General features: G+C 48.1%; 3 protein-coding genes, 2 long non-coding RNA genes and 1 other non-coding gene across 8 annotated transcripts; 3 read left to right on the top strand and 3 right to left on the bottom strand.

The window, feature by feature from the left end:
- Positions 1-10,482: 10,482 nt before the first annotated feature.
- ISCU (iron-sulfur cluster assembly enzyme) lies at positions 10,483-16,660 on the bottom strand. The gene is made up of 5 exons (XM_055550736.1): positions 16,459-16,660; positions 14,891-15,004; positions 13,978-14,088; positions 12,467-12,545; positions 10,483-11,032 (listed from the first exon to the last, which is right to left on the bottom strand). The coding sequence occupies exons 1-5, from the start codon at positions 16,570-16,572 to the stop codon at positions 10,947-10,949; spliced, it is 504 nt and encodes a 167-aa protein (XP_055406711.1). The 5' UTR covers positions 16,573-16,660; the 3' UTR covers positions 10,483-10,946.
- A 140-nt stretch (positions 16,661-16,800) lies between these two features.
- On the top strand, positions 16,801-58,637 carry SART3 (spliceosome associated factor 3, U4/U6 recycling protein). 2 transcript variants are annotated; one of them, XM_055550732.1, is made up of 19 exons: positions 16,801-18,276; positions 28,865-28,991; positions 30,183-30,287; positions 32,448-32,632; positions 33,863-33,968; positions 35,190-35,314; positions 42,088-42,243; positions 42,926-43,064; positions 43,544-43,651; positions 44,349-44,426; positions 44,774-44,832; positions 45,742-45,851; positions 51,638-51,750; positions 52,665-52,741; positions 53,348-53,516; positions 55,037-55,491; positions 55,994-56,146; positions 56,875-57,065; positions 57,682-58,637. In XM_055550732.1, the coding sequence occupies exons 1-19, from the start codon at positions 17,965-17,967 to the stop codon at positions 57,857-57,859; spliced, it is 2,946 nt and encodes a 981-aa protein (XP_055406707.1). In that variant the 5' UTR covers positions 16,801-17,964; the 3' UTR covers positions 57,860-58,637. The 2 variants fall into 2 exon arrangements, with proteins under 2 accessions (XP_055406707.1, XP_055406708.1); XM_055550733.1 differs by having other exon boundaries at positions 33,917-33,968.
- A 995-nt stretch (positions 58,638-59,632) lies between these two features.
- Positions 59,633-65,184, bottom strand: FICD (FIC domain protein adenylyltransferase). 2 transcript variants are annotated; one of them, XM_055550735.1, is made up of 3 exons: positions 65,071-65,184; positions 63,350-63,708; positions 59,633-62,533 (listed from the first exon to the last, which is right to left on the bottom strand). In XM_055550735.1, exons 2-3 carry the CDS (start codon positions 63,648-63,650, stop codon positions 61,461-61,463), a joined length of 1,374 nt encoding a protein of 457 aa, XP_055406710.1. In that variant the 5' UTR covers positions 63,651-63,708; positions 65,071-65,184; the 3' UTR covers positions 59,633-61,460. The 2 variants fall into 2 exon arrangements, with proteins under 2 accessions (XP_055406710.1, XP_055406709.1); XM_055550734.1 differs by having other exon boundaries at positions 59,633-62,536.
- Positions 65,185-78,852: 13,668 nt separating this feature from the next.
- On the bottom strand, positions 78,853-88,189 carry LOC129629588 (uncharacterized). The gene is made up of 4 exons (XR_008703284.1): positions 88,095-88,189; positions 86,952-87,132; positions 85,349-85,456; positions 78,853-82,775 (listed from the first exon to the last, which is right to left on the bottom strand). It is a non-coding gene; the product is annotated as an uncharacterized LOC129629588 (long non-coding RNA).
- Positions 88,190-113,537: 25,348 nt separating this feature from the next.
- On the top strand, positions 113,538-113,610 carry TRNAG-CCC (transfer RNA glycine (anticodon CCC)). Its single transcript has one exon. It is a non-coding gene; the product is annotated as a tRNA-Gly (tRNA).
- Positions 113,611-115,509: 1,899 nt separating this feature from the next.
- LOC129629590 (uncharacterized) lies at positions 115,510-116,864 on the top strand. The gene is made up of 2 exons (XR_008703286.1): positions 115,510-115,686; positions 116,106-116,864. It is a non-coding gene; the product is annotated as an uncharacterized LOC129629590 (long non-coding RNA).
- Positions 116,865-141,651: the final 24,787 nt, after the last annotated feature.

Below are 141,651 nucleotides of genomic sequence, written 5' to 3' on the forward strand. Positions count from 1 at the left end.
AACTCCACCTGAGGGTCAACTCTCTGGGGAATCTGACCTAGCATACTGAAGGTGGTGATGATGATGGTTATAAAGTTGATGATGAAGGTGATAATGTTGATACCGATGACAGTTATAATGATGGTACTGATGATGGTGGTAACGTTGATACTGATGATGACACTGATGCTGATGGTGTGATGCTGATTGTGATAATGTTGATACTGGTGATGACAATGATAATGATGCTGTTGGTGGTGGTAATGTTGATACTGATGATAACACTGATGATGATGCTGATGGTGATAATGTTGATACTGGTGATGACAATGATAATGATGATAATAATGTTGGTACTGATGATAACACTGATGCTGCTGCTGATGGTGATAATGTTGATACTGGTGATGACAATGAAATGAGGCTGTTGGTGGTGGTGGTAATGTTCATACTGATGATGATGACACCAATCATAATTATATTGATGATGGTGATAATGTTGATACTAATGATGATGGTATAATGTTGGTGATGGTGATAATGTTGATACTGATAATGACAATGATAATGATGATGATAATGTTGGTACTGATGATGACAGTGATGATGAAGGTATTGAAGACGGTGGTAATGTTGATACTGCTGATGATGACAATGGTAATGATGGTGTGATGTCCATGATGGTGAAAACGTTGATACTGATGATGGCAGTGATGATGATGGTTGATGTGGCAGTCTGCTCAGGCTGCCATAACAAGATACCACAGATGTCGTGGCTTAAACAATAGAAATTTCTTTTCTCACAGTTCTAGAGGCTGGAAGGTCCAAGATCAAATTTCCAATAGGGCTCAATTTCTGTGGGAGCTTTCTGGCTATTAGATGGTTACTTTGTCCTCACACAGGACTTCTCTGGTGGCTTAGATGGTAAAGCGTCTGCCTGCAATGTGGGAGACCCGAGTTTAATCCCTGGGTTGGAAAGATTCTCTGGAGAAGGAAATGGCACCCCACTCCAGTACTCTTGCCTGGAGAATCCCATGGACGGAGGAGCCTGGCAGGCTACAGTCCACGGGGTCGCAAAGAGTTGGACACGACTGAGCGACTTCACTTTCACTTTTCTTTTGTCCTCACATGGCCTATCCTCTGAGCATGAGTGAGGAGACCTCTGTACCCTTATGACCTTTTTTAACCTTAATTACCTCTGAAAGACCCTATCTTCAAATATAGTCACAGTGAGGTTAGGGCTTCAACATATGCGTTTTGGGAGAGGGGACACAGTATAGTCCATAGCAATGATCATGGTAACAATAATGGTGGCAGTGACCATGATGGTGGCATCTGTCACTACTGCTAATGGTGGTGACGATGTTGCTAATGATGGTGGTGACTGTGGTGATGATAATGACAAGAATAACTGTGATAGTATAGAGGATGATTATGGTGATGATGATGGAAGGTGATGATGATGGGGTTGATGGGGATGATGATGGTGATGACAGGGATGATGGGGATGGTGATTGAGAGAGTCATTTCCTAGGTAGGTTGATAAGAAGTCTAGGGGTCCCCAAGGAGAGAGGGGTCTGGAATTCTCAAGGAGGAAAAAAGGACAAACTTTTTTTCCCCTCTGCATTCCTTAGGATTATATATCCTGCCTGAGGACAGTCTCTGGATTAAATCTTGTGGCTAATCCTGTTATCTTAAAATGTAAATTATGGGAGTAGGTCTGGTCTTTACAAGGATAATGTAACAATAATGTATCCTGCCTGAAGGCAGTCTCTGGACTAAGTCAGTTCAGTTCAGTCGCTCAGTTGTGTCCAACTCTTTGCGACCCCATGAATTGCAGCAGGCCAGGCCTCCCTGTCCATCACCAACTCCCGGAGTTCACTCAGACCCATGTCCATCGAGTCGGTGATGCCATCCAGCCATCTCATCCTCTGTCGTCCCCTTCTCCTCCTGCCCCCAATCCCTCCCAGCATGAGAGTCTTTTCCAATGAGTCAACTCTTCACATGAGGTGGCCAAAGTACTGGAGTTTCAGCTTTAGCATCATTCCTTCCAAAGAAATCCTAGGGCTGATCTCCTTCAGAATGGACTGGTTGGATCTCCTTGCAGTCCAAGGGACTCTCAAGAGTCTTCTCCAACACCACAGTTCAAAAGCATCAATTCTTCGGTGCTCAGTTTTCTTCACAGTCCAACTCTCACATCCATATATGACCACTGGAAAAACCATAACCTTGACTAGATGGACCTTTGTTGGCAAAGTGATGTCTCTGCTTTTCAATATGCTATCTAGGTTGGTCATAACTTTCCTTCCAAGGAGTAAGCATCTTTTAATTTCATGGCTGCAGTCACCATCTGCAGTGATTTTGGAGCCCCGAAAAATAAAGTCTGACAGTGTTTCCACTGTTTCCCCATCTATTTCCCATGAAGTGGTGGGACCAGATGCCATGATCTTGGTTTTCTGAATGTTGAGCTTTAAGCCAACTTTTTCACTCGCCACTTTCACTTTCATCAAGAGGGTTTTGAGTTCCTCTTCACTTTCTGCCATAAGGGTGGTGTCATCTGCATATCTGAGGTTATTGATATTTCTCCTGGCAATCTTGATTCCAGCTTGTGCTTCTTCCAGTCCAGCGTTTCTCCTGATGTACTCTGCATAGAAGTTAAATAAGTAGGGTGACAATATACAGCCTTGACGTACTCCTGTTCCTATTTGGAACCAGTATGTTGTTCCATGTCCAGTTCTAACTGTTGCTTCCTGACCTGTATACAGGTTTCTCAAGAGGCAGGTCAGGTGGTCCGGTATTCCCATCTCTTTCAGAATTTTCCACAGTTTATTGTGATCCACACAGTCAAAGGCTTTGGCATAGTCAATAAAGCAGAAATAGATGTTTTTCTGGAGCTGTCTTGCTTTTTTGATGATCCAGCGGATGTTGGCAATTTGATCTCTGGTTCCTCTGCCTTTTCTAAAACCAGCTTGAACATCTGGAAGTTCACAGTTCACGTATTGCTGAAGCCTGGCTTGGAGAATTTTGAGCATTACTTTACTAGCGTGTGAGATGAGTGCAATTGTGCGGTAGTTTGAGCATTCTTTGAGCATTCTCTGGACTAAGCCTTCTAGCTAATCCTGTTATCTTAAAATGTAAATTATGGCAGTAGGTCTGGTGAGATCTTTACAACCTCCAGATATTCTTTGGATTCATTGGAGAGTATATAACTCCATTGCTAACACTAGCAAGGGGGTACTTGTTCTACCTCCTTCTGATGTCTATGTCAGAAACTTTCTCTATCTCCTTTATACTTTAATAAAACTTTATTACACAAAAGCTTTGAGCGATCAAGCCTCGTCTCTGGCCGTGGATTGAATTCTTCTCTGGAGGCCCAAGAATCCCAGCGTCTTTGCGTGATTCAGCAATAACCTTTCATAATGATGGGGATGATGGTGATGGTGATGTTGGGGTTGATGGGATGATGATGGGGATGATGGGATGATGATGGTGATGATGAGATTATGATGGGGATGGTGGTAATGGTGATGATGATGGTGATGATGCGGGTGATGGTGTTGATGATGGGGGTGATGATAATAGTGATGGGGATGATGATGGTGGTGTTGATGGGGGTGATGATGATGGCTAACATTCATTGAGTGCTTGGTAATGTGCTTTTTTTTTTTTTTCCACTTGTGATTATTCTTTTAATCCTTACAACAAATCTATCACTTAGGAGCTAGTATTCTGCTGATTTTTCAGGAAGGGAAATCAAAGTTCAGAGAGGTTAAGTACCTGCTTAAGGTCACATAGAGAGATCATGACAGAGCTGGGATTAGAACCCAAATCCCCAGATCCCCATCCAAGGTTAGTCCCTCATATCCTGTGGTCCTGCTCAAAGGGGCTGTGCATGGTGGAGAGATGTTTAGTGGGGAGGGGGTCCAGCCTGACTTCCCCACTGGGGCTTCCTCTGCTCCAGCAGCCTGAGGCCCCAGCGGTGGGGTGGGGGGATGTAGGCCCCTGGGACCTCTTTTGCACCAGCAGCTCCAGGGCATCAAGCGTTGTCCTCACCCGGGGGGCCTCCAGGAGTTATTCTGGGATGTGGGCTTCTCCGAGGTGAGGCCACAGGCTGGAGTGCCCAACAGGACATTTCTAAAGATAGCTGGGCAGGGAGGGTGCTGGTGGTATTTGAGGCCGGGCCTTGGGAGTAGCTGTGCTCTGTGGCTGACCAAGTACAGTGGCGTGAGCTTGCCTGTCAAGCCACGTGGGACAGAAGTCACGTCTGTGTGTTCCCTGCACAGGGGCAGGCAGACTACAACTTGTGCCACTTTGGAGGCCGTGCTGTGAGGGCTCATCCCAAGGACCGTAGGTTGGAAGCCTGAAGCTATAGTATTTTATTTTACTTTATTAATTTTTATTTCATGTCACTCTAGTTTTTTTGCCATGGCTTGCGGGATCATAATACCCTGACCAGGGATCAAACCTGGGCCCCGGCAGTGAAAGTGCTGAGTCCTAACCACTGAATCGCAGGGAATTCCTTATAGTATTTAAAAATTGTAATAACAGCAGTGATAGTAACAATGGTCGTAATAGTAACCGTTGCTACGAGTCATGGTAATGAGACCGATGTTAACAGGAATAATAACGGCTGTAAGAGAGAATAGGCCAGTCATGGGCTGAGATCTCGGGCTGGAGCCCCGCTGCGGCCACGTCCTGGCTATGTGACCTTGGACACATGCCGTTACCTTCTAGTTTCTTCATCTGTAAAATGGGATGATCATAGAATTTTAAGATTTCTGCACAGAGTAAATGAGCTCATCTATATAAAACACCCACTAACTGTGCCGGGTGTGTCTCTGGGGCTAAAGAGCTGTGCGACCGTAACAACAATGAGCATTATATGCCACGCGCTTCACATGCTTCATCTCATTTAATGGTCACGTCAACCAGACCAGGTAGTTCACACTGTCATCCCATTTTGCAGATGAATGAATGGAGACTTGGGATGGTTGAGGTCTCTTGTTCAGGGTCACACAGGGCTAGGCAGCATTTGAACCCACTGTTTCTGACTCCAAGGCTCTGAGCTTACCCTGCTCTGTCCTGCTGCTGCTCCCTGGGTGGAGAAGGTCTTCTCTGGGGAGCCCTCCTTGAGGGCTTAGCTGATGTCATCTTGAGGGATGGAGGAAGCAAGCAGACAGGCCACAAATCCACCAATGAGAGAGGTACTCACATCCATCTTCTGGTTGGGGCTGGATCTCATCCGCAGGGTCCCCCTAACTCTGCCAAGATTCAGTGGGACCCGGAAATCTTCTGTCCCATCACGAAGATGGACACAGAGTCTGCTCTCTTCTTGTCTCAAGTTCAAGGGGCCTTGATCACCTCTCATTGCTTGGCTTTTTAAGAAGACTCCATGATACAGATAGCCAGTTTTGGCAGGACAGTGCTTAATGGGAAGTTGTAAAAGTGCATTTTGATGTGGTCCCAAGTGGCTGGAATCCAGGAACAACATCTAGGAAAGGTTAGACTATAGATGTGGTCATAGCCATGGTGTGGTGCTTTGAAGGGGGTGGGAGGTGGGCAGAGGACCACAGCTGGAGCTCTAACCTACCACTTCCTCACTGTGCTATCTGAGGAAAGTCATTTCAGCTTTCTGAGCCTCTGTTTCTCCATCTGTCCTTCATCCATCCACCCATCTATCTATCCACTCACACACCCTCCACCCATCCCTTCCATCTACCCGTCCATCCACTCACACACCCTTCCTCTCTCTATCCGTTCACTAAATAAGCGTTCATGAAGCCCCTAGTAAGACAAGAGCTGGGCCAGAGGCTGGGTCCCATGATTGACATTTGTTGTTTGGTTGCTAAGTTGTGTTAGACTCTTTGCAACCCCATGGCCCGTAGCCCGCCAGGCTCCTCTGTCCATGGGATTTCTACTGGAGCGGGTTGCCATTTTCTTCTCCAGGGGATCTTCCCGACACAAGGATTGAACTTCCATCTCCTGCATCTCCCGCATTGGCAGGGGGATTCTTTACCACTAAGCCACCAGTTCAGTTTAGTCTCTTAGTCGTGTCTGACTCTTTGCGACCCCATGAACCGCAGCACGCCAGGCCTCCCTGTCCATCACCAACTGCCGGAGTCTACACAAACTTATGTCCATCCAGTCGGTGATGCCATCCAACCATCTCACCCTTTGTCGTCCCCTTCTCCTCCTGCCCTAAATCTTTCCCAGCATCAGGGTCTTTTCAAATGAGTCAGCTCTTCGCATGAGGTGGCCAAAGTATTGGAGTTTCAGCTTCAGCATCAGTCCTTCCAATGAACACCCAGGACTGATCTCCTTCAGAATGGACTGGTTCGCTCTCCTTGCAGTCCAAGGGACTCTCAAGAGTCTTCTCCAGCACCACAGTTCAAAAGCATCAATCCTTCAGTGCTCAGCTTTCTTTATAGTCCAACTCTCACATCCATACATGACCACTGGAAAAACCATAGCCTTGACTAGATGGACCTTTGTTGGCAAAATAATGTCTCTGCTTTTTAATATGCTATCTAGGTTGGTCATAACTTTCCTTCCAAGGAGTAAGCGTCTTTTAATTTCATGGCTGCAGTCACCATCTGCAGTGATTTTGGAGCCCCCAAAAATAAAGTCTGACACTGTTTCCACTGTTTCCCCATCTATTTCCCATGAAGTGATGGGACCAGATGCCATGATCTTGGTTTTCTCAATGTTGAGCTTTAAGCCAACCTTTTCACTCTCCTCTTTCACTTTCGGGAAAGCCATAAATTGATATTACTGTCATCAATAGAAGGCTAAATTATGAACTGTCCTACACGGAATGCTGGGTAGCTGTTAATGAGGTCAGTCTACAGGAATTGAAATGGAGAAATATGGTTAAGAGGAAAATAGAAAGATACAGAAGTATGTGTAGTATACCACATAAACATGTGGTAGCATATCCACATGTTTATGTGGATATGCTTTGGAAATTTCTGGAAAGACAGCTAAGAAACAAATACCAGAGATTGTCTATGAGGAGGGAGACTGGGGAATTCGTAGGGGTGGTAAGGAAGCTTATATATTGTTCTGTTCCTTTTCAGGCTGTTTGAATTAATTATATTTATTATTATTATTTTTTACATTTTTATTTGTTTCTTCTCTGCTGCGCTGGCCGCTCTCCAGCTGCAGGGAGCTGGGCCGCTCTCCAGCCGTGGTGTAGGGCTTCTCATCGCAGTGGCTCCTCTTGGTGCGGAGCACAGGCTCTGGAGTGCTCAGGCTCAGTAGTTGTGTGGCTCATGGGCTCTAGAGCTCGGGCTTGGTTGCCCCACGGCATGTAGGATTTTCCCAGACGGGGGATTGAACAGATGTCCCCTGCTTTAGCAGGCGGATTCTTAACCATTGGATTCACAGGAAAGTCCTGAATTTAAAAAAAAAGTATATTACCTATTTAAATATGAAAAAAATTCTTTAAAAAAGACTCAAGTTTCTGAGTAATGATACAGAAAGACAAGGCAAGAGCAGAGTACAAAAACCATCCGTAATATGCATGGGACCAGGGAAGGATCAGGGAAGGATGAGGGAAGGGCAGGCGCTCTGGGAGCAGCAATGGTGCCTAGCTCAGCCTGGGGGAGTTGGGATCGGCTTCCCTGCGGAGGCAGTGTCTGAGATGAGGCTCCCAGGCTGAGTGGAAGTTAAGGGAGGGTGCCTGGCTGGGGCCTTCCTAGTCGGGGGAGCAGCACAGGGCTGAAAGGAAGGTTTGGTGGGCCCGGAGCAAAGAGATGGATTGGTGTAGTAGGAAGTTTGGATGTGTTTGAAGGGCGATAGGGAGCCAGGGACAGGTTTCAAGAGGAGGGACAGGGTCAGAGTGGGGACTGGATTCCAGCAGTGAGGCTGGAGGCAGGGAGGCCTGTGGGGAGGCCAGGAGAGAGATGATAGAGTCCCAGACCAAGGCAGATGCATGAGGTGGGAGGGGCAGAGAGAAAGTTGGAAAGGGACCCCTTCTCATAGGAGCGTCAGCCTCCACGGAAATGATTTCAGCAAACTGCTTGGCAAAGTGCAGAGCACTCCACAGTGGTTCTCTCTCAGGGCTGCATTCTGCGAAACTCCCAGGGAGCTTTGGGAAAACGTCTGTGCCCAGGCCCTACCCGCAAAGCATCAGATTTAATCAGATGTTGGGGTTAAATTGGGCTCCCGGATGACTGAGGCACGGCTGGGGCCAGGCACAGTGCTTGGCGGCAAGTTGGCCAAATGAATGGATTAGGGCTCACTTTGTGTTGGGGGTCACCTCCTGCTGATGCTCAAGGCATAGGGGAGCCTCTGGTGGTGTCGAGTTCTGCGGGGAGCAAGCAGGGCAGGAGAATCACGGCCTCTGAGGTCGCCCAGCCCACGCCCCACCTTGTGGCCTGGGAGTAGCTGACCTCCCTGGCCAGTTTGCTTGTTTGAAACAATGTCCGCCCCAGAGGGCTGTCCTGAGGATGGAAGGATTACAAATGTGAGGGCCTGGCCCGACGCAGGAGTACACGGAGCTTGTCACTTACACGTTGGGATCTCCTGTGGAAGAGTTTACGTGGAGACGCGAAGATTCTTGGGATGTCAAGATCTCTAGACTTGAGTTCACCCACGGGGACATGGTGCCCCCTTGTGGTTCAGACTAGCTGTGTCTGGGCCAAGGACAGTTTCTCATGGAAGTTCAACCCAAATGTTCTTCTTTCAGCTACATGACCACATATTTTGAGGTTTGGGCTATCGCCGTGGCTGTTTACGAACAGCTTCTGATGTGTAGAATTTAGGCTCGGCTCTCAAAGGGTGTAACTGGGACAAAAATGTCTCGTTTTAAAAAAGTCACAAACAACAGTGGTGGGGAATTGCAGGGTGGCCACATATAATGAAGAGACAAGTGCAGTCTAGAGGGACCGTGAATTAAACCATAGAACATGCCACATGGGACAACGTGACATGGTTCCACCCGGCTGCTCTAATTTGAGGTTCTGATGAAGGCCTTGCTCTGTGGCCTTCCCCACCGGGTGCGGGGGAAGGGCCTTTGAAGTTCCATGCCCTTCCCCAGAACCCAGAGGAGTTTCATTTCATTTTTTTTTTTTAAACAAAGGAGGTATATTTAAGAGAAGAGTCAGCCTATGCCTGAACGTCAGGACATCTTACTTTTGAAGTTGGAGATCTGAGTCTTAGCTGGCATTTTGAGGTCATGTTTTCACTAGACCATTTTTTCTCCTTTAGTGGGGCTTTGAGCTGCTGTGTGACCGAGGGCATCTCTGCATGACCCCCCACCCACCGCCTGTCTACCCTGGGGGCAGATGGGATAGGCAGAGATGAGGTGCCTGTTATTTGTCCCCGAGTCAGAGGTGGATGTTTTAAAACTTTAGATCACTGTACACATACAGACTGTTCAGAATGAACTACTTAAGTATCACAGCTGTGCAGTGTGGACTGAAGAGGTTTCTTCCTGATGGCTTGGTTCATTGCCTCCACACAAAACCACCCATGAGATTCTCAAGAGTCAGGTATTGGAACAAACTTATGGCTGCTGGTAGGGGGAAGGATGGGGAAAGGGACAAGTAAGGAGTTTGGGATGGACATGTACACATGTACACATTAAATTGGATAACCAATGAGGGCCTGCTGTACAGCACAGGGAACTCTGCTCAACGTTGTGTGGCAACCTGGACAGGAGAGGGGCGTGGGGGAGAATGGATACATATATTTATATGGCTGAGGGCCTCTGCTGTCCACCTGAAGCTATCACATTGTTAATTGGCTGCTGCTAAGCTGCTAAGTCGTTTCAGTCGTGTCTGACTCTATGCAACCCCATAGATGGAAGCCCACCAGGCTCCCCCGACCCTGGGATTCTCCAGGCAAGAGTACTGGAGTGGGTTGCCATTTCCTTCTCCAATAAATGAAGTGAAAAGTGAAAGGGAAGTTGCTCAGTGGTGTCCAACTCTTAGCGACCCCATGGACTGCAGCCTACCAGGCTCCGCCATCCATGGGATTTTCCAGGCAGGAGTACTGGAGTGGGATGCCATTGCCTTCTCCAGTTAATTGGCTATACTCCATTAAATACAAAGTTAAAAAAAAAAGTCAGATATTGGAACTGCCTGGCCAGACCTGGAGCAGAACCTGGGCCTAGAAACTGATATTTAAAGCTCATTCCTCAGGCCTCTATCTGTTTTCGGTCCATAGCTTTAGGGTAGAGTCCAAGCCAGAGTTTCTCAGATTTCAGAAACCAGGGAAGTTACAAAAGAATCTCTTGGAGTCACTTTGAGTTGTCAACCTGTTGTTTTGTAAAGAACAATGAAGAGTGATGGCCATGTCCTTTCTCCTCCCCCTTGTTTCAGAAGGCATTACGGACATTGGCTTTGTGAAGACCGCCATGCGTGGTCTTTGCCACCCAGCTTGCTTGGAGAGGAGCCTCGGTCGTCACCCCATCCAGCATCTGCGAACGAACCCCGTGGGGCTGAAGGCAGTCCTGTGAAGGGAGGGAGGGGCCCCAGCGACAAGGCTTACCAGAGAGACACTGTCTTACAACATTCCTTTATTATATAGATGCAAAATCTGTTTTATGTACAATACTTGTACGTTATTTGGTCCTACCAAATAATCTTACCAAGGCTTTCTACTGGTAATCTTCCCCCAAAAGATTCAGGTAGAATTAGATATTGTGCACTTCACGACTACCCAAACCTGAGACTTCGCTACTGATTTCAGTTTTGGGGTCATACACACAAATCGAAATAGACACACGCGAGGTATAGACACACACGAGGTTAAGGCGATGAAAGTGAGCTGCAGGAAACCCCAGGGTTCAGAACAACTAGGCTGTGTATTTTGCTTGAGTTAGACTCGCAACGTGAGCAGCAAAGGTTGTGCAATCTCAGAGCGCTTTTATTGTAGTGCGAGGGCTTCTGAACACCCATGTGACTGCGTGGCTGGGAGTGCTGGCAGCCTGTGGGCCCTTTGAGGCATCCATCACCAGGGACTCACTTCTTCTCGGCCTCTCCTGTTTTGGGTTCTTGTTTCAGTTTGTAATCAGCCAGGGCGGCCTTGATGGCGTCTTCAGCCAGCACTGCAGGTAACGGAACAAAACACAGCCTGTAAGTTTCTACATATTTAAGAGCCGAGACAGTGGTGCTGGGACGGGCTTGACAGTCACCTCGCCAGGGTGCAGGGTCAGGAGCAAGCTGCCATTTCCTGAGCCACTCCCTCGGGGCGGCTCTGGGGACAGACTGGGGGCACAAACCTGGGATTCTACGTTACTCAGCCTCTCGCCGGGATAGGGTGAGGGCTGTATACGTAAAGTGTCTGGAGCACTGGGGGAGGGGTGGGTGGGGAACGACACAACAGATGTTAGTTCTCAGCTGCTCACATGGAAGTTGGGAAAGCACGGTGGATGTCGGTGATTGTGGCTGGCATAACTTGGGTCGCATCAGTCTAGGGGTGGGATGGCATTTGCCAGCTCACTCTAGTGATCCCAAGTTCAGCAGCTTTTATTTTGGAGTCGGTATTAAAAGGGAGGCTTTGGGGGAAACAAACATTGAGAGAGCTGGAGTGACGGCTGAGAGCGCTGGCTCAAGTTCCAGCGCCCATGAAGGCCTGATGAAAAGGCAGGGGTTTCTCTGCAACCACATGAAAATGTTTACAAGCTACGGCCTTTATTCTTGGGTATTTGAGACTCCAGCTCAAGTGGAAAGAACTCGGGTCTCAGCAGACCTCCGTCCCGGCCCCGGCACGCACGTCTTGCCCTGTGAGTCCTGCCCTGGCAGGAGGCCTGGCTCTCTGCTGATTTTTAACTAATTTGGTCAGTAAACCTCCATCACTTAGTTAAGGCTACTGTGTCTCATTCCCTCCTTCCACTAGAAGGGTGAGATTTTTAAGGCTTTAGACTGAATGGGAAAGCCAAGTAAAAGCCTTCGGCATCTGGGCTTTCTCTCAGGACAGTGAAGAGGGGGCTACTGCACAGCTGGGCTGAGTCATCCCATATACACAGATGCAGACCCTGAGAGTAACGGCCTCTGGAAAGGAAGCGATAAAACGCACGGCAGACGGGATTATGGTGGAAGCCGCATTTTCTCCTTCACTGGTGCCAACTTCACCACGGTGGGGTGGGAACAGCACAGATTCGGAATCAAAGTCTGGGCTTTAGACTCTGGCCCTTCCCTGAGGAGCTGTGAGGCTGGGCGGCTTGAACCTGAGCCCTCATTTGCTGCTCTGTGAGGGGGAGGTGATGACATGACTGGAGGATATTCTGAAAGGTCAGAAGTGAGGTTGCGACCAGCTCAGCGTGATGCCCAACCCACAGCACCCGCCTGGGGCCCCGACCTTCTGGAGGCTGTGAAGACAACCCGAGCTCTAACCCTCAGAGGTTATAAAGGTGGATTCCACGACCCCAAAGGACTCACCATTCCCCTGTCCAAATGCACGTGGATACCATTACGGAAAACCCCCAATACCACCCCCACCCCCAGTCCAAGCCTGTTGGCATGCTGGAGGCGACACATACTGGAGCAGTGCAGTTTCACAGGCGGGAGGCACAGCTCCTTGGCGATGTCTGTGTTTTTGATGGTCAAGGCTTCCTCCACCTGAGGCAGACAGGACAGATGGGCAGTTTTAGTGATGCTCTGTCTGGTGGGTCCGAAGAGCAAACATTGCTGAGCTGGGGGAGCCCAGCCTGCAGAGACACTGTCTCAGCCAGTAGCAGAGCCTGGGGAGTCTCAGAGGGATCTGCTTGAGGCCAGAAACTCCAGCCTTTTTTTTTTCTTGGCCAAATGGCACGAGGGAGCATAGTTCCCAACCAGGGATTGAACCTGCGTTCTCTATAGTGGAAGCACCGAGTCTTGACCGCTTGACCACCAGGAAGTCCCCTCGAGCCTGTTTGCTGAAAGGCAGTGATTTCCTGCGTTGGTTGTGTGACTATGAGCTTCTCTGATGTCCATCGATTCTATGAGCTGGATGGTGTCAGGGAGGTGGGCGGGGCCAGGGCCAGCAGCATAGACAGCTCCTGGGGGGAGACCTTGGGGCTCATCCCCTGCCTGTAGGAGGACTTTTCACCTCCAGGTGGACTGAAAGGATGCCTGGAGTTTGTCTCAAGCCGAGGGCAGAGCAGGAGGCAGGCCTCTGTGGAAGAGGACCTGCTGCCTTAAGGAAAGCATTTTCCCAGCCTGTCCCCCAGTCTCCCAAGTCCGCTAACTCTACTGAATTAAGCTTCAAGTTCTGTTCCTGCAAACTCAGATGGGAGGTTCTCAAGGTCAGAGAAAGGCCCTCTCCCCACTTTCTGAGGTGTCCTGTCTCCTCATGCCCTCCTCCCCTGAGGATCGTTCCGGACAGATCGGCCGGCACAAGCTAGGTCTTTGCTTCCTGGCTCTGAGGAGCCTGCTGGCCACGAGGCCCTGAGTCACAGGGGGCTGGTGGCACGTGGCCTGGCAGGCGGCCTGGCTGCAGAGCTGCCTGGCACAGGCCTCCGTGACTCAGCTTGCTAAACTCGGGCTGTTGGGGCTGCAAGGACGAGCACCTACAGTCTGGCTTTACTGAGAGGTTTTAACGAGGACGGGACTTTCGAAAGGCTAGTCTGTTATCTCATGAATCCTTGTAAGCCACCTGCAATCCTTCCTCAAACCAGATGGGAAGAAATAAACAAAACAAACCATGGTATACCCACCCCCGGGCAGACTTAGACTTCTAAGAAATGGTAACATCTGTGACCTTGGAGAAAGCCAAAGATTTCTCTCCACTTCTGTTGTGTTCAAGGGGCAGGTGGGGACCTTTTTTTGATTTAGTTAAAATACCACCAAAACCCCCAAACAAATAAAAATGGTCAACAACAACAGAAAACCCCAAACTAAAAAAACAGTTAAGATTATCCATAATTCCCAATGTGGAGAAGAATTTGATAAAAATCTGGGTAAGCAAAATTAAAAAGAAAATCCTTGGAATATTTAGAAAAAAATTATAGTGTTTGTTTGTTTAAACCCTTCCCTTAACCAAGAGGCAGGTTCTAGTTTTCAGGAGCCTTACCGTCTTCCCCTTTACCCATTCGGTGGCCAACGAGCTGGAGGCGATGGCAGAGCCACAGCCAAATGTTTTAAACCTGGCGTCCACGATCTTCCCCTTTTCATCCACCTGAATCTAGAAAAGAGGCAGGAGTTAGCAGGCTTCTGGCGCTGCCTGCATAACCTGGCACTCAGGGAGGCCCACAGGGCACCTCCTAAGAGCTTTGGTCCTGCTTTCCATACTTAAAAGTTTGGGCATTGATTACGGAGGCCCCTCTGTTTCAGAGAGTTCAGCAATGAAAAGCTGCAAGCAGGAACAACTATACAGAATTATATGGGCCTTGCTGGCAAAGATCAGCCAAAAAGTATGCCTCCTGCCCAGTCTCCTCCCACTCCCAAGCCTGACTTCTGGCTTCCCCGCTGCTGGGCCAGTGTGCATCTTTAAACACTTCGAGAGTTGGCAGTAAAGGCCACCGGTTAGTGCTTTTTCCTTTGACGTCAAACCGCATGTAGTGCGTTCCCTCCTGCCTCGTTTCTGTTTTCCAAGATAGGCATGAAGCCATCTGGCCAGCTTCCCACCACAGTGACGAAGGAGATGTGGAGAAAGCTATGGTACCAGAGTGCCAGGCGCTTCCAACATGGGGGCAGGCAGAGTTTGATTTATTGCATTTCCTATCCCTCTGGGGATTGCTAACTGATACAGTGAGTATGAACGTGAGATCTGTTTATTCTGTCAGAAGGGGTCAGCACAGTTTAACCAGGAGGACTAGGATTCAGCCCCTGCTGGAATCATTTGTAACACTGACTTATCCCACCTCACAGGAATCAAGATGGGGACCAGAGGCAATGCTGGACGTGTAAATGCTCTTTCAAATACAGAGCACTGTACAAGCAAAGGGGTCACCGTTACCACCAGTAAAGATGGAAACCAGGGGTACCTGTAATTTCATGACATCACCACACGCTGGAGCCCCCACCAATCCAGTCCCAACATTTTTAGATGTCTTGTCAAGGGACCCCACGTTTCGGGGATTTTCATAATGATCAACAACCTGAAATGAGGGTGAAGAGAAATCACAGTCACTCTTTTTTGCTGTTCATCTCCCCGACTTTGATCAAGCTCCTTCAAGTCAGCAAGCTGGACCTGGCAGGCCATCACCTAATACCAAATTTCACTTGGGCAGGATTTAAGAGATATGGGGATCCTGGAGAAAAATCAGCAAAATCATGTCTTAATTCTGTGGGGTTTTGAACCACAAATAATTACTTGACCTCTAACCACCCAAGTCACCGAGTTGGGCTCAAACAGCACTTTTATAATTTCGGAAGAAAATCCATTCTCAATAGAATGATTACTATTCAAAAACCTATACGTATGTATGGTCCAGAAAGGGAAGGACTTTCCAGAAGCCTCAAGGAGATTGTTAAGGGACTAACAAGGCTATGGAATACGGCCATCTGTGTGCGCTGATAAATAGTAACCATGACTGTATTTCGGGGCCCTGAAATCTGCGGTGCCGCAGCGCGCCCTGGTGGCGGAAAGGCTGCGCGCGCCAGGTCATTCCGCGTGTACTGTCAACACACAGCCCTGGGTCCGCGGGGAGTGAGGTCTGTGCGCAAACGCGTGGAAGCCAGAACAGAGTAGCCATCTATTCAAACTGGCACACGCGAGGCTTTAAAAACCTTGCGTTTGTTTCCCAGTTAGTCGTTAAGTATTCCGAGCTTCCAGTCCCCTTCCCCCGACCTATCCGACTACGGATTTTGACTTCCAAGTCCAAGGATCTGTAAGATAATATCCAATCTGGACTTTCTGCCCCGGGGTTGATTTACCGCATTCTTTTTTTAGTTAACCGGTTCCCGAGTGAGACGTCTCATGTGGCTGCCGACTACCCAACCTCTTAACTCACAGCATCCCACCACCCCCAAACCAAAACAAACACAAAAACGTGACGACTGTTGGTTACACGTCCATGTCCACTCGGAGGCTCTGAGCTCCTGCAACAGTAACATCAATTCTCAGTGGCCTCCCTGTGCCAAGCGTCCTGCCCAGGACTCCGCAGGCAATGGTCTCGCGTACGGGGGCGCTGCCCAGACCCCATCTGACGAGCGCGGGTCAGTGACTTGCCCAAGGTCACTCGGCCGCTGTGTGTCCGGCTAGCCCGGACAGAGCAGGACCCTGCTTCCCGGGCAGTCGGAAGGTTTAAAGGCTGGATGGATGTTGTAGATTGAGGGCAGCTGCCGCTAGGCTAGTGGAGCTGTCCTTGTTTCAGGCGCGGTTAGCTGCCCCAGCGCAGCGAGGGAGTCATTCGAGGCGGCATCTTGAGAGGAAGGCCCCTCCATCCAGGGTTGGGGGCGGCCAGGGCCCTGGGCTGCAGTCGGGGTTCCAGGGCCGCGCAGAGCCGGGACGGCCACTAGGCTGGGCCTCCGCTAGGACCCCTAAGTCCTCTGGGTAGTCGTCGCACTCCCGCCCCGTCCCGCCCGGTGCGGACCCCCCGGCCGCTCTTACCTTCTTGTGATAGAGCCGAGCGGGAGCTGAGAGCTCCCGGGCGGGCAGGCGCGGGGCGCGGAGCAGCAGGGCCGACGCCGCCCGCCTCAGACGGCCTGATCCAGCCGCCGCCATCTTGCGGGCTTGCGCCTGCGCAGGTGGAGCGCGCGGCCGAGGGGAAGGGCGCGTGCGCGAGTCGGCTCCCAGCTGGGAGCGCGCACCCTCTAACGTCCGGGCGACCTTGCGCCTGCGCCCTCCCGCTGCGTTCACGTGTCCCCGTTTTGTTCCCGGGGCGCGGAGCCTAAAGCTTTGAAATCGCTCGAGGGCTGGTCCACCGAGCTGGGTTCTGAATCTTGAGGACCCATGAGCTGGAAATTGGGACCCAGCTTTGCGTTCACAAAGCCCCCCCTCCTAATTCGGCGCAGAGGATCAATCAGTCCACCCTTCTTGGCTCTATTTTGCAGCTTAGGAATTTGAGGATCAGAACGGTTTAGTAACTTGCCCTAGGTTGCCCAGAGGGGCCCAGTTGGGATTCTGACTTGATCAGTCCTGAGTTAGAATCTCGTTTCTGCTCCTAACTGGCTGTGTGCTCCTAGGCGAAAGATAGCGTCTTTGTAAACCTCGATCTTTTTTGTACTAATTCAAGGACAGTTCTTCATGCATTGAGCAAATCTTGTGTTGAGTATCTACTTAGGGTGCTTTGGGAAAACAACCCAAAACGATACGATTAAGCTCGCTAATGAGGGAGCAAGGCAATAAATAGACCCACCAAGGCTTTTCTACCTCTAAAGTGAGAAGCTTAACTAAAGGAAAGAATACTTTGCTCTGATTTTAAAAAGTATATTTGTTTATGTCTCTATTAAAAAGCAAAGTGGCACAGATTAAATCACAAGATATAGCAATGAAGAGATTCTAAGTAAATGTTTATTAATGTAATTTATTGATACTGGTTTGCAGAATATGATCCTATAAAATCAAAACTCACACGTGTATTTAAGTGCTAGGCGCCAGGCATTAAATAAAAAGGAATCTCTGGGAAATGAGTTATTCTCATGAATGGTGCAATCGATCCTTCCCTGAGGACTTAAGACTTTTCCGCGCGTTTGAGGCTCAGTTGCTGGGGAGACTGAATCACGCGCCATGTCAGACTAGGTGGTAAGGTATTTATTCCAAGAATCATTTTTGACCTTCTCAAGATGGCGCCAAACCCTTAACTACAACCATCACGCTCACTCCGTGGCTGCCTCTATGGCTTCCACTTCCTGCCTAAGGACCCAACTGTTGTCCGACGTTGTGCCGGAATGCATGCCCTGTTGGTGAGCTTTCTTTTCCAAACAAGAGCTACTGAAAGTATATAAAATAACATGAATCTCGTGTATTTCGAGATTTCCATGTCATCCGAGGCGCATAGTTTCTCTTCAGGTGGCAGACGAGCGTGATTTTGACCAGGCGCGTGCAGCGGGCAGCGCCTACTACTGCGGGTCTTTGGCGGCCCAGTGAGGACCCGGGAGTCTCTGGAAGTCCAAGATGGCGACGGCGGCCGCAGCATCGGCTTCTGAAGCGGAGGCTGAGCCCAAGGCCGGGCCCGAGGCCGAGGGAGAGGAGGATGAGGCTAAGGCGGCTCGGGCGAGGCGGAAGGTGTTATCGCGGGCCGTGGCCGCCGCGACGTACAAGACCATGGGGCCAGAGTGGGACCAGCAGGAGGAAGGCGTGAGTGAGAGCGATGGAGATGAGGAGTACGCCATGGCTTCCTCGGCCGAGAGCTCCCCCGGGGAGTACGAGTGGGGGTACGACGAAGAGGAGAAGAACCAGCTGGAGATAGAGCGGCTGGAGGAGCAGGTGGGCGCGGGCGTGGGCGGGGGCGGCGGGCTCTCTCCCTCGGGTTCCCAGCCCCCAGCCCACCTCCTCGGTCCTCGGAGGTAATAAAAAGCGCCAAGGCCTCCAAACCTCAGTTTCCCAGCGCGTCTCCGGTTCTCGGAGCGCTTACTGCTCGCCAGGTGCTTCGCAAGCGTTATCCTATTGAACCCTCGCCAGAACCCGGCGAGGGGATTGCTGTATTTCCCGTTTTGTGGGAGGACCCTGAGGCTCCCGGTGGAGGGAATTCTCTTGCTCACCGTTACACTTCTGCAAGTGGCGAGTCAGGCTTTGAACTTTGAATCGACTTCGCAACTCCCGCTCTTAGCCATACCGGTCAACTGTGTCCAGGCCTAGAAATAAGATTCTTTTCCTCCAAGAAGAGTTGTTTGCCTGTAGGAATGACGAAGATAAGGAGCTCTGGCGTGGTAGGGAAAATAGTGACCGTGACGGTGATAATAGAAACGGAATATCGTCTGGAGGCTAAGGCCCCAGTTCTAGCTCTTCCACACCTGCGTGCGCTGGGGCCGATATTTTAACGTCTCTCATCCGCCACTCTGTAAACTGGGACAAACGGTTCCCGCCCAGAGAATAGTTGTAACGGTAATCAGGGCTCGGGGCCTGGCAATAGTAGCTATGTGATTTCTAATCTGTAACCTTAGGAGGTACAGGTTGTGGTGTGTCCTATGTAATCCAGGATCCCAGCAGGAAATAGGTGGCACATTCAAGTCAGGAAAGTTTGGAGTAAAGGTCCGTAAAGAGACTGGGCCTCCCAGGTGGCTCAGTGGTGAAGAATCTGCCTGCCAATGCAGGAGATGAGGATTCGATCCTTGGGTCACGGGGATTCCCTGGAGAAGGAAATGGCAACCCATTCCAGTATTATTGGCTGAGAAATCCTATAGACAGAGGAGCCTGGCAGGCTACTGTCCGTGGGGTCACAAAGAATCGGACAAGACTGGGCACAGCACAGCAATGGAGAGGCTACTGAGTCTAGGGCAGGGAAGTCAGGAGCAAAGGTTTGGTCCCCCAGGGCTAGTAGTAGCAGGACCTTTAGGTGTCCACCTTTAGTCCTGTAGAGGTGATGGAGTGACTGGTTTTCTAGATAGTTCGTGGAGAGGATCCCTGAGAGGAGTTGAGACGTTTGTTCCAGGGAGGTAGCCCCCGTTTCCCATCAGGGAGTGGGGTGGGCAAGAAGTACCCTGACCTACCTCTGCCTCACATCCACATGGCCTACTGGACAAATCCTGCTGGAAGCCCGAGACCCAGAGCCCCCATGGATGTGGTCCACACGGTGGGTCCCAGGACAGGGAGGGGAGAGAGTGGAGTAGTCTTGGAGGGGAAGAGACGGAGCTCCGTCTTGTTTCACAGACGAGGACACGGAGACTCAAAAGGACTGATGAAATGTTTTGGTCAGAGTTAGGCCTAAGAGCATTTGAACTTTTCAAGGTTGTCTGTAGACCGAATGCCACAGTGGCTATGAAATCACTTAGTGATGTGGGGTTGGTAGCCTGGGTTTCTCAGTTAACTTGGCTGGGTGTGAGATTCCTTATAATGTCCTCTCTGGTGGTGACGTTCCTGTTAAGTTGCGAAGTAGTTATATCTTCTCTCGGTATATCTGTCTCGTTTGTCATCCCATCTGAACCAACCAGGGTAGGCAGGTGGTTACTGTTGCTGCCTTTCATAAACAAGCATGCTGAAGTCCATTCATTCTCTGACTCGTTCAGCAGTTGCAGCGTAATGTGAGGTGGCAGGCCGCCTGTGACTGTGTCCTGGTGGCAGTCTGTTGCCCTGGCCTTTGGCCTTTCAGTGAGCCCTTAGCTTGCTTAATCAGGGAAATAGAATTACCTGTTGAGGGGAAGGGGAGGCTCGGAAGTGGAGGGATTAAACCCTCAATGAGGGTATTTTGCTTACTAGAGTGGAGGACAGGTCAGGGCAGAGGTCTCCTTGCCACTGGTGGTGTGTACTTGCCAACCCTACCTCAGGCCACCACACAGGATGGGATCCGGCAGGTGATGGTGAACTGAAGAGGCTTTGGCTTTATCCTCTTCCTGGGGTCCAGAAATGGACTTTCCCAGTGTTTCCAAAACTCCCTCCCACGTCCTCTTAATCCCAGCCTCTAGTTCTTGCTGTAACGACTCTCCTGGTGGAGCGTGATGGTCAGTAACTTCCAGAGAGGCCCGTGAAGTGCTCGGCCTTGTCGTGTTTGAATTCCGCTTCTCACCCCAAGTGTTTTTATGAAAGCACACAGTCAGCTGTGAAATATGTCCAGATAACAGAAGCGAAGACGTCCCACTGTGTGTGTGGTCGTGGCTGAAACTAGAAGCGGCACCTCGTGGTCCCTTCCCGTGATTGGGCTGAGCGCGGTCCCCAAGAGGCGCCTCTGTCACCTCTCCATCCTGCCCTCCCCCAGTCCAGTCCAGGTCGTGGGCGCCTGTCACCTCTCTGTCCCGCCCTCCCCAGTCCAGTCCCAGGCTGTGCTGTCAGGGCATGAGGAGACCTGTCGCAGAGCGTTTGCGCGATGGCCAGGCCACCTCTCTCTTTGAAGTGTCCCTTGTCCTTGGCGATGTTCTGAGACGGGACTAGATCGGCACGTGTGTGCATTTGTCAGCTCTGGTCGAACTCTGAAAGGTCTCTACAATGCATGTCCTTGTGTATTAAAGTACATACTCCCAGAGTGCCTCTCCATATACAGTATCTTCATCATTTGGGCCTAAAAATCAGAAATTTAGACCAAAAACCATCCTAGAGACATTGCTTCAGTGGGTTTTGTACATTTCAATGCTGACCTCCCTGTGGTGGTCACAGGAGGGCTTGCGTAGATGTTACTCCCAGGACTCCCCAGCCCTTCGTGCTCAGAGAACACATTCAGACCCAGGTGAGTTGGAGTGATGGGGTGACGTGGAGAGCCATGCCTATGCCTTCATGAGGACAGTGCGCCTCTCACCGTCTTCTCTTCTTTCGCTGTTGTTACTTGTTGACACGCTTGAATGTGGATTTTGAGACATCGCTGTGTCACAGGAGCGCACTTGAGATCCAGAGGTGCACTCTAGTGCCTTCCAGTATAGGTAGGGAAACAGAACAGGGGGGCGTTAGAACACTTGTGTCCTGACCGCATTCTGACCTTTTTCAGCCCATCACGTAATCATGGGGTGGGTTCAGCCTGTCAAGTTTTATCAGTCATGAGCAGTTGCTTAAAGGTTTTTTAAAAAATTATGGGTCGTGGGTTTATGTGTTATTGATTATTATCTGTTTGCATGTAATTTATTTATGTGGTTGTGTGGGTCTTAGTTGCAGCACACAGGATTCGTGGCATCTTTTGTTTTAGTTCCCGCCTGTGAGGTCCAGTTCCCTGACCAGGGGTTGAACCTGGGCCCCCTGCACCCGGAGTGAGGAGGCTTAGCCACCGGGCCACGAAGTCCCTGTTTACGTGTAATTTGATGTATACAGATCAGTTCACGTCTGTAAATTGTGAGGGTGGTAAAGAGATGCATGCCCTTGCTCTGCCCTTCACGCTCAGGGGGGCTTCCTCAGTGATGCTGCCTGTCCAGACGGCTGCTCCCGTTCCCACTGCCCTGCCTCGATGCTCACCGCTGCCCCACACCCCCAAACCCGGGTGACTGCTTTCTTGAACCTGATGGACTTCTGCTTCCTTCTCTTTTAAAGTGTATAATTTTATCCACTAAGTATGCAGGCCTGAGCAGATACTTTTGTTTGTTTCTGAGCTTTTAAGAAAGTGTATCATGCAGTATGTAATCTGGGAGTGCTTTCCACTCAGAGGTGTTTCTGAGGTTCCGCCATGTTCCTTCTAGTTACTCGTTTTGACTGCTGTGTATTCAGCACACCAGGGTGTGAGTAGCACACAGCTTCTCAGTTGTTCTGGCGTTTGAATTGCCTGCAGTTTTCCCCCTAATACAGACTAGCTACAAGGAACATTGTTACTGATAAACTGCCACTCTTGAAGCTGTGTGAGAGCCAGTATTGTTCACACTGGGCTCATGGTCACGGGTCGTGAATCCGTTTCGGTGGCTGCCCCAGTGTCCCTCTGTGATGTGCTTTCTGTGTGCGGGGGAGGGGGGGGGTCTGTTTCTGGGCACTCCAGTGATCTGTTGGTCAGTTTGTCCTGTGTCTGTTCCACGGTTTCACTCATCATCTGCTGAGACAGAGCCTCTTCTGTGCAGGTTAATGCAGCAGCTAGTGTCTGGATTACTAAGAGTGTATTGTCAGATGGCAGTGTTAGTTGAATGAATTATCATTCATCTGTCATCTCTGGAGAGGGAAATATTTATTGCTGAAATGTGGCAGATGTTGGAAGAGTAGATACTAACCTAGTCTCAGTGTGTAGACTTTTAAAAATACTTACTTATTTGGCTGTGCTGGGTCTTCGTTGCTGCAAGCAGCTTTTCTCTGGTTGCGGGAACTAGTCTGGTTGCGGTGCACGGCCTTCCCGCGGTGGCTTTTTTGTTGCAGGTTGTGGGCTCAGTAGTTGTGGTGCGTGGTTAGTTGCCCCTCCATGTGTGGTACCTTCCTGGACCAGGGATCACACCCGTGTCCCCTGCATTGGCAGGCAGATTCTTAACCACTGAACCTCCAGGGAAGTCCCTAGACTTTTTTTTTTTAAATTATTTATCTGGCTGCCCTGGGTCTTAGTTGAGGCCTGTGGGATCTAGTTCCCTGACCAGGGATCACACCTGAGCCCCCTGCATTGGGAGTGCAGTCTTTGCCGCTGGACCATCAAGGAAGTCCTTTGTTGTATAGACCTAAAGTAACTCATACCCTAACTCATTTGAAAGCTTTTTTTAAAAAATGAAACTTCGTTTTGAGGTAATTGTAGGTTTCCTTGCAGTTCCAAGAAATAATATAGACAGCTCCTGTGTGCCCTTTATCCGGGTTCCCCCAGTGGTACACTGGAGTGCAGTTTCCCAGCCCTCGTATTAACGTTGCCAGAGTCACTACACGGATGGGCTCTGCCACCTCAGGCCCCTCCTGCAACCCAGATGGAGCCACAGCCTGACCTCTGACGCCCCTCCTGCAACCCAGATGGAGCCACAGCCTGACCTCTGATGCCCACTAAGCTGATCCCTACTCCTCTTGTTTTATTACTGAAGAATATTACATAAGTGGAGTCATATAGTATGTAACCTTTGGGGAGGAGCTTTTTTCACTTAGCACAGTTCCCTCAAGATTCATCCAAGGTGTGTGTGTATATTACTTTGTTCCTTTTCATGGCTGAGTAGTTTTCCATAGCGTGGGTGTTCGATGGTTTGTTTACCCACTCACCCATTGAAGGACCTCTGACTTCTTTCTGGATGTGGGTTAGGAGCACAGCCGTTATGCACAGTCCTATACAGGTGTTTGCGTGAACCCAGGTTTTACTGCTCTGGAAAAATGCCCAAGGGTGCACTTGTTGGGTGGTACAGCAGTTGTATGTTGAATTTTAAAGGGAACTGGTATTTTTTAACCTCTTCTCAAGCACTTGGTGGTGCCCTCGTTTTCCCTTCTGGCCACTCTTGGTTTTGTTTCTGTTTTTTTTTCCTTTCTTTAAAAACATGTAGTCTTGGCCATGCTGGGACCCCTTGCTTTCTCTAGTTGTGGCAGGGGGGCCACTCTCTAGCCGTGGTGTGTGGGCTCCTTGTGGTGGCTTCACTGGAGGAGCTTGGGCTCTAGGCGTGCAGGCCTCAGTGGTTGTGGCAGCCGGTCCCAGTTGACCCGAGGCACGTGGAATCTTCCTGGATCAGGGGTCCAACCTGTGTCCCCTGCGTTGGCAGGTGGATTTTATCACTGGACCGCCAGGAAGGCCCCCTTCGGCCATTCTGCTAGGTGTGTAACGACAGCTCATCACGGTGTCGGTCTGTGTATTCCTTATAGCTGCTGACATTGACCACTACTCACGTGCACTCCCTGGCCATCTGTGTCTTCTCTGGATATACATTTTCGGTTCATGTCTTTTGCCAGTTTTTATTTGGATTGTTTGTTTTTTAACTCAAGTTTGGAGTTATATCTTTTAGATGTTAACTTCGTCAGATACTTGGTTTATACATCCGCCGCCCCCCCCCCCCCCCCCCACCGCCCCACCGCCCCCACCCCGGCCTATAGCTTGTCTTTGCAGCCTCTTAACAGTCTTTTACGGGGCTTTCTAGGTGGTGCAGTGGTAAAGAATCTGTCTGTCATAGCAGCAGACACAATTCTTGCCTAGCAAACCCGATGGACAGAGGAGCCTGGCGGGCTGTACAGTCCATGAGGTTGAAAGAATCGGACACAACCAGGAGCTGAGCACGCATGAGCACGACAGCCTTTTACAGAGCCAAAGGTTGAGAGTGTTTATTGTGAATGCTTGTTTTCTGTATTAATCGCTATCATGAATTTTGTTTTTTACTTTGTTATACAGTGGAATACAGTGATTTAATTTTTACAGATTGAACTTGCCTTGTATACCTGGAATGACTCCCACTTAGTCATGGTGTGTAATTCTTTTTGTACATTGGCTTTAGTTCTGTAAGTTTCCTCTCCACACAGTGCTAGCGCAGTCTACTTATTTTGATTTGTTGTGTTTTCATTTTCATTCAGTTCTGTGTATTTTAAATTGTCTTTGAGATTTCCTCCTTGATCGATAGATTATTTAGAAGTGTATTGCTTGGGACTTCCCGGCAGTCCAGTGGTCAAGATTCTGCCTTCCAGTGCCGGGTTTGTGAGTTCAATCCCTGGTCGGGAACTAGGATCCCATGTGCTGCAGAATGTGGCCACAGGAAAAAAAAAAAATTTTTTTTATTGCTGAATTTCCAAGTGTTTAGAGAGATTGATTCCTACAGTAATTGATTTCTAGTTTGCTTCTCTTCTTACCAGAAAACATACCCTTGGTGATTAAGTGTTTTAAAAATTTGTTGAGGTTTGTTTTATGGCCCAGGATATGGTCCCAGTGAATGTTCCTTGGTCACTGGAGAAGACTGTGTTACTCTGTTATTGTTGGGTAGGGTGTTCTTTATATAGCAATTAGATCATGTTGGTTAGTGGTGGTGTTGAGTTCTTTTATATCCTTGCTGATAATCTGATAGTTCTTTTAGTTTCTGAGTGGGGGCTTTTGAAATTCCCAGTGTAATTCTGGCTATGTCTGTTTCTTCTTTTAGCTGTATCAGTTTTTGCTTCCTCTATTTTGAGATTCTGTTGTTTGGTGCCTGCATGTTTGGGATTGTTTTGTCTTCCTGGTGGGTTGATCCTTTTATCATTATGTAATGTCCTGTTTTATCTCTGATCATTTTCTTTGCTCTAACATCTACTTTATGTGATATTAGTATAGCCACTTCTGCTCCTTTTTGTTTGTTGCATGCTAGATCTTTCCCCATCCTTCTACCTTGTATACTTTTATTTGCTTATTTATTTCTGGCTGTGCTGGGTCTTTGTTGCTGTACAGGCTTTTCTCCAGTTGTGGCGAGTGGAGGCTGCTCTCTAATTGTGGTGTGTGGGCTTCTCATTGCGGTGGCTTCTCTGGTTGTGGACACAGGCCCTGGGGCACGTGGGTTTCAGTCATTGCGGCAGGAGCACTCAGCAGTTGCGGCTGCCCGGGTTCTAGAGCACAGGCTCAGCAATGGGCTTGGTTGTGCAGTGTGTGGGATCTTCCTGGGTCAGGGCTCAAAGTCACGTCTCCTGTGTTGGCACGTGGACTTTTTTTTCTTTCTTTTTTTTTTTTTTTTTAACCACTGAGCTACCAGGGAAGCTCCCCATCCTTTTACTTGAATTTGAAATGAGTTTCTTGTAATCAGCATTCAGGTAGGTTGTGTTTTTGTTCACTCTGCTACTCTCTGCCTTTTAATTAGCATGTTTAGACCAGGTCCTTTAAAGATAATTACTGATACATTATCAAAGAATAGCAAGAGGAGATAAGAAAGCCTTCCTCAGCGATCAGTGCAAAGAAATAGAGGAAAACAACAGAATGGGAAAGACTAGAGATCTTTTCAAGAAAATTAGAGATACTAAGGGAACATTTCATGCGAAGATGGGCTCAGTAAAGAAAAGGCAGAGGAACCAGAGATCAAATTACCAACATCGGCTGGATCATCGAAAAAGCAAGAGAGTTCCAGAAAAACATCTATTTCTGCTTTATTGACTATGCCAAAGCCTTTGACTGTGTGGATCACAATAAACTGTGGAAAATTCTGAAAGAGATGGGAATACCAGACCACCTGACCTGCAAATTACTGAAACATCAGAGGGCAGACACACTGAAACCATAATCACAGAAAACTAGTCAATTTAATCAAACTAGGACCACAGCCTTGTCTAACTCAATGAAACTAAGCCATGCCCGTGGGGCCACCCAAGACGGGCGGGTCATGGTGGAGAGATCTGACAGAAGGTGGTCCACTGGAGAAGGGAATGGCAAACCACTTCAGTATTCTTGCCTTGACAACCCCTTGAACAGTATGAAAAGGCAAAATGATAGGGTACTGAAAGAGGAACTCCCCAGGTCAGTAGGTGCCCAGTATACTACTGGAGATCAGTGGAGAAATAACTCCAGAAAGAATGAAGGGATGGAGCCAAAGCAAAAACAATACCCAGTTGTAGATGTGACTGTTGACAGAAGCAAGGTCCGATGCTATAAAGAGCAATATTGCATAGGAACCTGGAATGTCAGGTCCATGAATCAAGTCAAATTGGAAGTGGTCAAACAGGAGATGGCAAGAGTGAACGTCGACATTCACTCTTGCCTCCAAAATCACTGCAGATGATGACTGCAGCCATGAAATTAAAAGACGCTTACTCCTTGGAAGGAAAGTTATGACCAACCTAGATAGCATATTCAAAAGCAGAGACATTATTTTGCCAACAAAGGTCCATCTAGTCAAGGCTATGGTTTTTCCAGTGGTCATGTATGGATGTGAGAGTTGGACTGTGAAGAAGGCTGAGCGCCGAAGAATTGATGCTTTTGAACTGTGGTGTTGGAGAAGACTCTTGAGAGCCCCTTGGACTGCAAGGAGATCAACCAGTCCATTCTGAAGGAGATCAGCCCTAGGATTTCTTTGGAAGGAATGATGCTGAAGCTGAAACTCTAGTACTTTGGCCACCTCATGTGAAAAGTTAACTCATTGGAAAAGACTCTGATGCTGGAAGGGATTGGGGGCAGGAGGAGAAGGGGACGACAGAGGATGAGATGGCTGGATGGCATCACTGACTCGATGGACGTGAGTCTGAGTGAACTCTGGGAGATGGTGATGGACAGGAAGGCCTGGCGTGCTGTGATTCATGGGGTCACAGAGTGGGACACGACTGAGCGACTGAACTGATATATTAGGTCTAAAGCCTGACATTTTATTCTTTTCTGTTTATTTCCTGTGTTTCTTGTTCTCAGGGTTCTCTCTTCTCGCCTTTGTATGGGTTACCTGAACATTCTTTGGATTCCAGCTTGGTTACTCATACCAGTTTTTAGAGTCTTGGTCTATATAGTTTCTTAGTAGTTGCTTTGAGTATTTCAGTGTATTTGATTTACATGGTATCTGTGTTTTATCCCTGAGTCAAGTGTTGAAATGTTCCTCCCATTTAGGTCTCTTTACCATTTTTCCTTTGTCATTGTTTTGGGTATCAGATAGTCTTAAAATTATTTCCGTTATCGCATATAATTTAGAAGAGTCGAGAAGGTTCACTTGTTGTGCTTACCTGTATTTCTGCTCTTTCTTCCTTCCTGATGCTCCAAGATTTCTCTTACCATTTTCCTTCTCTTTGAAGAGGTTCCTTTAGCTGTTTAAGAGTAAAAGCCTGCTAGTGACAGATTCCTTTAGTTTTCCTTTGTTTCAGATGTCCAGTATCTTTGGAAGCAGTGATCTTAATTTATTAACTTTTAGTTTGAAAAGTTTGAAATGAATCATTTTGTGCCTGTCACTCAGCTTCATCTGGTACCAGTCTGTCATCGTTCTTGTTTCTCCTGGTAGGATTTTCATTTGTTTGTTCAGTAAAAGGAAAGCGCTCTTAATTACATGTCCCTGGCATGTGCTGTGGTGTGATACTGAATTACCTTTCAGAATTCTCACCATCTGGCGGGGTATCCCATTTTACAGATGAGAGAATGGAAGCTTAGAAAAGTGAGTGACTTGCCTCAGGTCACACTGTGTTTGTTTCATTAGACGGTTTCCTGTATTTCTGGGAGAACCAAGTGTGTTCTGGGGCCTGTAACAGATTTGAAGGAGCGTTGCTGCTGCTGCTGCTGCTAAGTCGCTTCAGTCATGTCCGACTCTGTGCGACCCCATAGATGGCAGCCCACTAGGCTCCGAGTGTTACATTTATTTTAAAAAGTCTCTCAGAATTCCCTGGCGGTCCAGTGGTTAGGACTCTGCCAGGGGCCCAGGTTCAATCCCTGGTCAGGGAAGTAAGATCACACATGCCGAGTGGTGTGGTAAGAAAAAAAAAAGTCTCTTGTATGTTTTTCTCCATCTTCCTGAGGGAAGTGTTGCCTTGCTGTTTTTGTGTCTCTTCCAGAAAACACATATTTTGTGCTTATAGCAGGCGTGCGCTTTCGCCAGTGGTGACAGAAGCTGAGTTATTTGATGATCGCATTCTGAATTTCCACCTGTGTTCCTTTTCCTTCCAGCTGTCTATCAACGTCTATGACTACAACTGCCACGTGGACCTGATCCGGTTGCTCCGGCTGGAAGGGGAGCTGACCAAAGTGAGGATGGCACGCCAGAAGATGAGCGAGATCTTCCCTTTGACCGAAGGTAGCGCTTTTGCAGTCGAGCCACTTTCATAAACACAGAGAATTGAAGGGTCTTTTTTCCCGTGCTGAAAGTGGGACATGCTACTTATAAAAAATTTGGGATAAGTGTAGTGGAAGGAAGAAAATCCATCCAAAGTCAGCGACTTTTAGTTTATCATCTTCTAGGATTTTGCTAAATATAGTTGTGGTCATGCAATACCGAGTCCACGTTTCAAATCTTGATTTCTTTATCATAATGTTATGATAAAATATTTCTATATAATTAAAATTTCCCCATTCCCTTTCTGCTTCCCATTCTGGTATTTATGTATTTAATCTGTTCTCTCAGAAACGGATAATTGTAACTATAGTATAGTTACACTTTCATAAGCAGGTTTAATTTAAATGTTTCATACCTTATTTGTTCCACAGTAGTTAGGCATTTAAGTTATTTCTTCTTAACTTGCTTATGAAATGTGATTATGCCAAGCATCTTTGTAGTTAAATCTCCATGAGTATATGTAATCGATCTTTTAGGGACAAGTGAGTTAACACAGATCCTAGATCCAGCTCTGTCCCCCTTTCCCTCCCACAAAGCATGACTGTGGAGTGTAGAAGCTGAAATCTGATTGCCTTTCAGATGTCTTTCTAGCTGTGTGACATTAAGAACATTATATAAGTGTTCTGAGACTCAGTTTTCCCAACAGTTTGATGGGGATAACAGTAGTTTCTGCGCACAAGGCATTCTGTGTGCCTCACTTAACACGTGCTCAGCGTGTCATAAATGCTTGGATAGATGCCATTGTTACTGATGTTACTGTTGCTTGCCTCACAGGATTTTGATAGATATTGAAAGAGAAAGTGTGTAAGTACTTTGCAGAATATAAACTGCCCCATAGCTGGAGGGGTATTATGACTTCAGTGATCTGCTCTTACTTGGCAGCGTCAGCCTCGTGTGTGCCTAGTGCAGGTTGTAAGAACTGAATTTCTGTGAACTGGGCCAGGGTGTATGGGGCAGATGAAACCTTTGTGTGTCAGCCTCGTGTGGGCCTAGTGCAGGTTGTAAGAACTGAATTTCTGTGAACTGGGCCAGGGCGTATGGGGCAGACGGAACCTTTGTGTGCTGATGCCTGGAGGTGCGGGCCCTGCTCTCAGCCTGCCTTTGGGCGGGACCGGGGGATGGGCAGTGACGCAGGGCGCGGGTGTCTTGCAGAGCTCTGGCTGGAGTGGCTGCACGACGAGATCAGCATGGCCATGGACGGCCTGGACCGGGAGCACGTGTACGACCTCTTCGAGAGAGCGGTGAAGGATTATATCTGTGAGTCCCCTGCGGGCCGGCCCAGGCGTGTCTGGCAGGCTCCTCGCGCGTCCCTCTCGGTTGCTGGGACCACACTGTGAGGCGCTGCCCCCAGGAAGGTCCTTCAAAAAGCAGTTGGTTTTCAGTTGAGGCTTTTGGTTTCACAATACATGTGGAAGAAACAGATGAAGGGAGGAGGTGAATAGACTTGCCCCCAGCATTTATCTCCAGGGAGAACTTAGCTGCTATTTCCAGGTGACTCTGGCAACCCACTCCAGTACTCTTGCCTGGCAAATCCCATGGAGAGAGGAGCCTGGTAGGCTGCAGTCCATGGGGTCGCTGAGAGTCGGATACGACTGAGCATCGTCACTTTCATTTTCATGCATTGGAGAAGGAAATGGCAACCCACTCCAGTGTTCTTGCCTGGAGGATCCCAGGGACGGGGGAGCCTGGTGGGCTGCTGTCTCTGGGGTCGCACAGAGTTGGACACGACTGAAGCGACTTAGCAGCAGCAGCAGCAGCAAAGGTTACCTTTTATGTATTGAATGGAATTTTAGAAGCTTTGGACAGGATGCTTGATTTTCCCCAATACTAATAAACTTTAAAATTTTTGAAATTATTATGGATTTATAGGAGTTTGCGAAGATGGTACAGAGAGGTCTTATGTAGTTTCTTGATCCAGTATCCCCCAGTATCTTATGGCTGTAGTACATGCGTGCTCAGTCACTTCGGTCGTGTCCCACCCTTTGCGACCCCATGGACTGTAGCCCACCAGGCTCCTCTGTCCATGGGATTCTCCAGTCAAGAATACTAGAGTGGGTTGTTATGCCCTCCTCCAGGGGATCTTCCCAACCCAGGTATCGAACCTGTGTCTCCCGCACTGTAGGCAGATTCTTTTCCACTGAGCCACCAGGGAAGCCCCATGACTGTAGTACAAACTCAAGGAAATGGACCTTGGTACATACAATGTGTGCGAATAGTTTTGTGATATTTTATTTCACCACTGCCTCGAGCTACAGAATCTTCTATCACCATGGAGATCTGCCTTGTCTGTTGGTCTTAACAGTGAAAGTGAAGTGTGAACGCTTTCTCTGTCTTTAAATCCAGTTTGATGGTATATAAGTCTCTAAAATATTTTCTCGGCAGACACTGAGAACTGTATCAGACAATGCTGTGGACAAAATGTTTTTAAAAAAGTGTTTAAAAAAGTCCCCATTGTTAATTAAATACCCCTTTTCCCTGTCTAATTGTCCTCACTCCCCGTGTGGGCATTTCCCCTTGTGAGAGGTGTAGACCCCCCTGTAAACCCAACTAACCCTCACTAAGGGAGGATTCTGCTTCACAGAGCTCGTTCATTTCATTTCGTATTCCACAGCCCATGTGGCAGCTCTGTGCTGGTGAGGGAAAACAGAGTAGCTGACAAACTTCAGCTAAGTTCTTTGAAATAGATTTATTTCATTGAAAAAGCAAGCCTCAGGAAAACATGCAGGAATTCTCATGTTAGCTTTATCTTTTTAGAATTTTTATTTTCCAAGATTAGTGTATAAGCATCAACTTATTTTCAGATCTCTGAAAAGTGACTTAACAGGCAAAATGTGTTTAGTAAAAAACAATGCATTTATCAAGAGTTTAATTCATTAGTTTTAAAGCTGCAGAAGTGAGCATATAGAAAGTTTATTAAAGAGGGAAAGAAACAAGGCAGCCAGGTCTCTTGTGTTTTAGAGATTTAGAATCTTTGGTAACAGGATTGGTATTTAAAAATTTTTTTTTTTCATTTCAATCAGAAGGCTTAAAAATGAATCAAGATTTAAAAGTTGGAACAGTCTAGGCTTTGCAGTCTTTCTGAAAAATCATTCAGATTTCTAATTATTTTCATTGAAATCTCTTAAGGGTTCCTTCAATTTTAATAAATCCGCTTTATAACCAGTCTTAAGATTACATATTGCCACCTGGCATGTAGTGTTTACATAGTCAGATCTCACTGATGATACTTCGTAGGAACGTTAGTAGACTTTCTCCTCAGGCTGCAGTGTTGATACAGGTAACCTGGGATGCCTGTCAGTGATGCTGTTCTCTTTATGAATGAGCACTTTTTCAGTGGGCTCATTTCTTCTGTTTGCATCAGAACAAAAGTTTTGACATTTGGGTATTTCCTATCCTGAATATACTTCTCATTTTTAGGTCCTAACATTTGGCTAGAGTACGGCCAGTACTCAGTTGGCGGGATTGGTCAGAAAGGTGGTCTCGAGAAAGTCCGCTCTGTGTTTGAAAGGGCCCTCTCGTCCGTCGGGTTACACATGACCAAGGGACTTGCCATCTGGGAGGCATACCGGGAGTTTGAAAGCGCCATCGTGGAAGCTGCCCGGGTGAGTGCCCAGTGCTTGCCTTCGATCAGCCGCTTACCAGTCTTTGTTAGTGGTCTTGGAAGAACACAGTTAACAAAACGGTCTTTGCCCATCCCTTGGTGGGTGGGCAGTAAAGTAAATAAAATCAAGTATCTTTGTGGAATAGCAGGAATGTCTTCCTTGACTAAAAAGCAGATGCCCTACAGGCTTTTTGTAGTGTTTAAAAATACTGCTGTTTTAGTTATGGTTCCAGGTGAATGTACAAGGATAACCAAGTCACCCCCCCAAATTATGTATTAATATTATATTAGTATAATATATAAATATAGATTGTTAATATATATGTTATCTATTAATGTAATATAAAAATATAATTTATATTAAAATATAAATATGTTAATATAAATATAAATTATATGTAATATATATAATTTTGAAGGGGTGACTTGGTTATCTTCGTACACTGTATATATAGAGCATGTCCCATAGTAACTATGAGAGATTTGACCTCATCATAATTGCATTTTTTAGACTAGACTATGATTTGTAGAATTTTTGAGCCCACGCCCCAGTGTCTCTCCCACTACGTGTGTGACCACACTGTTGTTGGTACGCGGTGGAGCCCTGTATTACTTGGATCATCATGATTACAAGAGCCCAAGCCCTTCTGGACTGAGTCCCTGTTGAAGAATGTGCAGTGGTGCCTGCCCCCCACCCTCCCTGAGGCGCCGGGGCAGAGTCTCTGGCTGATGCGTGTCAGTCGTGACCCCATGTGGACTCTGGTCCTGCGCTCCCCTCAGTATTCCTGCAGTTTCTGCCTCTGTGCTTTGATTCATGCTGTTCATTCATCCGGGAGTCTGTTTCTGTCTCATTAGTTCCGAGAGCTTGCAGACGTGTCCCAATGCCAGCTCCTCCAGGAGTCTTTCCTGACTTCCTCCCTGGATAGCTGACAGCCCCCAGACAGCCCTAAAACCCAGCCTGAAGCAAGCCACGAGCCTTTGATACTTGAGATGCCTCTGTCCTATCTCATGATAGTCATTTGGGTCCATTTCTTAGATTCGTTCTTGCTCTCCCCATCACCATCGCTTGGTAGAGATAACATTGACATTTGAGCCTCTTACAACATTTGGCATAATACTTCATGTATGAGGGGTCCTATGAATTTTTTTTAGTGTGAGCTAAAAATGTGCTGAAAAGTTTTGAAGTAGGCAGAACCAAAGTTTGTCATTTACTACGGGTTTGCTTCTTTAGCCCATGGCTGGCTTCCTTTCCCCTTCTGACTGGGAACAAACCTTTGATTCACAGCTGGAGAAAGTCCACAGTCTCTTCCGGCGACAGCTGGCGATCCCACTCTACGGTAAGAGAAACTGCCCCGTCAGCAGTCAGTGCTTTGGGGCGTGTTCTGATTAGGCCTTTTCCAGCATCTCGTGAGGCAGACGTGGCTGGCGTTTGTTTTCTCATTGGACAGCGTCACTGTTGACAAGGCCCTGGGTGAAAATGTACCTTGGATTGTTAACACTCAGGAGAGTTGTGAGGGTCAGAGGCGGGACTCCCAGTTTCCTATGTTAAGACATGGTGCGGGGGTGGGCAGAGACAGGGTCTCTGAGAGGACTAGGGAAGCTGACCCCCTGTGTTTTCTGGGGGAATGAGAGCTCTGTCATAAGCATCTTCTCTTCAGAAGAAACCTCCATTACAGGGTGGATATTTGACGTGGGCTTAAGTTACGTCTTCTGTGGAGGTGATTTGGTTCGTGAGCACAGTTGATTGGAGTAGCTCTGTCTGAATTTTTGGGGGTTGGGAAAGATTCTTTTTCGTGTGAACATACTTTGGCAAGCCAAACCTCCTTTTTTGAACTCAAGAAGCGCTGGGAGGACTTTCCCAAGCATGGGAGGAGCTCGAGGCCACCGTCTTGTGTGTTCCCTGGATGCGGTTATGCACCGCACACCTTCGGAACCTCTGAACCCAGGTGTTACTTCTCTTTTTACTTCCTGGTTTATTTGGGTTTGATTTGACAAATTATAAAGTGGCTCTCCAGTTGAATCCTTGGGTGACAAGCAGAAAAGGCCAGACTGGAGCTGGCTTGTACATTTCACCTCACATACCAGTGTGAGAGATGCAGCATGGTGAGTGAGTGTGAACTTGAGCCAGAAGACTGCCTGGGTTCAGAGCCTCGCTCTGCCATTGACTGTGGCTGGGTGATGTGACCCTCTGCTTGTGTTTCCTCAACCGCAATGTGGGAATCATGGTAGAACCTCCCTTGCAGAATTGTGAGGATTGAATGAGATAATGGATGTGAAGTATTAGAACATAGGAAGCAGTAGGTAAGTGTGGTTATAGCCTTGCTGTTAGTTTCATTTACTGATGGTTGGATTAGCTGGTAGGGCTGCCCAGGATGGTTCTTCAGGACAGAGTCTGGGGCCAATTCAGGGCTCAGCAGAAGAGCTCAGGGTTCAGTCAGTAAGAGCCCATGGCCAGAGATGCGGGAGGGGCCCGGGGCACCTGTCTCAGAGTTTACTCTGTGTTTGAGTTGATAAAACCCAACAGCCAGACCCACAAGACTGACTCCATCTCTCAATAGATATGGAAGCAACGTTTGCAGAGTATGAGGAATGGTCTGAAGACCCTATTCCAGAGTCAGTAATTCAGAGCTACAACAAAGCGCTGCAGCAGCTGGAGAAATACAAACCCTACGAGGAAGCCCTGGTGAGTGTGGCCCCTTTTACATTAAATGTCTCTCTCCCAACTTTCCCTAAATCGACAGTTGCGAGTAAAACAGGATTTTGTTTGTCATGAAATGTGTAGAGTGGATAAATGTGTACGTTCAGTTTACATCCTGATAATAGGGTGAACGTCTGTGTGCCCGCCACCCAGGTTAAGAAACAGCACATTGCCAGTCCCTTAGGAGTCTCCTCTGTGCCCTCTCCAGTTGCTTCCCCCTCCCTCTCCCGAGAGGCAACCACTTTCCTGACTTGTGATCATCATTCCCTTGCTTTACACCCTATGAACGTATCCTTAATGTATAGTTTAATCTTGCTTGTTTTTGAGCTTTTGTATAATGGAATCAGGCTGTACATTTTCTTTGATTCAAGATGTCTTTGAGTTTTACTCACATTGATAAGTATAGTTACAGTCTGTTTGTTTTCACTGCTGTAAAGTTGTCTGTGTATAAACTGTCCTGTTCATAGGTAGTTGGGTTGTATCCAGTGTTTTGCTAGGAGGAGAATTGTTATGATGATTCTCAGACGTATCTCTTGGTACACGTGAAAAAGAGTCTTTAGGCACATATGTAGGAGTTGTTGAGGAACATGTATCACAGTGGAAGGAAGTGCTGGGTCCTGAGGCAGAGCTGAGCTGTTTCCACGCTGTCAGTCGCTGCTTCTGCCGGCGGTGTCTTAGCGTTCTCATTGCCTGCCAGCTGGGATGTTGACATACTTACATTTTAGCCAGTCTCAGGGATTTGAAAGTACAGTTTTAATTTGCATTTCCCTTTCATTATTAATGAAGTTGAGTGTCTTTTCACACCTCAGATTTCCTTTTTTAAAAAAATCTTTGAAGTAGCTGTTAAAATCTTTGACTCATTTTTCTTTTGGTTTGTCAAATTTTTTCTAACTGATACCTGGGTGTCCTGGGTCTTAATGCATACTTCTGGTTGCATGTATTGCAATTTCTTCCTCCCAAGTTGGTGGCTTATTGTTGCCATCCCCTGCCCCCCTTCCCTGAAGTGGCATGTTTTGATGACTAGTTTTTTTTTTTTTTAAGTAATTTTACTTATTTTTGGCTGTGCTGGGTCTTTGTTGCTGCATGGGCTTTTCTCTGGTTGCGGTGCGTGGGCTTCTCTCGTTGCGGGCACAGGCTCTAGGGCACGTGGCTCCCAGCTCGAGGGCGCAGGCTCAGTGGTAGCGTCTCGCAGGCTTAGTTGCTCCTGGGCATGTGGGATCTTTCCGGACCAGGGATCCAGCCCACACCTCCCGCACTGGCAGGCGGATTCTTTACCACACAGCCACCAGGGAAGCCCAGTGAGCTGTTCTTAATTTTAATGTAATTGGATTTATCATTCTTTCCCTTAGAATTTGTGATTAAGAATTCTCTCCGTATTCTGGGGATACTAATCGACTTAGCTCTTGTTTTTCTTCTGAAAATTTATAGTTGTTTGTTTTTCAGCTTTCATCTGGAATGGATCTTTGGGCATGGTCTGAGGTGGGGGCTAACTTTGTTTTTTATGTAGCAAAACAGTTGTTCGTTGCTGACTTGGATAATTCTCCCCGGCCCTCACTCATGTGTTGCCCCGTGCCTGTCAGGGATTAGCTGTGCATTTCTCTGTGGGTCTATTTCTGGGCTCTTTGTTCCACCCCACTGGTTTATGTTACACTGTTGTGATGATGTGACGGTTTTACAATTAAGTTTTGGTCTTCGGTAGCATGAGTCCCATTCATGCTGCTCCTCTTCTAGAGGGCCTTGGTTTTCTTGAGCTGTTAATGCTTCCGTTAAGAATGAGAATCGGTTTTTCAGGTTCTACTTAATGATAGTATAGTTACTATTTTTTTTTTTTTTTTGGCCACACTATGTGGCATGTAGGATCTCAGTTCCCTGACCAGGGATGGAACTTGGACCTTTAGCAGTGAGAGCATAGAGTCCTAACCGTTGGACCACCAGGGGATTCCTTTGAATTTTTGATTGGAATTGCATTGAATCTGTAGATGAATTTGGGGAAGAATTTGCATCTTTTAAATATTGAATCTTCCAATCTATGAACATGTATGTTGTTGTTGTTTAGTCACTCAGTCGTGTCTGACTCTTTGTGACCCCATGGACTGCAGCACACCAGGCTTCCCTGTCCTTCACTATCCCCTGGGATTTGTGTAGACTTATGTCCATTGAGTTGATGGTGCCATCCAACCATCTCATCCTCTGTCGCCTGCTTCTCCTCCCGTCTTCAGTCTTTCCCATCATCAGGATTATTTCCAATGAGTTGGCTCTTCGCATCAGGTGGCCAAAGTATTGGAGCTTCAGCATCAGTCCTTCCATTGAATATTCAAGGTTGATTTCTATTAGGATAGACTGCTTTGATCTTCTTGCTGTCCAGGGGACTCGCAAGAGTGTTCTCCAGCATCACAGTTTGAAAGTGTCAATTCTTTGGTGCTCAGCCTTCTTTCTGGTCCAGCTATCACATCTGTATATAGCTATTGAAAAAGCCATAGTTTAACTATAAGGACCTTTGTCAGCAAAGTGGTATCTCTGCTCTTTAATATGCTGTCTAGGTTTGTCATAGCTTTTCTTTAAAGGAGCAAGTGTGTCTTAATTTCATGGCTGTAGTCACCATCTTCAGTGATTTTGGAGCCCAAGAAAATAAAGTATGTCACTGTTTCCATTGTTTCTCCATCTATTTGACATGAAGTGATGGGACTGGATGCCATGGTCTTAGTTTTTTGAATGTTGAGCCTTAAGCCAGCTTTTTCACTCTCCTTTTCACCTTCATTAAGGCTCTTTAGTCCCTCTTCACTTTCTGCCATTAGGGTGGTGTTTTCTGCAGATCTGAGGTTACTGATATTTCTCCTGGCAGTCTTGATTCCAGCTTGCGTTTTCTCCAGGCCAGCATTCTGCATGATGTACTCTGCATATACATTAAATAAACAAGGTGACAATATACAACCTTGACGTACTCCTTTCCCAATTTTGAACCAGTCTGTTGTTCTATGTCTGATTCTGACTGTTGCTTCTTGACCTGCATCCAGGTTTCTCAGGAGGCAGGTAAGGTAGTCTGGTATTCCCATCTCTTGATTTTCCACAGTTTGTTGTGGTTCACACAGTCAAAGGCTTTAGCATAGTCATCGAAACAGAAGTAGATGTTTCTCTGGAATTCCCTTGTTTTTTCTATGATCCAGCAGATGTTGGCAATTTGATCTCTGGCTCCTCTGCCTTTTCTAAATCCAGCTTGAACATCTGAAAGTTCTCAGTTCACATTCTGTTGAAGCCTAGCGTGAAGGATTTTTAGCATTACCTTGCTAGCATGTGAAATGAGTGCAGTGGTAGTTGGAACATTCTTTGGCATTGCTCTTTGAGATTGAAATGAAAACTGACCTTTTCCAGTCCCGTGGCTACTGCTGAGTTTTTCAAATTTGTTGGGTATATTGAGTGCAACACTTCAACAGCATCATCTTTTAGGAGTTTAAGTAGCTCAGCTGGAATTCCATCACTTCCACTAGCTTTGTTTGCAGTAATACTTCCTAAGGCCTACTTGACTTCACACCCTAGGATATCTTGCTCTAGGTGAGTGATCATAGCATTGTGGTTATCTGGGTCATTAAGACCTATTTGTGCAGTTCTTGCCACCTCTTCTTAGTATCTTCTGCTTTTGTCCGGTCCATACTGTTTTTTATTGTGCCCATCTTTGCATGAAATGTTCCTTTGGTATCTGATTTTCTTGAAGAGATCTCTAGTCTTTCCCTTTTGTTTTCTCTCTTTCTTTGCATTATTCACTTAGGAAGGGTTTCTGCTGTCCTTGCTGTTCTTTGGAACGCTGCATTCAGATGGATTTATCTTTTCTCCTTTGCCTTTTCCTCTCTTCTTTTTTCTGCTATTTGTAAGACTTCTTCAGAGAACCATTTTGCCTTTCTTTTTCTTGGGGATGGTTTTGATCACTGCCTCCTGTACAATTTTACGAACCTCTGTCCATAGTTCTTCAGGCATTCTATCAGATCTGATCCCTTGAACCTATTTGTCACTTCTTGTGTATAGAGGTTTGATTTAGTTTATACCTAAATGGCCTAGTGGTTTTTCCTACTTTCTTCAATTTAAGTCTGAATTTGGCAATAAGGAGCTCATGGTCTGAGCCATAGTCAGCTCCAGGTCTTGTTTTTGCTGATTGTATGGAGCTTCTCCATCTTCAGCTGCAAATATAATCAACCTGATTTTGGTATTGACCATCTGGTGAATTCACGTGTAGAATCATCTCTTGTGTTGTTGGAAGAGTGTGTTTGCTATGACTGGTGCATTCTCTTGGCAAAAGTGTGTTAACCTTTGCCCTGCTTCATTTTGTACTTCAAGGCCAAACTTGCCTGTTACTCCAGGTGTCTCTTGACATCTTACTTTTGCATCCCAGGCCCCTGTGATGAAAAGGACATCTTTTTTTGGTGTTAGTTCATGAACATGGTATAGGCCTCTGCTGTTTAGGTCTTATCTTTCTGTGAGGTCTTATAAATTTATCCAGTGCCTTGAACACATTTTTAGATGTATTTCTAAGTGTTTTTGATACTGTTGTAATGAGTATCTTTTAAAAGATTTTCTGTTCTAGCTGTTTGTTCCAGGTATATAAAATGAAATTTTTTAGTGATATTTTAATCAAACTTGTTCAGTCCTTATCAATACTGGTAATGTATAGATTTGGGGGAATTTTCTGTGTTGACGATAATACACACACAGTATTAATTATAAATGGCCTTTATTCCCTTTTCTTGGCCTTAGAATATTTTTTATTTCATTGACCACGCCTCAGACCTGTGCTTTTGTTTTCTCGTGTTTCTTATCTTGCAGTTGACCCACAAGTCACTGTTAACGCTGCATTTTGCAGCGCCTGTGGTCACATGTGCTACACACATTGCCCACTGTCTTTGCTTCCTCCTGTCACATCCTAGGTCTTTCGCTTGGAGTCATTTTTCCTTTGCTTCAGGTCCACCCTTTAGTGTCATGTGCTTGGATATTTGCTTGTAACACATTTTCTGTTTTTATTTAAGAGGTGTTTGTTCTCCTTGAGAATTTCTCAGGATATAGAATTCTAGGCTGACAGTTCTGTTCTCTGAGCAGTTAAATATGTCTTTCTGGCTTCTGTTGTGTTGCTGAGAAGTCAGCTGTCTTAACTCTTGCTTCTTGAAAGGAAATTCTTGTTTGTTCTCTGGCCAGCTTTAAGATGTCATTGTCTTTTGTTTGTTTTTGTTTTATTTCTCTGTTTTTTGGCTGCACATATAGGATTCTAGTTCCCTGAGCAGAGATCAAACCCTCTTTCCCCACGTTTGAAGAGCAGTGTCCTAACCACTGAACCACCCGTGAAGTCCCAAGATGTCTTTGGTTTGGTTTGATGTCCAGCAATTTGGTTACAGTAGGGCCAGGTGTGTGGGTTTCTTTGTGTTTATCCTGCTTAAGGTTTGTTGGACTTCTTGGCTCTGCTTTTGGTATCTTTAATGGGCTGAAGAGTGAGAACACAGCTTTTAGCTCTGGGCTAGGACTTTACTCCTGTGACTTGGTTTCCTCAAATGTCAGATGGGATTGAAATGATAACTGCCTCCTGGGATTGTTGTAAAGATCAAATTCTTAAAATTATCTCTTAAACTGGCAAAAGCTTAGCCTTCCCTTAGCTTAACCACCTTCATTTAGATTTTGTTTGTGGTATTTCTTATTTCTTTTCCAGTTGGTTGATTTGCAAGATTTTTTTTTTTTCTTTCAATATTCAGTCTAGTGTTTTCTGCCATTTTCAGTGGCACAATGTGTCTGGGTAACTGATTTTCGTCATTCTTTAGTAGAAACTGAGCCTCTGCAGTATCATCTTTCTAAGGTCAGAGCATGTGTGTGCTCTTGCTGGCCCACATGAGCACTTTCTTTTTCACATGTGGATGATTGGCATTTAGTTGTCTTTCACTGGGGGCTTCTCTGGTGGCTCAGATGGTAAAGAATCTTCCTGCAGTGCAGGAGACCTGGGTTTGATCCCTGGGTCAGGAAGATTCCCAGGAGAAGGGAATGGCAACCCATTTTAGGATTCTTGCCTGGGGAATTCCATGGATAGAGGAGCCTGGTGGGCTACAGTCCATGGAGTTTACAAAGAGTTGGACATAAGTGAGTGACTAACACAGAGCCACTGTATTTCACAAAGAGCCTCATTCATGAATGCCTTGGCCAGCTGAGTTTTGTTTTGACCATCAGCAGAGTGGCTGAGGAGAGAATAAATTGAATAAGAGGATTTTGTCTAAAAAGAATTTGACTGTACGTCTTTGGATCAGTACACATTGATCACATATAGCCTCTTCTTTCTCCTGCTTGTACCTGTACTCTGGTAGGAGCTGATACTTGGGACGACAAATGTGAAATGATGCAGGGAACCAAGTCACTCTGGTGTGGTTGCATTCACCCCCTCAGTAGGCCAAGAAAGTGGTATCTGTTTCGGAAGATGGCTAGCAGTGGTCATTGGCCATGTATTTCTCTTTCATGCAATTCCTGGTTGAAGGGTGGTTTCAATTCTCTGTGATCTAGGAGTAGACTTAGAAAAGGAATTATGGAGCCTCTGTAACTCTTGCCACAAGGTGGCACTTTGGACTCAAATTCTGTCCGTCAGACTTGTAGATCTGATGTGCAGAGGTTCCGAGAGTGGGGATTGGTGATCCTTACCTTGCTGTGGCCATTCTCGCCATGGTTTACTGTGGACGTGTGTGTGCTCTCTGACAGTGTCACGTAGCCCATTGCAACTTCACTGCCATTCTCATTTGCCCCAGCTGCAAGCTGAAGCGCCCAGGCTGGCCGAGTATCAAGCGTACATCGATTTTGAGATGAAAATTGGCGACCCCGCCCGCATTCAGTTGATCTTTGAGCGCGCCCTGGTTGAGAACTGCCTTGTTCCAGACTTATGGATCCGTTACAGTCAGTACCTAGTAAGATAACCTACCTGTTCTAATCTCACTTTACTTTTACCGATTTAGGTTCTACTTAAAATCAGAAAGAGTGCCAGGAGTTGGCGGCATGCTGCCCCTCTCTGCTGGATTCACTAAGGATGTGTTCTCGTGTTTTATTTTATACTCATCACTAACTGTGAAAAAAAGTTGGCATAGTCTTACTATCGAGGACTTTATAACAATTTTTCTTTTAATGTGTTATTATGGAAAAATTAAATACATATAGACAGATTAGTACAATGAAATGACAAGTATGCATCACCCATCTTCAACACTTAACTAATGGCACTAGTCTAATTTGATCTGTAATCTTAACTAGTTTTATCTGTTTCCTTACCTATTCCCCCCTTCCATGTTATTCTGAAGCAAATCTAGAGATCCCATTTTGATGGTAACTGTTTCAGTACATGTGTATTAAGAGGTTTGACTCGGGATCTCAACTAAGTCCATACGTTAGGACTGGTTGATGTCTCTTAAAGCTCTTTGATCTGTAGGTTTTTCTCTACCTCTGTTCTCCCCTCGAACCCCTGGCGGTTTCTTTGTTGAAGACACCAGTCATGTTAAGGAAATTTCTTTTGTTGGTTGGTTTTCCTGAGAGTGTCTCTGAATGGTGACGTCTGAATGAAACTTCCTCTGCTGACCCTGGCGTTCTTTATCATAGGACCGGCAGCTGAAAGTAAAGGACTTGGTTTTGTCTGCGCACAGTCGAGCTGTTCGAAACTGCCCGTGGACGGTTGCCCTGTGGAGTCGGTACCTCCTGGCCCTGGAGAGACATGGAGTTGAACACCGAGTGATTTCAGGTGCGGATTGTTTTTGTGGGAAGACCCTAAGCTTTTTGTCCCAAGTCAGGAACGCTGGGCTGTGAAAGAGTCATTAAATCAGCCTTCCCCGGGGGTTTATTTGGGAATATTTGGTGTTAGTGACAAAAAGGGCTCTAAGTGAGAGATAAACTAGTTGTATTTTTGACTTCTTAAAACCTTTTAATGTTTTACTAGTCATGATTTTCCTGGGAGTCGTCGGATTTTCTCAAGCCCATTTGACCTGGAGCACTTTCATGCAGGGCCCCCTGTGGGACTTGCCCTTTCTACAGAGCACAGTTTGTGCGCTGCTGTGGTAGCCTTTCCTCTGAATGTTTCTCTAGCTCATTTTACTTGGTTGCATCCCATTATTACTGTTAGCCATATAGTATTTTATAAGAGGTTTTTATAATGATCTCGATAATTTTATATTAGCTTCTTTTTGAATTGACAATAAATCCTGGCTTTTTCTTCAACTCTAGTGACCTTTGAGAAAGCCCTCAGCGCTGGCTTCATTCAGGCCACTGACTATGTAGAGATCTGGCAGGCATACCTTGATTACCTGAGGAGAAGGGTTGACTTCAAACAAGGTATTAAAGTTCCTGTGTTTCCTATCGGAACTGAGCTGTTTCTTCGCTTGTCTTTTGGTGGGATGAGGCAGTGGCCCAGATACCTCACGACGGGGCAAGTGGTGCAGAGCGGCCACTGGTGGACGTTGTAGCCGTTTCAGTCTGTAGGGAGTCACGCCGCAGACGCTAAAGGGAGAGAGGAACGGTCCTTACCTTTTACGCTGGCCCCTGCCAACCTCTTCAGCCTCATTTCTCCCTTCTGTGTGCCCTGAATAGTTCTTTACGTGGGACAGCTGTGTTCTCTTTAAGTCATTGAACCTCCACCTCATGGGCTCCCTTGCCTTCCCCCCTCCTGAAAAAAAAAAAATAATAAAGAGCAACCAGAGCCCCGCCGTGCTCCCACCCTCCGCCCCACTGGTGCTTATTACGCATGCAGGTGGATTTTGGCTCTTCTGCCGGCTCGTGGAAGACCCTTCCGCTCTGGCCCCACGTGGCCCTCTGGCCCCTTTGTCTTTGCACCGTCTGTGACGTGCTCTGTCCTGGGTCTGCCCGCCCCCCCTACCCCCCACCCCCCGTGTGTGATCAGGGCAGGAACGGGCAGTGTTATATTCGGCGTCTCCGGCGTGAGCCCAGGGGGTGTCAGTGTGGGATTGGAGAGCACTTAGAAGACGTGGTATGTTGTGTCCGAGAGTCGAACCTGCCCTGCGCTTTCTCACAGACTCGAGTAAAGAACTGGAGGAGCTGCGATCCGCGTTCGCCCGTGCCCTGGAGTACCTGAAGCAGGAGGTGGAAGAGCGTAAGTGCATCCTCCTGCCCCGCCCGTCTGTGCTTCCTCTTTTGGTCATGGGGCCTTTTCATACCAAAGTGGTTTGCCTCTCCACTATTCTCTTTGCTTTTAATGTTCATTCATTTGCCTGTGTTGGATCTTAGTTGTAACATGTTGTGTTGTGTGACATGTTGAGTCCACAACAGACTCTAGTTGTGGACCTCGGGCTTAGATGCCCTGAAGCATGTGGGATCTTAGTTCCGCATCCAGGAATCGAACCCATGTCCGCTGTGTTGCAAGGTGGATTCATAACCACTGGACCAGCAGGGAGAAGTCCCTCGGTTACTTTCTAATTTTGTCTACTACTCTTCTTCAAGGTTTCAGTGAAAGTGGAGATCCGAGCTGCCTCATCATGCAGAACTGGGCTCGGATCGAGGTAAATGTTTTCACAGACCTGTCAGTTTCACCCACCTTTGCGGGACCTTTGTCCAATGCGTGGCTGAAGCTGAGTCGGGGTCCCAGATGACCACCTAGGCTCTGCAGGGCTCTGCGTTGTTTACCTTGCTCGACGCGTGTTTGTTGGTATCTGGGGGCATCCAGGCTCCCAGCCAGGTTGTGCAGCAGGTGTCTGCGTTCCAGGTGCTCACTCGTGTGTTACTTCTCTCCTGCTCCGGGGCCCAGTGATGAGCGTGTTCTAGGCATGAGCAGTTTGCCAGGCCTTTCACTGTGGGCTGGGGATGAGATAGACCCTGTCCCTGTGCTAGAAAGACTTGACACTAATGTGGAAGACAGATAGTTAGCGGATACGATGAGTTGAATATTATTGCTGGATCGTGGACCCCACGGTGAGTCAGACGTGGACTCTGCCCCTGTGTCCTCTTCTCTGAGGGGAGTCCGGTGTCGGGTTGTTGGTGGATGGGATGGTTGTGCTGAAACCATGTTAAGGATGCAGCAGCCGAGACGCAGAGGTTAAGGGCAGCGTTGGCTCCTGGTGGTCTCTCTGTCCCTGCCTTGGCCTTCGGATGAAACACTTAGAGTTAAGGCTTGATAAAAATAAAATCAGATGCCTGGCCAGCACTGTCCTCCGTGCCTGTGTGCTCACTCGTGTGTTTCTCGAGGTGAACGTGGGCAGACAGCCTGAGGCTTGACGCTGCAGAAAGGCCAGGTCCCTGGGCCAGGCTGTTACCCTGGGGGGCGGGCGGGGCGCCTGGCAGTGTCTGAGCAGCTGAGTAGCACGGATTTGGGGTGGGAGGTTTTCAGCACAGTGTCTGAAGTGTGTTTTGTAATGGGTGTTGACGTCGTCAGGCCCGAGTCCTTTCCTAACTCGGTCTGTTCATGCGTTCAGGCTCGACTCTGCAACAACATGCAGAAAGCGAGAGAGCTCTGGGACAGCATCATGACCAGAGGGAACGCCAAGTTCGCCAACATGTGGCTCGAGTATTACAACCTGGAGAGGTAACGGCCCGGGGTGAGGGGAGGCGCTTGTCAGGTGTGACCGGCCTCAGCGCTGGTGCCCCAACCCCGCCCATACAGCTCAGACTGCTGCTCATGGGGCGCTGCTCCCTTTATGGTCCTGTCTCTCTAGTGCCTCGGCTTATTGGTCAGGGCTCTAGAGAACCACACATGATATTCCGTGCCTGGGCTCTTCTTATGGCCATGTGTTACTTGCCACTTATTTTGGTTTGTTTTGATTTGGGGACATGAATATTTTATTTGACTTCTTGGGGAGCTGTATTTTTTTTTCATGTTTGCTTTGTCTATAATAGTTAAAAATACTGAAAAGCAAAGAGAAAAAAACCCCCAAATTTTCTGCAGTGACAGACCCACATAAAACACTGTTTGCTAATGGTTTGGGTATGTTCTTTGAGACTTTCCTGTGCTTAAATTTTTAAGAAATGGTGATGTAATTACAGTATACATATTCTAAATCTCTAAAATTATTTTAAATGATATTTATAACATGAGGGAAGATATAAAGAATATGATCAGCTTTTTAATTCAGTATATCTTGGATGGTGGTGGTGTTCAGTTGCCAAGTGTTCAGTTGTCCCACTCTTTGAGACCCCATGGACTTTAGCATGCCAGGCTTCCCTGTCCATGACCACCTCCCGCAGTTTGTCCAAGTTCATGTCCATTGAATCCGTGATGCCGTCTAACCATCTCATTCTCTGTTGCCCCCTTCTCCTTCTGCTTTCAGTCTTTTCCAGCATCAGGGGCTTTTCCAATGAGTCAGCTGTTTGCATCAGGTACTCTAAAAGTATTGGAGCTTCAGCTTCAGCATCAGTCCTTCCAAAAAGAATTCAGTGTTGATATCCTTTAAGATTGACTGGTTTGATCTCTTTGCTTTCCAAGGGTCTCTCAAGAGTCTTCTCCAGCACCACAGTTCAAAAGCATCAATTTTTCAGTGCTCTGTCTTCTTTATTGTCCAGCTCTTACATCCATACATGACTATGAAAAGACCATAGTCTTGACTATTTTTAATTTTTTGGCAAAGTGATGTGTTTGCTTTGTAAGGGTTGTCATACCTTTCCTGCCAAGAAGCTGCTGCTTCTAATTTCATGGCTGTAGTCACCGTCTGCAGTGATTTTCTTTTAGAGCCCAAGAAGAGGAAATCTGTCACTGCTTCCCATTTCCCCCCTCTGTTTGCCATGAAGTGTTGGGACCAGATGCCATGACCTTAGTTTTTTTGAATAATTGAGTTTCAAGTCGGCCTTTTCACTCTCCTTCTTCACCCTTATCAAAAGGATCTTTAGTTCTTCCTCTTCACTTTCTGCCATTAGAATGGTATCATCTGCAGCTGAGGTTGTTGATATTTCTCCCAGCAGTCTTGCTTCCAGCTTGTAAGTCGGTCTGGGCTGGCGCTTACCATGATGTGCTCTGTGTATAAGTTAGATAAACAGGGTGACAGTAAACTGTCCTGTACTCCTATCTCAGTCCTGAACCAGTCAGTTGTTCCATAGAGGGTTCTAAATTCTAACTCTTTCTTCTTGACTTGTATACAGGTTTCTCAGGAGACAGGTAAGATGGTTTGGTATTCCCATCTCTTTAAGAGTTTTCCATAGTTTTTTATGATCCACAAGTCAAAGGCTTTAGCATAATCAGTGAAACAAGAGGTAGATGTTTTTCTGGAATTCCCTTGCTTTCTCTATGATCTAGTCAATGTTGACAATTTGATCTCTGGTTCCTCTGCCTTTTCTAAACCCAGCTTGAACATCTGAAAGTTTTCAGTTCACATAATGCTGAGGCCTAGCTTGGAGGATTTTGAGTGTAACCTTACTAGCATGGGAAGTGAGTACAATTGTCCGGTTTGAACATTCTTTAGTACTGCTCTGTTGGGAATTGAGATGAGGGTTGACCTTTTCCAGTCCTGAGGCCAGCTGGGTATTCCAAATTTGCTGACATATTGAGTGCAGCTAATAGAATCATCTCTTAGGATTCTAAATAGCTCTTCTGGAATTCCATCACCTCCTCTAGCTTTATTGACAGCAGTACTTCCCAAGGCGCACTTTGCTTCACACTCCAGAATGTCTGGCTCTACGTGAGAGACTGTACCATTGTGGTTATCTGGGTCATTAAGATCTTTTTTGTACAGTTCTTCTGTGTATTCTTTCCATCTCTTCTTCATCACTTCTACTTCTATTAGGTCTTCACCATTTCTGTCCTTCATTGTGTCCATCTTTGGATGAAATGGTCTTTTGATATTTCCAATTTTCTTGAAGAGATCTCTGGTCTTACCCTTTCTGTTTTCCTCTTTTTCTTTGCATTGTTCTCTCAGGAAGGCCTTCTTGTGTCTCCTTGCTATTCCCTGAAGCTCTGCATTTAGTTGGGTGTATATTTCCCTTTCTCCCTTGCTTTTCGCTTCTCTCCTTTCCTCGGCTACTTGTAAAGCCTCCTCAGACAACCACTTTGCCTTCTTGCCTTTCTTTTCTTTGGGATGGTCTTGTCCGCTGCCTCTGTACAGTATCGTGGGCCCCTGTCCATCGTTCTTCAGGCAGTCTGCTTGCTAGATCTGATTCCTCAACTCTGTTCATCACCTCCACTGTATATTCGTTTGTGTTTTATTGTTCAGTTGCTTAGTTGTGTCCAACTGTTTGTGACCCCCCGTGGACTGCAGCCCTCTAGGCTCCTCTGTCCATGGGCGTTTTCCAGGCAAGAATACTGGAGTGGGTTACCATGCCCTCCTCCAGGGGATCTTTCCAAACCAGGGATCGAACCCAGGTATCCAGCATTACAGGTGGATTCTTTACCACCTGAGCTACCAGGGAAGCTCAAGAGGTTCATAGGGGATTTGATTTAAGTCATACCTCACTGGCCTAGTGGTCTCCCCCGCTTTCTTTAGTTTAAGTTTGAGTTTTTCTCTGAGGAACTGATGATCTGAGTCAGCTCTAGGACTTGTCTTTGCTGACTATATACAGCTTTTACATCTTTGGCTACAAAGAATGTAATCAGTCTCATTTTGGTATTGACCATTTGGTGATGTCCGTGTGTAAAGTCATTTCTTGTGTTGCTGAAAAAGGGTGTTTGCTATGACCAATGCATTTTCTTGGTGGATTTCTGTTAATCTTTGCCCTGCTTCATTTTGTACTCCAAGGCCAAACTTGCCTATTACTCCAGGTATCTCTTGACTTCCTACTTTTTGCATTCCAATCCCATATGCCGAATAGGTCATCTTTTTTTGGTGTTAGTTCTAGGACATCTTCTAGGTCTTCATAGAACTGATCATCTTCAGCTTCCTTGGTATTGGTGGTTCAGACATAGACTTGGATTACTGTGATGTTGAATGGTTTGCCTTAGAAACAGACAGAGATCTGTCGCTTTTAAGGTTGCATCCAAGTATGGGATTTCAAACGCTTTTTGATTGTGAGAGCTACTCCATTTCTTCTATGTATTCTTGCCCACAGTAGTAGATATAATGGTCATCTGAGTTAAATTCACTCCTTTCCATTCATTTTAGTTCACTGATTCCTAAGATGTCGATGTTTACTCTTGCCATCTCCTGCTTGACCACGTCCAATTTACCTTGATGCACGGACCTAACATTCCAGGTTCACGCAGTATTGTTCTTTACAGCATCACCAGACACGTCCACAGCTGAGCGCCGTTTCTGCTTTGGCCCGGCCGCTTCATTCTTTCCGGAGCTGTTAGTAGCTGTCCTTCACTCTTCCCCAGTAGCATGTTGGACCCCTTCCGAGCTGGGGGGCTCATCTTTCCGTGTCGTGTCTTTTTCCCTTTTACGCCGTTCATGGGGTTCTCGTGGCAGGTATCCTGGGGTGGTTTGCAGCTCCCTCCTCCAGTGCATCACGCTTTGTCAGAACTCCCCACTATGATCCCCCTGTCTTGGGTGGTCCTGCATGTCATGGCTTGTAGCTTCACTGAGTTACACAAGCCCTTTGCCACAAGAAGGCAGGGGATCCATGAAGGGGTATCTTGGGTATTGCATGTCACTAAACTTATTTTTTTTCTGTTTTGAATATTTTGCCCCTCCCTGATTTAGAAAAATAATATGTGCTCAAGTTAAAATAGAACATTTACAGAATGTGAGATAGAAAGTTTCTTAAAATCCTTCCCCAGAGATGAGCACAGTTAAAGCTTGTTGAATATTCCACTAGATCAGTGGTTCTCAAATGTTTTGGTCTCAGGTCCACCTCAAGAGCTTTTGTTTATGTGAGGTATATTTATTAACATTTACCATATTAGAAAATGAAACTGAAAAATTAAAAAAAAACCTATTCATTTAAAATTCACTGTGAAGACATTTAACAAAAATAACGTATTTTTATAAGAAAGGACTGCTTTCCAGACTCCAAAGTAACATAGTGAGAAAGTGGCCTGGCTTTATACTTTTTACAAATTCTCTGATCTGGCTTAGTAGCAGACAGCTGGATTCCCCTGTCTGGTTCTGCACCCTCTCTGTGGCGACGTTTTCATTGGCGACTATGAGACTGTTCTGTTAACACCCACTGGTGTGTCTTGCACTGAGCAGACCTCTTTACCCACGCAGGATTCTGTGACATGCGTTGTGTGTGGGACATGCTGAGCCATCAAATACTGCAGGTCTTCTAAATACCGACGCATCTCATTATCCCATTTGTTCGTATCTGCACTGATCTTCACAGAAAGGGCTTTAAAGTAGGAGGCTGTTAGACTCACAGTGGCAGATACAGGTTTTCCAAGTTCTGATTTTCACTTGAAAGCCCCAGTTTTATCAGTCAACAAAAACTCTTAAGTGGTTTTTCTGGAAGTGACAGCCTCACTTCATTAATGTTTGAAAGCGTCTGCCACACGCGCACGTCTGAGTCACTGTGGTTTTTGTCACTCAGCTGTTCTCTCAAGTGAAAATGATGGTCCATGAAAAACAAAGGGAGCAGTCCAGCTTGCAGCTCAGACAGTAACCTGAGATTTCTTTGCTCCAAGCCCTGCACTTGAGTATGAAGAGGTGCTTGATGTGTGCTTTCTGTTTGTCACGCAGAATATCACCAAGATGGCACTGTCTTGATTTGTGCCAAGGGCCGCGGTAGCTGTGGCATCCTCAGTCCAAATGTCAGCACAGTGAAGAAGTCCAATAAGTATGTCGGTGTACAAATGAAAGTAGTTTTGACTTTGCAGACCTCCTGGAAGGGTCTTGGAGACCCTTAGCCGTCCATGGATCATACTTGGAGAACTGTTGCCCTAAATTTTTTCTTAGTGTCCTAATGTGTATTTACAATGTTTATGTATGTTTATAAAAACTTTTTAAACAGGAGAATATAGTGTCTTATAATGGTTGGGATGAACAGAATATTGGTTTGTAACTATTGTGTTGAGCAGCATCTCATTTCATGTCAGTGTGGGAAGACTTGTGTGACCCTGGGCACGAAACCTGCTAGTCGCTGTGTTGGTGGCTTTCCCCTCAAGGGGGTGACATCCTAGAATCTCTCTGGGGACTTGCCCCTGTCGCCCAGCTCTTGGGTCCTTGCACACACCTCGCACACGCAAAAGCAGAAGGCCTGGCTGTGGGCCGCTGTTCCCGGGAGCCTCTTGCACCGGCACTGGCTTCTGAGGGAAAGAGCGGTTTAGAAGGAAGCCTTCACTGGTGACGAGGGGGGCGCAGTAAAACCATTGGCACGAAGAGCGCAGTGTCTCCGCGGCGCTGAAGGTGACGCTAGGCTTTGCTGCTGTGGTGGTAGCTGTGTGAAGGTGCCCCCCCCTCCCGTGTCTTCTGCTGGGTCCCTGTGGCCCCAACTCTGTGTTTTCTGCCCCAGGGCCCACGGGGACACGCAGCACTGCAGGAAGGCTCTGCACCGGGCCGTCCAGTGCACCAGCGACTACCCGGAGCACGTCTGTGAGGTGTTGCTCACCATGGAGAGGACAGAAGGTGGGGACCTCGGCACTGCCTCGGGCTCGGGGTTTGTCCCTGAGGCCAGTGTGGTCGCAGGGCTGTAGGCGTAAGGACACATGTGTTTACGGCCCCCCCCTCCCCCCCCGGGGCCTCTGCAATGAGAGCATCATGCGGTGCTCGCCAGTGAGAGGGGAGTCCTGCCGCCCTTCTCACACTGCACATGCAGAGGGACCCGTGGCGGGGCTCTGGCGCAGGCCTCTCGGGGCTCGGGGGCGCTGCTGCTGTGTGCAGCTTCGCTGGGCCCGCTCTTCCCGCTGGGTACCAGGAGCGCTCTTCCCACCCCCAGTCCAGACGAGCAGAGCCGTCTCTGGATGTTGCCAAGGGCTCCCTTGGATCAGCAGAGCCTGTGTTCCAGCAGAGCGCGGTGAGGCCCACGGCAAGACTGCTCTCTGATCACGTGTGCCTCCCTGGTGAATTTCAGAGCCTCCGTATACAGTTTTCACAGGCATTAGTCTGGATTTTGGGTACTAAGAGTCCCTTAGAACTGGAAATAGACACCTAAACAGCAGCATCAGTAAGAAAAACACCTCAGCATTTATCAGATTGAGGATCTCTTAAAATCTTTTGATCTTAGTACAAATGTTTTGTACCTTTTGCATTAGAATGTTTTCAATAATCTTTGCCACAGAGAGCTTGTAATAGAATCTAGTCTGGTTTTCAAGTCTCTTTTCTAAAAGAGAAGAGGTGATCTAAACACACCTGGAAGAACTATTTGAGTTCTGAAACTTGAAACCTATACAAATGAAATCTTAAAATGGAAAACCGATTCTCCAGTTGTTACTGTTGATGAAGAGCTCTCTTCCAGAGGTGTGGGGAAATTAAGACAATTCTATGTTTTTATATCCTTCAAAATCCAGAGAAGTGAAACTTTGCTTCTCCTTCCTTTCAAGGTACTTTAGAAGACTGGGATATAGCTGTTCAGAAAACCGAAACGCGACTAGCTCGAGTCAACGAGCAGAGAATTAAGGTAATGATGCTCTTTGTTTCAAGTCTTTGAACCTCTGAAAGCTTTTTTTTTTTTAATTTCTTATTGGAGTATAGTGGATTTAAAATTCTTATAGTGATTCTGACTGTGTTTGGTATGAATGGTCCTTGTTAAAACCTTTGGGGTCATCCTCTAAGAAGTGTATTTTATTCAGTGTGTTAACTATGAGATCAGTGTTTAAGACTATGTTTTTTTTTAGATTGGCTTAAAATGTTAGCCCCAATAGTAAATCCTTTAGGTAGTGGAGTACTTAAAAATTACTGAAATAGACGAAGAAGATAATAAAGGAGCCTGACTGACGTAGCCTAGTGGTTGGCACGTGAGCACCCCCAGATGACTCAGGGCCCGTTTTATAGATGTTTTCCTTTTTACTGGTGAGCCATTCCTGGGGATCTTGGGAGACATAATATAGACTTGAGATGCAGCTCCTTAAGGGCCTGAAAAGGTGGGACTTAGCACCCCCCCAGCCCACCCTTCCTGGTCTCCTGGGGGTGGCCGACCTCCTGGTGTGCTCACCTCTCCCGTCACAAGTCTGTGGACTTCGTGTAATGGCCACATCCAGTGACGCGTCGTGTCCCGACCTTCCAGGCAGCAGAGAAGGAAGCAGCTCTTGCCCAGCAAGAGGAAGAAAAGGTGGAGCAACGGAAGAGGGCCCGGGCCGAGAAGAAAGCATTGAAGAAGAAGAAAAAGACCAGAGGGGCGGACAAGCACAGAGCCGACGAGGACGATGAAAAGGAGTGGGGCGACGATGAGGAAGGTAACATCTGGCAGGACTTTCATACCTGGAACATCCTAGACTTCCAGACAGGGTGCCAAACAGCACAGAGAACTTCTTTCTGGAACCGTTTGAGGATAAGGTCCCGGAGGGCTTCCCTGGTGGCTCAGACCGTAAAGAATTCCCGTCAGTGCGGGAGGTGCTGGTTGGGTCCCTGGGTCGGGAAGATCCCTGGGGAAGGAAATGGCAACCTACTTCAATATCTTGCCTGGAGAACCCTGTGGACAGAGGAGCCTGGCAGGCTACAGTCCATGGGGTGGCACAGAGTGGGACACAGTAGAGCAAGTAACACACGCAAAGTGCCCGCCGCCTTCCCTGTCACTGCCACCCCTGCCGGCATGCCGTCCCCCGCTGTCCCCTTCCTGAGCGGCGCCTGCCTTCTCCCCCGCTGCGGACTTTCCCTCCCCACCTCACCAGTTGTGGATGTTTCTGTACCCCCAGGCCCTGGCACCTGGCTGCAGCCCTGCCCTGCACCTATACTGTACCCTCCCCCCCCTCCACTTGACTCCCCCCTCGTGGTTTGAGTTGTAGAATTTTCCGGACTGTGTTTCTGTCACCCCTGCCATTTCACGTGTGGGCAGGTGTGGGTCAGATTTATTTCAGCAAACTCAGTCAAGGTAAAGAGTGGTGTCGAGATGCTAAAGGAGGCTCAGCATTTTCCAAGTGCAGAGCTATCAGCCGGAGTCAAAAGTGATGGAGTCATTGTTCATTTCTTGGGGCCTTCAGAAATGATCGTGGGTAGCTCACTGCCCTTTGGAGGTCCTGGTGTAGCAGGGGAAGGCACAGGGGACCTGTGATCTCAGTGACGTGTCATGGGGACTCGGGGAGCTGTGGGTGAGAGTCATGGTGGAGGCTGGGGAAAGCACTGGGGGCCAGCGGGCTGCCCAAAACGGTGAGGTGGCGCCCCTGTGGGGCAGTGGCACTGCACCTGGGCATCAGGGGAGGGCGAGCGAGTGTCCAGGGAGAGGGGGAGAGGGGGCTGGGCCCGCAGAGCACAGCGTGGTTGATTGGAGTAGAGTGGTGTTGTGAAGCTCTGTGGAAAGACATGGGACAGTCATGAATGTGGGGAGGAGCTAGCTCTCTCTACCACTTCTAGGGCGGCCCAGGAAATATGCACTTCCGGGTCACTGAGGTGCTTGTTTACACGTGGCCCCTGGGCTCCATCCCCCTCTCTGCCCTGGGCTTTCCGGGAGGGGTCCTAGGGATTTGCCGGGACAGTGTGGAGACCCCCCAACCTCTATCTCTTGTATGGTTGAGCATGGACGATGAGCATTTAGGATGTCACTTGCACCTGAGTTGTCCCCTCCCCCGGATGTCACTGGGGCCTGGCAAGGAGTGGGATGTGCTGGGAGGGTCGGGAGAGACCTGCCAGAGGGTTGGGGGCGTGCACCCTGGCGTCCGCATGGGTCCAGGCGTCTGGTGGGGAGAGCTGTCTCCCTGCTTGGTGTGCCCTAGTGCCAGGAGACCGTTACCTAACCATCCTTTTCCCTGATGATCCGCAGAGCAGCCCTCCAAGCGCAGGAGGGTGGAGAATAGCGTTCCTCCTGCCGGGGAAGTGGAGCTGGGCTCCGAAGCTGACCTTTCCGGGAGCAGCGCCCCCGCGGCCACGGAGCCCCCCTCGGAGCTGAAGGAGGTGCGGGTGGGCACCCGGCGGAGGGACATGCCCAAGGTGCCGCACGACAGCAGCAAGGACGGCGTCACCGTCTTCGTCAGCAACCTGCCCTACGGGCTGGGGGAGCCGGCCGCCACGCTCCGGCCGCTCTTTGAGGCCTGCGGGGACGTGGTCGAGGTGCGCCCCATCTTCAGTAACCGCGGCGACTTCCGCGGCTACTGCTACGTGGAGTTCAGAGAGGAGGCGGCGGCCCTGCAGGCGCTCCAGCTGGACCGGCAGAGTGTCGAGGGCCGGCCCATGTTCGTCTCCCCCTGTGTGGACAAGAGCAAAAACCCTGACTTCAAGGTTGGTTTGGGGGGTAAGCCCGCCTTTCCATAGGTTGCAGAGGGACAGACTAAATGCCCTTTGCTGCAGCCTTCCGTCTTTAGGATCTAAGTGGAACGTTTGTTTGGAGTGAAATGCCTGAATTAACTGGGTCCGTTCAGAGCTGGTCCGCTGAGGTCTCTACGCGGGGCTGGTCACTGAGCTGCTGGTGTTGACGAGTGATGGTAGCAGTAGGCACCGTGTAACAGCTTCTCGCCGTGGGGTGGTTAGGAGTGACGGGGCTGCGCCCAGCGCCTGGTGTGTTACCTTTCGACCCTCACCCAGACTCGGAGAATGGTGGCCTTTATTCTGGCTGTTTTCCAGAGGAGGAAGTGAAGGCTTTGAGAAGTGAGGGACTTGCGCAGGGCGAGTGAGCAGTTCTTTGCACCCAGAGCCAGCTCTGGCCCAGCCTGTGGATGAGGCTTGACCCTGTGGTGTGGGGAGCTGGGCTGGGCCCGGGGTGAGTCCTCTCCCTCCTCCATAGGTGTTCAGGTACAGCACTGCCCTGGAGAAACACAAGCTGTTCGTGTCGGGCCTGCCCTTCTCCTGCACCAAAGAGGAACTCGAGGAGATCTGCAAGGCCCATGGCGCCGTGAAAGACATCCGGCTGGTCACCAACCGGGCTGGGAAACCCAAGGTCGGTGTCTGAGCCTGGAGCCCGGGGGAGCCTCTGTTCAGATTACTTGGTTCTAGAGTGGTTTCTGGTTTGTCTGCTAAGAAACAGACAAGAAGTTAACAGAAGGATAGGTGAACTAGGCTCTTTCCATTTGGAGTCAGGTTAACTTGTATGTAGATAACTACATTGAAAAGAAAAAGGCGTTGCAAGAAACGTTACCACGAATTAGCAGGGGCTCCAGTGTGGCCCCAGGCTGTGGGGCCTTGGGGTGCAGTGCCTCCCTTTGCAGTCTCCTCCCTCCCGCCCGGACCCCTCTTCACGAGGCCTCCGGCATCTCCTCGAATCCCTGCCCTGGTGTCCCCCTTATTGTGTTCTCCCCCTCTGGTTCCTCAGCCTCCTGTGAAATCCTTGACCACGTTTTGAGTAGTTGTTTAAGAAGAGTTTGGTTTAAGAGAGGCCCCTTCATGTTTGTCCAGGTTAATTGAGAGCTGACGAATATATAGGCATTACTGGGTTTATGCTGGCCCATCTCTGGCACATGGTGCATAGAACTTGAAGAGTTGTCTGAAGTTACAGTCAGTTGCAGAAATAGGGGAGACTGGGTCAGGGAAGGAATCTATAGGCCAAGGGAGGTGGCGGTGGGGCAGGGAAACCCAAGGGAGGGGCTCTCTGAACCGGTCCGGGGGCCTGAGTGGGGAGCCGCGTCCTGGCTTGCAGCGCTGACCTGGCCAGGCCTTCCTCATCCTCAGGGCCTGGCCTATGTGGAGTACGAGAACGAATCGCAGGCATCGCAGGCCGTCCTGAAGATGGACGGTATGACCATCAGAGAGAACGTCATCAAAGTGGCTATCAGCAACCCGCCGCAGAGGAAGGTTCCGGAGAAGCCTGAGGCGAGGAAGGCCCCAGGGAGTGCCCTGCTGCCGCGGCAGGTCTACGGGGCGTAAGTGTCGTGTGCACTGGTGCGGCCTTGTGGTGGCACCACGGTGACCTTGTTTCCCTCTAGGGCAGTGAGTTAGACGGAGGGTCAGGCCTGCCTGCTCCGTCCCGGGGCAGGGGTTCCCCAGCAAGTCCATGCCTAGGGCCAGCCCAGAAGTGGGCCCTCCCTCATCTACACTGGTTTACACCAGTGGTTTATTTAAGTGTTAAAAGGTTTTTAAAAGATGGTGGTCACTCTGAAGTCCCCTTTGGCAGGTGGATCCACGTGTGTGAGTCCCAAACCTGACAGCTGGGTGTTCGCCAACTGTAACCCCAGCAGAGCTGTGTCCTCAGCCCATGGGCACGAGGCAGCGAGGTCACAAGGTTGTCTGGTGAGGTCTGTACGGTCACAGCCGTTCTGTCCACCCTATGTGTGATGGTGTTGCACAGGCGTGGCCCTGGCTAAACAGTTGTGGAAAAGGCGGAGTTTGTTAAAGTCACTGTCACCTGATAACCAGGGTCGGGGAGCTCAGGGCTCGTCTCAGCCTTGTTTGTCACCTTTCACCTCTTGTGTTGGGGTGGTCCTGGCTCACGCCACCAGTTGTTGCTTTGGGAGGTCCATGCAGTGTTTGCTCTTCCAGGCGGGGGAAGGGGAGGACCCAGCTCTCTCTGCTGCCTCGTGCCCTGCAGCGCCCCAGCGCCGCCACCGCCCAGGCTGAGAATGGTCCCGCCACCCCGCCGGCAGGCGCCACCCCGGCCACCACTGAGGCTCCCAAGATGTCCAATGCCGACTTCGCCAAGTTGCTTCTGAGAAAGTGAGTGGGACGGTGCGAGAAGGGAAATGCCTTACTTCACGCTGGCCGGGAAGACGCCTGGTGCCCAGCAGGGCCCTGGCCATGCAGGGCCAGGTGCAGGGCGCGGCCACGCGCTTCCTCTGGTTTAGGCAGGACTGGAAAAGGGTGTCCAGGGAAAGAGGTTGTGAGTGCTCCCTCATATTGAGGGCAAAAGGACGAAAACCACCACTCCACAGGCTGGGTGCAGGGTGTAGTTTTCTGAGATACCTGTGTGTCTTGAAAGAGCTGAGAAACAGAAGTGAAACTCGAACACACTGTTCTGAGACCCACTTGTCTAAGTATTTTTGGCCAACTCTGGTCCCTTTTTATAAGACACTTCTGTACACCCTGCACAGCACATGTGCCCGTCACTCTTTTAATTTTTAAAAGACAAAATGGCAGATGCTAGTAATTCACCAGAATGGCCTATTTTAGTAAAGGGGTGGGGAGGGGACGTCACTTAAAAAACATCTGATGGAGTTTTGTTCACGGGGGCTGTGCGTTTTTATATTATGTATTTGTAAATGACTTGTCAACCCATTGTTTTGTTTGCCTCAAAGCAAAATATTTGTGACATTTGTTTTGTGTAGGAACTTTGCGTGCCATCTGCTGTGGCCCATTTTCTTTGCCTAGTGACTAGTGAACTGTGTTCTTTGTCTAAATACTGAGTTTCAGCCCTTTGGTTTTGTTTAAATACCATGTCAAGTGCAAACTTAAATTCTCTCCATTTAGCTTTGTTTATTAAACTCAAGTTCTCTTTAAAACGTCTTGCAGAAAGGTACTCAGATGTGTGTTCAAATATGTACTTTGAAATGGGTGTGCCTTGCTTTACCTGATAGATGTGTAAATAGACCTTTTGTAAGTCAGATCTGGTTCTGCTTTAAACCATTTCAGCTGTGAGACCTCCAGTTTGCAGCAGTTCAGCATCTACAGCTTTTCTACCCCTCATCTTTTATCCAGCATTTATTCCTTTGAAAGTGACGTTGCCAGTTCAGTAGGAAAACTGACTTTATAAAGGCACTTGGGGGGAAAATATTGGAATTCTTTCCTTGGTGATGAAAAATTGGCTCATTTATCTGTTTTTAAAGGTTTTATGCATCAGTCAGGCTTTACTGTACTTTTTAGTGTAACATTTTTAATGGACCATTTGAAACAGGTAAGTGGACAGAATAGTAAACTAAACCCCATACGCCTGTCATCGAACTTCAGCCTTGTTCAGCCCGTCTTCGTCTCCACCTCTCTCCTGTACCCCCTGGGTCCCACAGGGAGACCCCATACATCACAGCGCCCCTACTATTGGAGCACCTGTCTCTACAGACTTAAAAACCATGGTTTTATTGTTATTTCTAGAAACATGAGTAGTGTTAATGTCAGCCATCCAGACAAATTGCCAATTTCCTATTGTTTCATAATAACCCTTTTAATCTGTAGGTTCTCTGTACCTCATCTTTTGCACAGAACGCTTGTTAGGTGTTTTTGAATTCAGGCAGCAGCTTTAAAGCTGTCGGAAGAGCCTGTGTTCTCTGGGGGTGGCTGGCCGTCCACTCTGTGCGGAGGCCTGTTCTTTGGGTGAGAGGCTGCGGGTCAGGTGGGACCAGGGGGCCGTGAACCTCCGCTCTCAGTCCAGGTCGCAGGGCGCTAGGTAACGGTGGTGTCCTCCTGCTGTTCCAGTCCTCTGACCTCACTTCGTCCTCAGGTGTACACAGAGCTTGTTAGAGGTGGGCCTTTCAGACTTGAGCGGGACCCCATTTAGGTGCAGGCTGTCGACTGTCCCAGAAATAGATTTTCAGGAACATAGGAGTGGGTTTGTGTTGTCCCTGGCTTGGCGGGGGCGGGGGCGGTGAGGAGGAACCGATGGTGAAGAGACACATGAAAAACCATTTCAGTCATTTCAGTCTTAGTGCAAGGTCAGTGGTTCATCCCCGTTGGCATACCAGCCAGTTCTGTCTCTCTCGCTTGTGACATTACCATCTTGGGTCTTTCTTGTTTTTCTCTCTCAACAATACAGGGCTAAAGTTCTGAAGGAGTCCCTCCTTCATCCCTAGGACAGATGGGAACATCTCGAGGAAGGTAGCAAGGTCTTAGGCATTTATGTAACAAAATACTTTATTAGTAATTTCTTAAAATAACACCCTTCAAATATAGCTAAAGTGCAAATTTCTCCCTCTAGTACAAGGCAAGCCCTTCAGTCAGGCTTCCTTGGTGTGCCTACAAAAAGCAAAACGGTAGAAGAGTTAAGGTTTAAGAAATATCTTATGGCATACAAATAGAAAAATATCTTTATCAAGTTTTGAATAACTCATTTGGGGCCATTTCATACATCTTTTCACTTGTTACACAAGTAAATAACTGTAGAAACACTACATCAGAAGAGGGTCTTCATTACCGTCAGGATCTGAATTGTCTCCTCACACAACACTCGGTGGGCATTCACCCTCATTCAGACGCTGACAGTCCAGTGTTGGACATCACTGGCTCGGTCCCCAGAAAAGGGGCTCGATGGTGTCCAACCTCTGGACTGAACGGCAGCAGTTGTGTTGGCATCTGTGTCAGGTAATGACTGAAAAGACTCTGCCTCCGTAACGACAGTGTGGGTGTGTTACATGTAACATTTCATCTTTTTACAAGTTGCTAGAAAAATAAGGCCACGCCAAGGCAATCTATGCTGCTTCCCCCGAGGGGACAGGGGCCGTGGGGCCGGTAAGTGGACAAGAGGGACGCATCCTGGCTGTGGCTGAGGGTGTTTCTTGGTTCCCACAGAGCGGTGTCCTAACTCATCACAAACTCTTGTCTGGCACTGACTTGGCATCTGTCTTCTTTGATGTGTCGTAACACTTGATTTGCAGCAGGATTTAACTGTCAGGTGACAAACCCAGAGAACCTTTAGACTAAAACATCTGGTCTGAATTGGTGCAAATATGAGAAACATTACCAGGCTAGCCACACCTCTTCTTAGAGAAACAGCCACCTCTAGGACCAGTTTGGAAACTGTGGCTCAAAGCATGTTCCTAGAGACATGGTGAATGCTCACTTCCTGTCTCAGAAATCTGCTCTACCAGTAAGATTAGTCACAACACTAAGCTCTGTTGGGGAGCCAATGCCTGTAAGAAAGCAAGCTTTCAATCCTTTCTCAACTGCGACCAGGTCCTCCTCAGCCATGCTTACGTCTCAGGGAGGCACAGACCCTCTCAGCTGGTTCCAAAAAGTGCTGGAAGGAGTTACTCCTCCAGGGCTCAGCCCACACTCCTCACCTTAGTGCAAATTTTGCTCCAGAACCTGTGTTCTGGTCACACAAGCATGGATGCCCGCGAAGCCACTGGGACCACCCCAGGGGTCAGGGCCACCAGCAAACACCACACGTGTGCCAGGTCAAAGGAAAATAAATAACTTGGCTCAGATATAAGGTATCTTGGGGGCAAGGCTTAATAATTTAGTTTTCTTCTTTAAAGAGACATTTGGAGGTAAAGAATGTTTTCAGTTTCTTACCCATCTCCTCCTGCTCTAGGAGATGACTAGGTTTCTAGAAATGTGGAGTTTTTTTTCCCTCCACTGGGACATCCCTTGCCACCAAGGAGGGATTTATAGTGTTAGGGCTTCACCGGCAGCGTCTCCTTGAACCCAGAGTGGTTGGGTCTGGCCTCTGGCAGTGCCACCGGGTACTCCGTGGTGGCGAAGAGCAGGGTGTCCAGGGTGGTCTCCGTGCACTTGGCGATGAAGCGGATGAAGGGCCTTACATCGCCCTCGTTGGCGACCTCCAGCACGTGGTAGTACTCGGACCGCTGCTCCTTGCGGATGGTGATGGGCGGGTAGCCCGCCTGCATGAGGATGAGGTTCATGAGCAGGCGCGAGGTCCTGCCGTTGCCGTCAATGAAGGGGTGGATGTAGACGAGCTTGTAGTGGGCCAGGGCCGCAAACTCCACCGGGTGCAGGCTCATGGTGTCCTCAGAGTTGAGCCACTGCACAAACTCCTGCATCTGCTTCTCCACCTCCTGCGGGTGGGGCGGAATGTGGTGGCCCACCAGGACCTGCGTGGTGCGGAAGCGGCCGGCCTCCACGGGGTCCACGTAGCCCAGCACCCGCCGGTGGATCTCCAACACGTCGCCGATGCTGACGGAGCCCACGCGGGACAGCAGCGTCGTGTTCACGTATGTCATGGCCGCGTGCACGCCGATGACCTCGTTCTGCTCCTCCAGGCTCTTCCCCGGCACCGCGTAGCGCGTCTCCAGGATGTGCCTGATCTCTGAGAGCGTGAGGGTGTTGCCCTCGATGGCCACCGTGTGGTAGATGTGGTGGTAGTATGTCTCTTCCATCACCCGGCGCAGCGCGGAGTTGCCCTTGGGAATGGACATGACCTTCTTCACTTTGCTGTCGATGATGCTGAAGAAGCGCTGGTCGATCTCCTCCACCAGCGGCAGCGTGCGGTCGCGGTTGACCAGCGCCTTCTCATGGTGGGGCGCGATGGTCAGCGCGCGGGTGTACAGGTAGTCCGCCTGGATGATGTCCTTGTCCTCCTCCGAGAAGATGCCGAACTCGTTGAGCGCGTCCACAAAGCCCGGGTCCATCTTGAGGGCGTGCAGGAAGAGCTTGTGGGCCTTCTGCCGCTTGCCCTGCCGTTTCATCTCCAGGGCCTGGTTCAGAGCTGCTTTGGCCTCCAACTTGCCTGCTAGAAAAGAGCCAGAGGCCCGGGTCAGGGAGGATGGGGGCAGGCAGAGGACGTTCAGGGGGGCCATCACCTGGGCTGTCTCCCCCACAGCCTCAGGGCCCCCTCCAGCCAGGCTGTACCTGCCCTTCCGTGTGCCTGTGCAGACAGGTTTGTTCTCTGCAGCTCCGTGGGGCCTTGGGCTGGTCATTGTCCACTCAGTCCCCGAGCCACTCCCTACCATGCGGGCATCAGCTGGGTGCCCTGGCCCACTCTGAGCGGTCATGTTCCTGGACGGCCGCAGTGCCCATCAGGAGGCCCTCCCCTACAGCTGCTCCAGCTCGAGGCCACTCTAGTGACTTCTGGAGGTGCGGGTCCCTTCTCCCTGCATCCACCCGGCCCCTTTAGACCCTGACTGTGAGGGGCTCCCCACTGCTGCTAGGCCCTGGGGGGCTTCCTCATCCCTGGACCTTTTGACCTAACGGTTTTCACCCAGACCCTCCATTACACCTGGCCCTTTGCTGCCCTCCCACCTTCAGTGCCAGCCACATCTACTGGCTGGCTTTTAGTTCAAGGGTGCAGCGCCCTCCTACCCTTTCCACCTGGATCACTCTCCTCTCATACCATCTTCCTCAGATCTCTGAAGGTGTCCCCTCCTTCAGGGAGCCTTCCTGGCGTGCTCCCTTGGCTCCCTGTGCTCCATAGCACCACCCAAATCTTGGCCACCTATCACCTTGTCTAGCTGGGAGCTCAGGGCAACCATGTGCCCTGCACACAGGACATAGCAGGCCCGCTGAACACCTGTGGGATCAACAGTGGTTGAATGGCCAGTCTTACCTGGAGAGGCCTTGGTCTTGACCGCCAGCAGCGCCGCACCCCTGGAGGTGAGACTGAGCTCCGTGGACGGCCTGGTGCTCTTGGTGACAGCGGGCTGTGCCCGCTCCAGCTTGCTCCTGAGCAGGTAGAAGCCCTTGAGCACAGTCAGACAGTGCTCTTCCACGGTCCCCAGCGGCAGCAGCAGGGCCAGCAGGGAGCCCAGCACCATGCTCAGCAGCATCGCCCACAGGAAGCGGCCCCAGACTGAGACCCACTTTGGTTCAGTCACTGCCATCACCGAAGCCATCGACATGAGGGTCATCTGGGCCCAGGGGCGGGCCCCTTGCACACATCCACAGGGGCCTGGGGGAGAGCGGGACCTGCAGGAGGTGAAGCAGGGGAACGACACCTTCAGGACACAGGTTTGGCTTCAGCAGAGTCTCAGAGACCTACCCCCTCACCCCCACGCCTCTTAACTGATGACCGGGGGTGGGGGCAAGGCAAAGATGGGTGCCACGTCCAGGGTGGTGCGACTGAAAAGGAACGCTGCTGCCGCTCAACACTTACTAAACACTTGCTGTGTGCCAGACCCCGTGCTGAACCCTGGTGGCAGCCTCATACAATCTCTCCTGTGGTCTTCAAGCAGGAGCCTGGCTCTGCAGCTGAGACAGGTTCAGGGAAGTGAAGGCCCTTGCCCAGAGGCACTTGGACAGCAAGTGATGGCCTTGGGACCTGAGTGTGGAACCCATGGCTCTAGTCTCCCCACTTAGGCACAAATCTCTGTGGCCTCAGACCCGACACTGGGTGTTCTGGATACACAAGACACGTCCAAAACAACTAGGGCAGTTCTGAGACTCGTTTGAGGAGTACAACTGTTTGGGGGCCCGATTTATTGCCACCTGGGCAACCACCTCCCCCTGCCCTGGCCCTGACATTACCCACAATACTGTTTCCCGCTCTGGCCTTCCTTTTCTGGCCTGTCCAGCAGGCATCTGGCCTAGAGTTTGGGCAGTCTGAGTATCTTAAGAGGAACTCAGGTTCTGGGTCTGAGACCATGACTGCCCTCTGTGACAATGAGCAGGTGCTTGGGGCTGGCAGTGGGAGCGGAGGAGTCCAGTCTGCAAGCACCATCATGCTAACAATAAGCATTTATTAGGCAACTATGGTGTGCTGGGGACTGAGCTGAGTACCAGCTGCGCCTTATCTCCGCCCTCATCATCCCACGGAGGTAAGCTGCCCCAGGCATTACCTTTTCAGCTGAGGAAGACTAACACACTGATTAAGTCAATACCCAGACCACCCACAAAAAGTAAACAGGCATCAGGAACGAACCCCCAGTGCATCTGTGTCTAGAGTACCTAGGTCTTAACACAACCAGGGCCCAAGCACCTACTCCTGGTACTAGACCAAGACCCAGAACTGATGACGTTTCGGGGGGGGGGCTGGCTGGTCGATACTGAACATCTGAAAGGCTTAGTACAAACTCTAATGGGGAGGTACAGAAGAGGGTGCGGGTCACTGCTCCGTCCAGGTGGTCGGGGCTCTCCGGCCGGGCTGCAGCTTGCCAGGGAGGAAGTGCGTTCCTGGCAGGCACGAAATCTCAATGCTCATTAGCTAGGAAGAGGGAAACTGAGGACCTGAGAGGACACTGAACTAAGGTCATCCTGGGGACCCGCCCCGTTCCGAATCCCACCCAGGGTTCACTGCCCCGCTGCTCCCTTCCCCGCCCACCCCCTCCTCACCTCGCGCCGCTGCGGGGCCCTGTTGCCGCCTTCTCAGCGCTCGCAGTCTTGGCCGGCGGCCGGCTCCCAGGACCTCCGCCGCCGGCCCGTAGCCCCGCCCTCGGCGACTCGCCATTGGTCGGCCCGCCAGCCTCTTCGCAGCCGATTGGCTTCCTCAACTTGTCGGCGTCTCGCACTTCCGGGTTCCTGCGTCGGCCTCCGCTTTCCCGGGAAAGACGCGCCGTGGGGCACTCCCATTGGCTGACTCCTGTATCGGTCTCGTGCTCGAAAGGGCCAATAAGCAATAGGGAGGGCGGGGCCAGGGCGACCAGCGGGACTACTGGGCACGGGGAAAACCCCCGCCTAGGAGGTTTTGGGGCCTTCTGGGTAGCGACTGGGAAACGAGGTTCCGATTGCCTTTCCCTTAGGCCCAGGGGAGGATGAAAAAGGGCCCGGGGAAGGAGGGAACCTCAGTTTTCTTAGGTGTAGAATGAGGAGGCTGATGGTTTAAACCTGTCTGACTTCCCAGCCCGCATTCACAGCCTGGTCTCTGCTACCAGGGCTGCCGGCTTCTCTCTCTCACCTTCTTTTCCTCCTAAGTTTTAAATTTACATACTCTTGAGAAGAGCCAGCCTGGTTCTCCTGCCTCCCGGTGTGGACAAAGAATGTTGCCTGCCATTTTAGTAAACAAAGAATGTTGCTGCCATTCCTGTAAACAACAGAGTATGGCCATCCCAGAAGCCATCAACCGGCTGCCCAGAGGGTGTGTCCTGAGGGGAATTCAGGATGGGGAAAAATAGGATAGGGGGCCCAGACAGTTCAGATGCAATCAAAAGAATAATTTCAACGAGCCTAGATTCTTCCACCTTCTCATATATAGGAGAGCACTAAAATCATTAACTTGAGGTGTCGGTTTTTGTGATTAACGGTCAGGTTTGGATGTTCAACTGCATCCCTCCCCCACCACCCCCTCCACACGGCCCCAGCAAAAACTCATCCTAGCTCCTTCCTTACCTGTTTGGAACAGATCTTCAGAGCTGAGAGACTGTGCATTGGGCCATATAGTCCTCAGTAATGTGCCCGAAGAAAACAACTTTGAGGTTGTAATGGTGTCTGTTTGTTTTTTTTTTTTTTTCCTTCAGTTGACAGAAGTTTTCCTTGAAGCAGAGAGCTGAAACCTCCATCTTAATTCACAAATATTGACATTAAACATGCAGGATGTATCCAGAAATGCTAAGCTCTAAGTACATGAGGTTAAAAAAAATTGTTACTACTACAGATTCTGAAGTCAGAGAGACCTAGGCTTAAATTCAGACTTTGTCACCTCCACTCTTTGTGTCCTTGGGCAAGTCTCAGTTCCCCCATTTGTAAAATGGGGGCTAACAGCCTGCCTTGCTTTTGCCCTGAAGTTTGGGATTTGCAGAAGCCCTGACACCAAATCAGCTCCTCTTATCCCATGCACAGCACACCAAAATGCTGAGAAGCTGAGGTTTACAACTAACAGGATTTATTCAAAAGGCAGCCAAGTGAGGAGACAGGAGAACAAATCTCAGATCCTTCTCTCTGAAAGCCAGGGGCTCAGGGTATTTACTTGAGTTTCTCTTGGGTTTCCCTCGTGGCTCAGCTGGTAAAGAAACTGCCTGCAATGTGGGAGACCTGGGTCCAGCCTCTGGATTGGGAAGATCCCCTGGAAAAGGGAAAGGCTACTGACTCCAGTATTCTGGCCTGGAGAATTCCATGGACTGTATAGTCGATGGAGTTGCAAACACTGAGCGACTTTTATAACAGAAGGGAAAGGGGTAGGGCACAACTTTTGAAAGAATGACATAGCCCAAGGACACAAGATAAACCAATTAGAATCAAGGGGGACCAAGATGGCAGACTAAACTAGACCTTGATTCTCAATCAGCAAGTGAAATGACACACCCAGAGGTGCCATGACAGTTCCAAGGCACTGTCAAAAGACCAAGAAGTGGGCGGTGGCCCAAATCCTGGAAATCTCCGCCCCTTCTCAAAAATGGATTAATAATCCTCCCACTCATTAGCATATTAAATTACCCAGCCTATAAAAACTAACCATGCCACATTTTGCGCCACACTCGCCCTTTGCAATGGCCCGTGCTCTATCGGTGCTGGGCTCTATCAGAGTGTGCTTATCTCTATATCTGAATAAATCCACTACTTACCTATCATTTTGTCTCTCACCAAATTCTTTCTGTGATGAGACATCAAGAACCCGAGCTTCATTAGGTCCTGAAACCAGGTACCATGGGTTTTGGCTGGGTTTGAGTCCCAGCCATGTGTGTTCAAGTTCCAAGCAGGGTTTTGGCTGCATTTGAGTCCCAAATATTGTTTCTTGGGCTCCAAAATCACTGCAGATGGTGACTGCAGCCATTAAATTAAAAGATGCTTGCTCCTTGGAAGAAAAATTATGACCAAACTAGACAGCATATTAAAAAGTAGAGACGTTACTTTGCCAACAAAGGTCTGTCTAGTCAAAGCTATGGTTTTTCCAGTAGTCATCTATGGATGTGAAAGTTGGACTATAAAGAAAGCTGAGCACCCAAGAGTTGTTGCTTTTGAACTGTGGTGTTGGAGAAGACTCTTGAGAGTCCTTTGGACTGCAAGGAGATCCAACCAGTCCATCCTAAAGGAAATCAGTCCTGAATATTCATTGGAAGGACTGATGCTGAAGCTGAAACTCCAATACTTTGGCCACCTCATGCGAAGAGCTGACTCATTTGAAAAGACCCTGATTCTGGGAAAGACTGAAGGCAGGAGGAGAAAGGGATGACAGAGGATGAGATGGTTGGATGGCATCACCGACTCAATGGACATGAGTTTGAGTAAACTCCGGGAGTTGGTGATGGAAAGGGAGGCCTGGAGTGCTGCAGTCCATGGTGTTGCAAAGAGTCAGACACGACTGAACAACTGAACTGAACTGAGTCCCAGTCATGTGGGTTCAAGTCCCAAGCAGGGTTTTGGCTGAGTTCAAGCCCCAGCCCCATGGGTTTGAGTCCCAAACTGGGTTTAGGCTGGGTTCGAGTCCCAGTACGTGGGTTTAAGTCCCAATCTGTAGTAAATGATTTCACTTTCACTTTCAGGGTATTTACAAGATGAATAAAGCTGCTGGGTGGTTGGAGGCATGGGGACCATGGGGCAGGTAACTGGAAGAAGGCGTGAAAATGATGGTTCTGTGCAGGCATAACTAAGCTACAGGCCTCCACACATTCAAAAGGTCACAGAGGGACCCTCACCATGCCCAGGTGAAGGGTGGGTGATCCTAACCCATCTCAACCAGCTCAGTTCAATCTAGACACAACTGACTCCAGCTCTGGTAAACATCTTATTGTTTAGCTACGGGCGCTTGTGACACGTAGCAGGGGCCTATAGTAATTCTCCCTATGCCCCCTGCCTGCCTTTTGTCTGTGGAGAAACTTTCACCGACAATGAGTGTAATCGGAGAAGTGAGAAAATGCAGACACAGAGGAAGAGAGTCCAACAAGATTAAATAATAGCTTTGTCATTATGTACAGTCAAGGACCTTTTGTGGGCTATAGATAATATTCTAAGTCATATCTTGTGAGCTGTCTGATAGATACTGAAACCCCCACCAGTGGAAGAAGTTAACTACCTGATGGCCAGAATAGCCATGACATAAGCTGCCACAGTTCCAAGAACTGGCCTCAAGAAAATGGGAACAAACCAACCCTGGACCTGAAGATTAATTGTACTTAAAACAATCAAAATGATGCTGGTCAGACTGCCATACAACCAGTTTCAAGATGACTGTCGGAGCTGACGGTGCTGTTTGTACGTGCAGCCCCCTTCCTCCACCTGTAGAAGCTCTTTCCCACTGTTTGTGGTGGGTGGGGGTAAGAAGTCAGCCTATGGACTGAAATCCTTCCTCCACCACCCTGGTTGCGGGCAACAAAAATAAAGCAAACTTTTGTTCCATTAGTGTTGCTTCTTTATCAGCTGTTGAGCAGCGAACAGTCCATGCTGCACTTTGAGTTACGCTTGGGGGACACACAACTCTTAAAATGACCTTAGTGGAGGCAGATGAAATGGATTCGACCCATGGGTGCCCCTATTTTTGGATCATTCCTTAATCTTAATAAAGGCAACAACTGTTCTGACTCCTTCTTGCTGAGAAGGGGTGTAGCTTGATGAATCAAACCATTTAGCACCATTCATTTGAAAATATTCTCTTGTTCCCAGATTCGAGTCAACATTTTGATCCCAATAAACAATCACCACCTACATACCAGCTGTCGGCATTTATAGGCCCAAGACTGGTAACTAAAATTGCAAAGATGTAGCCAGAGGAGGAACACAGAATGCCAGACATTTGAAGCTCCAATACTTTGGCCACCTGATACAAAGAACTGACTCATTGGAAAGGACCCTAATGCTGGGAAAGACTGAAGGCAGGAGGAGAAGGGGACGACAGAGGATGAGATGGTTGAATGGCATCACCGACTCAATGGACAGGAGTTTGAGTAAGCTCTGGAAGTTGGTGATGGATAGGGAAGCCTGGCGTGTTGCAGTCCATGTGATCGCAGAGTCGGACACGACTGAACGACTAAACTGAAGTTCTTATGGAAGGAACATAGCCTGGGAAAACTGAGTACAGTTTCTACAATATCTTGACCAAGTAGAACCTTGCTGGGGCCAGACACCAGGGTCTTAAAAAAAAAAAAAAAATCCAAGCCGAGGGCCTTCCCTGGTGGCCCACTTGTTAAGACTTCACCTTCTAATGCACGAGGTGTGGGTGCGATCCCTGGTCAGGGAGCTAAGATCCTATATGCCTTGAAGCCAAAACACCTAAACAGAAACAATATTATAATAAATTCAATACAGACTTTAAAAAAAAGTCCACATTAAAAAAAAAAAATACATGACTTTAGAATCTAAGATCACAAGGAGAGGACCAAATTTCAGCTTAGTCAAGAAAAAACCAGGGGACAGGAAATTTTCTTATTAGCCCAATATATTGCTTGTGGAGGGAGAAGGAAATGGCAACTCCAGTATTCTTGCCTGGAGAATTCCATGGCCAAAGGAGCCTGGAGGGCTATAGTCCATGGGGGTCACAAGGAGTCCAACATGACTGAAGCAACTTAGCATAGCCTTGCTTGTTAAGACAAAGTGAAGTTAGGGAGAGTCAGAAAATTAATGAGAGGCACAATCAAGGAATCAGCATGATCCAATACAGAAAGATGATTTTGGATGACATGTCCAATAGCTAGAGAGATTAGCACTTTTCAAACTTTGGCCCAAGTAGGTAGTCGCTAAATTGTCCTTCCAGGCCTGGGAGGGTAGAAGCCAAGAGAAGGCATAACAAGAGAAGAATCATCCTGGTAACCTAATGAGAGAGTTAATTCTTCAGGTAGGTTGATAAGGAGTCCAGGGCCCTTGAGGAGGAGAAAGGGGTCTGGGGTTTTCAAAGAGGAGAAAAGGACATTTTTTTTTTTCCCCTCCATTGCTTGGGCTTCTTTGGTGGCTCAGCTGGTAAAGAATCTGCCTGCGATGTGGGAGACCTGGGTTCGATCCCTGGGTTGGGAAGATCCCCTGGAGAAGGGAAAGGCCACCCATTCCAGTATTCTGGCCTAGAGAATTCCATGGACTGTATAGTCCATGGGGTTGCAAAGAGTCAGACCCGACTGAGTGACTTTCACTTTCACTTCACTTTTGTCTTAGTCACATAAAGCGTTTTTTCTTAAACTCTGAGTTGTTATGACAATAGTCTTTAAGACTAACTTGCTTTAAGCCCAGAGCTCGTGATTACACAACAAAACAACTCATCTTGCTCAAGGGTATGTTTTTCCTTAAGCTCTGGACTAATGAAAGTTATGGCCAACCTAGACAGCATATTGAAGAGCAGAGACATTACTTTGCCAACAAAGGTCTGTCTAGTCAAGGCTATGGTTTTTCCAGTGGTCATGTATGGATGTGAGAGTTGGACTGTGAAGAAAGCTGAGCGCCGAAGAATTGATGCTTTTGAACTGTGGTGTTGGAGAAGACTCTTGAGAGTCCCTTGGACTGCAAGGAGATCCAACCAGTCCATTCTGAAGGAGATCAGTCCTGGGTGTTCATTGGAAGGACTGATGTTGAAGCTGAAACTCCAATACTGTGGCCACCTCATGTGAAGAGCTGACTCACTGGAAAAGACCCTGATGCTGGGAGGGATTGGGGGCAGGAGGAGAAGGGGACGACAGAGGATGAGATGGCTGGATGGCATCGTCAACTCAATGGATGTGAGTTTGAGTGAACTCCGGGAGTTGGTGATGGACAAGGAGGCCTGGCGTGCTGCAATTTATGGGGTCGCAAAAAGTCAGACGTGGCTGAGCGACTGAACTGAACTGGACTAATGATTATGTAACAACAATGTATCTTGGTCAAGGACACATATCTCCTTCTTAACAAGAAACTTCTGACTAATACTGTTGTCTTAAGATGTCTGTTGTGGGAGTGGGTCTGGTGAAAGTATATCAGGCCTTGCTAAGACTGGCAAGCAGGGCACTGTCCTTCCCCCTTTTGCTGTCTGTGTCAGAAGATTTCTCTGTCCCTCTTTATAATTTAATAAAACTCTGCTACACCTCTTGAGTGATCAACTCTGGTCCCTCGTCCCGAAGTTAAATCTTTGGAGATAACGAATCTGACATCATTCACCGAAAGCTATCACTAACAAATTAATTAAACTGCTCTCTGGGACTTCCCTGGTGGTCCAGGGGTTAAGAATGCACCTGCTAATGCAGGGTACATGGGTTTGATCACTGCTTGGGGAAGATCCCACATGCCTCGGGGCAAGAAAGCCCACGTGCCAAAACTACTGAGCCTGTGCGCTCAAGAGCCTGTGCTCAGCAACAGGAGATATTAATGTTTGATAGAAACCAACACAATTCTGTAAAGTGATTAACATTAATTAAAAAACAAAAAGAGAGACGCCACTGCAGTGAGAAGCCCAGGCACTGTAATTAGAGAGTAGCCCCTGTTTGCAGCGACTAGCGAAAGCTGGTGCTCATCAACAGAGACAGTGCAGCCAATAAATGAAGAAATACAATTTAAAAATAATGATAAACAAAATCTATAAACAGAAAAAAAGAATCTGCCTTGTAATGCAGGGGACATGGGTTCAATTCCTGGTCGGGGGACTAAGATTCCACATGCTTAAGAGCAACTAAGCCTGCGTACCACAGCTGCTGTGCCCGCGGGTCACAATGAAAGATCCTGAATGATATAACCCAGACCGGCGCAGCCAAATAAACAAACAGATATTAAGGAAAAAAGCAAATTGCCTTCTGAGGATGACCAGAACGCAATTGCCATGCAGCAACTGCGCTCACCTCAACTTCTTTCTCTCAGCTTCTTTCTGAGAAGAAACTTGAGATCCCATAAGCGGCTCCCTGCCCCCTTGCAGAAGTCAGTGGAACTTCTGGAACCAGCTGAGGTTCGGATGATCTTGGTCCCGGTTTTTCTTCTGTGGCGAGCATGGTTTGTGTTTCCCCATCATGTTCCTCAGATCCAGAGAGGATGGAGCTGGTTTTCCGGATGTTTATCCTTTAAGATTTCAGTCTAGAGGTTCATTGTGTCCTCTTAAGAGCTTCCTAAACGAGTTTCGCTATGAGTCCCAAGTTGGGGATCTGAATGTGGCAGAACCCGGCCATCCCCCCAGGAATCCCTGCGGGTCTAGAGCTTTCTTTCTGTCGGGGAGCAAGTCTCTCTATCCCTGTGAGAGTTCAGAACCAAGTATTTCACAGAGGGCTGAGAACTCTGCCTTTCTCTTGGACCACCCCCCCACCCCCCAGCCTCTTTCAATCAAAAAAGTTCAAAATTGATACTCTATTCTGGTCTGAGGCGTTTGTTTTATTGGACATCAGAGGATTGTCCACAGCACTGGAGCAGGGCTCCCTCCTTTGGTGGAAGGCGCCTCAAATCTTTTGCCAGAATTTCTCCAAACTTCATGGGAGGAATTTTTAACCTCCTCAGGAAGCAGTGTCCTCGAGTAGCGTTATTTAACTCTTGCATCTAGACTTTCCTATCTGACAGCAAACAGAGAGTGGAAATCTCCATCTTAACTCACAAATATTAAAATCAAACCTCCAAGACATGCCCCAAAGTGCCAGGCATTAAGTAGTTGTTAGCAGTACAGATTCTGGAGTCAGGGAGACCTGGGCTCAAATTCAGACTGTGTTCTCTCCGCTCCATGTGAGCTTAGGCAAGTGACTTCAAGCCTCAGTGTCTCCATCTGCAAAATGGAGGCAACCTTCCTTACTTTCACCCTCGAGTTTGGGATGTGTAGAAGGCTGGACACTTTAAGCTCCGACCGCCTTCCTCTGTGACTCGCATTCCGCCCGGGAACCAGTTCCCAGCAGTCGCTGTGTCACCAGTGGGGTCAACAGCCCTGGGTTCAAATCCCAGCTCTACTCCTTGTGAACCGAGTTGCATTAAGCTACTGACTTGGCCCCATGGACTTCCCTTTTGGCCGCTCCAGTCAGTGGGGACAGGGCCCACTGTGCTTTGGTGGGTGTCATCCTGTTTCTAGTTTAGGGAGGCCATTGATCCAGAGCACAGAGGGACGCGTCCAGGTCCCTGCCACAAAGCGGGCACACAGCAAGGTGAGGGACCCAACAGCTCTGACCCTGGCCCTCTGGGTCCCTGTTTGTATCTGCTAACTGGCCCCCATTTCCACCAACTCCCCACCCTTGGCATGGGGTGGACCACTTAGCAGAGGTTGAGAAATCTTGTGGACTTGAACAAGAAATATCGGAAGCAGGACAAACCATGGAGTGTTTAGGAAACACAATCAGGATGGTGGTTATTTCTTGTTTCTCTCTTTTGAACAAAGGCCATGAACATTATTACTTCCCCTTGAATCTCACTTTGGATGGTGCAGTGATGTCCTTGTAAGAAACCCTCCCCAGAGGAGGGCCTTCTCGGCCAGCTAATTATGGGGGACAGCGGATGGAGCGGAAAGCGGTGAGGCTCTGGGCTGGACAGATGTGTGTATTCACGTGCAGGGTCCTTCACGTCCTGGCTGGACGACCTTGAGCAGGACACTGACCCTGTCGCTGAGCTGGTATCATGGAGCTTGTGAACCCCATCCCCTGCCTGGCATAAGGGGATGTGATCACCTGCTTTTAAAGACATCATCCTCTCTCCCTTCCTTGGAACACCAAGTATAAACTCTTTAATGAGCTAGGACCATGGTAGCAAATCTGGAAGCCATACAAGAACCAATAATGAGAAATACTGCCTGGGAGTGAGACACGAGGAAGAGGTGGTGAGTGTGGAGAAAGTGAGAACAGTAGTCCAAAGTGGGCAGCGGTTCTCAGCTCTAGCCTTCTACTTCCCTGACCAGGGACTTAACCCCAGGCCCCTTGCGTTGGGAGTCTTAGCCACTAGGGAGATCCCATCTCGCCTACGTTGATTATGCTGGGTGCATCCCAAAAGTTGACAGATTTGCCTAGATTTTAAAGCAAAATGTCCTTATTTATTTTAAACAGTTGGCCTGTCTGCCCACTAGCTACAGAGGGCTGTCAGATTGTAATCCCTGTTGTAGGCTTTTAAAACGTATGCGGAGATAGTGGTAGAGAACACAGAATTACTGGTAACACTGCTGCTGCTGAGTCACTTCAGTTGTGTCCGACTCTGTGCGACCCCATAGATGGCAGCCCACTAGGCTTCCCCGTCCCTGGGATTCTCCAGGCAAGAACACTGGAGTGGGTTGCCATTTCCTTAACACACAAGACCTTTTTAGCAAATGGAGGCACTACTGTCTATGGACACCAGGGGGCAGCACCTCACTTGTCATCGCTTCTTCCATTCAATCCCCGGTCAGGAGATCCCATTCAATTTTCTGTCTACATTCAGCTGTGCACAAAATATGGTCCCAGAAGCGGTATTGAAAAGTGGGCTTTCTCCATCTTAAGCACTCTGTATTTGGTGGAAATTGCCTCCCCGTGGTCCACGGAGTGGTTTTCTAAACGCTTACCTTGACTCTTGACAAAGAACCTGGGAAGTGGCTGCCTGGGAGATGTGTCGATTATGCAAAACAAAACAAAACAGAAAGCCCTTATGCATCTTTAAGAAACAGCAGTCAAATGCTTCCCCCTGGCAGAGGTGAAATCCGAATGACTCGACTTCATTTAAAAGAAAATTCTCTTGTGCTGGGACTCTTTCCTCACTCTTACTCCTTTGCCTGGATTTCTTTTATTTCCCTGTGGCTCAGGTGGTAAAGACTCTGTAATGCAGGAGACTCGGGTTTGATCCCTGGGTCAGGAAGATCCCCTGGAAAAGGAAATGGCAACCCACTCCAGTATCCTTGCCTGGAGAATCCCATGGACAGAGGAGCCTGGCGAGCTACAGTCCATGGGATCGTAAAGAGTTGGACACGACTGAGTGATTAACACAACCTGAGGCTGAAGAGGCCCCAGCGGGTCTTCTCTCTGATTACTGATCAGTCCTTCTTATTAAGCTCAGTGCGGTCAGGCCCAGTTTCTGAGGCATTCCCCTCCTACTCCAGAGACAGGAGTTTGAAGACCCCGTGTAGGTGTCCCTGGGCTGATGGCTCATGCCCTGGATTTAGGACGCTTCTCATGTCATCCGGTGTTGGATTGATTTTCACCGTTGAATGGATCTCAGACACGCAAGGAAGTGTTCTCAGAGCAAGTCACTTGGGGAAGCCATAGGTCCTACTTTCAAAAAATTAAACTTATTTTTTCTTGTTAACAAATCAATGACACTATTTCTTAAAAGCAAGATGGGATTATTATAGATGTAACAGAAGGCACAAACAAACAACAATGAGGAGAGACTTCCCTGGTGGTCCAGTGGCTAAGACTCCATGCTTCCAGTGCAGGGGGCCCAGGTTTGATCCCTCGCTAAGGAACTAGATCCCACTTGTCATAATTAAAAGACCCCATATTCTGCAGTTAAGACCTGGTGCAGCCAAAATAAATAAATAAGCAAATAAATAAGCTTTAAAAAAATAAAGAAAGACAACCTAGATGTCCATCAGCAGATGAATGGATAAGAAAGCTATGGTACATATACACAATGGAGTATTACTCAGCCATTAAAAAGAATTCATTTGAATCAGTTCTAATGAGATGGATGAAACTGGAGCCTATTATACAGAGTGAAGTAAGCCAGAAAGAAAAACACCAATACAGTATACTAACACATATATATGGAATTTAGAAAGATGGTAACAATAACCCTGTATACGAGACAGCAAAAGAGACACTGATGTATAGAACAGTCTTATGGACTCTGGGAGAGGGAGAGGGTGGGAAGATTTGGGAGAATGGCATTGAAACATGTATACTATCATGTATGAAACGAGTCACCAGTCCAGGTTCGATGCATGATACTGGATGCTTGGGGCTGGTGCACTGGGACGACCCAGAGGGATGGTATGGGGAGGGAGGAGGGTTCAGGATGGGGAACACATGTATACCTGTGGCGGATTCATTTCGATATTTGGCAAAACCAATACAATATTGTAAAGTTTAAAAATAAAATAAAATTTTAAAAAAATAAAGGGAGGAAGACGGTAGGTAAGAAAATTGGTAAAGTTAAAAACAATAAGAAAATTACCCTTGATATTTTTCTAGGCACATCTATGTTTAAATTAAGAAAGATTTCAGGCACCCAGAACGCATGGATAACACAACGAGCACCTGCATACCTGCCACCCAGTTTAAGAAACACCATATCATATTACAAACGCACCGTGCAAAACCCCATGGAGGCCCTCCCCCACCACACACCCTTCCCCTCCCGGGGGAACTACTATCTTGAATTCAAAGCTTATTATACTCATGCATGGCCTCTTGCCTTCATTCATAGGTATGTATTTCTAAATAATATTCAGCAATTTTCCACTTACCTGTCCATGGGCACTTGGATTGCTTCTAATCTTTCGCTGTTACAAGTAATCTTTCCCTATTACAAGCGGCACTGTAGTGGAATTCTTGTACCACTTTCAGGGCACATGTGTTGAAGTTTCTCTCTGGCAGTTTCTCAAAGAATCACCCGGGGAACTTTTAAAGACATACCCCTACTAGGACTGGACCCCTCTGTGGTCCAGTGGCTAAGACTCTGCACTTCCAGTGGAGGGGGCCTGGGTTCCATCCCTAGTCAGGGCGCTAGATCCCACATGCTGCAGCTAAGACCTGGCACAGCCAGGTAAATAAATAAATAGCACCCCTACCTTGGCCTGCTCCAGATCAATCAGTTCAGTTCAGCTGCTCAGTGGTGTCTGACTCTTTGCGACCCCATGGACTGCAGCACGCCAGGCCTCCCTGTCCATCACCAGCTCCTGGAGTTTACTCAAACTCATGTCCATTGAGTCGGTGATGCCATCCAATCACCTCATCCTCTGTTGACCCCTTCTCCTCCCACCGTCAATCTTTCCCAGCATCAGGGACTTTTCAAATGAGTCAGCTCTTTGCATCAGGTGGCCAAAGTATTGAAGTTTCAGCTTCAGCATCAGTCCTTCCAATGAATATTCAGGACTGATTTCCTTTAGGATGAACTGGTTGGATCTCCTTGCAGTCCAAGGGACTCTCAAGAGTCTTCTCCAACACCACAGTTCAAAAGCATCAATTCTTTGGTGGTCAGCTTTCTTTATAGTCCAACTCTCACATCCATACACGACTACTGGAAAAACCATAGCCTTGACTAGATAGACTTTTGTTGGCAAAGTAATGTCTCTGCTTTTTAATATGCAGACCAATAAAGTCCTCCAAAACTCCCCTTAATTCTTAACAGATTTTTATTATTATCTAGGATTCAATATTTGCTTACTTAAAAAATCCAATAAAATTACAAATCTTTAGGCCTACCATTGATGATTTTGACTAATGTATTTACTAGTGTAATGCAAGATCCTTAAGAGAGAGAGATTACTGGAACTCCCTCTCAAGCTGCCAATCGCTGTACCTACCCATATCCCCCACCAGAAACAACCACTCAGACTCTCTGTATCTTAATTAGTCCAGTTCAGTCACTCAGTCATGTCCGACTCTTTGTGACCCCATGGACTGTAGCATGCCAGGCTTCCCTGTCCATCATCCACTCTCAGAGCTTGCTCAAACTCATGCCTGTCGAGTCGGTGATGCCATCCAACCATCTCATCAATCATCTCATCTTAACCAGAAGAGGAAATAATTGTAACTGTCGCATTATCTCATTGTTAGTAGTGGCAACTACCATTCATTAAGCACTGACTGTGCTAAGTGGTCTATATGTATTATTTTACTGGAGTTTTGTAATGATTCCATGAAGTAGATATCCTTAAACCCACTTTATAGAAGGAGAAACGGAGGCTCAGAGACAGGGCACTAGCCTGACGTCACACAGCAAGCACGTGGCAGAGTCAAGGTTTGCAAGCAGTCTTCCTGACTCAGAAGTTACAGTTTTAACCGCTAGTGAAAAGTGAAAGTGGCTCAGTCGTGTCTGACTCTTTGGGACCCCACAGACTGTAGCCTGCCAAGCTCCTCTGTCCATGGAATTCTCCAAGCAAGAATACTGGACTGAGTGGCCCTTCCCTTCTCCAGGGGATCTTCCCAACCCACGGACTGAACCCAGGTATCCTGCATTGCAGGCAGATTCTTTACCATCTGAACCACCAGGGAGGCCCTTTAACCACTAGGAGAACCTACAATTTCAGAGCCAACAGGTTACACTTGAACTCCTCAATTTTATGGTGGAAGCTGAGGCTAATAGGAAAGAAGGGGGCCATGACACAAATCCAAGTCTCTAGATTCCTTATCCACCAACAAAACACCTTCTCAGGTAAAAGTACTTTGGGAAAAGGAGTGAGGAGCAAGGAGGGAAAACTCTTTAAAAGCCATCTTTTATTCTCAGGACAATTTCTGGCTATCCGAGGGGCATCTGGATCCGTTCCATCTCAGTTATCCATTGTGGTAACAAATAGCCCCTGAACTTAGCAGCTTAAGACAAGGGAAGTCACACACTGTCACTTCTGCCAAGCTCTGCTGGTCACGACACAGACCAAACTTGGTAAACAGTATGGGAGGGGACTACCTAAGGTTAATGGAGAAGTGGAAATCACTGGGGACCATCTTGGAAGCTGCTGACCCTACACCCACGGCCCCTGCCCTTCCTCGGTCCCAAGAGGTCTGCCCAACAGCCCGACAGCTTGGACTGCAGGTTCCCCGGGCAGGGAGTCTTTGCAGGTCTGAGTTTCTCCACCTGTGAGAACAGTGGGCTCCCAGTTACCAACCGCCGTTCCTCCAGTTGTTTAATGAAAGCTTTCTAGCCGTGTTACTCTCATTGGCCCCAGGAGCTGCCTTGCCTGCTCCTGCCTGAAAACATGGTCATGTTGATGTGGAGACCAGCTCTGATACTCGAGACCCTGCTTTAGATCACAGCTTCTAAAAGGTGTGGCTAACACGCGCTCCTCCTCTCACACGGTGATGGTGACTCAGGGTGACCACTAACCAGCATGGAGCGTGGACCCTGAGATGCCACCGCCTGCATCCTCAGATTTCCCTGCCTCACCTGATTCCAGGTTGCCCTTCCCGCCACGTCCATCAGCTAGGCATCTGGTGCCTGGGAGATGTCGGGTAGAAGGCTGCAGACCACCTGGGTGCAGAGAGCAGGCCTTTTGGGAGCATCCTAAAAACTCTCCGTGAAAGCTTCCTGTTGCCATAGTAATGTGTTGACATGGGAATTAACATGGGTCCCTTGCTAGCCAACCCATTCCTCTCTTTCAAATAGATAAGAATTCCTAGGAGGCCTTTGGAGGGACATCAAAGCTTCTTTTTCAGGTCTTGAGGAAATGCTCGTTAAAAATTACTGTGAAATGAGTGCAGCCCTAATCAGGGAGATGGTGGAGGGTTTGGAGCTCTTAGAGGAATTAGAGGCATCAGCTTAGAGCCAAGGCAACTTAAAAAAAAAAAAAAAAAAAGCTTTCTGAGATATAATTTGCACAGCACAGTCCACCCATTTAAAGGTATGCAATTCCATGGTTTTTTAATACACTTAGAATTGTAAAGCCATCCCCACAATGCAGAGACCTGGGTTCGATCCCTGGGTCAGGAAGATCCCCTGGAGGTAGGGCACGGCAACCCACTCCAGTATTCTTGCCTGGAGAATCCCCTAGGCAGAGGAGCCTGGCGGGTTATAGTCCATTAGGTTGCAGAGAGTCAGAGGTGACTGAGCACAGAATTGTAAAGCCATCCCCACAGTCAATTTTAGGACTTTTTATCACTCCTGAAAAGAAACCCCCATCCCTTCAGCAGTCACTCTCATTTCTCCCCCACTGTCCTTCCTCAGCCCCCAGTGATCTATTTTCTGTCTGTGTAAATTTCTCTATTCTGGACAATTCCTAGAAATGGAATCATACAATATGTGGTCTTTTGTGACTGGTTCCTTTCAGTGTTTTTATTCTTCTTTGCTTCCTTAAGCTTCTCCATGGTTTCTCTGACAAAGGCGTCTCCATTCTCTTTAAGAACAATTTGCTATGTCTGGAGGTACAGCTGCCAAATTAGCCACCGGGGTTGGAGATGGATGGAAGGAGGCAGGTTCTTCTGAGGCTGCAAACCCTGGCCCTTCATGTTCGTCCATGAGGTTTCCCTTTGAGAGATACAAGCCACGTGTGAAGGGAATTTTGGTCGCTGGCAGCAGGGAGCTGAGTGTCAGAATGACACAGGCCGCAGATGGATGGCTTTGGCCCAGCCTAGTGGATAAAACGCTGACTCTGAACACTGACTGGGTTCAAATCTGAACTCCACCATGTCCCAGCCATGCAACTTAGGCGACTGACTCCACCTGCCCGGGCCTCAGTTTCTCTAGCTGTAAAGTGGGGCTAACAATAACACCTATATCAGGACTGCATGTGAAAAGAATGGGCCTCCTAGGTGGCTGAGTGGTAAAGAATCTGTGTGCCCGTGCAGAAGATGCCGGAAACTCGGGTTCGATCCCTGGGTTGGGAAGACCCCCTGGAAGAGGAACTGCAACGAACTCCAGTATTCTTGCCTGGAGAATCCCATGGACAAGGAGCCTGGTGGGCTACAGTCCATGGGGTTACAAAAGTCAGACACGACTGAGCGACTAAGCACGCACACACGCACACACCGGAAAAGAAACCCCATCGTGCTTTTAGCCCATCTGTGAATCATCTGTTTTATGATTTTGTTGTTGTTGTTTAGTTACTAAGTCATGTCCAGCTCTTTGTGAACCCACGGACTGCAGCAGGCCAGGCTCCCCTGTCCTCCACTATCTCCTGGAGTTTGCTCAAATTCATGTCCATTGAGTCAGTGATGCCATCCAACCATCTCATCCTCTGCCGCTCCCTTCTCCTCCTGCCTTCCATCTTGAATCATCTGTTCTATGATTTACTTTTTTCCCCTCCAGTTTTTGACCGTACCCCATGAAATGTGGGATCTTAGTTCCCTGACCAGGGATTGAACCCACAGCCCGTGCAGTGGAAGGCAGAGTCTTAACCATGGACCTCTCCCAACATATCTCTTTAAATCATCCTTTAAACACAGAGTTTCATCCTAAGGCAATGATATTGGTGACATCATGGGGTTCAAAGGGGTTTTCCCTAATATACACTATAATGGTACTAAAAAGTGATTGTCCCAGAAATTAAACTTCTTAAACAAGGCCAGGAATTTTTGTGTGTTTTGCTTTCTGACAGAGCTCCAGCCCAGTGCCTGGCACACTGCAGATGCTTAGCAAAGGTTTGTTGAATGAATAAATGAACAAATGACCTTAAATCATCCTCCATGCTTTGGGGAACATGGAGACCATGCATGGGAAGTGTGCTTGGCTTTTGGCCCGCAGTGAGCATTTGATAAATGTTGGCTATAATGATTATGAGCTGGGACAGCCAGAGGAACCAGGGTCCTTGGGCAGGAAGCCCACCTGCCCTGCCCCCAGCCCCCAGCAGCCATCTTCCTGCCCCTTTGGTGAGGTGGGGAAGATGGGACTCAAATCCACTGAACTCGAGACAACTTTTGTTTCCTCTGAGTCCTCAGTCTGGATGGCTGGACTGAGCTGAACCTTGACAACGGGAGAGCAGCCGTGACATCTCGATGGATGGTCTATGAGGGCTCAGGGTACACAGCGGCCAGACCAGTCCTTGGCCACTATTTATTATCGTTGCAGGCACTTTTTTGAAAGAGACGGCAGGAGTTCGGGCACATCGCTGCTTCCAGCTGTCCCCCGTGAATGCTGTGTGCTCGCTTGGTTTCCAGGAACATAAAACCCGCTGTCAATGGACTTGCCCAAAGCCTGCATTCGTTGCGTTTTTGTTCTTGTTTAGTTATTACATTAAGTCTCCTGTGATTACAGAGCCGACAGCTGGTAAGGATTTGCATATGGCATGAAATTAAGTTAGTTCATTTTAATGTCTAAACTGAGCAGGGTGTGAATTTGTCTGGTGGAAACTCTGTCTCCCTTATCTGTGTTTGCACATCTGCTTTGGGCACTAGCTTCTGAGGTCTTCAAGTCTCGTTTCTCCTCACTGTGCCCAGGCAGGACAGGGGGTTGGCTGCCCCTGCGAGAATTCCAGAAGGGATTTCTGCACTTGGGGCTTAGAACATTCTCTTTTACGTTTCAGGAGGAATTAAGACTCGAGGGCTACTGGGAAGCGAGTTAGAGTTCTGGTTCCCCAGCTTTGCATCTTTTATGGCTGTGTGGCCTTGGGCAACTCACTGTCCCTCTCTGGGCCTCAGTTTCTCCACCTGTCAAATGAGGGGTTTGAAGTAAGTATGTGTTCATCTATGAGGCTGAGCTTTGGAGTGAAATGACATTTCACTGTGTGGGACCAGGATGGATATTGTACAGCGTTTAGCATCCTTGGTCCTTGGGTGTCATAGGCCAACAGTGCCCCACCCCCCGCGACCAACCCCAATCACTGCCAACCCCAATCACTGCCAACCCCAAACCCCTGTGCACGTGTCCTGATGCCTCCGCAGCCATCACAGTCAGTGCCTGTGCGCCTCCCTGGGCCCCTTTCCTGTTTTCACACGCACTGCCTTCCAGAAGTCTCCAACGACCAGCACCTGTGCTCTTTACCTGCATACTACCCTCATGCGGCCAGAATCCGTTCTGCTGGGAATTTAGGTTTCCCTAACCCCTGGGGCTTCCCTGGTGGCTCAGAGGTTAAAGTGTCTGCCTCCAATGCAGAAAACCCGGGTTCGATCCCTGGGTCGGGAAGATCCCCTAGGAGAAGGAAATGGTAACCCACTCCAGTATTCTTGCCTGGAGAATCCCATGGACAGAGAAGCCTGGTAGGCTACAGTCCACGGGGTCACAAAGAGTCGGACACGACTGAGAGACTTCACTTTCACTTTCAACCCCTGGGCAGCCCTTAGTCAATGACGCAGAGGTGTGGTGTCGGGGGTGGAGCGTAAATACTTCAGCTCCCTCGCCTCTGACCTGGTCAGCTCTAAGATGGGGCAGCTCCAGTGTCCCCAGACCTTCCTGGGGGATCGAGTGCAGGCTATCCTCCGTGTGACTGTGCCCAGAGATAAATCCATGCACCCACGGGCAGTTAATCTTTGACAAAGGCGGTAAGAATATGCAATGGAGAAGAGACAACCTCTTCAGCAAGTGGTGCTGGGAAAGCTACTGGAACACAGTGAAATGTGAAGATTCCCCTGCATTGTACACAAAAGCAAACTCAACATGGTTTAAAGACCTCAGTGTTGGACGACACCACAAAACTAGGAGAGAACAGAGGCAAGAATTCTTTTGACGTAAATAGTAGCAATATTTCCTTAGATCAGCCTCCCAAGGCAAAAGAAATAAAAACAAAAACGAACAAATGCAATCTAATTGGACTGGTTGGGGAACCAGATCCTGCATGCCACAACTAAGACCTGGCACAGCCAGATAAATAAATATTAAAGAAGAGACAATCAACAAAATGAAAAAAAAACCCTACAGAATGGGAGAAAATATTTACAAACAACACAACTGAGAGGGTGTTAATTTCCAGAATACATTAATACAAACACTTCAGTATCAAAAATCTCAAACAACTCAATCAAGAAATGAGCAGACCTATACAGATAGTTTTCCAAGGAAATAATATATGTTGGAGAGGATGTGGAGGAAAGGGAACCCTTGTACATTGTCTTTGGGAATGTGAAGTGGTGCAGCCACCATGGAAAACAGTGTGGGGCTTCCTTAAAAAACTAAAAACAGAATTACCACATGAACCTGCAATTCCACTCCTGGATATGTATCCAGAAAAAAAATGAAAACGAATTTGAAAAGATACATGAAAGCAACCCAAGTGCTCATCAATAGACGACTGGCTTAAGAATATGTGACATATGTATGTTCAATGGACTATTACTCAGCCATAAAAAAGAACAGACTGTTGCCATTTGCAGCAACATGGATGGACCTAAAGGTTATTATTAGGCTGAGTGAAACAAGTCAGACAGAGACAAATACTCTATGATATCACCTACGTGTGGAATCTAAAAAAAAAATAATACAAATGAATCTATATACGAAACAATGACTGGGGCCAAAGCCGAGGTCTTTCACCCAAGTGGCAATCAAGCCAAGGGGACTTGGTCTTGGGCTGGGCTTTCCAGAAGGCCCAGAGACAAGGATCTGTGTGTTCCAGGGGAGTGAGCGAGGCAGGGCGGGGACAGGAAGGACACCAGACAAGGTATAACCTCAGCAAAGCCCCGGGGGGGAAGCCCGGGCGGGTGAGTGACATCCCAGGAAGAGAGCTGGGCTTCCACACTATGGCCCTGACATCAGCTAAGGGCTTCCTGGGAGAAGCGCTCAGGCAGTGCTGGCCCCTGCGAGCACCAAGGGAGAGCCTCCGGCAGCCGAGCGCAGGGCTGCAAAGAAGAGGCCCCGGGGCTGGCTGGTGGGTCTCACTGGATGGACGCAGGGCCCCCACCTCCTCGGGTACAGACGGGTTGAAGGTGGGAGATGCTGGGACAGACTGGAAAGGCTGCTCTCAAAAACCCCAGACTGACTTGGTGCTCTCTTGTCACTGTGTGACCTCGGGCAGGTCCCTGAGCCTCCCTGAGCCCCAGTCTTCTCATCTGAGAGATGGCGGCATCGTCTGTCCCTCTCCCCAGCCACCCAGGGCTTGGCAGATCGTAAAACACGACACACGTGCAGGTTGTTTGCCTTTCTCTATTTCATGCCTCTGTTCGATATTTTAAATCGAGTGGAATTGTGTATTATGTTAGTTTGCCAGGGCTGCCATGACAAAAGACACAGACTGCTGGGGGTGGGGGAGGTCAGGGGAGCTTAAACCACAGAAACGCATCTTACTCACGGTTCTGGAGGCTGGAAATCCAAGCTCCGGGTGCTGATAGGGCTGGCTCCTGGTGACAGCCCTCTCCTCCGTCTGTGGACGGTGTCCTCTAGCTCTGTTCTCCTTCCTCTGTGCACACAGGGCGGGATGGGGGCTTAGGATCAGTACAGTCTTGTTTTCTATTTGTTTTTTTTCTATTTCTTAATGAGCGTAAGATCACTGAACGTGGGTGAGGTGGGGGTTGTGGGAATCAGGCATCGTTACTGAGGTAGGCTGGTTGCACTAATGGCCCCAGTTAACGTTCTACCTGTGTTTATGAAGTTCCTTTTCTAAAGCTCAGTCCCCTCCCACTCCGGGTCTGGACCATATGACTTTCTTTGGCCAGCAGCACATTAGCATTTGTTGCTGTGTAGTTGCTAAGTCGTGTCCCACACTTTGCGACCCTGCGTGGCCTGTAGCCCGCCAGGCTCCTCTGTCCATGGGATTTTCCAGGCAAGAATACTGGAGTGGGTTGCCATTTCTTTCTCCAGAGGAATCTTCCCTACCCAGGGATCGAACCTGTATCTCCTGCACTGGCAGGCATGTTAGCAAGCAGAATGCAAAAACAGACTGGAAAAAGTGCTTGCCTATTTCCATGGCTCTGATGGGCTCCTGTAGTCACCATGAGAACATGTCTGGGCTAGCTGGAAATGTGTCCAGGCCAGAATGTGAAAGGCACGTGCATGTGAGAGGCACGTGGGAGGGAGCCAGGTTGTACCAACTGAGGCCGACAACCAGTTGACCCCCAGACATATGGGTGAGGTCGGCTGAGGTCACACCTGCTAGCCAACCTGCAGACTTGTGAGCAGTAACAGGAAGTGCAGTTGTTTTCAATCACTGGGGTTTGGGGATGTTTGTTACACAGCATTACTATAGCAGTAGATAACAGCTATATTTGCACTCTGTACAGACTCCCTCCCTCCTTCTTCAGCTCATATTTATTGAGCATCTGTAAAGTGGCAGGAATACAGCGATGAGCAAAACTAGATACAGTCCTTGCCCTTAGGTAGTTGACAACACTGCTCCCATTTCTGTCACTCACCTTCAAAGACGGAACTCAGTAAGAAGGTGACTTATTTTGTACTCAGAACAACACATTCTGCTCTGGGCTGATCTGGGATGGGCTGTTTCCCACAGCGTGGTTTGTTTCTTCTCTCGTACCCATTTTAATTGGTCCCCAAGCCTCTGCAAAGACCACCACTGGTAGACACAGCTCTTCCCAGTAATGGAAATCCTTTCAAAATGATGTGTTCAACCAGGGTGCTCTTAAGTAATTTATGTAAAGAGTGAGTAATTCCTTGTATTTTTTTTATAAGGTAGGGAGAGTTTTATGCACGATAAAGTATGATGTATTGTGATAAACGATGCTTTGGTCCGAGGTCTATGCAGAAAAGCACGGCATTTCTCTGAGTTCTGGGAAATACACTGTAAATAAAAGTGGTGGTTTATTTTTTGGCTGGGCATTTTTTTTTTCTAATACCGTAAAGAGATGTCAACGCCCATTTCTTAAGGGCGAAATACGAGGTTCTCTTCCCTTCTCACCAGTGAGAGTGACTAAGGCTTGCTGAAACCTTTAGATGCTTACTGGAAGTGGGGTCTGGTCTAGAGTATGGGTCACATTGTGGTCCTCATGGTTCCTGCTGGCTCATCCGAGTTCAGGCAAACTGGGGAAGTTGGCACTCTCTGACCCTGGGCTCCTGTTTCCCTTTGGATGTCATTCCCCAAACAAGTCATCTCTGTGATCAGGCTGTGGTCGGCAAATCCCCCTGTAAAAGTAGAAAAGTCGGTCACGGTTCCATTCCTGGCCTCAGTTTCCCTATCTGTACAGCTACCCGATGATAGTTCACTGCCTCTCTAGCTGTACCCATCTATAAACAAGCCCAGCTGTAATTCCTCCCCTGGCTTTATGCGTTTGTCAAAGATGCATCTTGGAGACAGAAAGACAGAGAGAAATGGGTCTCTCTGGTAGCATTTCAGGCAGCGTGATGGGAAGTGGGAGGCCATTCTGATTTGGCGCGTGCTCGGGGAATGCTGCTGCTGGCTTCTCAAATGTGTTATGTCGGGTGGGGTCCTAGGGCTTTGATGAGCTCCCTGAGCTGGCAAAGTTCCCCTTCCAGGCTTCACTTTCCATTAGACGGAGCTAGCAGTTCTTGCTTTGCTCTTCTCATTGACCCAGTGCCATGGTTAAGTGAGATCCAGGACATGGGTGTAGGATGAGAGCCTGAAGCGCCACAAAACCCACCGCCACTTTCCTTGACCTCGTGTTGTTTGAACCCACTGCTGCTGGCTGCAATGGCTGGGTGAACGTCTTTGGTATTGATACGGCCACAAACAGCCCAGGCCGTTAAGAAACACTCTACCAAACATGAATCACGACGCCCAAGTCCCATTGAGCTGGGGCTGAATGTGGCTATTTCCCTGGGCCCAGGAACCATTTCTGGGAAATGGGAACCTGGACAGTGTTTTATCAAACATTTATGGCTATTGGTTTGGGGGGTGAGTTTACAAGGCGCTGTAGGCTGAGCATTGGGAAATTAAATTTCTTGTATTTTTTACTCAATCCTAATCATGCCGCCAGCCATGGGATTTATGAGGCTGTAAAGTTTTAAGCCTGGTGCGGGCTGGAGGCCTCGCTGATGGCTTCCGGCCTGGGTCTTTGACAAGAGTCATCTGCCAGGAGCTGGTGGGGCTCAGTGGCCCATGGGTTCAACCACCCCCTGGCAGGCACCTGCTGGGTGCTGGGTGCTGGGGATGAGCAGCACAGATTGGGAGACCTGATCTCTTGCTGCCTCCAGCTTCCTCATCGGCACAGCCAAATGATTCCGCAAGTAAACACACAAGAGCAAACCGTGGTTAAGGGAGTGAGGGGGCGTTCCAGATGATCTGGAAAGGAAGAGCGGGTTGAATAGGGGACCCCACAAAGATATGTCCATGTCCTAACCCCAGAAAGCTCTGAAGGAGAACTTATTTGGGGGAAAAAGTAGGGGTCTTTGCAGATGGAATCAGGTTAAAGATCTTGAGATGAGATTTTCCTGGATTTTCCAGGTGGGTCTTAAAATCCAATGACAAGTGACCTTATAAAAGAGAAGGGGAGGGACTACCCTGGTGGTCCAGAGGCTAAGACTCTGAGCTCCCAATGCGACCCAGGTTCAATTCCTAGACATCTAGTTTCCTGCCTAGGAAAGTAAACAACTAGGGACTAGTTATGTCTATGCCGCAACTAAGAGGTCTCATGCCACAACGAAAGGTTCTGAGTGCCGCAGCTAAGACCCAGTGCAGCCAAATAAATACATACATAAATAACTATTTCAGAGAGAGCACGAGAGAAGGGGAGGAGGACACGTGAGGGTAGGGACAGAGGACGGAGTGATGCAGGCAGAGTCCAAAGGACACTGGGAGCCACCAGGAGCTGGGAGAGGCAGGCGAGAATTCTTGCCTAGAGACTCAGAGAGGTCAGGGCCCTGCTGACACCTTGATCTCAGACTTCTGCCCTCCAGGACTGTGAGTGATTGGATTTCTACTGTTTGAGGCCATCAAGTTCAGGGTGCTTTGTTATGGCCCATGCAAACTAATATAGGTATAACATAATTATGACCTGCTTTGGGAAATCAAGGAAGGCTTCTGTGAGGAAGTGACTTCTAAGCTGGCAAATGTAGTTTAAGTAGGAGTTCAGTTGGTGAAAGGGTTTGAGCTGGAGATGAGGGTGGCGACATGGAGGGGAGAAGTGTTTTGGGAAGAAACAGCATGTGAAAAGGCCCGTGAGCTGGAAGAACTGACTGTGCTCCATCCACAGCCCCTCCTGTCCATTCTGTCAATTTTTCATAAGTATTCCACTCTGTCCCACCTCAGGACCTCTGCACTTGCTGTTCCCTCTTTCTTCCAGGCTTTTGTTCTTGCCTGGAGAATCCTAGGGACGGGGCAGCCTGGTGGGCTGCCGTCTATGGGGTCACACAGAGTCGGACACGACTGAGGTGACTTAGCAGCAGCAACAGCAGCTTCATCCTTCAGAGTTCAGCTGAAAGGAAATTTTTGGCGAAGTTTTTCATGATCACCCTAACTAAATGCGTTTCCTCCTTCATTCTTCATCCCTTCATCAATTTGTCTCCATTACAGCATTTAAAATAGCAGTGATGAGAACAGCTCAGGCTGAAATAGCTCTATGTCTGATGCACTCTGCTAACTGCTTTACATGTATTATCTCATTTAATTTTTCCAACTCTCCTAGGGGACAAATACTATTTTTTCATGGTTGTTAAATTCCCATTCTACTGATTGTGAAACTGAGGCATAGAGAGTGTAGGTGATATGATAATAAGAGTTGGAACTGGGATTTGAATCCAAGCCGACTGGTTGTAGAGCTTGTATTCTTGGAAACGATGTTATACTCATCAACATCTGGACCTGGCTGTTCCTTGTTTGTGGTCACTCTTCCCCACTAGACTTCAGACTCCAGGAGGTGTGGTTCCGGATGCTTCTTGCTCACTAATGTGCCCCAGAGCTCAGTGTGGCCAGGGCTCATGTTCAGCAAACCCTTGGCAGCTGCCGCCTGCCTTCTGGACTTCGAGAGCCTTGACCCGTCCTGACTTCAGGGTCCTCACCCTTTCACTGTCAGATTCACCAGGGGACAGTGATGGGCCCTAGGGAACATTGGTCGTGCACTTGGATTCCTGCCTGTCCCACAGTCTTCAAGGGAAGCCGTGTGGCCCTTCTCAGCCTCCTGTCTCCTCCATCCTGGCAGGTGGTGGGAGGAGACCCAGATGCAATGTTGCCAAGAGGCACAGAGGGTCACTGCTGCCCCAGAAACCTGCCCTCACCGCCCTGGCTGGGCTGCTGGGTGTGAGGGGTTGGCAGGACTGAAGCTCGGAGACCACACCGGCGGCTCCAGCTGTTGTGGGCAGAGCTTGGACGTCCAGATGGAAGGCCCCTGTCTTTCAGGAAGCCTGGATGTGCCGCTGCAGGTGTCCCGAAGCATCGGTCCCATATCCATGGCAACCGCGCTGAAGAGTGGTGGTTACCGCCTGGCCGTCCACATCTCACTCAAGCCGATTATCCGTGGTGCGGCCAGCTGTGGCCCGGCTGGCCTGCGCTGCTCCACACCTTTGGCCGCCAGGCACCAGCAGGGTATCGGGGGCGTTCTTTTCTCCTGCCGATGGCTGAAGCTCATTTTAAGTCTTTGCCTGTGGCGAGTTCACTAGCATCCTGTTGGCACCAGAGTCACATGACCAAGCTCACAATCGGTGGCGGGGGAGGGCAAATTAACTGCCTCTTGTGGGAGGAACCTGGCAGAGGGCTAATGTCTCAGTACTTCTGTCTGCTGTGTGTGTGCCCAGAGGCCCCCGAGGCAAAGAAATGCACGCAGATGACGGAAGACAGCCGCGGAGCCTCGCACACGTGCAGGGGCCAGGCCACCTGTGCTGGCCACTGAGAGCATCCGCTGTCACCATCAATTAAGGACAAGAGGGGATACTGGTTTGGAGGTGGGGCAACAGGGGCCGACTCCCTGGGATTTAGATCTTGAACACAAAGACCAAACAAAACAAAACAAAACAAAAAACACACCACCAACCAGAGTTCATTCATCTTCGGGGAGATGACCCAAATGTGTCCCATTAGTTTCTGCACTTATGATATGTTCCCTCTGCCTCCCTGAGCTGCCCTCTGGAACATGGAGTTTCAACTTTTCCTTCTATTTTCATTCATTCACCAGGATTTACTGAGCATATACTATGTTCCCTGGCAAGTCACTGCCAGAAACCAAAGGGCACTGATGGATGTGGGGCGATCCTCTTCTTGCACCCCAGCACCTTGTTTAACCCCAGAAGGGAAAGTGAGTCACCCAGACTTTGGAAATGAGTGCAGATCCACCCTGTGACACAGAATGCCTGGGTTCTTTATTTTCTCAGATCAAGGGAAAGCTGGATTAGCCCTGCCCTGCCTGGCTGGTGAGATGTTCGTAGGGACCTCTCCCTACTCTAGGTATTAAGAGATCAGAGAGAGACTCCCCTGGTGGTCCAGTGGTTAAGAATCCACCTGCCAATGCAGGGGACATGGGTTCAATTCGTGGGCTGGGAAGATCCCACGTGCCATGGAGCAACTGAGCCTCTGCGCCACAACTACTGAAGCCCGAGTGCCCTCGAGCCCGAGCTTGGCAATAGAGAGAAGCCACCACCATGAGAAGCTCGAGCACCGCAACTCGAGAGTAGACCCCGCTCGCCACACCTAGAAAAAGCTTATGCACTGCACTGAAGACCCAGCACAGCCGGAAATAACTAAAGAAAAGATCAGATCGCTCACAGGTGTCCTACGGAGGTCACTGTGTAGTTTCTCCCTGCCTTGAGCTGTGTGTCTTTTAGCGAATGTCCACGAACTGGCCATGTGATCCTCGGCAAAATGATGACACTGTTATAGTAAACAGGGTCATCCACTGTGCATGCCCAGCTTTATCCCACAGGGCTGAAACTGACCCTTTACTTATTGCTTCCCTGGTCAGCCTGGGAGCTTGGTGAGAGCGGACATTCGGCCAGTCTTGCTCAATTTCCATCTGTCCAGCAGTGCCCAGCACCTAGTAGGTTGTTCACAAATGTTTAATGATGGGTGAAGGAAGCCCTGGATTTGAAGCAGAAGCTCTGTGTCTGCTTTACCCTGCTCTGTGGCCGTCAGTAATCCACGTCTCCTCTCTGGGCTTCAGTTTCCCTGCTCATGGAACATGTAGGTCAAATTTGATCATCTCCAAGATACCATCCAGTGCTAAGATTCTCTCTGCACTCAGGGTACAGCATAGGGCTTCACTTCCTAGTCCCTCTGCATTGACCAATCCCTCGGCACTGGGCAGGGTCACGTGACCAGTTCTGCCCAATGAGTTGAGGACAGAAACAACAGCAGTCACAGTTTCTGGGCTGGACCATTTGACTGCTGGTAAACCATGCTCCAGGTGCCGTTTCCCTCTGCCTTGAGGTGGAGACTGCGTCTTGCAAGTTGGGACGTGGAGCCAAGGTCTTAGTTGAATGGGGGCACAACTGTGAAATAAACCGACTGTTAGAAGTAACGCATTTGGGGGATCGACTGTTACCGCAGCATAACGTGGCCTGTCCTGCCTGCGACAGTTACCCCTGGTGGTCTGGAAGGGAGTTGCCAGGGAGCACAACGCAAGCAAAGAGACTTTTGAGAAGGTTATTTCATTCCTGGAGGTGAGAGGGGATGGAATAGTGGTGTCCGGGTGAGGAGAAATGCATGAGTCAGTTGCAGGTTGAAGCCAAGAGGCCATGGCATGTGAATGGATATTAGGGATAAAAGAAAGAATTACTTCTGCTAGGCTTACTTGTGTCTCTACTTGAAGGGCTTTCCAGGCCATGGATTGGGCTGGAGACTCCTCCCACAGTCTCATATTAGAGAATGAATTCTGCTCACCTTTTAAGAAGTGGGTCTCTGCTTTCACTTTTCATAAAAGGCAAGGGAAAGCTCACTCTGGAGGGGCCAGGGGCCTAGGCCTGCCTCTCACAGCCACGGTGCTGTTGGCTGGCAGCATCGCCGATTAGAACGGAGCACGACAGGTGCTGGTCAGTTGGCCGCGCAGCAGGTGTTAGGGAAATGGACTTTGGCTTGATTATATTATCTGGCTGTCCCCAAAGAGGTGAGAAAATGGGCCTAAATCCCTCTGGCTTTGTGCCTCGCGCTCTCCCATCCCACACCACCGCCTTGTGTAAGACACGGCTCCATCAGAAAATGGCTTTTTAGAACAGCTGCCGAGAAAATGGGTTAGCTGGGGACAATCTTATTAGAGTGATAACTGTGTCAGGAGACGAGAAAGAGAGAGATGCAATTTAGCCCTGTATGTTCTCATTAAAATGACTGTGCATCTTTGTGAAGGACTGCTTTAACAGGACCAAAGAGAGACAAGCCCCGTGGGTGACCCCGGAGACTGGGGGTGGGGGAGGCTCGGGTCACATGGCAAAGGACAGCTGGCTGAGAGTGTCCATTCCAGAGGAATGTGCCCTTGCGTTTGTTCCAGCTGCTAGAGGTGAGCTGTGCAATGTGGCAGCGACTAGCCACATGTGACTATTTGCACTCAAATTTGTTAGTTCAGTTCAGTTGCTCAGTTGTGTCCAACTCTGCGATCCCATGGACTGCAGCATGCCAGGCCTCCCTGTCCTTCACCAACTCCCAGAGTTTACCCAAACCCATGTCCATTGTGTCAGTGATGCCATCCAACAATCTCATTCTCTGTCATCCCCTTCTCCTCCTGCCCTCAATCTTTCCCAGCATCAGGGTCTTTTCAAATGAGTCAACTCTTCGCATCAAGTGGCCCAAGTATTGGAGTTTCAGCTTCAACATCAGTCCTTTCAATGAACACTCAGGACTGATCTCCTTTAGGATGGACTAGCTGGATCTCCTTGTAGTCCAAGGGACTCTCAAGAGTCTTCTCCAACACCACAGTTCAAAAGCATCAATTCTTTGGCACTCAGTTTTCTTTATAGTCCAACTCTCACATCCATACATGACTACTGGAAGAACCATAGCCTTGACTAGATGGACCTTTGTTGGCAAAGTAATGTTTCTGCTTTTTAATATGCTGTCTAGGTTGGTCATAACTTTCCTTCCAAGGAGTAAGCGTCTTTTAATTTCATGGCTGCAGTCACCATCTGCAGTGATTTTGGAGCCCCCCAAAATAAAGTCAGCCACTGTTTCCACTGTTTCCCCATCTATTTGCCATGAAGTGATGGGACTGGATGCCATGATCTTCGTTTTCTGAATGTTGAGCTTTAAGCCAACTTTTTCACTCTCCACTTTCACTTTCATCAAGAGGCTCTTTAGTTCCTCTTCACTTTCTGCCACAAGGGTGGTATCATCTGCGTATCTGAGGTTATTGATATTTCTCCTGGCAATCTTGATTCCAGCTTGTGCTTCCTCCAGTCCAGCATTTCTCATGATGTACTCTGCATATAAGTTAAATAAGCAGGGTGACAATATACAGCCTTGACATACTCCTTTTCCTATTTGGAACCAGTCTGTTGTTCCATGTCCAGTTCTAACTCTTGCTTCCTGACCTGTATACAGGTTTCTCAAGAGGCAGGTCAGGTGGTCTGGTATTCCAGTCTCTTTTAGAGTTTTCCACAGTTTATTGTGATCCACACAGTCAAAGGCTTTGGCATAGTCAATAAGGCAGAAATAGATGTTTTTTTCTGGAACTCTCTTGCTTTCTCGATGATCCAGCAAATGTTGGCAATTTGATCTCTGGTTTCTCTGCTTTTTCTAAAACCAGCTTAAACATCTGGAAGTTCATGGTTCACATATTGCTGAAGCTTGGCTTGGAGAACTTTGATCATTACTTTACGAGCGTGTGAGATGAGTGCAATTGTGCGGTAGTTTGAGCATTCTTTGGCATTGTCTTTCTTTGGGATTGGAATGAAAACTGACCTTTTCCAGTCCTGTGGCCACTGCTGAGTTTTCCAAATTTGCTGACATATTGAGTGCAGCACTTTCATAGCATCATCTTTTAGAATTTGAAATAGTTCAACTGGAATTCCATCGCCTCCACTAGCTTTGTTCGTAGTGATGCTTCCTAAGGCCCACTTGACTTCACATTCCAGGATGTCCAGCTCTAAGTGAGTGGGAGTGATCATACCTTCGTGACTATCTGGGTCGTGAAGAACTTTTTTGTACAGCTCTTCTGTGTATTCTTGACCCTTCTTCTTAATATCTTCTGCTTCTGTTAGGTTCGTATCATTTCTGTCCTTTATTGAGCCCATCTTTGCATGAAGTGTTCCCTTGGTATCTCTAATTTTCTTGAAGATATCTCTAGTCTTTCCCTTTCTGTTGTTTTCCTCTATTTCTTTGCATTGATCACTAAGGAAGGCTTTCTTATCTCTCCTTGCTATTCTTTGGAACTCTGCATTCAAATGGGTATATCTTTCCTTTTCTCCTTTGCTTTTTGCTTCTCTTCTTTTCACAGCTATTTGTAAGGCCTCCTCAGAGAGCCATTTTTCTTTTTTGCATTTCTTTTTCTTGGGGATGGTCTTAATCCCTGTCTCCTGTACAATGTCATGAACCTCCGTCCATAGTTCATCAGGCACTCTATCAGATCTAGTCCCTTAAATCTATTTCTCACTTCCATTGTATATTCATAAAGGATTTGATTTAGGTCATACCTGAATGGTAAAAGGGAATAAAATGAAAACTTGAGTCAGCCGGCTGCTCTAGCCACATTTTAAGTGTCCACTAGCCACGTGTGTGGTTAGTGGCTCCCATACTGGGCAGCACAAGATCCATTGCATCTCCATCACTGCAGAAGGTTCTGTTGGGTAACTCTGGTGTCAACTGTCAGGGAGGCTTATGATGGAAGACACTAAAATAACAGAAAAAGGGAAGGTTGAACTTCCCTGGTGGTCCAGTGGTTAAGAATCCACCTGCCAATGCAGGGGACCTGGGTTTGATCCCTGGTCTGGGAAGATTCCACATGCTACGGGACAACAATACCCATGGACCACAATTACTGAGCCTGCGTGCTGCAGCGACTGAAGCCCACGCACCCTAGAGCCTGCGTTCTGCAACAAGAGAAGCCACCACAAAAGCAATGGGCACCACATCTGGAGAGTAGCCCTCTCTCGCCACAACCAGAGAAAACCATCATGCAGCAATGAAGACCCAGTGCAGCCAAAAATAATTAGTAATTTTAGAAAAGGTAGGATCTTTCCTGGCTCCAGCTTGAGGAGCCTAGACACCTCTTGCTTCTGTCTCCCATGAAGTGGCAGAACTGGGCATAGAACCCAGATCTCATTTAGTTCCAGCACCACCCTCCTCCCATGCCATCTTTAACCTCAATGTAACCTAGGCTGCAAGAGGCGGCTATGAGGTAGTGTGCATGCATGCTCACGTGCTCGTCATGTCCAACTCTTTGCGACCCCATGGACTATAGCCCACCAGGTTCCTCTGTCCATGGGATTCTCCAGGCAAGAGGACTGGAGTTTCCATGCCCTTCTCCAGGAGATCTTCCCGATCCAGGGATCGAATCTGAGTCTCTTACATCTCCTGAATTGGCAGGAGGGTTCTTTACTGCTAATGGAACAGCTCAGTTTGCTAAATATTTCTTGAGTGAGGGAGCTGGGGTATGTGTCCCCTACCACTAACAAGTCATCCACTGAGGGATGCTCTCCTGGTGTCATGGCAGCATTAATTCCAGACACTGCTGACTTGCTGAGGGCAGCCAGAGAAAGCTCAAGCAGGGATGCAGGAGCTGGTGGGAAGTTGGGCCAAACATGGCAAGTGTGGAGAGATGGAGGGGGGTACTTTGGAGTGCCAGCTTCAAGCGACAAGACAGGTCAGACAGATCTTGGAGGCAAGGAGGCCACTGGCTATGCTCCTTACTTGCTCTTTGGCCCCTATCTTTGCTCTTTTTGCCCCATCTAATCTCTCTCTACAGTTAGGAGTTCCCTTTAAAATAGGAATCGGGGCTTCCCTGGTGGTCAAGTGGTTGCGAACTCATCTGCCAATGCAGGGGACATGGGTTTGGTTCCTGGTCCGGGAAATTCCATGTGCCTCAGACTGACACCAGGGGAGCATCCCTCAATGGATGACTTGTCAGCGGTAGGGGATACATACTCCATATCCCTCGCTCAAGAAATAGTTAGCAAACTGAGCTGTTTCATTAGCATTAAAGAACCTTCCTGCCAATTCAGGAGACTACAGAGGCTGTTCACCCTCGAGCCCGTGTCTACAAGAGCAGCCACTGCAAGAAGAAGCCCACACGTTGCAACTAGAGAGTAGCCCCGGTCTCCACAACTAGGGAGCAGCCCCCACTTGCCGTGATAGAGAAAGCCCACATGCAGCAAGGAAGACCCAGCACAGCCAAGAATAAATGATTTTTGCGTTGATTTAAAATCAAACCCAAATTCTAGACACATGCATATACGTGTGTACATGTCTGCGTACACCTGTGTTTCTAGATTTTTTCCCTATGTATTGAAAACCGTAAAGTCACATTAATGCCTCTGATTCTAACCCATCACTGTGGAGTGCACGCTGGTTTTCTCTCTCTGTATTTGTAACTTTCTTCTCTGGTGGTGAGAAATCTGACTGCTCTTATCCTCAATGTATTGTTTGATTAACAAAACAATTCTCCCATTACAGCCTACTTTGTACGGATGTCCTGGTCACCCTAACCTCATGCTAATGCCCTCCTCGTCCTGCTTAGGATCTGACGGCAATTATTATTGTTGCTGTTGTTATGATCACCCTTAGTAGGTCGACAGGACAGAAGAATAGATGGGGCCTGCTCCCACTGAGACAACCTGCTTTGATCTGGCCAAAGGAGCCCATCCAAGAGGCTCATGGGAGCCTGTCTTTTATATTCATAAGATGCTTCTCTATAGCCCCTGCTAAGAGGTCAAAGTAATTAAAAATCCTTCATAATTACCCAGTGTTCAGAAACTGATGGCTGGTTCCAAGAGCCTTGCTTTTTATTCTGTTTCACCTCCCCCGCAGAAATCTAGGGGAGGGAAAGCAAGTAGCAGCTGATATGATCCCCCACTCACTTTCTATAAAGAGGAAAATTAGCTGCGCTAATAATCATGAATATTAATGTATAGCCAATTTTACTCAATTAAAATGATGATCTATAATTCTGCCTCACAGCTTTATGGAGGCCATTTCAATGACTCCTGAGTGGAGTTTTGGGTACTTTTCAGAGTTCGTGGGTTTAGCTGAACTCTCCCACCCCCATCACTAGCTTCCACATAGGACCGACAACATACTCTTCCCTGACCATGTCACTCAACCCTCACAATACACATTTTCTCTGTTTCTAGGCTCCAGGATGTATCACTGTCATGGCAAGGGCATGAGATTCTGCATAGCTTCTGATTGTGATACCGTTTTTCCTGAAAACCACTTCCCCCGCTGGTCCTCTGATGCACAGGATCCCTGGGATATGTATCCTTCCCTAGTGCCCTAGTGACTCAGATGGTAAAGAATCTGACTGCAATGCAGGAGACCTGGGTTCAATCCCTGGGTCAGGAAGATCCCCTAAAGAAGGGAATGGCTACCTACTCCAGTATTCTTGACTGGAGAATTCCATAAACAGAGAAGCCTGGCAGGCTACAGTCCCTGGGATCACAAAGAGTCGGACATGACTGAACGAAGTAGCCATATTTATTCAATGAAGTTCTACCTTCTCTGGGCAGAGCCAGCAGGCCAAAGGAGGTGGGGCACCCCTAGTTCCAGATGGGCCAATTAGAGCATGAAGCTTCCCTGGGATTTTGGCATCAGGACTAAGAAGGTCCAGTGTCAGAGGATGACTTTGAGCAAAACTAGAAAACTCAGGAGCTGTAGGCAGCTATCTGCTCTTCCATCACACAAACTGGGTGGCCCAGGGGCCAAGAGAGAAACAGCCTGAGATCTGGACATCCGGAGGGCTTCCTGCCTCCCCTGGGTCCTGGCGTGTCCCGCCTTGGGTTCCTTGAAACACTTCCGTATCCTTATACCCAAGCCCCCTTCATTCCTAGCGTTAGATGTTCAAGGCCTCTGTTACCTGCGTCCAGAGAGCCCCAAAGCTAACACAGCTGTCAACAGCCAGGCATCTGTTCTTCCTTCTGAGACTTTAGCGGGCATTCCTGCCAATCCTCACTGTTCAAAGAGCCACAGTCTCCACCAGAAGAAAGCCCCAGGCCGGGCCAGGGAACGGAGCATCAGTCATAGCCTCCAGCCCTCAGGCTCTATTCCTATCTACCCAGGGACAATTGTGTTAAAAGAGAGGAGAAAAATAAGACAACATAGATCAGGCCAGTGGAGAAGATCACTCAGAAGGTTTGGTGGTTTTGATGCCAAACAGTGGGTTGCCTGACATGTTATGTTTCAGCTGGTGGTTTGGGTTCTTGTAGACACAGCTGCTCTGTGTCAACGGCACTCTGCTGTTTTCCTGTGTGCCCTGTCACTCTTTCGGAGAGTGATGGCACCCCACTCCAGTACTCTTGCCTGGAAAATCCCATGGACGGAGGAGCCTGGAAGGCTGCAGTCCATGGGGTTGCAAAGAGTTGGACACGACTGATCAACTTCACTTTCACTTTTCACTTTCATGCATTGGAGAAGGAAATGGCAACCCACCCCAGTGTTCTTGCCTGGAGAATCCCAGGGACGGGGGAGTGTGGTGGGCTGCCATCTATGGGGTCGCATAGAGTTGGACACGACTGAAGCGACTTAGCAGCAGCAGCAGCAGCACCTGTCACTCTCTAGCTCCTGAGCCTGCTGTATTCTTCTGAGCACTCAGCCCTGCCTGGTACTCTAATACCTATTTGTTAGTTCATTATGCGTTGATCATCTCCCTCGACTAGAGCAGGGACCTTGTCTATCTTGCTCCATTCTGTACACCAGTGTCTAGAACAGGGTCTGGCACGTACCAGGTAACTAACAAACATTTTGAACTGTGGTGCTGGAGAAGACTCTTGAAAGTCCCTTGGACAGCGAGGAGATCAAACCAGTCAATCCTCAAGGAAATCAACCTTGAATATTCATTGGGAGGACTGGTGCCAAAGCTGATGCTCCAATACTTTGGCCACCTGATGCAAGGAGCCGACTCATTGGAAAAGACCCTGATGCTGGGAAAGATTGAGGGCAGGAGGAGAAGGGGACGACAGAGGATGAGATGGTTGGATGGCATCACTGACTCAATGGACAAGAGTGTGAGCAAACTCCGGGAGACAGGGAAGCCTGGTGTGCTGCAGTCCATGGGTGTCAAAGAATTGGACACGACTTTGTGCCTCAACAACAATGGCAACAAGCATTTGCAGGATGAAGAAATGACTGAATGAACAAATGAATGGGTGAATTTTACCTCTCTTTGGTAAACCCCAAGCAGAGGCTCTGGCTACCGACCAAACATACCGCAGATGAATGAATTTTTGTTTGTTTGCTTCGTTTAACCTTCTTCCTGGTACCCAAGAGCCACTCGTAAGGACAAGCTACTTTTCCTGGGTTCAGGCAGAGAATGTGGCTTGGAACTTAGCCTTTCAATCCAGCACACCTAGGTCTGAATCCCAGCTCTGCCACAGGAGCTGTGTGCCCAGGGGGTAAGCTACTAAACCTCTCCAAGTTGCATTTCTTCATCTTCGAATGGGGAATGATAATAGTTTCTGACTCATCAGGTTATTGCGCCAACTCAACGAGCCAATGAATGTCAGTTTCTTAGTCCTGTAACTGGCACATGGTACTTGCTCAATAAATGTGAGTTATTATTATAGCTCCACTAAGAGATATCACCCTGCATTGGTGAACAGCACTGATTCATTGGTTCATCAGTCCAGGAACTGATTAGTTAATTCATCAACATGTTTTGAGTATTTGTGTGTGTTAGGATCCAAGGATGTGAATGGGGGAGCAAGATGGTTTGCCTCTCCCAAGGAGAATAAGCATCATAGGAGACAACTCAGAGATGATCGAAGGCACGGCTGTCTCTGTGACTCTGGGGCCTCCAACACAGGTCTCAGAGGTAGGATCCAAAGTGATGCTGGGGGATTTAGAGAAATCTTGGAGTGGGGAGACATGGGTCCAGTTCTGGTTCCAACTTGCTGTTTAAACTTGGCACATGGGGACTTCCCTGGTGGTCCAGTGGTTAAGACTTCATGCTGATGCTTCCAATGCAGGGGGCACATGGTTCAATCCCTGGTTAGGGGATCACATGCACTGCCTCATGCAGTCAAAAGAAAAAAAAAAAAAACACTATGTTTTTCTTAAACTTGGGAAATGTCCATCATCTTGCCTAATCCATTTTCTCACCCCCAAAATGTGGGTGAGATCAGTTGGCTTCAAGCCTGATGTACATCAGAATTATTTTTTTGGTGGGGATGTTAAGATACACAATACAGGGCTCTGCTCTGCAGAAAGTGATTCAGGTATTAGAAGGACTGAGGCTCCAGGTACAGCATGATGCAGCCCTTGGGACACACTCTGAGGAACTGTGAAATCAACAATAAAGTTTCCTCCCTGTGGTTTGGCATTCTTAAATACAGCATACTGTCCCCCTTGAGGATAAGGTATAGGAACCGGCCTGATTTTTCCTCCTCCCTCTCAACTCAACCTTTAGCTCCCCAGGGAACTTTCCATGGTCCTGAAGTCAGTCCTGGACTAACTTTCTTGTTTTCTTGTAGAAATTTCCCCAGTTGGCATCCTCTGGGTTGCTGTTCCTTTACGAAAGGAGGTTGAATCAACGTGAAGGTCTCCGCCTGCCCTGAAGTTGTTCCAGTCCTTCCTCTGCATTGGTGAGAGAAAAAAACAGTGTTCTTGTTTCCACGCCAAGTTGCCAGGGCGCTGGTTTCCATGACAGCAGAGGGGGGAACTGAAAGCCTGGCTCTCACCTACAGAGGAATTAACAGCCACCCTCGTGGAGAACAAATGATGATTCCAGGAGGATGCTGGAAACTGGAGAGTGTCGGCTTTTCATTCATTCAGCCACATAGTGTGGGGCTCCAGGGAGGAGATGGCACGGAGAGCGTGGAGGGAGGGGACGTTTTGTAGGGACTTTCACAAGGAGGCTACATAATAATGTGAATGGCAATCACAGGGTCCTCCCTGGTGGCCCAGTGATTGGGACTCTGTGCTCCTACTGCAGGGGGCACAGGTTCGATCCCTGGCTGGGGAACTAAGATCCAGTATGCTGCACGGTACAGCCAAAAAAAAAACAAAACAAAGGGCAATAGCATTGATAACATTTCACATTTCCATCATGATTTAAAACTGTGGCAGCCACTTTAGACCCTTAATATGTACAACCCATGGGTTTTACTCAGGAGGAAATGGGGATCTCATGTGGAGAAGTGACTCATATATGACCTTCATGCTGTCTCTCTGCAGTGTGTGGGATTTCTCATCACTTGACTGGACTTCTCCAGCGGTGTCCAAGCACTGACTCTCCTCTCCCTCATCCAAATCCACCAGTCCTCTGTCTCACTCACTCCCATCACTGGCAATGACACGTCTAAGAAGCCAATCTTAGCCTGAGAACAATAATGAATCAAAAAGCTATTGCCTCAGGTCAAGTTTATTCCTGGAGGCAGTATCCTAATTTAAAGTAACAACGCCAATGGGAGGACCGACACTTGGCCAGATGATGGAGGAAAAGAATTTTTGCACACAGGTGTGTTTCCCTACTCTGTTTACACGAAGGGCTGCTCTTATTCACATTCCCTTAGAGAACTGTTCTATATATCCTCAGGACAACCCTATGAGGTACTATTATTATCCACATTTTGCAGATGAGGAATGCAAGGTCCAGAGAGGCTGTCAAAGCTCACACTGCTAGGAAATGCCAGAGCTGGGATTTGAACCCATGTCTGTGCACACAACTTAGTGATGAGCACGCACGCATGCACTAACACTCCAGCTGGGACATGTGTGTCCAGGTCAACTGGACAAGAAGCCAGGATAAACCCTTCAAGAACCTCTGCTTGCTTGAAGCCTAAGAGTCCTTCTAGGGCTCTGCTGTGATTAATGTCAAAGTGGGCTCCATAGTTAGGAGGATTTGGGATCACAGAAAGGTGTCTGGGAAGAAGGGGTTTGGGTTGGGTTCCTTTTGGAACACTGACCCAGCACAGGCTGACACGAAGTTGGCTCAGTCCAGAGGTAGTAAATATAGAAGCCTCCCAGTTACAGCAAAAGCAAAAACAAAAAAACCTCTGGAGTCATGCTTTGCCATTCTTGGAGGGCCTGACAGCATCTTTAGACTTATCTCTTTAGACTCCAGAGGTTGGGTGGCAATGTCAAGATGACAGTTTATGTTTGCAGAGACTCCAAGGTTGTGATCTGGGGGAATAATTAGGATTATGCCATCAGAAGAGGTCAGGATCTTCAAGTTTCAGAGATGAACAGGACCTCAGGAAAAGTCAAGCCCAGTATATCCCAAAGTGTTTCTGTGCCTATCAGCAGGGATATATAAGATGATTTAGGTGTTGTATTAGTCAGGATAAGCTCATTAAGGCTACAGTAACTAACAAACCCAGAAAGGGCTGGGGCTTAATGCAACACAGTTTTATCTTTTCTCCCCAAATTCTGATGAGGGTCTGTTGGCCCTCCAGGGTGGTGGTCTTCCATGCAATGGTTCAAGGACTCAGGCTGCTTTGATTTTTGTAATGCTGCCATTTCACTGTGTAGCTTCCAGGTCATTCAAGCAGGGAAAAGAGAATCAAGGGGCTGTATGGGTTGTAAAAAATGACAACAGACACAGGATCTAAACATCTTTGCTCTAAACAAGAACCAACTAGCAGGAAGGAAGGAGAAGGGTATTCACCAGCTAGGGGCTTGGGACCACCCAGCTCCTTTCCTTGGCATGTCACAACACAGGTTCTCATTTATCCCCAAATATAACCAGAGACAACTTTCAAGATTTGTGCTAAAGTTAGCAGAGGAGAAGGAAGGAAAGATGAGGCTTCAGGATGTTCCTTAGAGGAGGGGAATGTGGACCTTGTAGCAAATTCCCAGTAGGCTATTGTTTGAAAGGGATACAAGGACTTCCTTGGCTGTCCATTGGTTAAGACTTTGCGCTTCCAACGCAGGGGGCACAGGTTCAATCCCTGGTTAGAGAAACTAAGATTGGCCAGAAAATTTGTTTGAAAAATTAAGGGATACTGATACATATTTGAAAGATGGAGCCACAGATAGAAACTTGAATGCATGCATACACAGAAATACACAAACATACTGAGGCCAACACAGAGAGACACACAAATCACACACATATTCAAGCACACACAGGCACACTCTCACCCACAATGATACATGACACTTGGCTTCCTCTCTGTGTGACGAATTGTCCCAAGGCCAGGAGGAGAGGCTGAAAGGCCCCGGAGGTCCCGTGGGGGGCACTGAACTAGGTCTGGAGCATGTAAATCTGGGGTTGGCAGAAGAATGAGCTAAGCCACCCCCATCTCTCTCTTGCGGGCGTCCCGTAAATCTCTCCTGGCCCCAGTCCCGCCCTCCCGGCAACAATCCTCACTGCCAAGTCTCCCAGGTTTACTAGATTTAGGTCCTGGAGTGCTTTGTTTGTACCCCTGCCTGGCAGAGCCTGCCTGACAGGGGTGAATTTACCATCCCTGGAGCCTGCAGAATCAATACTGCCTTCTCCTTGCTGGAGGGATAGAATGGGGTTTGCAGGAATGAACCACGCTTGGATGGACCTGGGTCCCTGCTCCTTGAGGAAAGGGAAGAGGTTCCTGACACAGGAAAGCAGGACCCCAGCTCACTGTGACATGGCCACCTGTGGACCCCAGGACCCAAAGCTCTGGGGTCAGGTAATTAAGGCAGAGACCAGCTGGGAGTCCTGGAGATGTCACTCAGCCCGTGGCCTCCCCAGTGCCAGGAAGTACCCGTGTAGTGGGTGAAAGTACCGATTCTGTACTCAGCCTGCCTGGGTCTCAACTCACCCACTGAGCAGCTCTGTGACCTGGGACTAGTTAGGAAGTATCCGAAACCCCAATTTCCCCATCTGTAAAATGGGGATGAAATGGTCCATCTCTTACAGTGCAGTCATGGAGCTGTGACATGTTTAAAGCATTTCAGTACAGGATCAGACCCTGGGAGACAGAAATCTATAAGCGCTGGCTGTTCTTCTCATTAATGCCATGTAATGTGAGTCAAGGAAGAGCCACAAACCCAACTCAGAGAGAGGCATTCACAGTGATGCTAGAAGCTTCCAAGAGATAATGGCTGCTGAGTCTCCATCCATCTCATTAGGAGAAGTATTGATTGTCCCAAATATGCCAGGACCAGACTCACCGGGGGGCCAAGCCAAGTGACAAACGACCCCTACTAGGGTGCAGTCGATGGAGGGGTGGGACCAGCTTCAGGGCCTGCTGGCCCATTTGGTTACCTGACTCTTACTTGGGTGTTTGGTGACAGGCATGTCCATCCTAAAGGAAATCCCCCTGAATAGCCATTGGAAGAATTGATGCTGAAGCTGAAGCTCCAATACTTTGGCCACCTGATGTAAGGAGCCGACTCACTGGAAAAGACCTTGATGCTGGGAAAGACTGAGGGCAGGAGGAGAAGGGGGTGACAGAGGATGAGATGGTTGGATGGCATCACCGACACAGTGGACATGGGTTTGGGTAAACTCCAGGAGTTGGTGAAGGACAGGGAGGCCTGGCGTGCTGCAGTCCATGGGGTCACAAAGAGTCGGACACGACTGAGCGACTGAACCCAACAACAATGGATGTTACCATGTGGAGCCCACAAGGGTCTGCCTTTCTCTCTCTTCCTCTCTCCAGGGCCCAGTCTTTCCGTTCTTTCTTCTCAGGTCTTTATGGAGCACCTACTAAGTACTGGGTGCTTGGACAAAATAGACCTGCTCCTTAACCTAGCAGTATCTGGATGGTGCACTGGGAAGACAGACTATCAACGAACAGACTGGTAAACAAGGTAATTTTAAGTGGTAAAGAGTTATTTGAGAGAGTCACCCAGCTGATAAGATGGGAGGGATTTTATGTGAATCCAGGAGGACCTCTTGGAGGAGGTGATATCTGAGTTGCGACCTGAAGGGGAGAAAGAGCGTGCTGGGCAGACACCTGTGTGTGTGTGGGAGGGGGGGGTGGTGGTGCAGAGGAGAGGGCTGGGAATTCCAGGGAGAGAGAAGAGCAAGCAAAGGCCCTGGGGTGGGGTGGGGAGAGCTGGGGGTTTCCAACAGCAGGAAGCAGCACAGGGTGAGCGAGGCAAGTACTGCAGGGGAGAGGTGTGGAGGGCAGGCAGATGAGTCCTGCCCTGCAGACCAGGGTGAGAAATGAGGGTTTTATTTTAAGTGTGAGCAGAAGTCATTCGCTGGAGGCTCCAAGCAGGGGAGAGACACGTGATCCCATTTATATTTTAAACAGAGGACTCTGGCTGCCATGCAAAAAGGAGCGGCTGGCTGGGGGAGACGCCAGGCTGGAAGCTGGGAGAGAGGGAGGAGGCGGCTGCAGAAATCGCGATGCCTGGGCCCCAGGTAGTCTCAGTGGAAAGGGAGAGCTGGATTCCCCTTACATTTTGAAGGAACAGCCAACAGGACTTGCTGACAGGTTGACTGGATGGGGCATAAGGGTGATAGATTTGAACCTGTCTGTCTTCATTTAGGCCCAGTTCTGTTTTAATATCAGCCTTTCTATCATGGTTAATATTGCCGTGCCTCAGACTCCCAGGAGGGCAGGAGGAACGGACTGCAATGGAGACTGTGATGTCAGAGGTCTGGGAGGTCGCCCTGTCTCCGCTACTGACTTGTTAAGGGATGCTGGCTGAATCACGACCCCGCCTCGCCTTGGTCCCTGTGTCTCCCTTGTGAAATATGCACGACCTTCATGTCTGGCGGAGGGAGGCTTGGAGGATAACTTGAGCTCAGGTGATGTGAACTTGGGGAGCTTGGGAAGCAGTGGGGCAGGATGGTGGCAGCAAGCCCGCGTCCCTTTGCTGGCCGGCCCCCCACCCCCGCCTCCCTCCCTGCTCTCGCTGTGGTTCTGAAAGCCCTCTCCTCCCCTGTCTGATGCCACCAAAGTGGACTGACGTGTGGGACGGATGAGGACACGGGGCAGAGGGAGGGGAGATGGCTCTGAGGGCTGTCTTGGGCAGAAGGGCCTGGGAGGGAGCAGCCTCCAGCATGACGACCAGGGAGGAGAGGGCCACGGCTGAGTGCTGAACAGCCCTTGTTGGGGTCGGGCTGGGAGGAGACTGACTTTCTGACCCATCTTTTGGGAATAATTTGCCACACAATTATTCTGGCAATTCTTCAGCACCCTAAAGAGAAGGCAGGGGGCTTAGGAACCTTGTTGGGAGAGGGAAAGAAGGGCAATCTTGTTCCCTAACTAGGGGTGACTGACCAGTGTGTGTTAGTTGCTCAGTCGTGTCCATCTCTTTGTGACCGCATGGACTGTAGCCACCAGGCTCCTCTGTCCATGGGATTCTCCAGACAAGAATAATGGAGTGGGAAGCCATTCCCTTTTCCAAGGGATCTTCCTGATCGAGGGATGAAACCTGGGTCTCTAACTAGAGGCGACTGACCAGAGCCCCTGGGAAAGTTCCCATGAGCGGGGGCATCAGGGAACTCTCTGACACTGTGGGTTGTGTACACTTGGGACTTAGCAGTCCCAACTGGGGAACCTCTTTTTAAACATCCATGAAATCATGATTATGTCCAAGGATGTTTAATGGATCTGCTCCTCACCTGGAGACATCCTAACTGCCCATCAGTCTGGGACTTGTCCAATAAACAATACCACAACCGCACGTACCATGGAATACTATGCAGCCGTTGAAAAGGACAAGGTCAATCTCGGTGTCACCCCGATGGAACCTCCTTAATACAAAATGAAGTGAAAACAGGCAAGTTGGAGAATCATGTGTGTAGTATTATCCCTTTTTTGGTAAGGAAAACAGGCACAGAGAAAGGAACTCTACAATAATCTGTTACCATTCGTAACTTCATGGGAGTGGGCTTGGAGAATGGAGTGGGAGAGATTATTGACCTTTTCTTTAAACCTCCAGCACATTACAACAGCCATGTGTTTATTTTCACAATTCAAAAACTGACTGTGTTCTTGAAAGTTCAAGATGTTCTCAAACTTGCTAAATCTACAGGGAATTTTGCACCTGAACCCCAGTCCCTGGTATTAGGAAAAGATACTAGATGCATGATTGAAAGAGGATGAGTGAAATTTCTAGACCTGTGTATCTCCTTTCTCCGATGGTCTTTAAAAGTCTAATAAAACAGGAGCCCAGACGATGGAGTCAGTAACTAATGAATACCTCCTCGTGGGGGGTTTGTATTGAACATGAAACAGTCTCGCCACCCAACACAGTAACATGCCCCCGCTCCAGCTGGTCCAGGCCACGGCTAGCTGACAGCCTGGAGATGAGGGGCCAGAGTTCCCTCCTGTGACCCCTCTCCATCCTCTGGGTTGACAATTCTGCTGCTAGAATGAGACAGTGAGGGGTGAATGAGTGTTATGGGTGATGCTGTGACGTCCAGCTCTGGAGGCTGTGATGGGGGACAGTGATGTTACTACCAGATGGAGCTGCTGCTACTTCGGCAGAGCTGTTCACTACAGACAAACCCTCTGACAGGTAAATGCAAGGGGGTTGTTCCTTAGTCTGTTCATTAGCTCTGACGTTGTCCCCAGGATATCTGTTAGCTGATGTGCTGGTGGAGTAGGTGGAGGGGTGTGGATAGGTGGGGGACTTCTCTCTTCCCATCCCTCATCTGGCTGCCTCCTTCCTAATGTCAGAACAGAGAGCCCTGATCCGCCACTGGGATTCCACACTGGTCCAGACTTTGCCCATAGCCTGCCCTACCTGCCTCCCCGAGCCGGGGAGAGCTCCTCCCTCCCCCAAAACAGCAGCTCAGTGTTGCATTCCATTGTTCATGTTGTTTTCACAGGTAACAAGAGCTCAGGATGCTGTTTCTCCTAAGCATTCTAACGGGAGCCTCCGTGAACACAATGCTGAATCATATGAGGGACTTGGAGAAATTTCAGGGATTCTGGTCAGCCAAGGGATAGAAGATCTTAGGGTTAGGTAGCAAGTACTGGTTGTTAAATAACATCCCCCCTATTTATAACAAACTGTGTGTGCTCAACAGATAACTCTTGGAAAACACGGAAGGGCAAAAAGAAAATTAAATATAAAATTCCTCTATAATTTCTCCAGTCCAAAACTACATTAGCAACACACACACACACACACACGCACACACACAGTGTATATATTTACCCCAAATAGCAGACTCTGCATCTTCTTCTGTAATGGATTCTTTTCACACGGGCATACACCCGCAACTACCTTCTTTCAAACCATCTATTTTTTCCCAAATGCAAATATTATAAACAACACAAAATGTAAAAAAAATAAAGATCTGCTATAATCTCAATTCTCTGGGTAACCATTATCACTTAAAAAAGTATTTTTAAGGCTTTTTTTTCTATGCACGTGTGCACCAGTGTGATTCCTATAGGCTTGGCTTCTTTTTTTCCAGCCCCACGTCCTCAGCACCTACAGGAATGTCTGGCATGTGGTAGGTGCTCAGTAAATATTGCTGAATTAATGAAACATAAATGCATATTTAATAGTGTTCCTGGAGTAGAGTCAACTCACACATTTTTACAAACCAAAGCTGGGAAAGCCTTCATGCAAGACATTACACTCATTTTCTGCTTTCTGGTAACGAGCCTGGAGTTTACCTTTGAGAAAGACCGTCTCTTAATTCTGGATGTGAGCAGGTGGTGAGCAGAAAAGAAAACTACCAGTCTGAGGTTCTCGGGGAGGCGCTAAAAGCCCGAATGCTGAAGATGCAGCTAGAGCTCTTACATATTCTAAAGAGGACTGAAAGGCAACTGTGTTCACAGAACGTAGCCTTGCAGGCTGGGAGAAAAAGGCCCAAACTTGAGAGCTGGGCGGCTCCAGGTCTCGGCGTGCTTATTTGCCCTGAGAGACAGGGTGTGTTTTCTTCTCCAGGCATTTGCTCCCTAGAACTTGGGGACTGAGGACCAGACGACTGGAGTGTGCATCTCACGCACCCAGGAGGCTTTATAAATGTAGATCCCCAGGTTTTACCTTGTGCAGCAGCCGTCTGCTGCTGCAGAACAAGTCACACCCAAACTTAATGAATAGTATTTGAGGGTCAGGAACTGGGGAGTGTCTGAGCTGGTTGGTCCTGGCTCTCGGTCTCACATGAGGCTGTGGTCAAGGTGTGGGTCAGAGCTTGGCTAGGGCTGGAGGACCTGTTTCCAAGGTGGCTCTCCCACGGCTGTCACATCTGTGCTGGATCTCAGCAGAACTCAGTGTCTCAGCACAGGGAAACCTCCATAAGGCTGCTTGAGCATCCTTGAGACATGGCGGTTGACTTCCTCTAGAATAAGTGATCCAAGAGACAGCAAGGCAGAAGAAGCTGCAACGTCTCTTCTGACCTGGCCTCAGAAGTCACTCCATTAATTCCACAATAGCCTACTGGTTACACAGATGTTATGGACTGAATGTTTGTGTCCCACCCCAAAGTCCTATGTTGAAACCTTAATCCCCAATGTGCTGGTAACAGAAGTGAGGCCTTCAGAAAATGATTGGGGCATAAGAGTGGAGCCCTCACGGACGGAATCAGTGTCTCGCATAAGGGACCCCAGAGGACTCCCTTGCTTTTTTCTGCCAGATGACAACACAGAAAAAAGATGGTCATCTATGACTCAGGAAGAGAGCCCTGACACCTTGATCTTAGACTTCCCAACCTCTGGAACTGTAAGAAATGTTTGTTACAAAGAACTGATGCTTTTGAACTGTGGTGCTGGAGAAGACCCTTGAGAGTTCCTTGGACTGCAAGGAGATCAAACCAGTCAACCCTAAAGGAAATCAATGCTGAATATTCATTGGAAGGACTGATGCTGAAGCTGAAGCTCCAATACTTTGGCCACCCTATGCAAAGAGCCGACTCATTGGAAAAGACCCTGATTCTGGGAAAGATTGAGGGCAGGAGGAGAAGGGAATGGCAGAGGATGAGATGATTAGATAGCATCACTGACTCAATGGACATGAATTTGAGCAAACTCAGGGAGACAGTGGAGGACAGAGGAGCCTGGTGTGCTGCAGTCCATGACGTTGCAAAGAGTCAGACACGACTTAGTGACTGAACATCTACTATGGTATTCTTGTTGTAGCAGCTGTTGGAGACTAAGATAACAGGTCAGGCCTGCTCAAGGTAGAAGGGGACGACACACGAGGATGTGAACACCAGGGATCCATGGGAGGCAGGGATCATAGGGGACCATCTTGGAGGCTGGATGTCACAGCCTGATTTCACAGGTGTGTGTGGGGCTGAGCTCAGGGGTCCACCTTCTTTCAAAGTGCTCAGGTGATTCTCCTGCTTTGGCCTCAACACAGAATTGCTGGCTCAGTGGGTGGCTGTAAACAGCCTCCTGAAACTTGCTTTCCCTGGGTTGTGGGAGAGAGGGGTGAAGAACACTAGTTCCATTGGCTTATACACGCAGTAGAAGAGTTTGGACGATCCTGAAAATGACCCCTGGGCCTGTAAATGGTCTTTGTAAGAAAAGGCAGTAAGCAGATCTGCTCTCTGGTTTAAGGAGCCCCACTTTGGTGTCAGACAGGCTGAGAATTTCGGTGTTGTTTGATCCTTCTGAACCTCAGTTTCTCTTTCTATAACATTAACTATTACAATAAGTGTACATGACTTTGAGTTTGAGAAAGTTCAAAAGATCATTTTTTGGAATCATCAATTTCCTTGAGAATCAGATGATAGCTGGGGAGCCTGTCTGGCATAACTTTCCTCTCTTCTGGAAACATCACTCTGATTTATCATGGGGAGCCATCTCTGCTCTTAATCAGTGGGGTTTGGATTAACCCCATTCCAGGTTCCTGGATAGACAATGGTAGGCCTGGCCAATCAGAGCATGTATTGTATCCCCCAGGACAATGATTGGTTCAGGTAAGGCATGTGACCACAGAGCTGGTCCAATCAGAGTGGATTCCAGGACTTCTAAGAGAGTTACATACAGAGGCATTCTTTTTCTTCTTGGGCCCCTAGCTGGTGGGACTGTAAACAGCAAGGAGCTCCTGCTATCATTTATCCTGGGGTAGGTGGTTGCGGTTCTGTCGCTAAGTCGTGTCTGACTCTTCTGACCCCATGGACTGTAGCCCACCAGGCTCCTCTGTCCCTAGGACTTTCCAGGCAAGAATATTGGGGTAGGTTGCCATTCCCTTCTCCAGGGGATCTTCCCGATCCAGAGATTGAACCCGGGTCTCCTGCACTGCAGGCAGATTCTTTACTGACTGAGCTACCAGGGAACCTCCTCTTCCCTGGTAAATACCTCCCTAAGGGAACAAATAGAAAAGAACCAAGTCTTGATGGTATCTTGTGAGTACCTGGATCAAGCCATGCTTGAATTTCCAAGTTATACCAGACAGTAAATTCTCCTTAAAGCTTAATCACTTTGAGTTGGGTTTCTGACTTGCATAATATAGCAGCTGAGGTGAAACCATTTTGAAATGCTGAAAGCCCCCAACAGATGCAAATTATCCGTACTAAATTTTCATGCATTTGATACTTTTGATGGAGATGAAGCAAGGGGATATTTTCCTGGATCACTCTCCCATTCTCTTGGGAAAACAAATTATTTTCTTTGTTTTGAGAAGCCAGGCATCTGGCCACTCTCAGAGATATAACACAGCTCTGTCTCAAAGCAGGGTGGTGTCTTTAGAATGGCATATGTGACTGCTCTTACTGAATACGAGACACTCCCCTCTACAAAAATCAACTTGTTTCCACTTCTTAGGGGAAAAAAAAAACAACCAAATCCTGAATGAATAGAATTTATAGTTTTGGCTTTTCCTTCCATCATTTTCCTGCTAGATCACTGGTTCTTGCTACTGACTTGTAGCAGCATTTGGTATAAGATGATAGTGGATTTAGCACAAAATTTTATGAGGCAGTATAATTCATTGAGATACTCATTTGTGTTTTGTTTTGCACAGGAAAATAATCATGAAAGTTATTTGTAAATTCTTCTCTGTGGATACTGTGAGGAAAGGGGGAAAGAGAATGGGCAGACAGACAGACAGGCAGACAGACGACATCTGCTACCGTTTGTTGTTATTCAGCTGCTAAATCATTTCTGACTCTTTGCAACTCCATGGACTGCAGCATGCCAGGCTCCTCTGTCCCTCACTATCTCCTGGAGATTGCTCAAATTCATGTCCATTGAGTCAGTGATGCTATCTAACCATCTCATCCTCTGCCGCCCCCTTCTCTTGCCCTCAATCTTTCCAGCATCAGGGTCTTTTCTAATGAGTCAGCTCTTTGCATCAGGTGGCCAAAGTACTGGAGCTTCAGCTTCAGCATCAGTCCTTCCAGTGAATATTCAGAGTTGACTTCCTTTACGATTTACTGGTTTGATCTCCTTGCTGTCTAAGGGACTCTCAAGAGTCTTCTCCAGCACAATTTGAAAGCATCAGTTCTTTGGTGCTCAGCCTTCTTTTTATGGTCCAACTCTCACAACCTATGAGTGACGACTGCTAGTACTGGTGCTCAGAAGTGGTTTGTTTCCATTTCTCTCTCCTGTGTCTTGTTAGACACCGTGACAAACCGCAAGAGTAGTCGTGTGCAGGCAGAACTGTCCCAGAGAGAGTCAAACCTACCTTGTAGCTAGTGACCTACATACAAAGTCTGTGATGAGCTTCCTTGGTGGTCCAGTGGCTAAGACTCTGCACTCCCAATGCAGGGGGCCTGGGTTCAATCCCTGGTCAGGGAACTAGATCCACATGCTGCAAGTAAAGGCCTTGCATGCTGCAACTAAAGACCTTGGTACCGTCAAATAAATACATATTTAAAAGTCTGTGAATCCACCTCAGGCAGAGGACTGGGCCGACGAGAGATTTCAGGGATGCTGTAGGAGAATGCTGGGCTGTGATGCTCTTCCTATTACAGCCCGTCACCATTTATAAGTCCAGGATGGGCAGCTCAGATGATACTGGCAGCTCATTCCAAGAAGGCACTTGTTATCTCAGAGAGGAAACTTGGTCCATTCTGTTCATCCTCCAGTTGGCCACTCCTGGCTGATGTCTCAAAAAGGGGGAGGAGAGGGGTGACTTTGAGATGTGGGGAAAAGGCAGAAGAGAGTAAGGGAGAGATTCCCCAACACCAGAAGGGGGCTGGTTGGAGCTCTGTAGGGGCCATGATCCTACACAGAATCCTGGGGCGATGGCTGGAGCCCCACTGGGGGCCAGGATGGGGAGGTGTGGAATGGCTTGGGTTCCCTGAAGAAAGATGGACCCTGGATACGGGGCTCTTGGTTCCTACAGTCAAGCTTAAACAGCTCTGTAAGGGCTGGATGACAGACCGTCAGGGTCAGTGGGGGACTGCAGACCAGAGGCCTGGCCTTTGTTTCCTGAGCCCCATGTGAAGCCTCTCAGATTCTAATGTAACTTTACAGAGGGAAGGACCATCCCAAAATACAGAGGTCGAATTTCTTGTTGACTCTACAGGAAGGGGCTCAGAGTTGATTAAAAACACAAGCACAGCATTGACTGTATATTTGATTTTGCAGGCTGGGTCTTGTAAACAGAGCTATCACTTACTCAATGGTTCCTAGTGCGCTGTGTTGAATATTTTAACTTATGGTATTGTCTTTATCCCTCAAAGCAACCCCAGGCTATTAGATATTATTGCATTTTATAGATGAGGAAGCTGAGTCTCAGAGAGGTTAGGTTGCTTGCTGTAGCAAAAGTTGCTGGTGCCCCTTTGCACCTACCCCTTGGGTCTTACCATTTCCTGGACCAGTCTTCCAACCCCCAGCGTGGCACCTCTTTGCCTGAAGGCTCTCGCAGGACTCCAGCGACCACAGGCCCAACAGGCCAGCGGTGCCAGGGAAGGAGTGCCCCCAGGGGGCAGCTCTCAAATAAAGACCCATAGGATAAGTCCCCTGGCCCTCCTGCTCCTTAGATGAGCTACCATTTGCTCTCTGGACGAGATCCCTTGATGGCTTCCTTGATACTCACCCTGCGTTGGTTCCTTCTCTTCCCCAGCCCCTGGCTGGTGCTTCAAGAGGTCACCTTCCAAATCAGCTACTTGCACTTGACCCCCTTGTCTCGGAATAAGTTTCTGTGGGATCCCAGCCAGAGACATTTGCCCACGATAGGTAGCAAATTGAGGAGCTGGGTTTTGAACCCTGTCCTGCTTCTCTCTGATGCCTGTGCACTTAGCCACAGCACTAGAGCTTTCTTCTAAGCTCTATGGACCTGCACTTTGGGTGTCTGCAAGGGTGCCATGAAGTTCAAGTTCTCTGCCACTCGACAAGCTTGCAGGCAGTGATCTTGCAGGACGTGTGCATGTGAGGCGAGCACTGACTATGCAGACCCCCAGTCTTCTTTGCCATCCAAGCGGCCTGGAAGTGTAGCTCCTCCAGGCCCCTCCCAGGGTGGAGTTCTTCTGCTCTTCACAGGGCAGGAGGAGGGAGGGTTCTGTTGCTCCGAGGAAGCGCCTGGGTGCTGATACTGACTCTAGTTAGCATGCTGCCCGAGTACATCTCCTGCAGGCTGGCCATCTCTCAGCTGGGCGATAAAGTAATTTAACTAGGGCTGTCTTCCAGGCTAGAGCTCCTGGAGATTGCTCCCCATTTATCACAGGGGAAAAATCAGAACCCGCAGCTCCTGGGCTGCCAGCACCATCCAGGCTGCACGCTGTTGATCTTCGAATGGTGAAGTTCCGAGATGGGTAATGAATGGAGTCAGAGCCCTCACGCTCCAGCAGCTCTGAAGGCTCTTCTCAACCCAGTCCTCCACCTGATTTGAATTCACAGGCTTCTGCGTTTAGTCACCGGCAATGGGGTGTGAGTTGATGGACCCTGGGAGGATTCTCCTGCCTACAGATGCCTACTCTGCTGGCTTGCCATCATGTTGCTCCAAACAGAAGGGATAGGGTGGGGGTGTGGGGGCAGTTAAAGGAATATATTTTTAAAGTACTATTGCAATGTAATTGCTTATATGCAGGGGTCTGCGAATTTTTTTCTATAAGGGGTCTGATAGTTAAGTATTTTAGGCTTTGCAGGTGATTGCAAATATTTTAGGCTCTGTGGCAATTGCTTACTCCTGCTGCTGTAACACAAAAGCAGTCAGACAACATGTAGGTCAATGATTGTCGGTCTGTTTCAATAAAACTTTGTTTACAAAAGCAGGCAGTGGACTGGATCTGGCAGATGAGTTGACCTTGGCCTATAGCAGTACTTTTCTCTTTCCCTCTTTTCCACAGGACCTGATTTTCATTCTACCTCTCTGGTGTTCCTGGGAGACTGACTCCAGCCCCAAACACTGAAGGTGGATTTTGATTGGCTGAAGCTAATTAGCTCATTTCATTTTCCTGGACACTGGTTGGTTCAGGGGTGGGCATGTGGCCACAGTCCAATCAAAGTGAATGCCAAGACTCTTGCTTGTAATGTGGGGAGGAAGACACTCTTCCTTTGTGGACTGTGTGAGTTTTGAACATGAGATCTGGAACAGCTGCAACTGTTTTGCTCTTACGAGGAAAGCATTTTTGTGGATGACATCATCCAAAGACCAAGAGAATCAGAAATGAAGAGTGGGCCTTGAGACTTTCCGATCATATATTACTCTTTTTAAAAGGCCAGTTTGAGATGAGTTGTATGTATTTGTAGCAGTAAGGATCTTAATAGATTTTCATGTAGCTAAACATTTTGCTTTACAGATATTGCCTAATTTAATAGTTGTAACAACTCAATGCAGAAGGCATTCAAACCCTATTTAGCAGATGTTGAGACTATAACATAAACAGATGAAGTGGCATGTCCAGAGTCATGCCGTATAGACACCATCATGCATGACCATCTGGGACCCCTTCTTGACACCTGCCCCTCCCCCTTGACAACTGTGATTGGTGGTTCTTGAGAGGAGTATGTAATGCAAGCTGAGGCAATCAGAATCCTTCCCTGGGAACTGTTCTCTCTAGAACTGGAGGAAAATAGCCCTTTCTTCTCCAGTTCTGCAGCTCTCCTTTCTAGAAACTTCTTTCCCATCATTTCCACGAGATTATGGAGGGAGCCGTCATATTATGACATGACTGTCTCTGATCACAATTGATGAAACTGGATGGAAAAATGGACCCAAGAAGGACTCATCAGTTCTGTGGTTGTTTACATGTATATCCACAAGTCCTCAGAGATGGCAATGGCAACCCACTTCAATACTCTTGCCTGGAAAATCCCATGGACGGAGGAGCCTGGTGGGCTGCGATCCATGGGGTCACTACGAGTCAGGCACGACTGAGCGACTTCACTTTCCTGCATTGGGGAAGGAAATGGCAATCCACTCCAGTGTCCTTGCCTGGAGAATCCCAGGGACGGGGGAGCCTGGTGGGCTTCCGTCTATGGGGTCGCACAGAGTCGGACACGACTGAAGTGACTTGCAGCAGCAGCAGCAGCAGCAGCCACAAGTCCTCTGATATTCTTTCAAGAGGTGGAGAATCCCCTTCTCTTGAACGTGGGCTGGACTTAGTGCCTTAGTTAGTAGCATGATGGTATGTGACTTTGGAGGCTGGTCTTAAAAAGTGTAGTTTCTGCCTGGTGTTCCCTGTCTTGGATCACCTTCTTCAGGGGAAACCAACACCCAAGCAGCCCATAGAGAGGCCTGCGTGGTGAGGGACTGCAACAAAACCAGCGCAGACTTGTTAACCATTAGAGTGAACTATTTTGGAAATGGATTCTCCAGCCCCAGTCAAACCTGCAAATGATGTCCAGCATAATAGAAACCCTGAGCAACCATCACTCAGTTAAGCTGCCCCTGGATCCCTAACCCACAGAAACTATGCGAAGGAATAAATGTTTTTGTTGTATTAAGCCACTCAGTTTTGGGGTAATTTGTTATGCAGCGGTAGATAGCTGATACAAGACCCTTCCCTGAGACTTTTAGGCTTGGGCTTGAGAGTCAGGCCAAGTGGATTTGCGATCTCTTGGCAGCCGTATGTACCACCATAAAGATCAGTGTGTTTGAAGAAGCTAGTTTTCAGAGCAAGAGAGTGAGATGAGAGAGTGGGAAAGGAGAATGAGGACAGAGACGATCTGTGGTCAGTGGAGCACTATTTCTTCTTACCTAGGATCCCTTCTAGCTCTTTCAGTGACAACGCCCTGATTTGCTTTGGCAAGAACCACCTGTTTCCCACTCTCAGTTCATGTGGGTTGGGTAGAACTGATTCCACACTCTGCTTCCAGGGTGAGTGTGTAACTTACATAGTTTTTGTACCTACATGAAGGAGTATCTGAAGCCACAGTTATATGAGACAATAAGTAGCCCCCCAGCCCACACAGCCACACACACCACTTTTTTTGGCTAAAGTTGGTGACTTGGGTTTCACTTACAACCCAAAAGAGACCCCACTGAAACAAGGAGAAATGAGCAAAGGACAGAGATAAAGACATTTATCCAGCTACCAGTTCCTGGATCTAGCCATTCCTGAAACCCAATCAAGTCTTGCCTTTAACAACAACAGCAGGGGCAGCAGCAACAACCAACATTTACTGAAGGTTTAAAATAAATTCCAGCTTTTGCTTCGTTTCTTTCACTTGCAACTAAGAAAGTCTTAAAGGTGCAGTAGCTAATGCAGAACATATCTGGAAGGGCAGAGAATGCACCCTTAAAGGGAAACAAAACTGAAATAAAGGTTTACAAGACACAAGGGGGAAACGGTGCCACACTGTAACTGTGCCATCTGTAAATTCTGCCTGGACCTCCTCTGTGCTTAGGGCTCCTTGTGATAAAAAGCACAGCCCCACGGGGAAACTGTAATGGATTGCAGGCCAGGGAGATACAGGCTTCAGGACTGGGCAGAGAAGACAAAGCAAGGTGTGTGTCTGAAAGCCTTCCAAATATTTAAAACTAGGCCCCGAATCTACCTTATTATTATGGGAGATGGCATTGTAAGGGGAAAGTTTTTAACTGATAATAAACCATTTCCTTCCTTATTTCTGTATTTTTTTTCTGTTTAGATCCCCCCCCCCCCGCCTTTTTTTTTTTGTATAGGATGCAAAGTACAAACAGTTGCTCCCCTCTCTCTGATAGGGATAAAATGGGATAGTCATACAGGTTGTTGTAGAAGTTGTAGTTGTTGTAGACGTCCCAGTAGGGGATTATGGATAGAAAGGGAAACCTTGGAAACTTCGGGAGACCATGTAGGTTAATGATTGCTCAAGAAAGCTACTGGAACATCGTTCAATGAAGCAGGTTTGCTTAACTATAAAGCCATAAACAAAAGCATGAGATATGATCCAGGCCATCAGGTGAAAGAAAAATGTCACCACCCCTCTACTGATTTGAATAAGCACTAAGATAATCCTGGTTTTACCTCATAGGGTCAGACACTCTCCTGCCCCATATGAAGGAGGAGCTGGTGATGTAAGCCTGACGTCTACTTGAAGAAGGTAGTCTTCCCTCCCTCCCCCACTTTTCTTTGATTATAAAATCGTAGCCCACTTAATCCTTGGGGCAGAGACCCCTCGCCTGCCTGCATCTCTCACAAGTGTTGTATATGAATACATTTCTCGCTTATTACTTTGCTTCTTGCTGAATTCCTTCTGTGCTGAGACACAAAGAACCCGAGCCTCAAGTCCAGACACCCGGTGAGTGATTCCAATTAAAAGACCATGGGTTTGGGCTTCCCTTGTGGTCCAGAGGTTAAGAATCCACCTAACAATGCAGGGGACACTGGTTCGATCCCTGGTCTGGGAAGATCCCGCATACCTCGGGGCATCTAAGCCCATGCGCCGCAACTACCGAGCCTGCACCCTGGAGCCTGTGAGCTGCAGCTCCTGAATCTGAGAGCCCTAGAGCCCGTGCTCCACAAGAGAAGCCACTGCAATGAGAAGCCTGCACACCGCGACTAGAGAACAGCCCCCACTCTCTGCAGCTAGAGAAAGCCTGCACGCAGCAACAAAGAGCAACCATTAAAAAAAAAAAATTGTGGGTTCAAATCCCAATCTGTCCCAAGAGAACTCACAGAACAACATGAGTACAAGCTTAGTTGTATCCCACTCTTTGTGACTCTTTGTATTGTAGCCCACCAGGCTCCTCTGTCCATGGGGTTTTCCAGGCAAAAATACAGGAGTGGGTTGCCCTTTCCTTCTCCAAGGGATCTTCCCGACCCAGGGATCGAACCTGGGTCTCCTGCATTGCAGGTGGATTCTTTACCTGCTGAGCCATTGGGGAAGCCCTCAAGTTCCAATCTGGGTTTAGGCTATGTTCGAGTCCCAGCATGTAGGTTCAATCAGAGGTGAATGGTTTCAGGATCAGGCGAGGGGGGAGGAGACAATGAAACAGAGACCCAAGGAAGAGTAGCACTTAGCAAGCAGAAGCATGTCAGGAAGGGCTTTCCAGGGAACAGCAAGTGCAAAGGAGGCAGAAGGAGATGTCTGAGAAACAGGCCAGTGCAGCCACTGGGCAATGAGCAAGGGGTGTGTGTGTGTGTGTTGGGGGGTGGTGTGTGTGTGTGTGTGTGTGTATGTGTGTGTGGGTGGGTGGATGTGGGTGTGTGTGGGTGTGGATGTGGGTGGTGTGTGTGTGGGTATGTATTTGTGTGTGTATGTGTGTGGGTGGGCGGATGTGGGTGTGTGTGGGTGTGGATGTGGGTGGTGTGTGTGTGCGCATGTGTATGTGTGAGAGAGAGACAGACAGAGCTTGTGGTGGTGTGGAGGGTGGGATATGAAACATGAGGTAGGAAAGATGGGCAGGGGCCAGATGTCTTTTTACTTTATAAAGTGCAAAGAATTTGTCCTTAATCAAAATCAAGGGAGAGCGTCCCTGGTGGCTCAGTGGTAAAGAATCCACCTGCCCATGCAGGGGACATGGCTTCAATCCCTGATCTGGGAGGATCCCACATACCGCAAAGCAACTAAGCCCGCGCGCCACAGCTGTGGAGCCTGGGAACCACCACCACTGAGCCCATGAGCCGTAAGGACTGAAGCCCGCACAACCGAGAGCCCGTGCTCCACGGCAAGAGAAGCTGCCGAAATTAGGAGCCTGCACACCACCCTTGGAGAGTAGCCCCTGCTCGCTGCAACTGGAGAAAAGTCCAAGCAGCAACAAAGACCCGACACAGCCAAAAAAAAAAAAAAAGACGGAAAGCCATTAAAGAACTTGAAAACAGGCAAGGGACATAATCAGCTCTTCAGTTTGGGAAGAGCCCTTGGGCTGCGCGCGGGGCCAAGATCGGAGGCAGGAGATGGGGTGGAAGCAGTGGCAGCGATTCTGTAACTGGCAGAAGGCGTTGGTCAAGGAGATGCAGGAGAGGTGGATGGAAAACTTAGGCAGCAGAGTGGAGCTGGGGACTTGGCTGGGCATTACTGGGTGTGTAGCGGAGGCAGGGGAATGGTTCAGCTCCGTGGATGATGGAAACAGGGACCCACCAAGGGAAACACGTGGCTGGGGGTGGTGGTCTGGAGCAGGAATGCAGGCGGTCAATTTAGGTTTGTGCAGGTTGCCTCTGAGGCATCTTTGAAACATCTAAACATCCAGGTGTGACCTTCAACAGACAGGTTACTCCCCTCCCTACAGGGTGGGCAATTTACAATTACTAAAGCTGATTTTCTCACTGCAATCAGGAAGCAAAGATGAGGCGGGAAAAAGAAAACAAACTGCGTTGTGGACACTCAAGATACATTTTGTTCAACTCCTGGAGCCATAGTAGAGAACTGTCAGGCAAGGGAGGTGTGTAGGCGGACGGAGAGAGAGGGGTTCTGCTTCTGTCCCACTCTTGAAAGATTGTAGGGTTGCGGTCACTCAGTTCAATGCAATTCAACTGAAATCCACAGCATTTGTTGAGTACGTGCATGCGGGCTCAGTTGCTTTAGTCATGTCTGACTCTTTGCCACCCCGTGGACTCCTCTGTCCATGGGGTTCTCCAGGCAAGGATACTGGAGTGGGTTGCTGTGCCCTCCTCCAGGGGATCTTCCTGACCCAGATGTTGAACCCAGGTCTACTACACTGCAGGCGGATTCTTTACTGTTGAGCCACCGGGGAAGCCCTTGTTGAGCACATGGCTGGCTTAATGGTGAACAGAGGAATTCTGTCTTTTTCTCGGTGCCTCCCTGGAAAAGACTCAGAAACCATCCGTACGTGGCCTGGATGGAGGGACCGTATATTTGAATATTGGCAAAGACAAAAAAATCAATCAGGACAAGGAATCAAAACTAAATGAGATCCATGTGCTAAGTAGAAGCTCCACCAGCTCTGCCAAGTAATTAGGATTAAACAGAAATATGTTTTCTTTTGCCCCCTGCCCTCGTCAACCTTTTCCCAGTGTCTTTTTTTCCCTTCTAAAAGTAAAGAGAAGTCTTAACAAGCACCTCAGTGAATGATGTGGAGTTCTCCTGGAGTTTTCAATTTGGCTGTATTGATTTATAAGGTCTTTTCAATTACTGAATTCTTCTTGGTGGCCATGCGCGGGGCCAGAGTACGTGAGAATCATGCTCTATTGATCCCAGGTACTTAGAGAGGGGGCATTTATGTGTCTGCTTTAGATGGATGAAGTTGCAAATAATGAAGCTTCCCACACAACATTTATTAAATGAAAATCTAGAATTCATTAACACAAGAACTTGTCTCGTATTAGAAAGAAATGGAAGGGGGGGGTGGGCTTGAAGAAAAAAATAGAGACTCCAGTAGTTATCATGAACATAATATATGAAGCAATTTGAATTCAAGGGAAGGCAATTTAGAATCTTATTAAATTTTCTTCTCTCCTTTTATTGTGTGAGCACGGTTGGGTGGCTTCTGGGGAGTCATCGATCAAAACAGAGGTATGTGGAGAGGTGGGGACTGAGAAAGGCCAGTTCCCAGATCCTGCTTTAGTTACAATGGGATTGCTACCCAGTGCCTAGGATCTGGCCCAAGTCAGGGACTCAGTAAATACGAATGATAAATAATGAATGAGTGGATGGATGGATGGGCCTGGATCGGGAGAGACCATTAAACATTAGCTGTGGTTGCCCAAGAGGCTGGCATAGCTGTTGGCTAAGCCCCGTCAGATTCTGTTTCCAATTCATGTCACTGCTTCATCGCTCACTCAGTCACTCATTCTCACTCACTCAGTGTTTACCGAGAATGGACCATATGCAAAGTTATGTTAAGTACTTGTGTTAAGTACTCTATAGTTGCCTTTGTCCGCACATGCTCAATCATGTCCAACCCTTTGCGACCCCATGGATATTAGCCCGCCAGGCTCCTCTGTCAATGGGACTCCCCAGGCAAGAATCCTGGAGTGGGTTGCCACTGCCTTCTCCAGGGGGTCTTCCCACCCAGGGATCGAGCTCAAGTCTCTGGCGTCTCCTGCACTGGCAGGTGGGTTCTTTACCACTGAGCCACCGGGCATAGTTGCCTAGGGGTGTTCTCACAAAACACTACAAATCAGTTGCTTAAAATCACAGGAATTAATTTTCTTACAGTTCTGGAGGCAACAAGTCCAAAATTGTGTTAACACCCTCTGAAGGCTCTAGGGAGGAATCCTTCCTTGCTTCATCTAGCTTCTGATCACCCCAGGCATTCCTTGGTTTGTGGCAGCCTCCTTCCAGCCTTCACCTCTGTCTTCCCATGGCCATCTTTCCTGTGGTTCTGTCTCTTTAAATCTCCCTCTCCTTATAAGGATGCCAGTCATTGGTTTAGGGTTCACCCTGACTCTGTCTGACCTCATCTTAACTTGGTAATATCTGCAAAGACCTCATTTCCAAATAAGGTCACATTCATATGTTCTGGAAGGACACAAATTTTGAGGGAAAGCTATTCAACTCAGCAGAAGCAATATGGGGAAATGCAGATTGGTGCCTGTTAACGTTGAGTAGGGGAGATAAAAGAAACACACATATTCAATATGTAAATGTATAAACACCTCCCAGTTTACAGCATGGCCCTAGAAGCCAGTTTTAAGCTTGGAACTCTTGAGTTGAAGCACTTGCTGCTTTAAGGGGAGTCAGGAACCCATTACTGAGGGCAGGGGGTATTAATGGACCCGGGCTGAGTACAGCAGGACTGTCGGTAAGACTTTCACCTGGGGGGTGTTTGGGAGGAAGAGAATACAAAGCTTGTGCAGTGCCTCTGGCATATGAATGACATGGGGGAAATAAAAACTGTAGGAATCAGAAAACTGAGTAGCCATTCCCTTGAATCGCTGGATGCGTTGGAGAGAGAGAATGACAGGTTCTGATCTATTCATTATCATGGAAAACCACACGTAACAGAGCATCTCCTTGGGGAAATTTAAAGACACCAACTGGGGGTTCCCTGGTGGCTCAGTGGTAAAGAATCCGCCTGCCAGTGCAGGAGACATGGGTTCGATCCTTGATCCAGGAAGATCCCATATGCCACAGAGCAACTAAGCCCGTGCACCACAACTGTTGAGCCTGTGCTCTAGGGGCGGGAGCCCCAACTGCTGAAGCCCGCGCACCCTAGAGCCCGTGCTCCGCGACAAGAGGAGCCGCCACAATGAGAAGACTTCGAGCCACCCTGGAGAGTAGCCCCCGCTTGCTGCAGCTGGAGAAAAGCCCGCGCAGAGACAGAGACCCGGCACAGCCAAAAATAGATAGATAGATAATAAATAAAATTATATTTTAAAAAAAGACACCCGCTGGAAGGCAGACCAAGCTGAAGACCAAGTACCAGACTCAATTGTGAAAGTCACTGAACTTCAGAGAAAGCGGAAGTCGCAGCCTAGGCAAGTCATCTATGCCAGAGTCAGGACCCTGATAGACAGTAAGGGAGGGAGAGAGACCCTGAGAACTGGGATGAGGATGTCTGAGAAGGGGCACTTGGGAACCTCAAATCCCTTGATTTTCCTGAGCCCTCCACGCTTGCAAAAGCAGTTCACTCACTCTTCCTTGTCAGAAGAGCCCCCCAACCCCTGCCACCATATTTGCTTGAAACTTATGCAGAAATCTCAAATGAGACAGGTACCTATAAATAATTCTTCCTCTCCCCAGCACCTGTCCCCCCCACCCCACTACTCTTGCATGTCAGGCCTATAAGAAGGTTTAACCAGGAAAATGCTGGAACTGCTCAGGGAGGAGAGACGATGGACTCCAGAGGAATTGTAAAAGCTTGAGTTGGGAGAGAATATTTTGGAGTGACTGCAGGGAGCATGCAGAATCAAGGGGGACAAGTTTGGATAAAAGGGAATCAGTCAATGTGAGGCACTCTTCCCATGATGTTAGAGCGCATTTAGCTTCTGGTTAAGCACCCCAGGTGCCCATCTTGGCACACTGCCTGGGTGCGTGGGGAAAGTGTCTCATAGTAAATGAAGCAGAGAGGTGAGATTGGAGGAAGGGATCAAAAGTCCTGGAGGAGCAAATATGCTACAGGGGCTATACTACCCAAGAGCAGAAAATCATCAGATGACTGGATTCCTTGGGAAGGCCTGGTGGACCATCCTTTCACCAAGGCCATGAGGAGGGTGCCCATAAGGGGGCACCAATGTCATTGGGAGATTCTCTAGTGGTGCCCTCTGAGGGTGGGGCTGGCAGAGACCCTGCTACAGAACTTGGGAGCAATGGGAATGGTGGGATTGGGAGCAGAGGCCAGCAGGCAGCTCTCACCCATCAGAAGTAAGGAGGTTAGGGGCTTCCCTGATGGTCTAGTGGCTAAGACTCCATGCTCCCAGTGCAGGGGGCCCAGGTTCAATCCCTGGTCAGGAAACTAGATTCCCAGATGCCACAACTAAAGGTCCCGTGTGCCACAACTAAGACCTGGTACAGTCAAATAAATAAATAAATATTAAAAAAAAAAAAGAAGAAGAAGCAAGAAGGGTACAATGACTGTCATAGGCAGCAAGTTAGAGTGGTAGCCAGGGTCGCTCGACCTGCTGGGGTCTGTTGAGGTGCTTAATAGATCATGATGTTTCTGGGCAGGATAAACGGTCAACAAATGAGTTTCTAAATATGTATAATCAAAGAAGATTAAAAAAAAATGGATGCGCAGAAGACTGAAGTCAGTTATTTCCAAGGAAATCCACCATCCCAATTTCCATCCCATTCCCAAACCTGCTGCTGCTGCTGCTAAGACGCTTTGGTCATGTCTGACTCTGTGCGACCCCACAGACAGCAGCCCACCAGGCTCCTCCGTCCCTGGGACTCTCCAGGCAAGAGAACTGGAGTGGGTTGCCATTTCCTTTTCCAATGCATGCAAGCATGCTAAGTCGCTTCAGTCGTGTCCGACTCTGTGCGGCCCTATGGACAGCAGCCCACCAGGCTCCTCTGTCCATTTGATTCTCTAGGCAAGAATACTAGAGCAGGTTGCCATTTCCTTCTCCTGTTCCCAAACCTATAATCCATCAACTGAGCGAGAGGGCAGAGTTCCTACAAGAAAGGACCCTGCAGTGTCGTGGTAGCGAGTACAGCTGTAATGTTCTTAGTTTTTCACTCAGATCTACGACATTCACTCAGGTATCTGCATACTGGGGTGTGGTAGGCAGAATAGTACCCCTCACCCCGAAATGTCTACACCCTAATTCCTAGATCGTGGGAACACATTACATTACACAGAAAAAGGGACTTTGAAAATGTAATGAAGGTTCCAGATTTTTAACAGCTTATTGACCAGAGATGTAGTAATACGTCTTTTGTTACCCGAACCTATTGACCAGAGCGTTTCAATTCACTTACATAACAAATTGCTGGCCACAGGCATTAATGTCTGCCAAAGTCCCCTGGTCAATAATGTGTTAAGAAAGGGAGATAATCCTGGATTAACCAAGTGGGTCTAAACTCATCACTTGAGCCGTCAAGAGTGGATAATCTTCTCCAGCTGGAGACAGGAGAGAAGGCAGAAGGGAAAGTCAGAGAGATTCAAAGCAAGAGAGTGACTCAACCCACCAATGCTAGAGGGAGGCCACACGAGAGCATGAGAAAAAATGCAGGCAGTCTCTACAAGCAAAGACCGGCTTCCAGCAAGGAAGCGGGACCTCAGTCCTACACCCACGAGGACGCGAGTTTGACCAACAACCTGAATAGGCTTGGGAGCAGATTCATCCTCAGAGCCTCTGGAAAGAAACCCAGCCTTGATTTTGGCATTATAAGACTCTGAGAGGAGGACTCATGGAGTCATGCTACACTCGGAAGGAATTCTGACCTACAGAGCTGCGAGATGATAAGTAGATGTTACTCCCTTTCCCCCTGTTTTTATTTAGTGTTTACTTACTTATTCATGGACTGTCACCTCACTAGACTGTAAGCACTCTGAGGTCAGGGACTGTGCCCATCTTACTCCTAAACATACCCCTGGCATGCAGCGCAGGAGCTGCAACATAGTGGGTACACGACAGACAGTGCGCGACCGAACCTTGCCATCGTTTACTTCAACGCCATAGTACAAGTACCTGCTATTCTACGCCAGCAAGTCTGTGGCAGGGTGTGTTGGTAGTGAGAAAATCAATACAGGGCTATAGGGTATGAGTTGAAACTGACACCCACAGACCCAAAGCACCAGAGTGGCTCCTTACCGAGAGTGTTTGCATACCTTGGCGATATTGAGAGCTCACTTTCAGACCACTGCAATAAAATGAGTATCACAATACAGGAAATCATGTGAATTTTTTCATTTCCAGTGCATATAAAGGTAATGTTGACAGTATACTGTAGGCTATGTGTACAAGAGCGTTGTGTCTTCAAAAACTATATATCTTAAAATAATACTTTATGGCTAAAAAGTGCTAACCATCACCTGAGCCTTCAGTAAGTCATACTCTTTTTGAAACAGTCGTTATCAAAGGCCACTGATCACAGATCAACATAACAAATACAATAACAATGAAAAAGTCTGAACTATTGTCAGTGTTTCCACCATGCGACAGAGAGACAGGGAGTGAGCAAACAGCACCGGCAGACTTGCTTGACGTAGGGTTGCTACAAACCTTCAATTTGTTAAAAAAAAAAAAAAAAAATGCAGCATGTGAGAAGCTCGAGGAGTTATGCCTATCCCAGCTTCATCTCCTAGACTTTGTATGGGAGATGGACCAACGTGATGCTTTAAAGACCAGCTGTCGGGCATCCCTGTTTTCGAATGTACAGTCTGAATGCATGTAGTTAATTGTGGGCATGACCCTCACGTTCACAGTGGTCCTTTGACCTGAGAGGTAAGTCACTGTACTAGGAAAGGCCAAGTGGAAACCCCTGAAACTACTTCCTCCAAGCCAAGAGAGCAAAGAAAAACTTTCTAGGGGGAAGATGGTGATGAGTATCTCCCACACAAGGATTTATAGAATGCGTGGATGTTGGACTCACATTTCTGTTCTAATTAATCAGTCTAGCTCCTGGAGAAACCAGGCAGATCATGGTAGGCGATAGAGGATGACCTCAAATATCATCAGTTGTAGCTCTGACCACATCACATTCTAGTTGTGGATTCTTTACTAGAAAAGACTATCCGGTCTCTTCTCTGAAGACGTACGGCCACTGAATGCATGCTTTTCAATAACTGTCAAGAATGAGAATTGGAAGCAGTTTTCATTTGCACGGGACAGATAAGAGATAAATTCAAGGTCTTTCCCCAGAGTTATGTTAATTTCCAATTCTCTTCCTGAACATAGTCCAAAGGGATCTGGACTCCCTAGAAATTCTGCAGAATATCATATAGGTCTACTACATGGATGACTTTATGTTTATCTAACTGACTGAACAAAAAGTGCTAAATACCCTGGATACCTTGCAAAGACAAATTCGCTATAGAAGGTGGGAGTGAAAACCTATTGTGATTCAGGAGCTTGCCATATCAGTGAAGTTTTTCCTGGCCCAGTGATCTGAAGCACATCAGTACATCCCCTCCTATGCTGAAGACAAGCTACTGTATTTTGCACCTTGTAACACTCTGTCTTGAGAGTCCCTTGAACTGCAAGGCAGTCAAACCAGTCAATCCTAAAGGAAATCAGTCCTGAATATTCATTGGAAGGACTAATGCTGAAGCTGAAGCCCCAATATTTTTGCTACCTGATACGAAGAGCCAACTCATTGGAAAAGACCCTGATGCTGGGAAAGATTGAGGGCAGGAGGAGAAGGGGACGACAGAGGATGAGATGGTTGGATGGCATCACTGACTAGATGGACATGAGTTTGAGCAAACTCTGGGAGATAGTGGAGGACAGGGAAGCCTGGAGCACTGCAGTCCATGGGGTCGCAAAGAGTCGGACACGACTTCGCAACCGAACAACAACACCACTAAAAAAGCAGCACAATGCTTGGTGAGCTCCTTTGGGTTTTGAAGGGAGATCATTTAACAGTTGAAAATAACTCTCTGACATACTTACTGCATGACATGAAAGGCTGCTAGGTTTCTCACAGAGCCCAGCAGCAAGAAAGGGCTCCAGAGTGAGTCCAAGCTACTGTCTGAGCGGCCCTGCTATTTGAGTCATATGACTTGGTAGATAACACTGAACTAGAGGGATCTTTGGTAGAGGAGGAGGCTGGGGTTTGGAGGAAGACCTTGCCATCTGTAGTGGACTGAATTGTGTCCTAACCCTTGGTACCCATGAATGAGACTTTACTTGGAAACTGGAATTTTGCAGATGTGATGACATTAAAATGAGATTCTATTGGTCTAGGGTGCACCTTCAATCCAGTGACTCATGTTCTTATCAGGAAAGGGATATTTGGAGGCAATTTCACTGGGAGAGAATAGAATGTGAAGACAGAGGCAGAGACTGGAGCGATACTTCTTACAAAGCCGAGGAAGGCCAAGGACTGCCCGCAACCACCAGCTGGGAGGGAGGTGAGGGACTGTTTGTCTCTTAGACCATTGGTCCCCAACCTTTTTGGCATCAGGGACTGGTTTCGTGGAAGACACTTTTCACAGACCAAGATGGGGGTGGGTGGGATGGTTGCTGGATGATTTAACTGCATTACATTTGCTGTACACTTTATTTCTATTATCACACAAGTTCCACCTCAGATCATCAGGCATTAGATCCCAAATAGTGGGGACCCCCGCCTTAGAGCATCCAGAAGGAACCAACTTTGCCGACACCTTGATTTTGGACTCCTAGCTTGCAAACTAGGAGGAAATTTGGAAATGAAACTGCCTTTCATTTCCAATGAAAGAATACATTTTTGAAGTTTTTAGCTCCCTGGTTTGGGGAACTTTGTTACAGCAGCCCTGCAAAATGAATATGCCATCTAAGGCGTTGAACTATATACCATCTAAAGTATAGACCTGAAAACTGTATAAAAAGCCACGCCCACCCTGCTGGCGGGCTGTGCTAAACACTGAGTGTCCGGCCATGTGACATCAAGGGGGAACTGGCTCAGAAGAAGAGTAAAAAGACTCTGGGCCCACCTCTTCTGATGTTCACACTAAAATCACAACTGTGCAAAAGCCATTGATGAAAAAGCCTGAACCTAGAGAAGAAATTCTAGAACTAAACACAAACAGCAGGAACCACAATGACGAAAGAGGGGCGGACCCACAATATAGCCAAGTTCCATATCCCCAGCAGGGGCCCCACAAGCTGGAGAATAATTACATTTTAGAGGTTCTCCCACAAGAGTGAGGGGTCTGAACCCTATGTTGAGCTCTAGGGGGCCTGAACCAGGAAGATGAGCCCCCAGAGCAGTTGACTTTGAAGGCCAGGGGGCCTTCAGGGGTCCCAGGAAGCTGTAGAAAATAGAGGCTTCATCCTTTAAGGATGCACACAAAATCTTATGTGAACCGGGACACAGGACAGAAGAAGTAACTTGATAGGAGTCTGGGCCAGACTGACCTGCTGGTCTGGGAGAGTCTCCTGGAGAGGGCGGGGGAGGGCAGCTGCAGCTCACCCCCTGGGGACCCAGACACTGGTGGCAGCGATTCTTGGGAGCTCCCACCACAAGGATGCTGATGCCGGTGGACAGCCTGGAATCCTTCCTGCAGCTCTTTAGCACCAAGAACTGGCCCCACCAGAGAGCCTGCAGGTATCAGTGCTGGGACAGCTCAGGCCAAGCAACTGAGTTGGGACACAGCCCCACCCAGCAGCTCAGGCTGCCTTAAGACTCCCTGAGTAAACAAGGGGGACCTAATTAAAAGCTTTTGCACAGCAAAGGAAACTATGAACAAGGTGAAAAGACAGTCCTCAGGATGGGAGAAAATAATAGCAAAGGAAACCACTGACAAAGGATTAATCTCCAAATATGCAAGCAGCTCAATACCAGAAAAGCAACCAACCTAATCAAAAAGGGCAGAAGACCTAAACAGACATTTCTCCAAAGACACACAGATGGCCAATAAACACATGGAAAGATGCTCATCATCTTGCATTATTAGAGAAACGCAAATCAAAACTACAATGAGGTATTGCTTCACACTGGTCAGAATGGCCATCAAAAAAATCTACAGATAATAAATGCTGAAGAGGGTGTGGAGAAATGGGAACCCTCTTGCACTGTTGGTGGGAATGTAAACTTATGTAGTCACTGTGCCTAACAGTATGGAGATTCTTTAAAAAACTAGGAATAAAACTACCATATGACCCAACAATCCCGCTGCTGAATATATACCCTGAGAAAACCACAATTGAAAAAAGACACATGTATCGCAATGTCCACCGCAGCTCTGTTTACAATAGTTAGGGCGGGGAAGCAACCCAGATGTCCATCAACAAATGAATGGATAAAGAGACTGTGGTACATTTATACAGGGGAGTATTACTCAGTCATAAAAAGGAACACATTTGAGTCAGTTCTAGTGAGGTGGATCAACCTAGAGCCTTTTATTCAGAGTGAAGCAAGTCAGAAAGAGAAAAACAAATACTGTATATTAACGCACATATTTGGAATCCAGAAACCTGGTGCTGATGAGCCTATCTGCAGGGCAGCAATAGACACAGACACAGAGAATGGACTTGTGGCCACAGTGGGGGAAGGAGCGAGTGCGATGAATTGAGTAGCATGGGAACGTGTACCTTACCATATGTAAAAAAGATGGCCAGAGGGAATTTGCTGTATGACCCAGGGAGCTCAAACTGGGGCTCTGTGACAACCTAGAGGGGTGGGATGGGGACATATGTATGCGCATGGCTGATTCATGTTGATGTATGGCAGAAACCAATATCGTAAAGCCATTATCCTCCAATTAAAAAAAAAAAAAAGATTCCCTGAGCCCCACAGCTGCCTCTGGACGTGGCCCTGCCCACCAGAGGGTCTAGCACTCAGCTCTGCCCACAGTCCCAGAATCTACCCACACCCCAGGGGGTACCAGACTCACCTGGCAGACACCAGACGCAAGAAAATCACAGTCTCAAAGCCTGTGGACCCAGCCAGCTCACAGCAAGCCAGGCCCTGCCCTGGGACTAGCTGGGCCCTGGCCCTGTCCACTAGCAGGCGAACACAAGCTTTGGGACACTCGGGATCCCATACCCAAGTGTGTCAGGAACTGCCCATAAGGTAACATACTCACATGTTCTAGGCATTAGGAAATGGTCATCTTTGGAGATCATTATTTTGCTACCACAGGATCCAAATAAAGTCCATATATTATGTTTGGGTGATATCACTCAAGTCTTTAAAAATCTATAGATTCCCTCCTCTAAAACTTTCTTTGTCCTTGTAATTTATTGTTGAAGATACTGGGTTCTTTTTCCTGTAAGTGTCCTGTAGTCTTAATTCTGCTGTATCTTCTTGAATTCTTCAAATTATTCTTCTGGTCTTTGTTTTCTCTTGTAAATCAGTAGTTGGATCTAGAGGCTATATTAAATCTATGTTCATTTCTTTTTGTAAGACTGCTTGATAGCAAGTATTTTGTATTTTGGGGCAGTATTAGTAGCTATTGGTGCCCAGTCCCTACATCAATCAATTCTCTAGGGGTTGCAAAAAGGGTGATACTCTAATTCTGTAATTCTGTGTTCATACTTTATTTGGAATATGTCTACAAAGTGTCACATGCTACTTGGCTAGCCTGAGATACAGTTCTTTTAGAAGAGCCACCATAAAGATTTCTTTCCCTTTATTTTTCTATTTTTTCACAGTAAAGCATTGGCTCGCTTGCATCCTCCATGAGTAACCAGTGAGTGTCCTTTTGAGTATCATTATGAAGTCAAGGATCTCAGCATGCTGCTGCTGCTGCTGCTAAGTCACTTCAGTCGTGTCCGACTCTGTGAGACCCCATAGACGGCAGCCCACCAGGTTCCCCTGCCCCTGGGGTTCTCCGGGCAAGAACACTGGAGTGGGTTGCCATTTTCTTCTCCAATGCATGAAAGTAAAAAGTGAAAGTGAAGTCGCTCAGTCATGTCCGACTCCTAGCATATTTGGTGTCAAACCCAAATCTATACTCTGGTTTTAGAACAACAGTCTCCAAATGTCCTCTCATCAAGAATCCAGCTCTTCTATTCCCCAAGACTCCTTAACTGAAAATATTTTGCTAAGTCCACTGCAGAAAATAACAATTAATAAGTTGTTCAAATTTTAACACATTAAAGACATGAGTTGAATAAGGTGATGATCAGCAGGGAAGTCCCAATACAACTGTGCATCATGTTGTCAGCATTCCAGCCCAAATAAAAGATTGTTTAGTCAACTTGGTCTTGTCCCATGCCATGAGCCTCTCTACAACGAGAATAGTTTGAATACCCTTGTTCACGTTAATGGTTATGAGAATCCTTTGTTGAAAACTACTGACTTAACAGCTGGGACTTCCCTGGTGGTCCAGTGGCTTAGACTCCATGCTCCCAATGCAGGGTTTGATCCCTGGCCAGGGACCTAGCTCCCGCAGGCCACAACTAAAGATCCCACATGTTACAATGAACACTGAAGATCCCGTGTGCTGGAACTAAGACCGGGTGCAGCCAAATAAACAAATATTAGAAACCAGTAACAGTCAACATTAGTGAGTTTCTCCTAGGGGATGGGCAGTGTTCTAAGGACTTCGGTGTAATGCTTAATTTTCACAGTCACCCTAACAGGTAGGCATTCTGTGGATGATAACATTGAGTCACAGGGAGGTTAAGTGACTTGACTGAGGTCACACAGCTGCTAAGAGATGGAGCTGGGGTTGGCAACTCTGGGCTCATACTCCCACGTGGCAATTATTGACGGAGTAGTGGCTCTCTCCTTGAGACTGAGTATTCACACAATATCCACCCTGCCTCTTCATTTACTGATATTACTTGCCTAGCCTCTGCAGGTATCTGAGGTTGAGAACTCTGACATGGATCACCACCCCTTTAGAAATCTTGGGATTCTGGGGAATTTTAATGGGGTTGATAATAAGAATGGATGCCTCATCTGAACCTGTCCAGGGAACAGAGTTTTATTTGTCCTGCATCCCACGCTGGGCTGGATTTATAAACACAGAATCCTGGGGCCAAATTTAACAGGGTGAATTATGTTACTCCCCCAACATAGGCCACAGCATCTAATTTGAGCTTGGTTTAGGAACTGTGAGTGCAATTAACCAGTGAGGTGATGGGTGATGGACATGTTCAAGATGGGATCTGGAAGCACTGGACCAAATAATTTCCTTTTTTTCCTTCCCTGCCACAAGAAACAATTTTCTTCCCTGTTGACTGTACCGGTGGATTCAATGCTTCCTTTGATCCCTGGAGACCACACTGAAGTTGTGGCTCAAAGACCAGCCAGCAAGAGACAATGAAACTCAAGGCCTGCACCATGGTTATTCCTGTGTGAAATGGGGTTATTTTCCCAGGCATTCTGGGCCTAGTAACATAAAGAGCTGGAAGTGTTTCCCAAAGACGTTTGAGTCTATGCTATCAATGGGGGCTCTGAGACCAGGTCAATTTCATTTCCATACAAGTGGTGGTAGATAGATAGCATCACGGGCTCAATGGACATAAATTTGAGCAAACTCTGGGAGATCAAGCCAGTCCATCCTAAAATAAATCAGTCCTGAATATTCATTGGAAGGACTGATGCTGAAGCTGAAGCTCCAATACTCTGGCCACCTGATGCGAAGAACTGATTCATTAGAAAAGACCCCAGTGCTGGGAAAGACTGAGGCAGGAGGAGAAGGGGATGACAGAGGATGAGATGGTTGGATGGCATCACTGACTCAATGGACATGAGTTTGAGCAAGCTCCAGGAGTTGGTGATGGACATGGAAGCCTGGAGTGCTGAGTCCATGGGGCTGCAAAGAGTCGAACATGACTTAGCAACTGAACAACGAGTGATGGTAATTGCCTTTAACTGTGCATTTACTACGTATGAAGTATTTTACATACATCTTCTCATTCAAAACACACTACAGTATCACACACACAAATTGAGGCTCAGAGGAGTTAAGTGGTTTCCCCCAAAATCACACAGCTAGTAAGTGGCAGAGCTGGTCAAAACCCAAGAAAGCAGATTCTCTGGGAGGCAGAGGACTTCCCACTACAAGGCTGGACAACGTCTTGGTGTGGGCTACAGGATTTACCCAGGAGGGAGGGAACTGGTCAACCAAATCCCCTCTAATTCTAATATTCCATGAGTTTAAAGACCTGTTACAATGGGCACAAAGCCACTTTGGCTACTTCAGGGCTCTGTTTCCAGGCCTTCACCTACGAAACATCAGACACTGTATCCCTGAGCTAATGGACCAAAACAAATGACGGAAGAACCCATAGAACCAAAGAATAACCAAACAACGGATTCCATGAATGAAGAGGACTCTGACACGCTGGGGCTCCAGGCAGCAGTACAAACCAATGGGCTTCAGGTCTTGGTGGTAACGATGCATCAGCTCCACCTACTTCCACTCTGGGTTCACTGTGCTTAAGAGCCAGAGTCCTGGGAGACAGTGGTCCAGGCTGGGTCACGTGCCTGCTTCCCAGCCAAGAGAGGATGGGGCATTTTGACCAGCAGCTCCCAAAGAACAGCGTTCAGTGTGGGTGTGTGGGTGGGAACAGGTCCCCGTATAAAAATGAAGGTGATCGTAGCAGATGAAGGGGAAAGTAAACCAGCCGGGCAAAACTCAGCAGAGTCCACTGCAGAGGTTATCCTGGGGATGGACAGGGTGCTGTGGGGTCCACGGCAGCTATTTTAGGAACTGGGACAGTGATGGTCGGTTCTCCCCATCTGTAGAATGGCCATATTAGAGTGACCTCACTCTTGCCACTTAAAACCCCTCACTGAACCCCACTCCACCAAGGAGTGTTGGTTTTTTGACTCCTGCCCAGATGCTGTCCTGGGAAACACAGCTGTGCCTGTCACCTGGACCTTCCCGTCTCGCTTTGTTTACCAAACCTCTCGATGAGCTGCAGGAGAAGGATCATTAACATTGGACGTGTAGGGGCTGTAATTACACACCCACGGAAATCCTCCTCTCATGTTTCCTCCATCACTGAGTACCTATCTTAACCCCCGTCAGGTTTCATTATGCGTGGAGAATAGAGAGACCTTGGGATCATATGGCAATAATGCTGAAGAGCTGAGGGGAGTGGGGACGGCCTTCTTGGCCACACTCCACCTCTCCCGTGTTGAGTCTTTTGCTTCCGTCAATTGCACCTTCCCCCGAGCACTCAGAGCTCAGGCTCTAAGCCAGCGGTCCCCAACCTTTTTGGCACCGGACCTGGTTTTGTGGAAGACAGTTTTCCCACAGATCGGGGGGTGGTGGGGGCGTGGGATGGTTTTGGGATGACTCAAGTGCATTGTGCATTTTTTATTATTATTACATTTGATATATAATGAAATGATTATACAACTCACCATAATGCAGAATCAGTGGGAGCCCTGAGCTTGCTTTCCTGCAACTAGCTGGTCCCATGTGGGGAGAAGCGACGGGAGACAGTGACACCGGAAGTGTGGGAAGCAGCTCTAAATACAGATGAAGCTTCGCTCACTTGCCTGGTGCTCATTTCCTGCTCTCTGGTCCGGTTCCTAACAGGCCGCTGGTTCCAGTCCATGACCCTGGGGAGTGGGGACCCCTGCTCTAAGTCAGTGATTCTCTTCCTGGGCCGCAAATTGGAAATATGCTGGGGGAGCTTAAGATCCTGAGATCTGGGGCCCCACCTCCCAGAGATTCTGATTTAGTTGGTCTGTGGTCATCTTTGGGCATTGGCATGTTTAAAAGTCTTCTCATGTGATTATAATGTGAAGCCAGAAACGAGAACTCGTGACAGGGTATGGGCTAGTACTTTAGTTACTGGGTCTCTCTCCCTTAGGAAAGGGCAAAACCTAGCCTTGTCCTGGGCCTTTGGAAATATTTCCCAGGGCTGAGGCATGTAGAGCCAGACACCCCTGGGTTCAAATCCCAGATCTTCCTCTCACTAGCTGTGTGTCTTTGGGCAAGCGTCTTAACCTCTTTGAGATGCAGCTTCTTCATCTATAAAGTAGGATTAGTAATAGAACCTCCCTTAACAGGGTGTTAGGAGTAAATGAACGAGTGTGGAGAAAGCGTGTGGCACGAAGCCTGATAAAGAATAAGCCCCCCACAAACATTGGTTCTGTTGTTATCATCATCATTCTTATTGTCTGGCATTTCCTCACACTTAAAGCCTCAAAGTAGCTCTTTATGATAGGCTATAATATAGGCACTATTATTCCCTCCACTTCCCATATAAAGAAATCAAGACTCAGAGAGGTTAAGGAACTTGCCTAGGGACACACAGCTTGTGCAGGACAGAGTCTTTTGCAGCCTGCTGCAGGGTTCTGGCCTGTCCTCCTCTGCTTTTAGCTCCTGGGAATCAGGCAGTAACCTCCGGATAATCCCCTATTCCCACTCTGGGAAAAGGGGAAGGTGGCCACTTCGCAGGCCCTCCTTCCTTCTTGTCTCTTTCCAGCTGGAGGAGAAACATGCCAGTTAGATACATTCCCAGTGGCCGCCGCTCCATGAGGTTTTACAGAAACGGCTTCATCGCCGTGATGGTCTCTCCTCTCCATTAAGTTAATGGATATTCACAGGCAGGCTCGATCCTTACGAGTGTGCAGGCTGAGTGTGTATGAGACCTCACAAGAGCACAGCAGGGATGGCACAGAAGTGCTCCCCAAAGCCTGAGGGCTGTCATGCCTTCGCCAGTCTCTCTTTTAAGCGAAGAACAGAAGCCCCACGCCATTTCAGTAAAAGGGCTGAAGGGCCCTTTCAGGTTCGAGAAGAACATCGGGAGGGCTCCCAGCCTTCTCCAAATGGCACTCACATCATTTGACTCACAGGGGAATTAAGGGAGTCAGAGTGACAGAGAAACAAAACCCTCAGTGGATGGAAAGAGCGGAAGAGGCTGAGAAAGGATGTCAATGATTAGGTGGTGGGAGAAGCCGGGGGCCGTGAGGGCCTTGACCCCTGCCACTCGGGGAGAAACAGGGATGATCTTGAGCAAGGGGCTGAAACAGATGGATTTTTAAAAACTGAGGCACAGTTGAGGTACAATATTATATGTTATGGGTCTATAACATATCAAGTCACTTTTTAAAGGCTATATACTCCATTTATAGTTATTAGAAAACATTGGCTGTATTCCTGCAGATGGATCTTGAGGACTATGAGGTTGATGATGTGGTTAGTTCATACAGAGAGCCATTCTGTGCTGGGCGTTATATAAGTTCTTTATAAGTACCATCCCACTGAATCCTCTAGACCCGCACCATTCAATACGGCAGCCACTAGCCACACATGGCTTTTGAGATTTAGGTTTATATTAACTAAGACTATAAGTAAGTTCTGCAGTGACACCAGCCACCTTGCAGGTTTTCTATAGCCTTGTGTGGCTAGCGGCTGGCACACTGGACAGTGAAGATACAGGATGTTCTTGCCATTGCAGAGCGTTCTCCTGGACAGCGCTGGTCCAGACCCTACACACCCGAGGTGTGGCTCCTCAGTGTTAGCCAGGAGCTTGTCAGAATGACAGAATCTCAGCCCTTCCTCTGGCTCCACTGAATCGCCAAGTGGGAAAGTCTGGGGGTACCGATACTTCAAATATATTTTTTCTGCCTCAGTTTCTCTCTCTCTCTTTTCTTCTGAGACTCTGACTACCCTTATTTTAAACCTTCTGATTTTTGTTCCTTGGACTCCCCCACCCAGAGGATCTGTTCATTTTATTTCTCCATCTTTCTCCCTCCTCAAGAATGGTTCATTTCTACAGCTCTATCTTCAAATCCCCTTCCTTTGTGTATTCCAGCTCTGAATTTCATTTGGTTCCTTTTTGTATGTCCTATTTCTCTGCGGAGATTCCCTGTCTTTTCATTCATTAAAAGCATATTTAAAAACAAAACATAATCAGACAGTGTTATGGCAGTTTTAAACCCTTATCTCAGGTACATCATCTCAGGGTTGGCTTCTATTGATTGCCTTTCTCCTTAAAAATGGGTCACATCTCCCTGGTTCTCTACATGCTGAGTAACTGTGAAGTTTATCCTGGATGTTGTGAATTTTTATTTTAATGGAAGATTGTGGGTTATGTTATTGATATATTCCTCCAAAGAGTGTTGATCTCTTTGTTTTAGTGGGCAATTATGGTTTGCTGTAAAGACAACAAACTCTGTCTTACCCACATGAGCAGTAGCTGAAATCTTAGTTGTAGTTTAATATTTAATAAGCTGTAAGCGTGGGGCTTCCCCGGCGGCTCAGTCAGAAAAGAATTCGCCTGCGGTGCGGGAGACATGGCTTTGATTCCTGGGTTGGGAAGATACCCTGGATGAGGCAGCGGCAACTCACTCTAGCATCCTTCCTGGAGAATCCCCATGGACAAAGGAGTCTGGTGGGCTACAGTCCATGGGGTTGCAAAGCGTCGGACATAACCACAGAGTTGAACGGGACTTAGCGACTAAACCACCACCCCCACCACCACGCTGTTAAGCATTAGGCGTGTGTTGCCTAGGGGTCAGCCAGAGATTTGGACTAAACCTATGCCCAAGCCAGAATCTTGGGGTACCCCTTCTCTGTTCTCTCTTTACTAGGATTATCTCTTGTTATGACTGTGGTTGCCAAAAGTTTGGCAAGATTTCCTAAGTGTTCCAGCTGTCCTGTGCTGAGCTACAGCTGTGCCTGAGTCTGGACCCTCAGACCAGAATTCTGTGCCAGTTCCTTCCTCTAAGATTTGAAATTCCCACCTAGGTCTACTTGTTCCTCACCACTCTGAGTCTCTAGAGACCTAAAGTAATCCCTTTCTGAATTTTGCTCAGTGTTGTTATATGTGGCATGGTTAGTCTGTCAGGCTCTAACTTTACCACATGAGAAACAGAGCCCTGGGCTTCCTGAATCAGAATCTTCGTCTTAGCAAGACCCCCAAATGATTCCAGTGTAGCAGAGAGGCGATAAACCACCCCAAGAGGGAGGGACTTCTCTTTCTTATTCTCATTTTACAGATGGGGAAACTGAGGCTTAAGAAGGTTTCTTAAAATGTTTGAGGTCAGGACTTCCCTGGTGGTCCAGTGGCTAAGACTTCATGCTCCCAGTGCTGGGGGCCGAGTTTGACCCCTGGTCAGGGAACTAGATCCCACATACTGCAACTAAAGGTCCCACATGCTGCAACTAAGACCCAGCACAGCCAAATAAATAAACAATTTTAAAATGGCAGAGGTCACAGAGTGAGTAAGGAGATACAGGATTCAAACCCATCAGGAGTCTGACTCCAGAGCATAACCCAAAGGCTGTAGTTTATCTCCTCCCTAGCAACAGCGGGGCTTGATCTACGCTGAAGTGTGGTAGCAATTGAAAGAGGAGAGAGGCAACGAGACGGCTGTGCGTTTCTGCCTTTGGTCACGCACCGGGAGACGGATGACCCAACACAAAGTTGGAATTGGATGGATCCCATTCACTCATCAATCTTTGCTTGGTCCTGGATCATTGTGATTTAATATTTGAGTCCCCAGATCTGGGTATATCAATCTTGAGAGCCTTGTACTTTGAAAACTTTGAGTTGGAGACCTACGTCATTTTTTCAGCTGATGCAAGTGACTTGCTCATCATACAAAGCAGAACATTAGGTTAATTGAACTTGAAGATGAAATTGCATTCTTATCATTTCAAGGAGCTCCAGTAGGACTCCTGCCTTGCAAGTTAAGAGGACCTGGATATCCTAAATGAGCACCCTCTTCTTTTGCATTTCACATCTGAACTGTCCACAGTAAAATGGAGTTACGGTTTCCTCTATCCTATGCAGTGGGCCAATCCATCAGCCAAAGAAATGTTTCCATCCATCCTTGTGTTCAGTCTTGTCTGACTCTTTGTGACCCCATGGACTATAGCCCACCAGGCTCCTCTGTCCATGGGGATCCCTCAGGCAAGAATACTGGAGTGGGTTGCCATTTCCTCCTCCAGGGCATCTCCCCAACCCAGGAGGTGAAACTGCATCTCCTGGTGTCTCATCTCCTGCATTGTAGGCAGATTCTTTACCCCCTGAGTCATTGGAGAAGCCACTGAAGAAATGTTTGGAGGACATGAAATAAATGTCAGTGGTCTTGTGATCTCTCTCCATCCTTTTGGTCCTCAACAGAAGCCTATTGACAGGTCATCTGGGTTGGTATTTAAGTACCATCTAGAATCTGACAAAACGTGGTCCACTGGAGAAGGGAATTGCAAACCCCTTGAACTGTGGTGTTGGAGAAGACCTTTGAGAGTTCCCTGGACTGCAAGGAGATCAAACAAGTCCATCCTAAAGGAAATCAATCCTGAATATTCATTGAAAGGACTGATGCTGAAGCTCCAATCCTTTGGCCACATGATGCGAAGAGCTGACTCATTGGAAAAGACCTTGATGCTGGGAAAGATGGAAGGTAGGAGGAGAAGGGGACGACAGAGGGCAAGATGGTTGGATGGCATCACTGGCTCAATGGGCATGAGTTTGAACAAGCTCTGGGAGATGGTGAAGGACAGGGAAGCCTGTGCTGCAGTCCACGGGGTCGCAGAGAGTTGGACACGACTGA

The sequence above is a fragment of the Bubalus kerabau genome, chromosome 16 (assembly GCF_029407905.1).
Source record: "Bubalus kerabau isolate K-KA32 ecotype Philippines breed swamp buffalo chromosome 16, PCC_UOA_SB_1v2, whole genome shotgun sequence".
NCBI lineage: Eukaryota > Metazoa > Chordata > Mammalia > Artiodactyla > Bovidae > Bubalus > Bubalus kerabau.

Coding starts and splice junctions, on each gene's coding strand:
- ISCU (XM_055550736.1), bottom strand. CDS start 16,572: ATGGCGGCGGCTGGATCAGGCCGTCTGAGGCGGGCGGCGTCGGCCCTG. Junction 14,089..14,890: donor GTGATGTCATGAAATTACAG/GTACCCCTGGTT, acceptor CCTCTTTTCTAG/ATTCAGGTGGATGAAAAGGG. Junction 12,546..13,977: donor AATGGGTAAAGGGGAAGACG/GTAAGGCTCCTG, acceptor TGTCTGCCTCAG/GTGGAGGAAGCCTTGACCAT.
- SART3 (XM_055550732.1), top strand. CDS start 17,965: ATGGCGACGGCGGCCGCAGCATCGGCTTCTGAAGCGGAGGCTGAGCCC. Junction 18,277..28,864: donor TAGAGCGGCTGGAGGAGCAG/GTGGGCGCGGGC, acceptor TTTTCCTTCCAG/CTGTCTATCAACGTCTATGA. Junction 43,652..44,348: donor AAGGGTTGACTTCAAACAAG/GTATTAAAGTTC, acceptor GCTTTCTCACAG/ACTCGAGTAAAGAACTGGAG.
- FICD (XM_055550734.1), bottom strand. CDS start 63,650: ATGACCCTCATGTCGATGGCTTCGGTGATGGCAGTGACTGAACCAAAG. Junction 62,537..63,349: donor CAAGACCAAGGCCTCTCCAG/GTAAGACTGGCC, acceptor GCTCTTTTCTAG/CAGGCAAGTTGGAGGCCAAA.